This window comes from Typopeltis vanoorti, chromosome 1 (genome assembly GCF_054136105.1).
Source record: "Typopeltis vanoorti isolate ZY-2024b chromosome 1, IOZ_Tvanoo_1.0, whole genome shotgun sequence".
Taxonomy (NCBI): domain Eukaryota; kingdom Metazoa; phylum Arthropoda; class Arachnida; order Uropygi; family Thelyphonidae; genus Typopeltis; species Typopeltis vanoorti.
The window spans coordinates 48,634,318-48,778,496 of NC_143549.1; the positions used below are offsets into that span (position 1 = coordinate 48,634,318).

Here is a 144,179-nt window from a genome sequence, read left to right on the forward strand (position 1 = left end):
AAAATGAGTTAGCAGCTCTCACATGAAGCCTCCTGAAACTCGGATGTTTCATCCCATAGATATGCAAACCGGTCAGAAGAAAATACATCAACTGACATCTTCCTCCCAGTCGTCAACTGTAATTAAAAAGCAGAAACAAAAAGAACAATAATGTGTTTAATATTTAAATATTTTTGCTTATACTTCAGTTCTCTGTACTCTCCTGGGTGCTTCGCCTCAGAGTTGAAGCAGTTTTCTAAATCGCAGTTCTCGAATATCGTCTGCTTCTTAGTTTTCCCACTTCTTATTCAGTTTAACAGCCACTTCAAAGGCATAAATTATTTGTAAACAACGTCACCTTTTCCTCCTCCCCTCAAATTTGAATGTAAGATAATCCACGTAAATCTCATGTATTTGTCATCTGAGGTCACACAACATACCAAAAGCAAAATACCAGTTGCTGTTTAACCAGGGTTATCGGTTAATAGATTGCTCAACAAGTTTCAGCCTTGACTTTAGTCCTCTATCCCCCCCCCCCTCCCCTATCTATTCCCCATTTCCAATGATTAGAACAAGTTAAAAAATAAAAGGTGACAAGTGAGATAAAAGTAACGTTTGGAATCTGATAAACTTATTCAGCCCAGGAAAGGGCGATAAGAAGGAGTGAAATTTCTTCCCCCCCCCCCTGTTAAGATACAGACGATATCTAACAGGATGTTCATTAGTATAAAAACAAAGTACTTAACATTAATAAAAATTCATTTTGATATTCTGTTTAAAAATAATTTTCAAGTTTTGATACTTCCAAGAAGAGCATCGTGATGATGAAGACAGATTTTTAGGGACGGCAGAAAAATATCGCATTAAAAGCTATATGGATCTCGTCTCACAAGTTTTTTTTTTTCTGTTGTTCATGTTGTAAGTGTATACGTTGTCTCTCATTGGTATTGTTTGTCCGAAGAGTATCATTCAAGAAAAGAAAAAAAAAGTCCCTTTTTTTCTATCGTGAATCACTTCTTGACATCCATTTTATATTCTCATTGTTCACAGGAGGGTTAAGATTTCGTGTTCTGGAATTGTTTATTCTTGTTTTTCTGTTTGGGAAATTTCCACTTAGATATAATCTTTAAATGATTGCAAGCGTTCGTGAGAGATGAATAAAGGATCAGTTGACTTTATTTTATAAAAATCCATTTACATTTGTCACAAGCCAACATTAGCTTTTTGAGGTAATATAGTTAAATAGTCATACATAAAAATTAAATAACAGATTCAAAATCAGCGATAAAGAAAATAAAATCTTGATTTGATCTCTTTATATAAAGAGACCAAATCTAGAACTTTCCATTGATATCTATAAATTATTAATTTATAGATATCAATGGTATCAATACAATTGATATATATAAATTATAAATGGCAACTTTTAGATGCCATGGTATTAATGTGCTTATAGTTTGACAACATATTCGGGTAACAATATGTTGTAAATACTTACCATTTGGTTCTAAATAATTGTAAATGTATTACAACCATTTGTGGCTTTTTTGCGCTAATTGGTCATCCGTCTCCAATGAGCGATCACTAATCACTTATTAAAGGGATTTTCCAGTCATTTTAATCGCTTATTGAAGTAGCTGTGGGAAAAAAAAAGTTCTGCGTTTGGTCTCTACAGCAGACTTTCCTGACTTCGTAAAATTAAATAAAAATATAAAAAATAATAACGAGTGCTAAACAATTCCTTAGGCCACCCACAGTGAAGATGCACATGAGTTTACAATCTTTCGCAAATGGAAGACACAAAACATTTGCAAGATAATTGACCGACATCTGAATATCATTACAAGCAGTTTTTACATATATTTTAAATGAAGTAAAATTCACGTATACGATTATTTAATCCGCAACGTAATCAAAAAATCACAGTACAACTGTTTATAAGATAAATAAATAAATAAATGTTTAGACATATTAACTTTATGCGAACAAAACTTGCCTCTTGAGCTTTTCATTGCATGGGCATGTATTCGATGTAAATTTCTAAATATTTAATCTCTTAGTATTTATAAATGGAGCTCTGATATTAGGGAATAGCTCTGAATTAATCTGAATTAATGTAGACAGGAGAGCACATCAACATTTATTTCTCTGTGGTTTGCTGAATGTTTCCAATCAAAGCATAATTTGATCATTTGCAAGCCTGAATAGTGAGACCATAGTCTGAATTTCCATGTGCTGATACAACTGATTTTTTTTTTAACATTTAGAATAGTAATCCATTGGGATAAAGTCTTCTACGGAAGATTTGTCTTACTCCTCCTTGTGAGCGAACATTGCAAATGAGCCCCCTACCCACTGCAGTTAATAAACTTTGCCAAGTTATGTGTATGACCAACAGTCAGGAGACTTTCTGGCTAAATTCCAACAGCCTGGCTTCTTTCCCAGCTAAATTTTCATATAGTGCTGTTACGTTCTCAGTAGTCTTTATGCATGAGCACATATCAAAATCCAAAAAGCATACTTTTATGGTTGACACTAGAGATGAAGAAGTAGGACATTTTTTTTTCTACACGTCAAAGTGAAAAAGGATATCATTTGCAAAATAATAACAGTTATTAAAAAGCGCTGATTAAAAGAAAATGATACTTAGAATGAGAATAGAAAAGTGTACATTCCGAATCAATAAACTAGAAAAAGAGACAGTCTTCTAACTATATGATACTAATGCTATGACGGGTGGAAGGTTGAAAAGAAAGAAAGAAAGAAGAAATATTGCTAGAGAATGAACCTTTTTGCATGAAATACATAAAAGCGTGGTCGTTTGAATGGATAGTATGAGAGGTGACGAATAAAAAAAAAAGAAAATTTATTCTGTACGTTTGAAAGTAAACTAAGAATGGGTAACTGTCACTGCACGTGTCTTGAACACATTTAAAGGAAATTACCCGAAGAAGAAAGATGGATTAATGGTGAACTCTAAAATTATCTCTGTAATATATCTCAACAGATATAAAAGTATTTCCAAGTAATGCATACACAGAAGAAAGATGAATGTATTAATAAGAGAGAGAGAGAGACGGAATGAATCGGCAAGATCAAGACTTGGTGGTCAGTGTGTCATTAGCTGTTAATTGCGTGTATTCTTCAGCCGATTTGAAGTGCAAAAACTAATATTGCAGGAGAGAAATCTCCGCCGACTTCTCATGAGACTTAAGTCATCTTCAGTGGAGAAATCCTCGTGACGGTGTCATAGACTGGATTTCGATTGGTCTTTCCAAACAAAGGACAATGTCGATAACAGGTACTGCTATAAATAAATTAGACCAGTATGCTATAGTTCGATGAATTTCTGATTTATGCATAGATAAAGTAATGACCATTGTCGAAGAGAAATGCTTGATTCTTGGATACTGATGAAGAGATGTATATATATATATATATATATATATATATATATATAAGTTTCTATTTTTTTCAGAGATTTCTGTATTATCGAATGCAGGATTGGAGGAGGTTTCACGAGGAAGATCGATATCTAACGTGATCGATATAAATTCTGACAATTTTGTTCATTTTCTAGTACACATGCCAAATATGAACGCTGGCTGCAATATAATATTATCAGCCAATTTATTAGGTTTGTAATAAAATGTATAAAGTTCTTCAAATATAGAAAACAGCACATGAAGTGATGGATCTCTCTCTAATACTGAAAACTTAATTGAAACGTTTCAGGATCATGGTTGATCCATCATCGTCTAATGTGGTAGTGGACATGAGATGCATAGAAGGAAAAGGATGAGATGGGATGCTTTCCTACGGAGGTCTTTATAACCAAATTTGATCTAGTGCTTTTGGGATATTCAATTCAATGTTTCAATTCCTGCTCATTTTTTTCTTTGCATTTCACTAAAGGTTAGCGACATATCATACAAATCCAGTGTGCATCAGTAGCTGCGAAATTCATACTCTCAGTGATTGACTGGCTGAGTGGTTTCTGATGGAGTAAAAGATAACCATTATGAATTTTCTCTTACGTATCTGAATGGGAACAATAACAATGAGCTGATGATTAAGATGTTAAACACCAAAAGATATTTATGCTACCTCATAAATTCAGAGGTGGACTAGATATTGATGAAATAGAAAAGTGCAAACAACGTAGTCCAAACTAGGATTCAACTCACAGTGTACAATGTACATCAGGATCTGAAGAGTATTTAGTAGGAAATACTAAATTAATCGAGATTCTTGTTAGCGCTTTTTTGTTGAAGTGTTTGGAGTAGTACGAATAAAATAGAGATAATAAATGCGAATTGGAAGGAAAATGAACATTCAGAAATTGGATTTCTTGATGTACTGTATAATTATTTGAATACAAAACGCCCCAACAAGATTAGAAATGGAGGGAGGTACTAAGTCATGATAAGTATTTGGAAATCAGTATTCCGTTAGTCTTTTCGAAATTGGTTTTTGGGTGATCTGATAATTTCTATGAAACTGTGCAGTATAATTACAAAAAGTTTATTTCATTCAAGGCAATTAAAAATAGAAATCGCGATTTCCAAAATGATTAATATGCAAGCGAGAATGATTGTGTAGGTATTGCTCAAAATTCAGAGATCACCTCAGAAATGAAGGCTGCCAGAAATTTGCTTTTACGATCAGTCTGAAAGTTCGTTAATTTTAGCAAACACTTTGGCACGTCCATCTGTGGGAATCAGTATAGTTGGAGAAAAGGAAGCAACTTGTTGCGCACAACTAAATTTTCAAAGATTAATTTGTTAATAGCAAAAAGATATCTTTTTGCTATTAACGAAGTTAAAATGGACAAGAAATATTGTCCATTTTAACATGAAAATTTACTGATTTCGATAGAAAGAAATAAAGAAATAATTTTCAATTTTAAAGCCTTAATTATACTTTAGAGGACTGCTACCTCATCAAACGTTGTAAACCTACAGACCATTAGCACTGTGGGACGACTAAGATTTTGTTTTATATCTAGAATTCAACGTAGATTTATTCTTCTCTAGAAACTAAACTAAAATGTTTATTCAAGCCCCTTTAAGTATCCAGTTAGGCGGTCCATACAAATGGGAAATAAAATTCACCTCCCACTTAACATCTATGCCCACGGCGGGAATTTGGATGTTTGGCAGACAGCACATAGGGTTATTCACTCGACCAACCAGATAGATAGAATTAAAGGAGAAGGAATTAAACAACACAGAGTTAGCTAATTTTTCAGTTTCTTGAAAAGGAAAGGACAATCCCCTCTAATTATGACAGTGTTCAGCTGAGTTGTTTTCTGTGTACTCCTTTTCTGAGTTCTTCGGTAATTAGTCCTACTTTAAACAAGGAAAAGCATCCCCCACAAATAACACCGTCGTTAGAACTATGAATAAGTAGCGGATGATACTCAAACACGTCCATCTAATGCGAAGAGTGTGTTTGGTCATTCGTCACTCCACACTACAGTTTTGTTTCTACTAACAATCTGCTGTTCAATTACAGACGTTCACACTTTAGAGGTTGAATCGAGAATTAACTGGGATTGTTCTCATGGCATCACAGGGATCCCCTAATCTAAACTCTTCCAGAAAGTAAACATCACACCACAAGGCTCGTATCATGCAAGTATTGTTCGAAGAGAATATCCAAGCATTCTGTGGGCTCATCTTCCCCCCCCCCCCCAAAATTCTCTTGATTTGCATTCCATCGAACATTTGTGGACTCTCTTTGTCCACAAATGTTCGATGTTTGTCCAGAACACCTCCGGACACCTTCAGTGGTCTAGTGCAGTCAATGCTAAAATGGATGTAAGCAGTTATCTCAGCCTGAGGAGCCCCTGTACGCTACAAGGAAGGTTGTGATAACGTTTTGGCTCATCAATGTGTATCCCACTACTGGTTGAAGGCCTTTCCATAATGCGAAGAACTTTGATTCTACGCCTCCAATGATAACCAAGTCCATCTTGGGAGAGTGTATTATTTGTATGTGTGTGTGAGAGAGAGAGAGAGATTAGTGAGAGATAATCACAAACATCCATCCACAATGCCCTTGACAGATTCGATATATCGTCAAGTACTCTTTTAGATATGCAGTTTATGAAAATAATTTCTCAGAGCTTTTCTTTCATAAACCATATTTCTTCTGATATGAATTGCATGAAAGTGGAGCAATAAATAGGGATAAACAAGGCAAGCGTTGCTGATTTCATATGCCAAAAACAAACACATTTAATATTTGTTTCCATAAGCCAACGGCAATTTAGATCAAGCTAAGAAAAACAAAGTAAGAAACAGCTGATCTCATTTAAATCTTTGCCAGTTGTGAAATGGCCACCATCTTATTGCGACAGAATGTTCTCTATGTCCTCAATTGATTTTAGAAAGAGTTATCGAGAGATTTCTAAAATAATAATTTAATTCTAGTAAACTGCAAATTAATGTTTTCATCACCAACTGAAAATTTGGCTATCGTAAATGTTTAAATTGTAAAGTTTAAATTTAATGCTTTGCAGCAACCGAATCAAAAGAAATTGTATAATAGCATTCAGTAATGATGCTTCTCCCACGCGCAGTTCTCTAGCATTGGTTAAACAAAGATTAAAGACATTCCAATGATGTCGTTACATTTATCAGAAGCCAAGAGAAAGTGGCGCAATAAATAGCGATAAACAAGTGCGAATCGCATTTACTATGACAAACTCTTGTTTTCATAACCCAACAGCAATTTAGATCAAGCTAAGTAAATCAGAGTCGGTAAACAGCAAGGTTCTGTTTGGAGCGGATTTAAAAAGTTTCCGCAAATGAACTCCACCCCCCGTTCTCAAACGGGGGGTGGAGTCAAAACTCTCTTTTTCGCCACTTTCTTTCCCAGATAATGTTGGGTTGTTAAAGTGACAAACGAACGTGTTTTTAGTGTTCGAATCAGAATGTCGTAGCAATTTTTTAAAATAATACTTACGCAATAATCATTCCCAGTAAGTATCAGAGTCCACCATGACTCGGTTGTCATAGCAACCCAAGAAGAATAGACATTTATGAGTGGAATGAAGGGAATACAAATTCATTGATTAAGCAACTCGGCATCAAATAAAGAAATAACAGGAATTCAATCAAGAAATGTTGCTCATAAAATACAAATAAATAAAATAGGAAATATGAATCAGCATTTTTAATAAGTGATAACTTCTGACATCGCAAAATTGTTACTATTACATATCAGAGAATTCGGAGAATCTTTGTGTTGTTACGAGAGAAAGTTTTTCTGATCAGCAGATCACTGTTGGACATTCTTCTTCGTCATTTTAATTTCACGACTTCATAAACTGAAGAAGAAAAAAAAAATTTTTCCTTTACGATGTCTGTAAATGCAGCAACGTAGCTGCTTAGAAGTATATGCTGTTAGCAATCGTCCTGTAAAACAGACCATGCTCTCATTCAAACATGGAACTTTTTAAAGCCACTGAAAGACTCCAATAAGCAGGGCGGTGGTGGTCTCACACTGGACGATGACTTGCTTTGATCATTTCAAAGAATCCAAGTTCTTCACACACACACACACACACGCGCGCGCACGCGCCTCCCATAAAATTATATTTTCTAAACATTATTCCACATTTCTGTGTAATTATGTAAACCTCTTAGGCTAAAGAATATACAACGAATGTTTTAACTAACCTTAAAATTTAGTCTCCTTTAAACAATTTAATGTGCAAATATATTACTGATAAGACTACTTTGCAAGTTGGGCGCTCCTTCACTTTCATTACCAAAGTATGTTTCACTTTTTTCTTTCACTGTCCCTCTCCATTTCAATTATTTTTACCATCGTTTATATTAAAAGTAGAGACACGGACACACATTTCCTTTTGTAAAGAAAAGTAATTATGGTAGAAGGAAATGTGATTATGATTTGTAATGAGTAGATTACACTGACATTGACAATGATTACATATTTCATTTAAAGAAAATTCATTACGGACAATAATTTCATTCCCATCATTCAATTCTAAACGGAAAAATTGCATTGTGGTGTGCACATGATGTGAATTTGACAGGAACCTTTTATTTTTCTCGCCATCAGAGGAGCGCATGATTACAAATGAATAGAAAAAACACATATTGCCTTTTTACAGACGTTTTAACTTTGTAAATCTTTTATACTCAAGACAGTTGCTTTTGGTACGATAAATACTTATTGACTGTTATCCTGCACATTTTCAGACATTTTGTTCTCTTTTTGCGTGGTTAATTCAAGACTTATTTCGAGAGAGAAATATTCTTTCTCACTTTTGTATGAGACCCGCTAACTCATGTTCCATTTGAAAGAGATCTCGAGGATGTCTGACGAAATTCATGCAAAATATTCCTTCAAAGTCGATTTCTCTGAAGTTGCTGTGTGTGTGTGTGTGTGTGTGTGTGTGTGTGTGTGTGTGTGTGTGTGTGTGTGTGTGTGTGTGTGTGTGTGTGTGTGTGTGTGTGTGTGTGTGTGTGTGTGTGTGTGTGTGTGTGTGTGTGTGTGTGTGTGTGTGTGTGTGTGTGTGTGTGTGTGTGTGGAACACACTCTAAATGTCCGTCCTACATTACAGATGCTCATGCGAAGTTATCACATTGTCTTCCACATATTCTTCCCAATATTCCAAGGCTTGTGTTTGATTATAAAACATACATTCCAATACAAATGCAATAGAAAAATTGTTAGTTACAATAACACAATGGATAATGCTGAAAAAAACGACTTAATGGAAGATTGAAGAGGCTATCTAAAAAACGTTTTGATTCCTTAATAAGACTGAGCAGCTCTGCCTGTCGTTTACTATTTTAGTAGTAGAGACATTTAGCTTAATGATTCTGCTATTAAAAGGGAAAAAGGAGAATTTGTGACTGTCTTATTTTATGAAATGATCGCCTGGTACAGACTGCATGGTCACTAATGCATAAATCATACTATGCCTAAATGAACATTTACAACCAGATAAAGAAATTCCTTTCTGATGTTTTACAAGGAATGGCAGCAAAAAGTTGGTAGTCAAGAGTTGTTACTTAAGTTAGTCGCAGTAACTAAAGGAAGGATAGATTTACAAGATGCCGTAGCACACTTTTAATAACGGTATATAAAGATAAGGGCAGATAGATAGAGAAACGCAAGATATACTTAAAGAAACATGCGGGAACACAAAATAAATAAATTATCATGAGGAATGCACGTGGATTAAAGTTCACCAACTTCCCAATTTGGCACAAGTCAAGAGGAAAATGGAATGTTAAATATATATATATATATATGTTAATGCAGGCACAGGAATCAGATTTGCCCACAAACACAGCAGGAATCTGCGTTGTTTCAGAATTTAGTGTTACCAGGAGCACGCAGAAATCATAACCAAAATAATGCAGTCGGAGGACGAGAATTTAATATTAAATCAAAGAAATGTGTGATTTTTATTTCAGTATAGATTAAACCAATAACGAGACTTCTACTTCAAAAAGTAGGTAAACAAAAGTGAATTGTCTTTTTATTTTACAAAGAAAGCAAAGAGAAGTCTTTTACTATTTACTTTTGGAAATCGGTGGACAGCCGGTCTTCACTCTGAACCATTACCAATAGAGCTCACAGCTGTGTGATAATATTCAAGGGATCTGCGAGTCGATTTTTCTGAGATATAAACCGATGTTTCTTGAGATAATCCTACTTACCTGTGCTGGAAGTCGATTAATAAGAAACCGCTAAAAAGGCATATAAAAGTTCGTTTAGTCGGCGGGTAGACTTGAACCTATAATGATCTTTCTTCTGATAGTCTAGTACTATACTATGGAACCACAAACGTCACCACTAGAAGAACAAGATGGAATTAGATGAGGACCAGGGGATGTATGTCGAGTGGGTCTATGCAAAGATTATTTATTATACAGCTAACTCTTTTAATAACTAATAAAATATGTGGTTTCAAATTTCGAAGAAACAAATAGTAATAATCATGAAAATAATGAAAATAAAAATAAACATCTTCGATTTTCAATTTGATATTGACGTGCTACAAGCCATGCCATAATTTGAAAATCTCTTGATTAATTCTAACAGAATCAAGAATTGATGTTAACTGTGGAGTTTTTCGGCAAGACTACTTTGTGTAGGAAATAATTCCATACAAATCTATAACTTACTGTTTTTTTTCGGACGACAATAATCTTAATTTCCTCATATAATAACCTCCCTCATAGTAACTATAATTCTCATAATCTTAATCTTCAAGAATCTTCAGAATAGTCCACAAGAGATGTTTTTATAACAAAAACAATGGATTTAAAATGTACTGGGTGATGTAATATTTTATATTTCCTTTTAAACACTCATCACTGCTAATAATATTGAATTTATAGTGCTCAGTGATATGATATGCGGAAATTGTCTCTATACTAGCTCGTATATGCAGGTCTCTGGTTGACCGACTAGGAAGAGTATTCACATCCAAGCTCGTATCCTGCTGTGGACATGGCTGTTAGTGAAAGCTTTTATCTGCTAGATGAGTTTCGTTGTTCAGAACCCAACACTGAGCTTTTCAAGCCACTCAAGTGGTTTGTAAAGTTCATTGTTGGGTATAAAGCCAAGTTTTCTGATTAGATAATATTTGCCCATCCACCATGTATTAATGAATGGCAAATTTATAACGATTCACTTAATATTTCTATCAGTTTTATTCACCAAATATAACCCTTAGTTTTAATATCTTAATATGATCCAATAGAAAAAAAAATCATTGTTTGATATTTTTTAAAAACTCAGACTGTTCATAACGTATGTACACAATACGTATCTGAATGTATAGATCTATTTTTTCTGTGTAAACTTAAAAATAATTCATTTAAAAGTGAATAAATACGCTAATCATGTTATACTTGACTACTTATTCAGGCAACGCTGTTTGTAAAATAAGAAATATGAAATGTTTTTATCAAATAAATATTAGTAAAAATTGATGCGAATAATATTATGTGAATCGTGGCATATTTAAAAGTTGATTTCAAACTGCTGTCCCTGGAGGATGTCGTAGATGAGTCTTGCATTCTTTTCCAACGTGTTATGCATCTCAGTAATGCCCAGTTCTCGCTGTAGTTCCCATTAGAATTTTACTGCTCTCATGCAGAGCCACTGAGTTTACTGTGTCCGTGAATTGCCATGTTCTTCTAGCTGGTTGGCCTGTTTTGTGGGTTGAAAAATTGATTTGATAGAAAGGAAAACATTTTCCCTCTTAACTCATCTTCAATTAAACTCATTTATAAAACTTTTCGCATTCTATATGGAATTCAAACCCAGATCTTTCTGACCAGGACATCGTCGATACTTCATCGTCATAATATGCAAATACAATGAAACATAGTAGGAGTCCTAGTGTTGCAAAATTAGCTCCTCGTTCATCATATTCATCATATTCAAAATGCTACAAAGAAGAAGACTCCAATTCAGCTGTGCAATAGAATCCTCAAAAGGCCAATACACGTACCATAGACAGATCCCATCAGATATTTTATGAGCAAGTTATTATGTACAATCTCAAGATCATAAATCGATTTTTTGCGAATGATAACCTACTGAAGAAGATTAACGAGTCATGACAATCCCTAATCAATATTTTAATTAAATGGGAGAGCCCGTATTCGAACATAGCTCGATGAAAACTTTTAAACAGTATTGCAATCCCGTTAGAAGTTTAACATGTCATGTTGGTGGCACTGAAAGAATTTCATAATATGCAGTTTGACAGCAGAGTTTTGCTGACAGTGCAATGAGTTTTTTGACATACTCTGAAACTCTACTTAAGGGTATCACAAGTATGAACACAAAAGTTTCACTTTCTACAGGACATTTTCTCGAGTTCAAATCTGAAAAAGAGGAAGAAATTGGCCTGGAGACAACACTGCTAATGGTCTGACGGACATAGTTTCAACGAATATTTATAAAATCATTTGGAAAAACGCACGAGAAAACAGTTGCGTATATTAAATCTAAGCATATCGTAATCTTTCTTAATTTCGTTTTATGTACCAACACTTTTGGGTACATGGTGTAATTAACGAGATAACTAGTAGGATAGCAGTCAACTGGGATATGATGTTGTAATCTGAACACTGACAGTGTTTCATGTCATCAAGCGTAGTACATGGAAAGATTCTTCAAAGCCAGGATAATGCGCATGTTCCAGAGTCTCGTGCTCATCTTCAGAATGTAAATATGTGCAGAGTGAAATACCTTTCTTGGTGACTTTCCACAAAGTTTCCATAAACTTTCCACCGGATTTGGTTGTTGTTATTGTGTGAAATTATGGTTGAACCGACCAAGGCTAATATCAGCATTATGATGATTGACTGTGTGTCGTCGTACTGATACCCAGTCAACAATCTCTGATTGGTTTGTATGCAAGATGAAACACCTTCTATTTGCTTATGGAAGCGGTTAACTGACTTTCCGTTCAAAAAAAAAAACATCCTGGGGAGGGGTATACCCTAGGATGCGAAGAAGAAGAAGAAGAACAGCGATTCGCTCATTTTTTTCTTTTAAAAAAAGGAAGTACATATTTCTCTAGGACGCGCTAGTCTTTTCAAGGGAAGGACATTGCCTGACATAAGGTTTTAAGTTCAGAACACTATCTGAAAACATTAACATCAACGAGACTTATATGCTGTCTTGTTATAGTAGTGGAAGAGAGAGAGAGAGAGAGAGAGAGAGAGAGAGAGAGAGAGAGAGAGAGAGAGAGAGAGAGTCAGAAAATAAACCTTCCATTGATTCGATTTCTTCTTTATGTTAAAATGAAATATTTTTTATCCATTCTTTAGGATAAACTTTTTATTAAATGAAAAACGTGCGATTGATATATAATGAATACCACTTGACATCAATGACGCACGCATTATTATCAATGCATTTTCTTTTTCTACTTTTTGAAAAAGCTCTTCCGTAGAATTCTAGAAGAGCAATGATTCGCCCATTTTTCTCTCTAAAAAAGGTCATGAGATGGTTTGTGCTTGCCATCAACAAATCACTTCTCGCAGACGTCTCGTGCTACATTGTTGGCATTGGTAATTTGACGATATTTCAACCACGTAAGCACAACGTCAAATTCCTGTGATAATAGATAACAACTAGCTTGTGGGTTGTCCTAAACGGCAGGAAGGGATATTTTTTTTGTTATATCTGATAACAGGTGTTTGTTCTTCATCAAGTCTGAAGTGCATACCTCTAATAGGCTTGCAACACAATCGAGAACACCAGTATCACTTGTACCTTTGCTGATAAGACTTAGATGCTTCACGTACAGTCAAAGGTATTTAAAGTGTGGATGGAATCTCAGTCTAGTCAATAGGGAGGGTTTCGCTGGTGATGTATCCGCACCACGCAGCTACAGCACCCACGAAGAAATCTCGTCATCTTGTTAGGCGATACCGAAGACGGTCCAAATTAAGATTTTCTCAAGGATCATGGCGCTGAACGTCACGAACTTTAATTTTAGTGATTCAACCATGGTAAGTACTACACCCTGTTGTATAGGAATTATTAATAGGTACAATATGTTTGCTGTTGTTGTAACGCTATGAGCCCAGTGTGTCATGTCTGATAACTGTCTGTGTATGAGACCATCTGCCTCTGTAAGAGAACCATCTAACTCGCCTTCGGCCGAAAAGTCTTTATAAAGGATCCTCGCATTCCAGCCCTGATTCGAACCCAACCATGGACATCCATACTGAGCTAGACTCAACTCACTATAAACTGTAATTCTTACTAGCTTATGCGATTAGATAGTTCAAATTCGTCTATGATATAGTACGGAATGCGAACCCTTAATTTGAATAAGAGTTTTGGATTCCATTATTTCGATCTACTTTGTTCAATTCGGACATTTTATTATTTTCCATTTCGAGCTACAATATGACGAATTCCGTATTTATGAAATAATTTTAGCGGAGGATTTTATTTGTAATTATAAGCATTACTGTCATTAATTATTTTGGGACATAAAACTGCGCACCAACTTTATTGTTTTCTTTTATTTTACTAGTGTAGAGAGGTGAACTCTCTTAACATTTCTGATCGCTGCGAGTTCGTCAAATCTATTGCAGACTGCAAAAGTCCGATTGGCTACATTGAGTACACGATTCAAGTATACTGTGCCTTCGGACCAGAGAAGGCACCTCTGGCTGTTTGTTTAAGTGTAAGTTTCTGAATCAACAATGAATTTAAATAAACAGACAATTAAGAAATCAACATCGCTTCATAATCTTTGTTATTGTTCTAATATTTACAGTTCAGATTTTAATTTATTAATTTCTGTTTATATTGACAGGTTATTTGGTTACTGTTCCTGTTCATAGCATTAGGAGTGACTGCAAATGACTTGTAAGTAATAGTTAAACGACATTTAGGTCTAGACACAATTAGTATATTTCTTTTATCGTTTGAATCAGCTTTAAACAAAACTGACGGTTGGCAACGACACTTGGGTTAAAAAAACAACTGCAGAGAATATTTCTGTGACGTAATAACGAACCTTTTAAAGACATGCAATTCTCTTACATATCATCATATAATTTTTTTTTTCATTAATCAATATTCGAGTTTTCTGATTCATTTCATTTTACTTATTTTTATTTTTATTTATATATGCAGGGTGTCCCAGAATTAGCTATCTATTTCAGTGAAATGGGACGAATTTGTGAAAAGTTCATATTCATTGATGTTTATCATGTTCAATATGTGTTATAAATGTAAAAAAATTTAATTATTTCATAATTTTATTTACATCTCCTTTCAGAACCCTAACCTAATAATGAATACACAAGATACAGGGAAATCGGACAAATCTATTAAACACTGACATAATGTCATGTTTATTACCTAAGTATGATACAAAAATAGATAGATTTATAAATCATAAGTCAGATCTTTATTGAGAACTTTCAACATGCGCTCCGTCTGTATCCCTACAAATTTCAAATCTATCCTTAGCGTTGCGAAACACATTTTGAAGCATTTCGGGAGTTAAGTCCTGCACTACCAACTGAATGTGTTCTTTAAGTTCAGCTAAACAATTAATCTTTTGGCGATAAATTTTTGTTTTTATGCAACCCCACGCAAAGAAATCCAGGGGTGTCAAATCCGGAGAACGTGGAGGAGGCCAATGGCGAGATCCTCCACGTGTAATTCACCGAATCGGAAAGAGTCTGTTGAGTTATTCTTGAACAATTAGTGCATAATGATACGGTGTTCCACCTTGTTGAAACACAACATTATCAAGAATGCCATCATCAAGAAGCCGTTGTTCAAGAAACTGCTGAAGCATTTCAAGGTAGCACTACCTGTTATGGATGCTTCCACGAAAGAAGAATAGGCCATAAATTTTGGATTTAGTCAAGCCACACGTTAATTTTTTGGAGAGGCGCTTTGATATTCTGTGACTTCAGATGATTTTTCATTGGACCAGATACGACAATTGTGTCGATTGACTTTACCACACGTATGGAAAGTCGCCTCATCACTGAATTAGATGTTATCCAATAAACAACGTTTTCGATATGATCCGGGGATTCAGCACCTGCTGCTCGATTTGGATAATCCTCTTCATTTAGACATGCAGTACATGAATGTGAAAAAGGCTTTTCATCAGTGTCGAACGCAAGATTTTATGAACTATGGTCTAGGATATGTTGAGTCTTCGACTGGCTTCTCTAGCCGACGTCGTTGATTCATCCTCGAACAATCGTGGTACTCCTTCGATACCGTTATGTGCTGTTCTTGAGCGTCCTCTTGGTGTACGGATCCATTTCTTTTAAATTTATTCACAACTTCAAGAATCGCTTTGCCTGTAGGACCGTTTCTGTGAAATTTCCTTGTAAATCTTTCTTCTGATTTCATTACATCGCACTCCTTTGATACGGGATGTTACAACCAAGATGCGTTCTTGTGTATTCATTATCAAAGTTAGGATTCTGAAAGGAGATGAAAATAAAATTATGAAATAATTTAGAAATTGTTACATTTATAACACATATTAAACATGATCATGAGTTTTTAAAAAATTGGTCTCGTTTCACTGAAATAGATAGCTAATTTTGGGACACCCTGTATATTTGTCTTTTTGGAAAAGACAGTTTTTGATTGAAAAGATTGTTTTTTTGGAAAAGACAATCCTACATATGTAATCACAATTCGAGGTGAATTAACCTGAAAAAATTTGAAAAATTTTTGAATTTGAAAAATAACCAGATCAGCATCTATCTAGAATAGTGAGACTTACCATCAGGTATTTAGCCTGCTGTATATATTACAAAATGAAAAAAAAAAAAGACGCTTTTTTTTTTTTTCCAATGCCCAATATCCACTCAAGTGGCCAAACTTTGAGACAACTTCATGGTAAAGGAGGATGTTTCTAGCACAACAGACGACACTTGGCAGATATCCGGCTATAAATTCAGGAAATCTCCAACCAAAGATTATGTGATAATCTACTTATATTGTATATTATTAATATATAAACAATGCTAGCAAATAAAGTAAAATATAAAACAAGAATGTAAATCATTTTTAGTTCTTTGCTTTTCTTCATTCATTTTATGTTTCATTTTTTTGTTTCTTTTTTTAGTTTGTGTCCTTCACTATTCGTCATCTCTAAAAGTCTTCGCATGTCCCAGAATGTTGCTGTATCCTTTGCTATTTCATGAGTGGTTCTTTTTCTATTTTAAATGTAACTAACTACATTCAACATAGAATTAAGTGTCAACGAAAGTATTGCAATTCTAACTTCGATTTCGGAAATAAAATACTTATACTTTACAAAGCATACGAATAACTTCGAAATTAAATTAATACAAACGTACAACTCGATGGAAACGGCGATTCTATAATGTATATTTGCATTTTATATGAGATATTTATAACATATCAGTTGTTAATTATTTTTATTTTTGTATTGTCCTTAATTATTTCTTTCAAAGGGAGTTACATTACTGGCCTTCGGCAATGGTTCACCGGATATATTTTCCGCCATAGCAGGAATACAACAAGGAAAAACAGAAATGGTTATTGGCGGACTGATAGGTAGGTGGCGCTTTATTTGCTGTTGAATAAAACAATGCAACAAAATGTGTGCGCCCGAGAAATGTAATAATAAATTCCAAAATACAGATTTAAAAAAAAAATAAAGCGATGAAACGAAGAGTAAAGAAAAGTGGCATAATTAACCTAAATTCCAGTGCAGTCATTAAAAATAAAGAGTTCTATTAGTGTTCAGTAATCTCATTTTAGATTGCAAATTTTATGGTTCGCTAAAGATAAGCTACCTTTCAATATTAGCACGAACATTAGGCTTAGCGATAGAAAAGAAAAAAATCTCTTTCTTACTATACCCTTTGCGCTTCGTTCAAATGCTTTCATCAGAAGTTGAAAAATCACTTGGTGCTATAATTAATGTTTTCGTCAAGCAGTGTTGTATTAATACCGGATCATAAACAGCCGTCACTTTTACGAAAAAACCAAACTAATGAAAGAAAAAATAAATAAACGGTTTGCGAAATTCTTGATAGAAGAATCAATTCCCTGATATCTCAATTTCAGGAACTTTCTTTTGCCAAATACTAACACCTCCTCCCCCCCCCACGCACACTGACATAATCTTATCGTAGCATGAATGAAAAAATTAAATAACATAAAAATATAACAAAGTAATTAAGATTAGATCGAATTCTGAAATTCATTTCTAAACTAGTGTAACCTAAGTTGGGATAGCTTTTGTAATTAATGTTGTTTTATTCTTTCTTTTCGGCATGAAGGTGGAGGGATTTTTGTTACCACCGTGGTTGCTGGATCAATATTTCTTTCTCAGTCGTTCGCAATGATGAAAAGACCTTTCTTAAGAGATGTAGGTTTCTATGTTGGAGCAGCAAGCTGGGCGTTTTACTTGTTCTACAGTGGCACCATCTACATCCAACATGCAATAGGTATGCTTTCGTTTATGATATTCATAATTATCGTTCTACTTTCATATATTGTTAATTTATTTAGCAAAAACTGGACAAGACTTTGGTTTAAAATTTACTTATAGATATGTGGCCGATGTTAATCAACTCATTCGTTTACCGGCTAACACACCTTTAGATCAAATTATGCCAGGAAGGGATTCAGTCGTACGCGTAAAAGAAAGCTTATCATTAACCCCCCCTATTGTGAGATCCTAAAGAAATGAGTTTATTCATTCTTTTCTTTTATTTTTTTAGCTACATGGGTGACGCAAGAATCCTTTTCATATTCCCCGTTACCTAGAAGAAAATGTATGAAGAGGTATAGTGCTATAAGCACTGATCATGGAAGGAGGGTAACAACAATAGGCAAGCCTCAGTTAATACTTCATTGGCTACAGCATTGCCATCCAATACCCTCCCTGGGTACCCTTTTTAGTAGCCTTATATCTAAGTAAAGCCATCTCTAAAAATTCGGACGATCCCTAGACTACTCCATAGTGGCCGAAAGACCGTCCAGCTCAGCGTTGGTTCCACTCAGTGACGGGCTCCCCCACCACCGAGCAGAACTGCTCAAATTCCGAAGAAAAGCATTCACCGACAAAGCCCCTCACCCAGCCGTGCCGGAAAACACTTTCCCTGGAGACTAAAAATCGAACCTCTGCGACCCGGGGGGGGTGCAGAGATTTGAGTTCGCTTAATCACCGCATCTCACGGTCGATTCAAAATTCATTCACCGAGATTCTATCCTTATCATTGCTACTAGACGGGGTTATTACTGACTCGTAATATATTGTGAATATAAAAAGGTGTACTTAGTTCACTTATTTTTCATGTGTCTCTTTTCAATTTTATCAGTACTACAGGTTGGCTTTTGACTTCTTGTTTTATTTACGTTATTATTTTATTTATTTTTATATAGTCCGAAAATTCTTCTCTGGATACCAAAAATGGAACTTTTTCAAGCCACTCCAGGCTTCCAATAAACGGAGATGAAGAATATGATAAATAATTGTGATGTTATGAAATTCTCGGTGTTTAAATTCAAAATAGTGTCAGCAAAAACCAAATGTCATCAGAGTTCCGAAATCATGTCACAAAATATTTTTAAATTAATTAGATGGAATAAAACAACTATGAATAATTCTCTCTTTCAAGACTGTTGGTGCAGGTTCTTTTTCACGATTTTCAATAATCTATGGGGGAGGGGAGGGGAGTGGACGTTTATAACAAAGGTAAGCTAGCGCGAAAGAAACATTAATGGAATTAAATGAAAAACAAGGAGAAAAATCAAAGCTATAATTGATGGCAACGAAAATAATAATAAAGAAAAACTGATAATTACTTTCCGTAGGAATAGTATTTGGATAATCATAAATTTAATTGAATTTGTGCAATCGATAATTCTCAAACCTCATAATTAAGAAATGAACTCGAAGTTAACAATAAATACAAAATGACTTCGTGAAGAGCTGGTTGCTAAGGCAACACGTGCTATTTACTAAAGTTCCATAATATTGAAATTAATGTGCATATCAGTCGCTTTTAATAATAGAGTAAAATTTTTATATGAATTATTTAACGTTACAGTGTAATATAGTTTCATTTACTTCACATTTTGCTCTTTCTAACTAGGTTTTGTGTGCCTGTATATAGTATACATTATCGTAGTGGTAACAAGTCGATTAGTTCATCAAAAAACTCTAGGTTCTGCTAAACATCAAGGTAAATATTATCCTTTCCTTACCCTTTAAACAGAGGACACTTTAATAATTTTCACTGTTATTCTTTTATTTCAGAGTAGCTGCTTGAAGGTAAGTAAAGGCTGGCAATATCCATTGGACTAATGTGCGAAAAGCATATTGCATGACATCAATAACGTATTTTTTCTGTAAAACGATTTAAAAGACCCTTTAAATTCCAAAGAATAATAACCTATTTTATTCTAATAGTTACTATTCATGAAATTTCTTCGGTATCAGCCTTATAGGCAATAGTACTGGCTGTTGATGATAACTCTCATAGGATATGCTCATAAAAAGTTGTTATCAATTTATTTGTTAGATTATCTAATTCTAATAGCCGCCTCTAGGTGTCAGTACTTCCTTGTTGCTTTTAGTCGATATCAGTTTTATTATCTATCAGTTGATAGATAATAAAACTGCGAATAAAAGGAGAAACAATTATTTTATAAAGTCAGAAATGTTTGAATTCTTCCATCAGTTAAAACATGTTTAAATAATTATTATTTATCTTCATAAAGTTTAGTTATAATTTGAAAGAATAATCTGATTTGGAAATCACAGTTTTTGAGAGATTATTGATGGCTCCAGATCTCCTTTAATAATATTAAATAGCAGGGGCATGATCAGCAGGAAGGTCCAATGGGCTTCCGTAAGGTGGACGTACGCGCGCGCGCGCACACACACACACACATACACATTTTATGGATTTCTTTGTTATGAACTGATAATATCACGATAGCTGATAGTTCTAAAAGCGAATTTAAAATAGTTCGAACTGCCCTAGGAATACACACCCAATGGACCTCCCATTAGGAAATTCCTGCATAAACGACTTATACAAGTTGTTAATGAATATAATAACTATTCTTGGGAAAATTTATTTTTGCGAGATTTGAGCAACTCTTTTAGATTTTTAGGTTATAAGATTAGTTTATATAAGCAAGCTGTGGGAATTGATCCCATAGCAGAGTAGCTCTTCAAGGGCGAGCAATGCTGCTTGTCCTATCTAGGTTATTTTTAGTTTATCCCCGTAGGTTGACCTTTCCAACTACCATTCGCACATCGCACTCGACTTGCTGTTGCCGAAGTCAGCTAGCTACTAACTTTGAAAGACAAGAGAAGAAGTCAAGCAGGTAAAATCACTTACTGCTCAGGTTTGTACTTAGGCCTAGTTTGCTGATGTGTTGTAAGCTAAAGTACCATCAACTCGTTAATAGGTTTCTTTTTTGTTGTTTATAGAAGCAGAACAACCAGGCTTGACGTTTGGAGGAAAGATAGAGGACAGAGACAACCCTGAAGCCGTAGGAGTAGTTTTAACAGGTGGGTTCACTTGAATGTTCCCAATTATCTATCGCACAGTGGTTATCAGTCATAATTATTATAAGACAAGACTATCGTATCAAGAGTACCTAGCGCTATTAGTACTAGACTGTTTTTTCCAACTTTCAAAATGATTTTCAACTCATTTTTAACGAAGCTAAATTAAAATGTCCATTCATCAAAATACGTCAATTGCTTGTTTATCCATTTTAGTTTTTTTTTTTTAAGTCCCGTTAAATATGAAAGAAATTCCCGGTTTTTTGCATGTTTGACTTAATGGACTGCCATAGCTAAGTAATCTTGCTTCATATAAGCTAATGCTATGATAGAGCGATTAATCCTTTGTTATTTGATTAGTTATGTTTAAACGTGCATTTTCAAGTAGTTGGTCTGTTGTACAGAAGGGGAAAAACGAATTTTAGGGAGAAAGAAACGTTCTCACTTAGTTTTAATTTGAAAAGTTAAATTTAAATTTAAATTTTACTCGTTAGATGGGATTTCAATAATAATCGATTAATTTATACAACTTAAAGCGAAGAGTTACTAAAATAACAAATATTTTGTATATTTTACAATGTTCAATTACATCTAAAAGAGATGTTTTTTTAGTTACTTTGTTCAGATATTCATTCATTCATGTACACGCTAGAGTTTCGCGCACGCACACACACACACACACACACACACACACACACACACACACACACACACACACACACACACACACACACACACACACACACACACACACACACACACACACACACACACATTGACAACATGAGTAGACAAGGTAATTGTATACAGATAAGCAGACATTATATGGTTCAACTATACTGACTTATTGCAATCTCATAACGTAAAACTAAACAGAGGCTACAAAAATATTAAAATATCACGAATGAATATAAATCAAGAATTATACATGCTTAATTTTTTTTTTCTGTTTTTTTTTTTTTTTTTTTTTTTTTTCAAAGTAATCTACATAACTTCTTACAAATGTAGCTCGGATTTCAACAAATAGATAAGCCACAACTAGAAATAAACCCAGTCGGAGTATTTTAGAAAGTATCAAAAACTTCCTCGAGTTCTTATCCTGCAAAGATAGGGATGGAAGTCTGATTTTGGATACTTTGTCCATCCTGACTAAAAATGAACGTCCTCAATCTTCAAACAGAACACATCTATTAAATGTATAAAAGAATAACACTGATTCAAACAGTGAAAGAATACCACTTCAATTCTATATTTTTGAATTTAGCATATAGTAAACTAAAACAATGTATTTAGTAAATTAAAACAATTGCAATTTGTGGACAAACTCCAATTTTAAGCAAAATAGTTATTAATAATAAAATAATAGAACGGATAAATACTTTCAGTTATCTTGGATGTGAAATATGAAGAAGGAGAATATCATATGAAGACATAAAATTAAAAACTTCAACATTTTTACAGATTATAGGCCTGATAAAAAGAACACTCAACCGAACACGCTTGCAAATATACAATACTTTAGCAGTGCCCACATTATTATATGGCAGTGAAATTTGGGCAATAAGCAAACAAGATAAACAAAGAACAAAAACAGGTGAAATGAGATTTATGAGAAGAACTGCAAAATACACATTATTAGATCAAAAAAGGAACGAAGATATTTTTAAAGAACTAAAAACAAAATCAATAGAAGAAAGACTAAACAATTATAAACAAAAATGGATTGAACGTGTAAACCGAATGGCCAGGTATCCGGAAAGGTCATCGAAAAGGCAATTCATCGAACGACAATTCTTCGAAAATGCAATTCATCGAAAAAACAGTTCACCGAAAATTTTAAATTTTCGAAAATGTTATGAGAAAATTGATCCATTTAGAACAAAAACCGAATCGTGCAGAGTGAGATCGCAATGCTACCTTAATAGGGAAAATTATAGAACAATATGATTTCTTATAGTCTTTCTTGTCCGCTAACTGTTTCATGTCTGTTCATGGGACTGATTTTCCTGTTTCCGAAAGAAAAAGCCCACCCATCTCCGTATTATGCCTGCTAACTTACCTTCAGCTGAACAGGACTGATAGCAATTATCCGCGTGGTAAATGGGATTCAGACTACCCAGGTCTTTCTAACTAAACGGCTTCGTTTTTACCAACTGAACTGTGCAGGCTCCATTATTATTGTTGTTGCAAGTAGTAATATGCGACTTCGATACATCAATTATTATGGGATGAATTTTACTCATATTCGCTATTTGAAACTTTTACAAGAAAAAACCGTTCCAGTTTTCAGTTCAGCTATATTCGGGGCGACAAAGAAATAACATGTCCAAATTGCGTGTTACAATAACTCTCTGACTTAGCGGAATTAGTAGAAGTTGCCGGTACAAGAAGCTGTCTGCATGGTTCAGTTTTTGTTCTAAATTGATCAATGTTCTCATAACATTTTCGAAAATTAAAAATTTTTGGTGAATTGTTTTTTTTTCGATGAATTGTCTTTCGGTGAATTTTCATGTAACCGAATGACCAACACCCGACATTCTAAACAAATACTAAAATGTAAGCCAATTGGAAAGAGAAGGCAGAGTAGGCCTCAAAAAAGGATATTGGATGGATAATGAGACCAGAACAGACCAATATGGTCTATACCCGTAATTAATGTTATGATGATAATGATGATGATGGTGATGATGATGATGATTGGTGAAAGAAGCAGTGTGATTTGAAAAAGAAATAAAAAAATAAAAAATAAAAGAAATCAATCTATTTCTTAATTTTTAATAACTCAGATAGTACTGTCTTGTATACTTCTGTGGATTATTGCACTGCTTTGCGGAATTTAACAGCACTAAAAACTTTTTCTAATGTAGAAAGCAAAGCATTATGTAATGATCAAACATAAAGAACGCAGAATATCATATTAAATAATTACTTTTAATATTTTTGTAGCCTATTTTTCTTATCAAGATTCTTGGAACGAGAATGAACCAACACAGACTAATGGACAACTTTTTGGAAAAGACAATCCTGCATATGTAATCTCAATTCCAGGTGAATTAGCACCACAGGAGAGCAGTAAGTTTCGTTGTTTTTATGTCCTGATTGTTTTTAAATTTTCAGCTATTTATAATATTTTACATTTGATTTAGTCATCATTATTTAAAAAAAAATTCAGAGAATTGTAAGGAACCTATTAAAAATTCATATCAGTCGCAGAAATATTTTAGAAGTCTTCTTTTGAATTATTAAAAAAATAAAATTAATTTGTGATCAGTCATTAGTTAACTAGCACCGAATTCCTTTTAAAACATGTTGAAAGAATTCTCTTTCTAATGCTTTGAAACATACTTAGCGCTGTTGTTCAAACTGTAAATATTTTTAGGTGATTTTGATGTACCGACTGAAGCTATGAACATCCCTGAAAAATTACCTGCTTCAACAAACTTAACAGTACCAGAAAAAGAAGAAACAACGAGCGAATGCTTTCATCTTATACAGAAAGTTTTTCCCATTAATATTGACGAATGGAAGACACAAAGATGGTGGGAAAGAATGATAGATTTGTGCAAGGTATTAATTTTGAACTCATAAGTTATATTGCTTTTTATCAATCGTTATCATTAATAATCAATCTTTAATTCATTTTAATCAATTAGATTAATCGTCTATGTGATTAACAATCAGATTAATTTATAATTTAATTATAATTTTAATGACGACATTAAATATTTACATCAAATAAAAAATGAATGTTTAATAAATAAAAAAATTACAAAAATTAGCTACTCAATATTTAAAAAAATCTATTCAGTTGTCCCCTAAATCACAGTTCCCAGTGACCTAGTGGATAAGAGGATGCAATATAAATTAAATGTTTCATTTCTACTTTGAAAGAGTGTTGCTGAATAACCTTGTGTGGGTAAAAATTCTGTTGGAGATACGATTTCAACCGAATAGATGCTGAGTATTATCCATTTAAAGGAGATGGATAAATGTTCATCCAATCTGGCTTGTAACTGTTCTCTCTGCATAGCTGCTAAAATATGGCGACTTGAAACTTCACCAAGTTTTAGCAGCTCTCTTTCAAACAGACCTTCCAGCTAGAGATATTAGAGATATATTTATCCTATTGTCAGCTCGCGAGCCCGAATCATTTGGAAAAGCATGCTGACTGAGTATTGTTTAATGATCTGAAGGAGAATTGTTAACAACGAGATCCATAGTGATGTCATAGCATATTTACGCATATGCAAACTAATTAGGGGCTAATTTTTATGCGACTCTTTCCTCCCACGAAAAGTTTTAAGTTTTAAAGTTTTGTATTTAATTTTTTTTTTCATCTTTATTGTTTTACGTAATCCAGAAATTCTACTCTATAGACACCAAACAGAGAACTTTTTCAAATTTCCAATATGCAGTTAGATGATGATGATGATGATCAAACACCCGGTGATGAAATTCGTCTCCAATCTAACTACATCCGCAAGTATCCCTTCCTATTGTAGATTCGAACCCTTTAGCCGGTTGGTTGGAAAGTGGGTACATTAACCACTCGGCCAACCAGGTAACCAAATAACTGATAATTTTATTAGTAGAGTATAATTAAAATATATTTAATTAATAAAACGATATTAAATATTTTTTATTTTAATATAATGATTTTAAATAATCAAATACATAATAGTTTTAAATTATTATAAATAAATAATGGATTATAAAATAATGCATTTTGTTAGAATATATAATTAATTGTATTTATAAACAATAAACAATATTCGAAAAAACAATGATGGAAACAGTTTACATTTATGGATTTTTTTTTTTTTTTTTTTTTTTCAGTTTCCAGTGATGTTGGTGCTCGCTCTTACCACTCCCGTTGTCGATTACAAGAGCAAGAACCACAACTGGTGTCGCATTCTAAACGTTCTCCACTGCATTACAGGACCTGCTTTTATCACCTTGGTTACAGGACGTAAGTGTTGCTAGGCAAACTTATTTTGTTTACTGTGTTGTTCCATTCTATAAATTTTAGTGTCGCGATGATTTCCTCTTGTTTCTGATATCTGCGACCGCATTTTCTCTTCTAGTTGCATTTAACATGATAGCTGGGGTTGTTCCCGTAATAGCTGTGGTTTTAGCCATCTCTGCTGGTGTAGCATTGGCGGTGTTTTTTATGACTTCTCATCGTAATCAGCCACGCTTTCAATGGATCTTTGCTTATCTTGGATTCGCTGTCGCAGTCACGTGGATTTATTGTGTAGCTAATGAAATTGTCAGCTTACTACAGGTGAGACATTTTTAAAATCAAATTAGATTAATGCAAATATATAATTTTAAATACAAGTCATAAAATGGGGTTACATGATATCACCATATTATTAAATATAATAAAAAAAAGTACGACTATTTTCATGTAAAATATTTAATAATATTATTTACACCATTTTATTATTTATATAGAAATAATTTATAAATATAATTAGAAGGAATTGATCAGCAGATGTATCAGATACGAGAAATCTTGTAAATGACGTCCTGTGGTGTTTTTAATGTTATGGTACAGTATTGACAGCAATAAATTGTATGTCGGGAACAAATTCGTTCATAATTTGATATTACTGTATCAATTAAATAGATTTTATCTATTTTTAAGGAAATAAATAATTAAATCAGGCTTATAAAAGTAAGTGTAGATTTTTGGCTAATTTATATAAACTTTTATTTTTTGTTTTTCTAAATGTGCAGAAAATTACTGGCAAAGAAACTAAAGCTATCTAGGGAAAGTATTATAATTCTTAATTGCATACGCACACGTCCGGAAGAATATACGCTTTGCATTATGGGATACCAAGGCAATAAATGTGAAGTCATTGGTCTCTGTATATAAGTAGCCTAATCGTGAAGATACTTCACGCGCAAACTTTGTTAGCTTACAATTGGGTAACAGAAGAATATAATTTTTGGCAAGTTTGATTTAAAGAATGAAAAATAATTCAGTTCCACACAACTTCATATGTAAATTGCATGCGTTATCCTGACTTTGCCTGTATGCAAGATGAAAAACTGGAGTTTTGGAGAAGAAAAACTAGTCCACCCCTGTATGAGCCGATTAGCTTTCCATTTTATTCATAGGCTCAGATTCTCGTTTTGAGAATGTGAGCATTTTTCAGTGATATTCCATCAGTCAATGAATCTACTTGAATATACGTCTTTGCTGTGAAACACTACTACCATCTTGTGTTGTAATTGTTTAATAAATTTTTGTGAATTTGAGGTAGTCAATTCATGATGTAAAGGTAGTGGAAGCCAAAGAAGATGCTATAATTTATATGTACTAATGCTGAAAGCATTAGGAATAAGAGGGAGAAGATTTAGGAATTGGTTAGTGCACCTCGCCAAACGTTATAGGCATTAATGCCACTTACTTGACAGTGTATGAAGTAATAACAAGTGAAAGAATATGATGGATTCAGTATTTTCAGAGAACATTGAGTAGACAGGAGAAAGGTGGAGGTTCTGGTGATGATAGAAGATGAATTGCAGCCAAAAAGAAAGAGTCTATCTGGACGATGGCAGTTGTTTTGAGTCAACTTGGTGTGAAATTGAGACCAATAGGACAACATATGAAATTAGTTACTGCGATAGGTCACGGATGATGGGGAAGATGTGCATCAGCAGATTCATACGATGAGTGAAAGTCGAATAATTATTATGGGAGACTTTTCAACTTCGGAGACATAGATTGGAAGAAATAGAGATCACATGGCAGGAAGGAAATGAATTTATACACTTCCTGAGAAATAATTACTTGAAGCAGAATTTGGCGGGGAGGATCGGGGCAGAAGACTTTCCCATAACTAAGGTAGCTACATCGCCTCCATTTGGGGAAAGCGAGCATGTGATCTTGACTTGGGAGGTAACGAAACATCTGGAAATTCCAGTTAAGAAGGAAAATATGTGGAACTACAAGGCATATGATTATGATACATTTAGGAGGCAGCTTGAAGCTTAAAGCTTAAAGCTTAAAGATGTTCACAGTGCATGGAGATAGTCAAGAGTAAATGACCGATGTAAACTACACCAGAGTTCTTCAACCTTTTTACACCTGCGGACCGGGGAAAATAGAGAAATATTTCAGGGACGGGCTGACGGCTAAGACAAAAACATAAACCAATAGATAGTATTTTAGTTATTAAATCAAATGTTATGAAATTTCAAATTTTAGCTAGTGCTGCTGCTTAGAGGTTGGAAAATGGCTGGAGCGTTGTTTCTGAGTGACGAAGAAATGTTTGGCGGAACGCCAGGAAATTTCCGCGGACTGGCACCGGTTTCCGGACCACAGGTTGAAGAACAAGGCACTACACACGATATATATCCAAGATCAGGAGGGTAAATCGGTTAGGTGTTAGATGGATGAGTGGTATCATTAAGCGTGAGTTGCAAAAAAAAAAAAATGTTGTGGTGGGTATGTAAGGAGAAAGGTGACCAGCTAACTCATGAACAGTACAAGGATCAGGAAAGAAAAGCCGCCAGCATGATAAGAAAATCAGAATATGAGAAGAATTTAGCCTAGCAGGCGATACGAAATCCCAAAGAGATTTTTCGTTCTGTGGCCAGAATGACTATGGAAGGATAATTCTAATGAGTGCAGATGGTAGAGAGGTAGCAGAGGGAGACGAAATTGTTGAGATATTGAGTTATCATTTTGAAAACGTACATTATCCAGATGAAGATATTCTTATGTCAGAGGTGACAGGGACTGATCAGCACAGAGGAGGATGAATTGAAAGTTTCTGCAATATTCATATACATCTACAGATGTATGTGGATATTGCAGAAACTGAATACAAATTCAAATACATTTTGGGATTAGATGGGATATCATTTTGTGTTTTAAGAGAATGCGCAGGGGAACTAACAATGTCTTTGATTAGGCTGTTTAATTTAAGCCTCAGCCCTGGCAGCGAAAAAAAAAGCATTGCTGATGGGCAGATACCAAAAAGTATATGGAGAAGCAAAATCCAGGAGAGAGCAGATGACTAGTGGTGTGTCGCAGGGTTCTGTGTTTGGACCACTGCTGTTTAATTTGTCCATGACTGATATAGGAAATAACCTGAGAGCAAATATTCAGTTCTTTATTGATAATGTCAAATTAGGTAGAGTAATAGCTAACCAAGGCGCTGTAGAATGCTTGCAGGAAGATTTAAATCGGCTATCGGTATGGACAAAAGATAATGGTCATCAGTTTAATGTAGAGAATTGTAAAGTTATGCACTTTGGGATACAATGATTACAAGCTGTGTAGTACATTGGGGGAACTAACTGCAAGAAATTGAGGAAGCCATTGGGAATTTCGAAGGGGTCGTAAGTATAGAGTTGAAGTTTAGATAGCATACTGCTAAAGTAGCCAGGATAGCTCACATGATTACTTGGTTACTGAAGAAAACACTAACAAACAGAGATAAGGGAGTTATCAGTCCTCTTTATAAAGCCTGGATACGATCCATTTGGATTAATGTGCTCGGGTCTCACCACTTGGGTTCTTTGGAGATGAGGAAGTGGTAAAAATCATTCAGAGGCGAGTGACCAAATTGGTGAGTGGTGTGAAGAACGCTCCCTCTGAGAATAGATTGAGAGTTTGTGGATTGCAAAAAGTTGGTTGATAGGCGAAAAAAGGGGGATATGATATAAACATTTAATTTACTTAAAGGGTTTTATAGGATTGATGCAGAAAAAATGTTTCAGCACTTTGCTGGAGGGGCAGAACAAGGGATCATCTCTGAAAGTTGGGTAAGAGTTTGGTTAACCAGGGTGGGAGGATTAGATGTTTCGCTTGTGAATGAATGGAATGGGTTACCTGAATCACCTTTGTCTGTTAATGGTATCAAAGAGAGGTAAGATAGATATTGTGTTGATACTTTGGGTCTTCTACGTGTCTTAGGAATCCATGGAGGCACCCTTGCAATTATAATACGAATAAGTTTAAAATGATCTGCTGGAATAACCACAAAAACAAATCGCTGCACCCCGTTCTCTGTTTTATGTAATCAGAGTATCTGACATTAATCAGATTTAAAAACTAAATAAGAAATCGCCTTTAATTACGCCGAAATGAAAACTGTTTGACTTTTTGTTAAATCTGATCTCATGAAATTTAATTTTTATGTGATTGTCACCCACGAAAGGATATAAATCTATATTGCATTAGTATAGTGTGTGTATGGGCTAAAGGTTTTTATTATTATTATTATTTCTTCTTCTTCTTCTTATTTTCTTTTCTTTTTATGTCCACACGGCTAATCTTGCCATCAAATTAAAGATTTAACTAAGATTCAAATATGATATGGAGCCATAAATATTCCTTATACTTGCATTTTATCGCAGTTGGTATTTATTGTTAAGAATAGCATGCAGTTTAATTTGATTTGATTAATTTGATTTACTCTCTAAACCACCGCAGCACTGATGTACAATACTTTTCAATTTTTTAACCACTTTCGTTCGTAAAAAAAAAGTCTCAGTTATTTTGGCGGTCAAATTCTGCCACAATCACATGAAATTAATTATAGCTTTGCTATATTTTTATGCCTTCGTCACTAACAAACTGCTTTTGGTTTAAGAATTAGATTTCAACTATTCATGTAATTCAAAAGAACGAAACAAAGACTCACTTTTGTCCTACTTTGATCAAAATTACTACCTTTCTTTGTTTATTTTGGAGTAGTACTTCTGTTTCTTATTTTATCTTTTTTTTTTTTTTTCTTTTCCCCTCTTTCTTTTTCGCGATTCACCAAGCATGAAATCGAAATACGCGTGGTCTCTTTTACGAAACAGAGCGAAACTTTAGAGATTAGAGTACAGTCTTAATTATTTTCCTTTCAGGCCGTCGGAATTGTCTTTAATCTCAGCGATACCATTCTTGGTTTAACGATCCTGGCCTGGGGTAACTGCTTACTCGGTGAGTATGTTTCTAATACCTTCCTTTTCATTGTCTTAGCAGACTAATTTATTAGATTCCTTAATTGCAAATGCCTTTCAAGTTCTCCTGGGGAGTTCATTAACTTTAGCAGTAATGTCATCTTTAGTGCATCAGTGGCTAATAGAAATACTCTCCGGATTGTAATTCCGTCATTGCTGATTCATGACATGTCCAAAGCGATAATAACACAATGGAATAAGCACGATATTTACAATTGTTATAATCTGTCGTTCTCAAAAATAAATATTTATTAAACATAATATTTTATGTATATCTTTAATTACGCCAAATGCTTATTGTATACGAATTAATTGTCTTTTACACGAATATTGTTGTGATGTACACGTGCAGTTCTTTTAAGTTAAAAGTCAGTGTATCACAAATACGTGATCCGTGCTTCACGTGATGGTTGCTCGCTTTATTAAACAGAATGGAGTAGCTTTGTTGGTTGGCTGATATACGATAGGTGACTCATTTAATATTTACTGTATATTCACAATGGCCAATGCCTTCATTACGTATATGATTACATAGATTCATTTCCAAGTATTACTTTTCGAAAATTATCAATTCATTTCATTTATAGAACCATATTGTATCTACCGTGAGCAAATAATGTTTATATAGTTTATTAATATTTGTTTGTATCTTTCTTTTCCAGACTTCTTATCTAATCTAGCTGTAGCAAGAAAAGGGTTTCCTCGAATGGGAATTGCTGCTTGTTTTGGAGCTCCATTTTTAAGTATCCTTAGACTGATATTGTAAAATACAAATTAACAAAATAATGATAATAATAATAACAATAATAACTAAACAATGGGTATCACTAAAACAGCAATGGTCATGGAATTTAAGTCTAGTCACAAATGTATAGGATGCATACCGGAAACGCATTACCAATATTATAAGTATACTGGAAATTTTCTAACAATTTTGAGTTTATTTTATATTTGACTATAAAATAGGAATGGATCCATAATATTCTCTATTTTATTATAAAATTTGTTACGATATTCACTAATTACTCAAGAATTATGAGAAAATCATTTCCTTTATCATTCATTAATACCATTACGCCTAAATTATATCCGCAAAACACAAAATATTCATCAGTTCATATTATTCAATCAACTCTCCATCCCTTTCCAGAGAATGTTGGCATTAATTTATTTAATCCGCACAACATTTACATGTCATAAATGTTATTAGGTCTAAATCCATTCGAGCAGCTTAGATAGTAAATCTGTCGTTTCCTAATTTTTTTTAATGGGGGTGTAGAACATTTTCCATTTTATAATGCTGATTTGAATCTTATAAGTCCAGAAGATTAATTTTATCATAAAATACAGTTAGAAATCGCAAAGCATTAAACTCATTCAAGTCTTCGCCTGGAACTTTAATCACTGCGGACTTCGCCTTAATAGAACGCAGGTCATGCGTGATCTGTTCTATTAGTATAGACAGTTTACCGTTAATGGAGAATCTTCTCTTCTCGGCAAATTTAACCATCCTTTGCCAAGTAGATATTAATTGGTATTCACCAAAGTAATTGAACAAATACCAGAGTTGACAGCTCGTAACTGCTTCAAACATTGCGGGCGTACTTAAATCAAGAGAAATAATTCTCGACGTTCGGTATCTAATTAATATTACAACGTCCCCCAGTTAAAAAGAATTCAAATGAAACAACACTTTGTTTATTGGGTCATCAGGAGCAAATATTCCATTACACATAACTGGACAATTATTTTCTCTGCATTTATGACGACTTTATCCCTGCTTCCGTGAATTAGCATTTCCAAATATGTAACATGAATTTTAAAAGCATTTTTCTCAGTATGTTTCTTAATTATAGCCAGCTTTATTACTTGGAGTGGGTGTTCCGTGCATGATTCAACTTATAGGGGAGATTGGTGGAGGACCTGGTATGCAGGTGAGATATGAAGCAGTCTTTTGTTGCATTACTATTTTAATAACTTATAATACTGTACTTTATTGAACTAAACGTAATGAATTCTGTTTGATATTAACATTCACAGTTAACAGAGAGAAATACCGTTAGTTGGCGGTAGATGGCGTGTGTGTGTTGATGGTAGTATATGGAGGATTAAGCTTAGTAGACGTTGAGTTGGGTATAGCGGAGTACGTGCCCTCCAATGATGACTCTTTCGCGGTGTCACGTAATTTTTTTTTTTTCAATCAAACTTTATTATTTATACATAATATTTATAATAAATTACACAAACATCATGCATAACAGATACGTAAACTTACATATTTTTAATAATAATTTTTTTTGTAATAACATTATACTTATCATCATACATACATATAATACTTTTTTTTTCCTCTCAGGTAAATTACATACATTGTATGAAGACAATTATGCATAACAAATACTTTATCGTACATAAAGCTTTTTTTTAAAATAATAATAATAACAATAACTGTTTACAACATATATTATTATAATATTCATAATGATGATTATTACAGATGTTTCTTTGCAATTTTACACTCTATATATACAATATCAATGGATATCATCACTCTATATTGCATACTTCTGTTACGGTTATTACACACATTTGATTACATATGATTATTAAAGCTGTGATACATCACTTACATTTGTTTACATATGATACATACATTACATACATTGGTTTGCATGTGATAGGTACATTACATGTACCTATCACATGCAAATTCAGAATTATATTATTATATTAGAATTATCATATTGCATATGATACATCTTGGATGAGAACTAATTTCTCTGCTTTCATCCTCGAAGCTTATATGTAAGCTTATCTGAGGATGACACCAGTTGGTTATTATTTATTGGTTTATTTGCTGTGTTGGAAAGCTACTAAATCTATGATTAAGGAATTCGCGCGCGCGCACTAACACACACACACACGCACGCACGCACGCGCACACACACACACACACACAATAACTTGGAATGTATTGATGCGTCGCTGAGCTGGAAGCAAGCCTGAATGAATATATTGTGTTTCATTAAGTTCGTATGGTATTTTGGGTGCGTGTTTCTTGTTCGTAGTAGGTCTTTAGAGCTCTTTTCAGGCCATTGTAGTTTGTAAGGTTCCTGTATTCAAAAGGTAATTTGTTTATCATTTCTGGGATGTAGAAGTTTCGCCTGGCCTTTCCGTAGTGATTATTGTATTTATATGTGATATAATTAGTAGTCTGAGGTCTTGTTATACGGTATGTATTTCTGACTGTCCTGTAGTTGGCATCGAAATAATGTTTTAGCAAGGCTGCATAGTGACATAAATGTTTTGCTGTCAGTATTTTGTGTTCTGACATTGCAATGTATATAAAGTCGTTATTTTCTCTTTGATCCCAAAATATCAGTTTTATCATTTTGTACTGTAGCGACATTAATCTATTTAATTCGTAGAGTGCACAGAAAGCATACGTTGTTATAGCGTATCTTAGTATATTTTGGCATAGTGCTTTGTATATTAGTGTTTTTAGGGGTATGGGAACTATGGCTTTTAACCTGTAGAGTTTTCCACTTATTGTTCGGAGTTTGTTGTGCATAAACCATCTACACAACAAACTCCGAACAATAAGTGGCAAATTCTGCAGGTTAAAAGCCATATCTCCCATATTCGTTTTGCTGTTCTGTGTGTTTTTTATGTTGGAAAGTGGATGTTGGATGGTTATATATTTGTTATCAACTGGTCGAGTCAGTGGATTTCTGAATATCATTAATTTTGTCTTTTCTGAGTTTAGGTGTATGGAGTTTTTCGTGAGCCAGTCTATGATCAGATTTATGTCATGTTGCATATTTGTTTGGGGTATGCTTGCGTTATTATGGATGGATATTATTGCTGTATCGTCTGCGTATTGGAATATCTTACCTATGTGTGGTAGCTGATTAATATTGTGCATGTAAATGTTGAATAGAGTTGGAGAGAGTACAGCTCCCTGTGGTACTCCACAGGTTACTGGTAGCTCTCTGTTTCGGTTTGACCCGATACGTGTGCTATGCTTTCTATTTTGAAAGTAATTTGTAAACCCCCTGTGAAGAGGCCCGTCTATTCCAACATGCCTCAGATTTTGTCTAAGGCGGTATTAATTACGTCTGTAAAGTCTTCCAAGAGAGATGTTGTTCCTTTATTTTTCTGAAAACCATATTGTGTTTTGGGAATAATACGAAAGATCTCAGTGTATGCTGTGAGTTTCTTGAGTATTATCCGCTCCATAATTTGATTGATAATTGGTAATGTTGCTATGGGTCTGTAATTGCTGATTAAATTTCTTTTTCCATGTTTGTATATGGGTGTGATTATGGCAGTCTTTAGCATACTTGGTATCTGTCCTGTTTTAAATATTTTATTTATCAATTTTAGTAGGATAGGACTTAAACTAGTTGCATGTTGCTTTATATCTTTAGGTCTGATACCATCAATTCCTGGGCCTTTGTTTGGTTTGATTTGATGTATTGCTGAGAGAAGTTCTGCTTCTTTTATGGTTGGGAAACATAGCATCGCATCTGTTTTGATTATGGTCCAAGTGGAGGGTCTCGTTTTGTGATTGGGGAATATTTCTTTGAAGTTCTTGGATGGTGTCTGCAAAGTATTGGTTAAAGTCATTTGCTAGTTGTTGGATAGGTTTTGGGTCTTTCATGAAGCTGTGTTTTATGGTTTCGGAGGCGGTGGTGTTGGGAACAAAATCTAGCATCTCATTAATCAGATGCGAGGTTTGTTTCATGTTGTTTTGTGCGGAGGTTAGTTTGTCTCTGTAGTAGCTTCTTTTTGCATTTCTGATTTGTGTTGTAAGGCGATTCCTTGTTATCTTATATTCAGTTTTTAAAGCTGTGTTATTTGGATATCGCTTTAATTCTTTCCATAAAGCGTCCTTTCTGTGTATTTCTATGATTACGTTTTGTGTTATCCAAGGATTTTAGGTTGTTTTTGAACGAATTCTGACTTTCTTTGTAGCTTTCTTATATATTTACTCCGGTGTGAGTTTAATGTTGTTGTATAAGATATCTGCTGAATCTGATGCCAGGTGTTCCCAGTCTGTTTTTCTTATTTCGTGGTTGACTATTTCTTCGTCTATTATTGTTTTCTGTCGTTTTTCTTCTGTGGGACATTGCATGGGTATTGTCTTCGTGTGCAGGTTTAGAGCGGTGAAGTAATCGTCTGCTACTTTGCACTTTATGACTGATGTCATAGAGTGCAAAGTGCAAAGTGTGTAACTGTTTGGTGGTGCTCGGACCTTTATATGATCTGGACGGGAGGCAGTGATAGTATTTCCGAATAGTTCTTCTCTAGTACATGATGTTATTGTTGGTATTAGATTGATAGTGTGTCTAGGTATTGTGCAGTGTTGTTCTGGTTTTCGTTTGCAATATTTATGTTTATGTGGCCAATTATCATTAGGTATTCGGTTAAGCATATTTCTTGGCTTGAAATCCAGCAAACGAGTTTGTGCAAATATTTTATCATGTTTAGGTTTGGTGTGGCCTGTAAATAGCATTTGGTATTACGGGATGTTGTCTATTGGTGGTATTAGTGATTTCGAGGCAAAGGGTTTCAGCATGCTCAAATTGATTGGCCGTTTCTTTTGCTATTATTTTTGTTTGATAAATATTAATATTCCACCCCTCTTTTTGTTTGGCGGCATGATCTATGTTGTTGGAAGCCTGGAATTTGGGAATCAGTCGCTTGTCATTAGTTATGGATACTTCTGTTAGAATCAATATATCAATAATATCAGTGTAATTCCTCAGATAAGCCTGTAATAATAACCAATGTTTTCGGATGCTTCTGATGTTAATATGCAAGATTGAGAGACCTCTCGCTTGTGCTGTGTGTTGTTTCCATGCATCAAGAGATTCGAAAGTACAATTACTGATGTATTCTGGTGTAATTACATCTATCTGATGGTTCACATTCATTTTTGTTGTGTTGAGATCTTCTTATTGAACTAAGTTGGAGTCTTTTGTTTCACTCTGGCAACCTGTCTATATCTTCCGAGCTTTTTATTTGTATAGACTTTGAAGTCTGTGACTTTCTCTAGAATATTTTGTCGTCTTTGATCCATAAAAATTGATACTTTTTTTCTGTTTTTTCTTTTCTTGCTTGGTTCAAAAGATTCTGATTGAAAGGTATTAAATACTCAGATAGAAAGATTGGCGTATTTTCTTGCGATGTATTTAAATCCTTGACTACTGTTTTTTTTTTTTCCAATCTGCTGGCTTTTATGAGATTGTCTCTTGTAGCCTTGCTTATCAGACGAACTATAACTGTTGCAGGTCGTGGCGAGCCTTGTTTTTTGTTCTTCCTAGGAAACCGATTTATGGTCTGAATATCATTATGCTGTAGGGAGATGTCAATTGCATGGCCTAACTTTAAAACTACGTCTCTGAGATTTTCTGTGGATTCGGTTTCTGGAAGACCGTTTATGGCAAGGTCTTCTTTATGTTGTTATTGGTTTAAAACTTCGTATTGTAGTTTCAGGGAATTAAATTCTTGACGGAGTTCCGATGTGTCTTTTATCAATTTGTGCTGCCTGTCAGTTAATGCGTTAATGCTGGTTTTAATGTCTTTTACCGTTTGTAAGACTTCTTCGACTTTTGAATTATTAAATTGAACAAACTCTTCATATGCGCTAATTTTTTTTGTTATTTCCTTATTCTGTTTATCAAATAGTTCTTGGACAAGATCTACTAAGCTGACTTTGATATTTTCTAAACCTTTTTCTAGTAATAAATTTACGGAACTCAAATTATAAGACTCACCAGTATTTTGTTGTCTGTTCAGTTCATCGTCCGATTCTGCCTCCGGCGTAATCAGTTGCGCCGTGGGTGGCGGTGTTTCTTTGATCTCTCTACAGTTTAGGCACTTCCATTCTTCTCGTTTGGCATTGGATTTGCGTTGCCATGTTTTTTCTGAAAGTCCGGAACATGTAAAGTGACGATTCCTATGGCATTTCCTGCAGGTTATATGACATTCGTCGGACGGTAATTCCTTTAGGCATTTGTTGCACTTCATGACTCACCTTTCTTTCCTTGGACAACTATAAAGATGGCGACATCCTTTGTTCTATACTCGTTAGCAACCGCGGTATAAGCTTCAATTTTTAGCACACTCAGATTTTGGATTCCACTTGGCCTATTTCGATGAATTATATGTCAATGTCTTCAGCGTGACAAGCCGAATTACTTTATGACACTTTTAAAATAAAAACAGGAGTTAGAACCACTTTAAAACTATAAAAAAAGGGACCAGCGATACAACCATGCAACCGTTCGTATGCCTACACAGCGCCCTCTCTCAATAATAATAATAATAATTATTATTATTATTATTATGATGGTCCCAAGCCCGGATAAAAATAGGGGAGACTGAGGTGTTGCCGTACCTCCCCGCAATCCAGCGAAATTGCCCGTTTGAACGGTGCGATACACAGAGCTAAAAGGCAACTGGAGCATATGGCAAAATGTGTGCTGAACGTACCGACAAATAACCGGCGAAAATCTGTGACGGCAAATAATAGAATGTTCGTAAATGTCAATAAAATGAAGGAGCAAGTGCTGTATGGGGATTCGCTATTAAGAGGTGTAATAGTTGAGAGTTTAACGAAGTCGTACCAGCCGGGCGCGAACATAAAGGATGTCAGCGAATCTATTCGAGCAAAAATACAGGGTGAAAGAGATGATAATCGTGGCAGGAACGAATGATTTGAAGGAGGACAAAATGGAAATGATAGAGGATATGAGGGAGTTATTTGAGGTAGCAAAAGAGAAGAGTGAGAGAGTGAGGATGGTGAGTATCTTACGGCGGTATGACAGCGAAGTGTATAGAAGGAGGGCCATAATTGCCAACGACTTTATGCGTGGGTTATGCATGGAGAGTGGTGTGGAATTTGTGGAAGTGTGGAATGAGTTCGATGGGCGAAAGAATTGTATAAGATGGATGAGTTACATTTGAATGGAGTTGGTGTACAGAAGCTTGAAAAAGTGTTGATGAATGATGTGGAAGTGGATGTACAGACTCAGGGAAACTAGATTTATTAAGGGGGGGGTAGATATGCAGACTTTAGGGAGGCAGTTTAGTGTATGAAACAGTATATTATGCCCGAGCGAGTCCGAAGGACAACGAATCAGAATGGGATAGTTAGTATAAGACATCAAAGTAGGGATGCGACAAATGGGCTTCTGCAATTCATGTACACTAATGCCAAGAGGATTAGAAACAAGAAGGAAGGGTTTTTGGCCATGGTTGGCACTTCCAGGCCGCAGGTTGTTGGTATTAGTGAAACATGGCTGACAGAAGATGATAAAGCTAGTGGGATTGAATGCGATGGGTATAGCGTGTTCAGGAGTGACAGGGTGAATAAAAAGGGGGGACGAGTGTTATTGATGATAGCTGATGAGCTGCAGCCAAGGAGTATAGAAGTTGAACTGCAGGATAGAGAAAAGAGCATATTTGAGGCTGCTGGTGTGAGATAGAATCTAGCAGAACAAAATATACAATTGGGAGCTGCTATAGACCAGGTGATGGAATAGATGGTGGGGATAGTATGCATAAGCAAATAGAAGAAATGAGTGGAAGGAGGGTAATTATTATGGGTGATTTCAATTATGGTAACATTGACTGGAAAGAGGAGAGGGCACATGGGAGGAAAGCATTGGATTTTATGCGGTTATTAAGGGACAACTATCTACGGCAACATGTAGTGGAAAATACTAGGGAGCAGAGAGTGCTGGACCTTGTAATTACAACTAAGAATGTGGCTGTAACGAACATTACCATGTTGCCACCAATTGGTGAGAGTGACCATAAGGTCATGACTTGGGAGGTGGCTAAAGGAGTGGAATTTACAATTAAGACAGGGTACATGTGGAATTACCGGGCTGGTAAGTATGACAAGATTAGGTGTGTGCTTGGCTCAGTGCCATGGCATGTAAAACTGCAAGGGCCGGATGTTGATAGTGCATGGGAGGTGGTTAAGAACTGTTTGCAGGAGGCAATGGTTGACTGTATACCAAGAGTCCGAATAATAAATCAAGTAGGGGTTAAATGGATGAATAACACTATTAAGCTTGAGCTGCAAAAAAAGAAACAATTGTGGAGGAATTTTAAGGAGAAGGGTGACCATCAGGCGCAGGAACAGTATAAAGCTCAGGCCAGGATGGTAACAAGGGTGGTAAGAAAAGCAAAAGCAGATTACGAAAGAAAATTGGCCACGCAGGCTAAAGAGAATCCCAAACAGTTTTTTCAATATGTTGCAAGTAAAATGAAAAATGCTCATGGTAGAATGATCTTAAAAAATGCTGAGGGTAGGGAGGTAACCGAATCAGTCGATATTGTGGAATTACTGAGCGAGCACTTTGCAAGAGTATATCATCCAGGTGGTGACTTTGCAGGAATGGAAGAACCAACAGCTTATACTGGAATTGTGATGAATGAAGTAGAGGTAACTAGTCTATTACAGAACCTCAATGTCAATACATCTTTAGGATTGGATGGTATACCAGTTCGTGTCGTACGTGAAGCGGCTAAAGAATTGTCAATGCCCTTGACCATTTTGTTTAATTTGAGCCTCGGGTCTGGGTCAGTCCCAAGGGGGTGGAAAGAGGGGAAAATAGTTCCGCTGCACAAAGGTGGTTCCAAAGCTGCTGTTGAAAATTACCGGCCAATCAGCATAACAGGAATCATTATCAAGGTCTTAGAGAAAATAGTCAAGAGGAAAATACAAGATTGGATAGAAGAAAATGGGATACTGTATCGGGGACAGCATGGTTTTGTGAAGGGTAGGTCATGCCTCAGTAACTTGCTCACGTATTATAACACAGTGACGGCTGAACTGGATAAGGGTAATGGGCTTACAGTGATTCTACTGGACCTTGCTAAGGCCTTTGACAGGATACCACATGGAATTCTAATCAGTAAATTGCAGCATATGGGGATGGACATAGGGTTGTTGAGATGGATAGGAGGGTGGTTGACGGAGAGATATCACAGAGTGGTTTACTCAGGAGTAGAGTCCACAAGACGGCCTGTGACTAGTGGTGTGCCACAAGGATCTGTTCTTGGACCACTGCTGTTTAATTTGTTCATTAATGATATAGGAAAGGATCTGAGAGGAACAGTTCATTTCTTTGCGGATGATGCGAAGTTGGGTAGGGCAATAGTGAATGCAGATGACGTCAAAATTTTGCAGGATGATTTGGATAGATTGGAGGTCTGGGCTAAGGAGAATGGATGTCAATTTAATGTGGCAAAATGTAAGGTTATGCATTTTTTGGTGAAAAGATTGGCGGCAGTTTACTGCATTGGTGTAACTGTGCTCCAGGAAATTGATGAGGCACGAGATTTAGGAGTGTTGGTGGATAAGGAATTGAAATTTAGGGGACACATTGCAAAAGTGGCCAAATCAGCTCATCAAATCACTTGGTTGCTGAAGAATACGTTGACAAGCAGAGACAAGCAGGTTATTGTTCCTCTGTATTGAGCCTTGATAAGACCCCATCTCGACTACTGTGCCCAGATTTGGTCACCTAGGTTTCTTCTTGATGGGGAGGAGGTGGAGAGGATCCAGAGGCGAGTGACCAAGATGATAGCAGGTCTGTGGAATGAACCTTATGAGAACAGGTTGAGGATTTGTGGGTTGCAAAAATTGATTGATAGGCGGAGGAGGGGAGATATGATTGAGACATTCAAATTACTGAAGGGTTTCTATAAAATTAATTCAGAAGATATTTTTGAGAACGGGGTTGGTTGTGGGAGGACTATGGGACATCCATGGAAACTGGGCAAAAGTGTGGTTAGTAAAGGTGTTAGAGATGGGTTCTTTACTTTTAGAGTAGTGAATGAGTGGAATGCGCTCCCTGAGTCTGTGGTGGATGCTGTGACAGTGAATGAGTTTAAGGCTAGGTATGATAGATACTGTATGAATGTCGAATAGTTGTGATGAATATGATTTGGGGCCTCCCTAGATGAGTCTAATGACTCCCTGGAGTTGCCCGTAATAATAATAGTAATAATACGAAATAAATAAATAAATAAAAACTGTACACATTTTTTTTCCGATTGTGTGAAATTTTGTGAATATGGCAGGTGTATGGAATGTCTTCCTTCGAATACGTCATCCCAATACTTTGAATATTAGCATAATAAATATAATGGTTAAATGTGGTTTCTCCTGGTATGGTCTCAGATCTTTAATTGTAGTACCCAGAAGAAAAAACAGCAATGGTTCTTGTGGTACTTTTAAAGAATAAACTCGTGTGTCAACTTCCTGACAGTATCACCATACCATACTGCAAGTACTTTTGCGTCATACTATGAGGAAATCTTGCTGGGGTTTTTTTTTGCATTGCCTGTATTTCAGAGAAGAATTTTCATAAAAACATTTTCGAAAGAAACACTTGCAGACTAACCATAGCCCATCCATTTAAATACCTTGAAACGAGTAAGATTAACAAAAATTGAGCATTTCATAGAAGTATGATACAACTTCGTTCAGCAGATAATATTTTTAGAAATATTATCGGAAATATCAAAGAAAACCTTAGAATTAATTTGAATGTTATTTATCATTTGCACTAATTCTCACACGCAACATTAATTTATTTTAATTGTGTTTTTCAGCTTCAGTATTCAAGATTAAGTACAATTCTGTTTACGACTATTGCTATAAGTCTACTATCATCTCTGATTGCCATGACAGTGCTACGCTTTCAAGTGAAACGAGCATATGGAGGCTACCTAATTGGTCTGTATGTGATCTTTCTGGTTATCGCTGTGATAACAGAATCTGGAGTCATCTGAATCTTCTGTTTGGATTTTCCAAGATTTGGTGACGGGAATATTACATAAAATTTTATGTTAAATAAATTTAGAAACCAAAGACAAATATAAGAAAACTAATATTCTTATTTCAAGTACAAAGTATAATAAATAATCATATCGAGAATTATAATGTAACCTATCTTATCTTAGAAAAGGTGTCTGAAACATAAATAGAATATGTTCTCTTAACTCTCTCAAAACGATAAAGTTATTCTAAAATATTCCCACAAATATTGATGAAATATTTAATTCAGTTAATTATTGGTTTTTGGGATTAATTGTAATAACTGTGGAGATACTGGAATAACGTACACACTTAAAAATATAAATAAGAATAATGAATAAATATCAAAATGATAAAAAAATATAAATAAATAAAAAAAAAATAAAATAAAATAAAAAATGAATAAATTCAAGTCCTTCTAATATAAACTATTAGTATTTCAATAAAATTACTTCGAACACCACTAAATTTTTCAGGAAGCAAACCATAATAAGAAATAATAAGAAGTTAACTCATTGTGGGAGTAATCTTTATTTAGATTACTCTCATTACACAAATTCTTTGTAAAATTATTATATGAGCAAATAATATATCGTCATGAATAAAGTCTGTAATTTTAACAAAATTTTAATAATGAGATAATTTGGATAAGATAATATACTGTATGTAATAATGAAAATTAATATAGAATAGAATTTGTTAGTCAATCGTGTGTAGTAAGAGAATGAAACAATATCACACGAGAATCGATATGTATTTACACGTAGAATGTTATATTACAAACTGTTAATTAAATTAAGTGGAGAACATTATTGTAAACATAAAAAATTATGTAACGTTGAATAAAATTTTATAATTTCGGTAGATTTATATATGAAATGGTGTTGATGTGTACCAATTTATACTGTAGGAGAGCTAATAATATTTTCTAGAGCTAGACTTGCATTTTGTATTTTTAATAAGAAATGAGAAAAGAAAAAAAAAAGACTTTTTACCATATGTTCGGAAATGCAATAAGAAGTTAATCTCCAAATCGATGGTACCAAGATTTGGTGAATATGTTATTTTGTACAGAATGTTTATATTTATTACATCGCGATTTTGTTTGTTTTTATTTTCAATTATCTGGTTTTTACATTCATTCCACCAGATGATTAATAAAATAAAGCATTTCTCTTTTTTTAAATAAAAGAAACGATTAATGAGGAGTACGTTATTATTACACAATTCAGGACTTCGAATAATTCATTCCACTTCCTTTTTTTTGTATTTAAAAAAAAAAAGCAATTTGCTCCATTTCACATTATTTTTCTTATTAATAACAATGCAAGCATCATTTGATTGACAAAACGGCACACTAAACGTAAACTGATTAGATTACTGTTCAAAAAAAACTTTAATTTCGTCACAAAAACTAATATTTCACTTTTTATACTTTGAGAATGTTTTATTGCTAATAGATTTTAAATGATAACAAAATATCACTTTGCTGAAGTGAAAATAACGAACTTGAGATCTCCAACTTTTTTTTCTTTTCCACGATTTTACAATATTAGATTGTCTCAAGTTGTGTCATTCAGGGTAAAAAAATTCTGTTTAAATTAAGGGAATATTAAATCCCACATTGTTTTAAAACCGAATAAGAAACTCAAAGATTGGAATTAGAGAGTTTTTTGCCGAATATAGTAAACTATAAGGTTTTATAGTTTACTTTTATTATTTAAATTTACATTTATAGTTTACTTTTATTATTTAAATTTACATTTATAGTTTACTTTTACTTTTATAGCTACTCACTGATGAAGCCTCAAAAAAAGGCTGAAACCCGTCTGGGTAGTGACCTCCCACCATAATGTAATAACAGCATACATTTCCTAGGAAATGTTTTTACATTATGGGAAATACCTAGGAATAACGATCAGAACTTTCCCCACCTTTGCAACGAGTTGCCTGAGATTGTACTACGTACTAGGGTCACTTGCATTAGCTCACGCTAGTGGTCGCCGATACTTTATAGTTTACTTTATTCGGCAAGAAACTCTCTGGTTCCAATCTTTGAGTTTCTTATTCGGTTTTAAAACAATGTGGGATTTAATATCCCCTTAATTTAAATAATGTTTATATCGCCGAAATGAAGCTTATTAGCTCTTTATATTTAAGTAAAAAAATTCTGTTTTTATATATTTTTTTTTCTATGATCATCTAATATTGCGATTAAGAGTAAAAGGTAAAACAGAATTAACTGGAATCCGATTCAGAGAATGATTTAAATAGAACAAAAACAGCAGACGTCGTATAGCCTTGTACCACGCTAAATCGCAAGAAGAAAGGCCGTTAGAGATCAATTCCGGTCGCCGACCACACAAACGTTTTCTGCCCTTTTTTTGGGGGGGGGGGATATTTTGTAGTTAATCTCTTAGTTCTCTTATCCATCATTGAATGCTCTCAGTATTCAGTGATGGATAAGGAATTCGAACATTTTCTTGAGCATTTAACGAATATTTCCTAGCCTAAAGTAGATGATTCATTGAACACTTCCATCTCTGATGGCATTTATATCACCAGCTATGAATTCTCCAAGGTAAATAAATCACGTAGGAGATGACGAGTTTGTGAAAGGACATATAATAAGCAATAACAGAAAACCTATGTGACCACCAATAACCGAATACATTCAGATTGTTCACGGCGAAAACAATTATAATACAGACAGAGGGGGAGGATGAAGGGCTGCACGTATTTACAGACATATTTTAGCCATGTTTTCTTCTTGAAATTCGGTAGTCCCGAACGGAACTATTCTTAATGAGTAAGGTTGGTTGGAGGGGGGGGGGGAAGGCGGGCTTCCATATCGATTTTTCAAAAGTTAGGATAAAAGATTTGCCTAATCTCGATGATGAAGAAATTGCTTAGATGATTTGTTTATTTATTTTTATTTTAAAATTCAGGGGTTACGTAAAAATCGAACAATATTCATTTCTTGATTTACAAAATATGTAATGATAGAAGAATCCTAATTGATGAGTTCAAATAAAAATTAGATTCCTGGAGTTGTCCCGTATTATAACGCGACATCTCCTTTAGCACATGGAGTAACAAGCCAAGTGAACTGCTCCCGTCATAGATAAGTAGTACAGAGGCAGTTAATCCTATCCATGTTGTCTGCTATATAAGAGTATGCCAACTGCATATATTCTCACGGTTGATGTGTCTTGCTGGATTAGGAAACCCTGGTTTCAGGCGTAATAAGACTATCTAACTCAATTTAACCTGCAACCCTTATTGAAGTTTCGTTGGTCCCAGAGGTTTCGACCTAGGTCTTTACAATCAAACGGAGAACGAAAGATTTATAGGTTTTTTTAAGTTCAAAATCTCATTTCTAGATCACAAGGGAACAATATCTAGTTCTACGAACGCCCTGCATAATTTCGTATTACGTATTAACATTTTTATAACGTAAAAGAACAGGCGTCCATAAATTCAAGTTCAAAAGACAAATATTTTATACAACTTCATGAAGCGGTTAACAAAAATGGTTCGTAGAAACACCTTCGTGTTATGAAGAATAGTTAATGTAGTTACAGCTCTGATACAAGTATATCAAGTTAAAATGAGAAATGTAAGAAATTATTTGTAGCTTTCTCCTTGCAAATGATAAAAGTGTAGATGCAAGGATGTAGATGTTATATCTACATTGTCGTTGAGAAACAATTACTGAGAATGCTGAAAAAAAAATTCGAGGATCTCCAATAATAAAATATCCCATTATCAACCACGAAACGTTGGTGGACAATGGGATATTTTAAATCATATTTAAATTTATTTTACAGCATTCAACAAAAAAAACTTATGGGGAAATAACTCGCTCGTGATTTACAACATTCCCGAAGGAGATAAATGCCTTCTGTGAATCATAATTTCAACCAAAATGGATGAAAAGAGTTCTATAAAGTCTGAATGCTATGGAAGAGAGGTGAAAGGATGAATCCCTTGCTTCCTAAGTCTTAACAGCGAAATGTGAGTTTAGTGCTGCGACCTGCGACACTAACAAGTGCCGCAAGTCGTACTTGTTAGTGCCGATTTATTTCATGATGATATTTTATTTCTCGATAAAGAAAATAATATTTTATTTATCGAGAAATAAATTATCATCTTTAACATCATCCTTTACTGGATGACAGCCATTGTTCGCGTTTCACAGCATTGTGGGTTGTCAAGGAAGTTTACAATCAGGTCCCAGATTCAGAAGCCATCAGAAGAAATAAAAATTAAAATTATGAATAATGCAACAACGCAATTTAGAGATAAATAGCACATATAATTTTCAAAGTTTCTGTTCGCTGTATTTTAGGTTTCATTTAAATTTTAATATTTTATTCAATTTAATAATTGAATAAAATATCAAAATCAGAAGTTTAAAAGAGTCTGCGTAACATTTCCTAATTTCTAGTTAAAATGCAGACATTTGCTGTTCATAAAGATTTAAACCAGCTTTAGTTTCGCATCACTGGAAGGAAAGTACTTACATAAATTTAAACGCAATGCGCAAATAAAATTATAAAATAATTTATTGGTAGCTATCTTGAATGTGTGACGATCAACTAGAGCTTATTTTGAAAAGCTCGATCTTTTAACTATTAAAGTATTCTAGTCTTTTCAAAGTCAGTTACAGACTCATTAATAGTGATCTACAATTATATGCAAAGCGCTTTTAGAATAAACAGAATCTTTGCTACTGATCTGTGAAACAAAAATCATTCTTCGCGAGCATTTGATTGTAACTTCACGAAGTTAATAATGAATAAAAGGACAGAACTTAAAACCTATGGCTGCACAGGCCTGGCTTGTTGCCATAGTAACAGTTTTCTCATATTGTCGTTCTACAGATAATAGGTTATTACATTTTAATTTCAACTGGCATCAAATTTTGAGGCTCCAAATTTGATTAATAAAACTGATTTTAGAACTACTTGACGTATTAGGTTATATTAACTAAAGGCAACAGTCAATTTAAAGCCTTCTTGCCAAATTATAAACTCGGCTAAAACACCCCTCATAGAGCCTAATTTGGAAAACAGATCGATGCTGATTAATAATTTTAACTGATTATAATAATTTTGAATTATTCTAGCTAAATAACAAATATTAAAAGAATGTGTTTTTGTTTAATAATACGTATAAATAACGTATGGTTATTATTAAATTACACTTTTCTAAACTTATCGCACTGATTTCGTATCCCCTTCACCTCTCTTCAATTTTTAACTTTTGCTTATTTATTTATTTATTTATTATTTTTTAATATTGTGCCCACACACGAGAGATTGGTTATTCAATCTAGTGCATTAGCCGTGTATGGGAAGAGAATTAGGAAATGAGAAACTTGTTCACATTGGAAATTGAAGGCCTGTGCATTGAGGGACGGCTGTTCCAGAATACATCGGCAGGAGGGAAGAAGAGAAGAAAGAGAAACTTGTTTTTTCTCTTTCTCTTCTTCATTCCAGTATGGAGTTTGACTGTTGGCGAGAGGGATGTTGGCGAGAGCTGCATGTGTTTCAGTGGATTTAGTAGAGATGGGGGGAATATTGATGATAGTTCTGATGAATATTTACAATGAAAATATTTATAGAAGATGCCCGTATTAGATACTAGACGCCTGTGCGGGGATCGTTGGAGTGAGTTGGTAAGAGATGAGTCGTTAATCAGTTTGACTGTTTTTTTCTGTATTGCGTAGAATATTTTAAGGAGCTCTTAGGGGACCCCTCCTCAGATATGAGAGCAATACTCTATGGATGGACGGATTTGCGGTGAATAATGAGTTGAATGAAAGAGCAATCCTAATGTTTGGATTCTTTGGAGGCAATGGTTGTAATGTGTTTGTAGCAAGAGAGTCTCGATGTCAAATCCCAGAGAGAGAGAGAGAGAGAGAGAGAAATAATATGATTCTTTTGTGGGAAACAGAGCATAAATGTTGGTGGTTCTCTTCATTACTTCAGAGACAACTGACGTGAGGAATATTGGCGATAACTTGATGGCAAGGATCTGTTACCTTCTTGGGAATATGTTGGACATGGGCTAATTTCTAGGGTGTAGGATAGATACCTGTGGAGTAAGAGAGCATAAAGGGGTGACACAGAATAGGAGTCATCTCTGGTGCATAAATCTTCCTGGTGAAAGTTCTGCGGAGGCATTGAATGCTGGGTGTTTGGAATGGTGGCGGACATTTACCAAAATCATCTGTACAGGCATTTGAGGAAAAAAGTATGATACCGGGAGATTGGCTTTCTCTGTTAGTGACGATGGTCAGCCTCAATTTTTCCCATACCGTCTTCCCCGGTGATTACTTCTTGCTTATAAAGAAACATATTGGCTGATTACTTTATTCTCTTTAATTTCTCTCACACATGCACGCACAGCACTGTTATATTATAAGTTTTTTGTGGAGTTGATATATGAAAATTGTAAATAAGTAGACACAAAAAAAACGTACAAAATAGTGCTTAGCATCACGATCTTAATTCCTACTTGTTCTTAAGAATACAACATGACGGGACGTGAAAAAATATGAGAATGAACCGCAAAAATGTTTGAGCTGGCACAGATTGAAACTCTGTTATCTAAAAAGTTATCTAAAGTGTCAAATCAAACTGGACAAGAAAAGAAAAAAGTCTATTAGATCTATTAGATATTTATTAGTCTATTAGATATATAAAAAGTCTATTGGTAAAGATCGTCTATATAAAAATCCATTAAGAGAATGAAAGGTGCGTGAAAGGTTTTCGACATAGACAATCGAACAGTACGATGTACCCCATAAGATGTACCAACGGAAGATCTCGAGAACAAAACTGTTGGTTATTCCTAAATCGGAAAAGATCTTTTTTTTTATCATTCATGTTTACTTAAAGAAACGTTATACTGACTGCGATGATTTATGTGACTCTTATACTAGAGAGGGGAAAAAATAAAATGAAAATTTGGGAATTATAGACAGTTCACCTGTCCATTGTATTCCATTTATTATGTATTGAGAAACTTGGTATTTCTAGAATTCCTTAAACCCGGTTTCAGAACGCACATGAAACAAAATGAAAAGGATAATAATTACAACGAAATCTTCGCAGGTTTTTAACCAAATTTTTTTTATCAAAACAAACGTCGCTGAGAGCTTCCGTAGCTCAGTCAGGATAGACGAAGCCGTTTGGTCGTTAAGACCTGGGTTCGATTCCAGTTCAAGGCGAGAGGAACCTTTATCTGGTCTCTTTCGACGGAAAGGGAGTTAGCCAGTCTCCTACGGACGTAGGGAATTTTTTCACAGAGAAAGTCGGGGCCCCCCCATAACAGGCAAACCGGCCCCCATGAACACACGCATGTGTGTTCATGGGACATTCACACTCCTGGAATAGGATTGACCGACCTATTCAGTGGGCTTTATGGGTTCCAATCGCAACAGGCCACTAGGCCTAATACATAAAAGGAAGAAGAAGAAGCAAAGCCGTTGTAGTTGGGGTGGTCCTTTTCATATGTGAGTTTTCTCCAACATTTTTTTTTTACCTCAGGGAACATAGGTGGTAAGATAAACCCTAGTTTTTCCTACCACCTACGTACGAGACTGGATAACCTTCAACAGAGAAGAACTACCATAAAGAAAAGTGTAAACGAAGCTATCAGTTATTCATTTGGTGAAAGATTATCAAGGGTTATAAAGATTACTGTATGAAGAAACGCCCACAAAAGAGATTACTTTATCTCACCTCGGTTAGCGGTCGTGCTGTTTTTGATAAGCGAATGTTATTTTGAAAACACAATAGATATATTGAACAGATTTATGTATTACCAGAGATAACCGAAGATATAAAAGTTTAAAAATTGTTTTGGAGATATAAATCCAGTGGCGTAACCACAGTATTTCCGATTATTCCGCGGGATCGTCTCGAGGCCTTGTAGTGGGGGGGGGGGGGGGTAAAAATGAATTCAAATTCAAAATGAATATTTTGAAGACACGAAAAATAATTACAAAATTAAAGAAGTTCAAATACTGTTCTAATATGATGTCGATCATTAGAAACAATGTCAAATTAATGTTAAAGGATCTGCAGAACCTTCTTATGAATCCATATAAAAATGGGAGGAATCCTAAGCATTCCTTTTGCTCCACAAGTAATTCCCTAATATAATAAACTTTACTCCGCTGACTCCTCATTTCACGCAGTTGACATGTTCACATTTAATGTCGATTTATGCTTAATAAGAAAGAATCATGGTGTGAAAATAAAGTACGCACAATAGTTGGCGTGAACCTAATGTAACCTTTAAATGTCAGGTCATTTCTTTTCTTTTATGCACTGATAAGCTGCATTTTCCTGACGTCAAAAAGCACTTGAAGCGCTATTAGATTCCTGTTAGTGTTCATTATGCAATTTATGATGTCACATCAGTCGAGTTAGCGAACCCGTTTGAAGGCCAATCAAGTAAGTCATGTACACAAGATTTGAATAAATTATGAGATTCACTTTTACTCAGAATCTTTCTCGTTGTCTTTTCCGTTTCGCGAGACTTTTGAATTATGTATTACCAATATTTAGCTAGGTTAATAAAAAATAAATCGAACTGGATATAGAAAATCTCTTAAGTTACATTTTCATATAATTGTGTTAGTAAACTGAACAGATATTTAACATTATAAAAATGTAGAACGGTGAAAGTTATTGGAGTATTTTTTTAAAATATTATATATATATAAATTTCATAGCCAGATTTCAGTAACCTCTTTGAGTATTCAGGATTAATATAAATATATACAATCTAAACATATGACGAAAATACCACGCGTTAAAGAAAATAATATAAATTAAAACGTTTTTTTTTTTTTTGGTTTATGTTGTTTAAATTTGTTTCATCATGTATTTTTTGTTTACATTTAATTAATTAATTTATTTTCTTTAAATGTAGTATTTTCGTCATATGTTAGATTGTATATGCTGTATTTATATTAATTCTGAATACTCAAAGAAGGTACTGAAATCTGGCTATGAAATCAATATGTATATTGTATTTTTAAAAATTACTCTATTACCTTTCCATTTTTTCAACTTTTATTATTTTAAAAAAATACTCCAATAACTTTCAACATATAATTTTATTATTTTTTAAAAAATAATTCTCCATTCAACTTTCTACATATAATTTTATTATTTTTTAAAAAATCATTCTACATATAATTTTATTATAAAAACATAATTGTACGTTCAACTTTCTACATATAAAAAATAATTCTACATTCAACTTTGTACATACATAATGCTAGATGCCAGATATCTCTCCAAGAAAACTCAAGAGATTTCCTATATCCAGCTAAAATTTACTTTGTTTATGACAAGTATTTGTATTTTATGGTAAAAACAAAAAGGTGTTATTAAAACAATTATATAATTCTTAATATATAAAAATAATTGAAAGATTTTTTATCATTTTTTATAAAATATTACTGTAAATATTAATTAAAATAACATGCAACTTAAAAATTTTATAAAGAAATTTTTATTCTTTATATAATAAAGTTTTATAAATGTCTTTATGTGTAGATGCTTTTCGTTTCTAGTTTGAGACTAGAACTCTGTTTACAGACGAACCGCAATGGCTTAAAAAAATTCCATGTTCGGTCTTCAGACAGTGTCTCTGGTTTATTTAATCCTTTGACCATCACTGCACTAAATGTGCAACAGGTTTGTAATATTTAAACAATAACATAACAAAAAAAGAGTTTTATATAGATGTACTTAAAACATTCAATTAAGAAATAATAAATTATTATGATATTTGTAAAGAACTTCGGGTGGGATCTTAAAAACAAACTGAATGCAAAAGAAGCTACAGGAAAATCTTTAGTGCAGAATTTAAAATCTTAGATTTTAATGAAGAGCCTGTGGGGCATTAAGAAGGGAAGAGATAAATGGGATCGAATGAAATTTCGTCGACGTTTAGAATAGTAAATACACTGAATAATGGTGGGGGGGGAAGAGAAGTATATGCAAACATCTTTAATAAAAAACCAATAAATGATATGATTCTGTTTATGTACCAGTAAGAGGGTGGTCTGAAAAGTTGTCGGCCTCGACCACAGATGGCAACACTATCGGAATTTTTTTTTTGCAACGTTGGTACATCTGTTACAAACATCCGTGTGAAATTGCAAATAATTTGTTTCTACAGCTGTCTGAAGCAAACGTGTTGTCTGTATCCCTTGAAATGGATAACGAGTATAGTGCGGTTATAAAATTCTTTGTAAAAGAAGGTTTAACGCCAAAAGAAATTCATTCGAAGTTCATTTAAGTTTATGGGCACTCTTCTCCTTCGTTTTCGACAATTAGGAAATGGGCTACCAAGTTTAAACCTGGTCGTATCAGCCTTGAAGATGATGCACGTGAAGGACGTCCAAAAAAGTGTAACAACACCAGAAATCATTGACAAGTGCGCGAAATGCTCTTGGATGACAGGTCACTCAAAGCGCATGAAATTACTAAGAATATAGGCATTTCAAAAGAACGTGTAGGATATATTTTGCATGAAAAATTGCAAATGAAAAAGCTTTGCGCAAGATGGGTGCGTGCTTGCTCACAGCGGATCAACAACGCACTCGCATCAAAATCTCTGAACAGTGCTTAGAGTGTTTTAACAAGAATAAAACTGATTTTCTGCATTGATTTATTACTATGAATGAGATTTGGTTTACCATTACACACTAGAATCCAAACACCCGTCAAAACAATGGACGGAAGACGGTTGTTCAGCGCCAAAGAAGACAGTCGGATCCATCAGCAGGAAAGGCCATGGCATCGGTGTTTTGGGATGATAAAGGTATTTTGTTTATTAATTATCTTGAAGAGGGTAAAACAATAACTGGCGAATATTATTCCGATCTTTTAACCAGACTAGACGAAAACATTCGTGAGAAAAGACCTGGTTTGCAGAACAAAAAATCGTCTTTCACCAGGACAATGTACATGGCAATGGGAAAATTAAGGGATCTGCACTATGAATTGTTGGAACATCCACTCTGTCCCAAGATTTGGCTCACTCTGACTTCTATCTCTTCCCAAAACTGAAATTCTTTCTACAATCAAGAGGTGATTTCAGAAAGAATTTGTAAATAACGAGATTGTAGATAACGGGATAACTTGAAAGAGATTGTAGATAACGGGATAATGGCGCTAGAGCATCGCTGGAATAAATATATTAGTCTTAAGAGAGATTATGTTGAAAAATACAAATACTTTTGAAATTATAAATTCGTTTTTTCATTGTTATGCCGAGAATCTTTCAGACCACCCTCGTAAACGGGAAATGTTGAATTGTTATCTTTCAGTATTCAGTTTTATTTGTTTTAATAATGAAATACCGCGATTAAGCATATTTAAAATAATTATAATGCTTTTATATTCTATATAAAAATATAACATATATTTTGTTGTATTCAGGTTGATAAGTATTTGTAATGTTTATCCATTCTAAAAACAACCAAATGGAGGTGCAAAAACTAGGACAAATTTACACGATCTTTACGGATAGATAATGAGCGCTAGTTTCGTGATATTTTTTACGTTACAAAAATATGATTCAGAGCAAATGAGAAACTCCCGATCCATATGTCGTTTGAATCACCAGAGATATCATTCTTGTGAGATATATTTCATGGAAATGGGTGTTTAAACGTAACCATGTTCCATCACTAAATACTTATTAATGAAAGCTGAAAATTTGGGGCATATATTTTGGAAACTAAATTATTCAGACTAACAGGAAATTGTGTGATATATTATTAGGCCAGTTTCAAAGAGGTTTGACGTGACACTAAAATCGAGCAGCTACTAAATTACTGATAATGAATGAAGTGAACTGTACAAGAATAATACTGTTATGATGTCGGTCGACGACCTAATGACCAGCATTAATCTAGAGTTTCATAATAAGCACTGCAGGGAATGAAGAAGATGGTAAATAGTTGCGTTAGTAGGTCAGGAGAAATGTTTGTGTGTTTTATTAGTTTTTATATTATGTCTTAACTTGTGTTCGCACGATCAAGAAATTTATCAGGCATATTTCTAAGTTGTTTTTCCTTCTTGATTAAAAAAAAAAAAAAAAAAAAAAAAGGACTTAGTTAACTCTACGTGTACATTTTAGTGATCAATTCTAAAAGAGCTGAGCAGGCTTTCTCAATTATGGAATTTTCGGTCTTTCATACATTCAAGAAAAAAAAAAATTTCCTAAAGTTATTTATAAGAGTAATACAAAACAGTAGCACAAGTCGATTTTTTTAAATAACAGTTGACTCTCTGCTTAAATATTAGCAATATTAGTTCACTACAATTAATGTGGCTAGCTCTGACAATCCTATGTTACAAGTAACATTACATAAAAAATTAGAACTTCGTACTGAGTTTTTTTTTTTTTACTTTTTTTTTTTTCGCTAAAAGTAAAAGTCAGCATTTGACACAGAAAAGTATTTGCTTTTTTTTTCTATTAATCACTCTTCACTTTAGCCTTATGACGTGATAAACATGCATTATTACACACACGTTTATTACAGCAGAAGAACTAAAACTAATAAAAGAAGTACATTTCGTTTTGTTAGTTCTTATTTGTACGTATCTAAATGCGTTATTTTAAAATTATCACGTGTAGTGATCATTTGTAAAGCCCAGCATTTTTATTAAACCGACGAGATTTAAGATTCTACGGAAACTCTTAGCGACTCGACATAAACTATTCTGGCTTCACTGTCTCGTGCGGAGATCCATTTTTCAAGCGTAGGGTTTATCAGCTATCGATGACAGATTATGCGCTTGACACGCAAAGAAAAGCTAAGCAAAATTATAGTTGATAAAAATGCCTGAAGTTTAAATGCTTTTTTTTTTTTTTTTCGTAATCCAGAAAGTGTTTTTAAAGGGGGGTGGGGGAGAAAGAATTGCAAAAGGAAATGCAATGTTCGTTCAACCAGGTAAATATATATATGTGTATATAAATGCATAATTACTATCATATCACAAACTGAAATAAATCTAAATTAACAGAATAAAGTGAATAGATCTGGAGTGCGGTATATGAACTTCAAACTAGTCTGAGAATAAAATACAAATTAATAATCTATCTTTTGTATTTCTTTAAAAAAATTTTGAACATATAAAAATACTTAGGATGATTATGATTTTTTATATCATTTTTTAAATATTGCATTATATTAAGAAGGATAATCAAACACGAAATAAATAAATACATATATAATATATTAATTAATTTCGGTGCTCAGTCCCTTGTGGTGGCCGGGATAAGAATAGTCCCAGTAATGGACGGTAATGGTATTTGATGGCAATGCTGTAGCCAACGAAGCTTATATATATACGTATACATAGCCTCACTTGGAGCTTATATATATATAATATATAATATATATAATATATATATATATAATATATAATATATATAATATATATAATATAATATATTAATATATATATATATTATATATATTATATATATATATATATATATATATATATATATATATATATATATATATATATATATATATATAATATATATATATATATACATAGCCTCACTTGGAGCTTATATAATATATATATATTATATATATATTATATATATATTATATATATAATATATATTATATATATATATTATATATATATACTGTATATATATATATAATATATTATATAATATGTATTATATATTATATATATATATATATAATATATATATACATAGCCTCACTTAGAGCTTATATAATATATATATATTATATATATATATATATAATATATATATAATATATATATATAATATATATATAATATAATCCCCAACTGAGGCTCGGTTATTGCGGTTACCCTCCTGCCATGATTAGTGCCATAATAGCTCAATATATATATATATATATATATATATATATATAAGCTCCAACTGAGGCTCGGCTATCGCGGTTATTGCGGTTACCCTCCTGCCATGATTAGTGCCGTAATAGCTCAATAACACACCCTATCCTTCACTGTCCTCTACAGTTAACGGGGGAACATGAAAAGCATTCTTGCTTCGTCCCTTTAAGCCAGTCCTTTTAAAGACTTTAATACAGATTTGCGATCAAATGTGTTTCATTTGATCGCAAATCTGTATTAATGTCTTTCAATCGATTTGATTAGTTACGATATCTATTTTATTAACTGGATTGCGAATTATTCTGAAGTGTGGGCAGTCTATTAGTATCAAAAATTTAGACCAACATCAAGCGCTTGACCTTTCTAAAAAGTTGAAGTTTGAGGTTGAGTGGCAGGGATATTTAAATCTATATTCATTGGTAAGTGACCCAGAAAGTAATGATGCTGGTACACAGCATGAAAATATTAACTTAATGGTTTTCCCCACCTAAAGAGCTTCATCAGTTGAATTCCCAGGAGGAACCTGTTAGAATCAATACAGGTTAATACTGACACACACAGCAGGAACCTATCAGTAAAAGACGAAGGACTGAAGAATATCACAAGGACGATTATCTGGAGGATGACTCTTCTATAAAGGATGTGCCATGTAAGAATGAGAAGGTTCTTCCAGTTGTTCTACGCGACAAAGAAAAGTGGACTTCAATCACACAAATCATTTAGGACCAAAATGTTTCGTATTCATGGGCAAAAATTACAGATGAAGGCATAAAAATTCAGCCTACCACACAGGTAACTATTACCGTCAGTTAACTAAACTTGTAGAAAATTTAAACGTACAATACCACACGTTTGCCCTAAACAAAGAAACCTTAGAGGATTCACTGAGGATATCACCTCAGAAGAGATCCCAACAGATCTTATCAATCATGGTTTGCCTGCAATAAAGGTGAGTTAGATGTACAGAACGGACAAAAAATTAATTCCGCGTGTTGGTGGAAATTAATAACACTCAAAAACAAATTTACGAAATAACGTCAATCTGCGATCTCAGAATTACTACTGTGCCTCTTCGAAAGAAAACATCAGCTGGGCAATGCCATAGATGGCAAACATTTGACAACACTATAGATGTTTGAAATGGTGAAACTCACCCAACCAACCTCCTGTGCCAAACTTAGAACCACACTTGCTAATTGAGGCTGGCCTCATCCTGTCAACTACAAACGATGTAATTTCTATCCACAAAATCGATGAACGGGAAGAAATATACTCACTCTCTCTCCCATTCGTCCACCCCTTGTCAATCACTCTGATCATCCTCCAACTCAAATAAACTCTACAAATCAGACAGGAAAGCTACCACTGAAAACCAAACTTACGCACATGCGGTGCGTTCCAAGAAATCGACACACCATTAACAAAATATAAGAAATAAACTATTATTATTCTATCAGATGATGATACGTCCCATAATCACTTATGCCTCGCCAGCGTGGAGTCATACTTCTAAATCTAACATACTGAGACTACAACAAATACAAAACAAATGCTTGCAGACGATACTAGATGCCTCATACTTCATCAGATTCACCGTGATAGCAACCATTTCTTCTATTCTTCACTCTCTAGAAGTAATCAAATGCTGATTTCATACTAGATGCCCCATGGTTCATCAGATTCACCGTGATAGCAACCATTTCTTCTTTTCTTCACTCTCTAGAAGAAATCAAATGCTGATGTCATACTCAAATAAAGGGGAATATGAAAAGCAATTCGCTTTACCCATCATATCAGTAGCGTTGTTGTTGTTCTATTAATAAATACTGAAGCGAAAGAAGTAAGAAATACCTCTCTTTGATATTAGATTGTTGGACTACTAATAATCTCATTGTAAACCACGATAAGATATACTACAAAATTCTTTAATTCGGACAAGAAAAATTCATGTGTGAAATAATAAACATAATGAGCTCACTTCATAGCGTCAGTTTTTTCAGTTTCAATTCCAAATCCAATCCTTTATGTGCTGTGCCTTTTCTGTCTTTTATGTCCTCCTTTTAACCTTTTGAAGTTTTATCACCTCTCTAGATATCAAAACTGAAAGTACAACGGGAGAATATTTCTACCGTTTTGTACCCAGCACTGAGTTAGTCAGTTTCATGAAATTCACAATAGCAAAGTTCTTCACACCTTAGAGATTCTATCATTTGAAATTATCAATTAACATTATTTTATCATTTTTGCACGTACTTGATGACAATCTTCTGATCTCTGAAATATACGAAGGAACCAATGCCTGCAGGCCAGATAGCCTTCTCCTCCAAGGTCAACTGAGATCCGATCGTTATGACAGAGACGGATTGTCTCCGTGCGCTCCTTGTGTTCAAATACCACTACAAATTAGAAAGCCCTATAAATTGCCCAGATCGACCCCAACAGTCCCTATGATCGATCGACTGATCGCATTGACGACTCTTGGAGTTAGAGTATGATGAATTGCATGTTAATCGGTTATCGACTTCAATACCGAGCGTGTGATTGAAGTTAGACAGATAGGGATTTTCGTGATGGATAATCAAGAAGACAAACAAAAGATATTTCGTAAATAAATGTTGGCGGAACGAAGATAGTTGACATAAAGAAAAGAAATTGTTTTCAGCGTATATTACATTTAATTTATTTTATTTATTTAAAATTTATTTAAAATTTTTACTAGGAAACATTTTATAAGAATTGCGAAAGCTTGATGAGATTTTAACTGGATTATCGAATTGTGCAGCTGTAATGAGATCGGTTCGATTTGTTATGCGTTCCAAAGCTGGTTTCACGTTTACTAATGGATAAATATAATAATTTCTTGGAAAAAAGTGCTGGCTATTTTTGACATTTAAAACGGTATTTATACCATTAAGAGTAACCATAATGCTAAAATACACAATAATTTAGTAACACAGTAATGCTACTAAACGTGTGAAATAATTTTTAGTTTAATAAATATTCATTATCTGGATTTAAACGTTGCCTATTTGCAAATTTTAAAAGTTTTAAAGCTTATTTGAATGAATTGTGACAGCGGTGTCAGGCTATTTTTCCCTGGAAAAATTCGGGATTTTACTCCTGAAACTCAGAAATGATCATAGATTGCAGAGTAGTACACGCAAATAAAGGATTTTGCATAAAGTATTTATGCAAATAAAGGATTATTCGAATCATGACCATAAGATAGCACAATCTCGTCTTCTGCTGTCTGTCTAAGATGAATAGAAATGGCTGACATCTCACTGAACTTCTGTATGAACGATATGCCAGGCTGACCATTCGGCGTTGGTAATGATTAAATAGTTAGTACGATCTTACTTTGATGACTATTAGTAAGTGATTAATTCATTTATTCTAACACATTTAATGTTGTTACTGCACACGTTATTCTTAGTTTGTAAAATTTCCATTATAATAATGAACATATATCGGATCATTCGTCACAATGTACACAAACCGGCCACTGAATTAGGAACTTTTATTTAATACGATGTTAGACCTCCTTTAGCGTCTCTCTATCCTGATTCTCTTCAATTCTCTGCGCATAGTTCGGCGAGACATGCGTCGGGAACAGCCTTTATTAAACGCTTCAGTCAATTGCTGCTCACACAAAATTCTGTTTGTCGGTAGTACAAACAGAATTTTGTACTGACAGACACTCTTTAGACCACAGTTACGTCCCTTAAGAATTGCGGGTTGTTTTTCCACTGGTTAATCACCCAGAATATCTCACCTTTTGAGAAATCAGTCAGCTCTGCTGTTTTCAAATCGTAGCTTGAGGCAGACTGACACCCCCACAATAAGCCTTTCTATCAAACCCCGAATGATCCTTTGTTTTTCCCGTTGTGATCAACACTGACGATTACTGACGTATATGTAACGGTTTATGACATGTACGGTTACGTACATCTGCATAAAGGTTTCTAATTTAGTAATGAAGTAAGAAAATATCAAATGTTAAGAATGCGACTAGTAAAATGTATGCAAAAAATTATTTATTCTGCATATGAAACAAAAAGCTGTTTGTAATTATAAATAATTCGTATTATGTTATTAAAGATTAAAATTTTGCATTGACTCCTCATTTTACAACCAAATAATTAAATTTGAAATTTAGAAGTTTCAAAATTGACTACACGGCTTATGAAAATGCGATCTTACAATCAATTTTGAAACTTAAGTTCCAGTTATTTGGCTATAAAATAAGGATATATTCATAATGTCATTTATTTCTATAATTAACCAAGAGAAAGTAAAGCTGTCTTTAGTCTGTTTGTTGATTTAATAATTTATTGATTTTTATTATTTTAAGAAACAATAATTTTATACAAAACACACCACTTGTTAAACGCTCAATTTAGATTTATTTCAGTGATTCGGTCTCGGTGAAATAACGTGCATTACTTTGTTATTCTTCTGTTGGTTAGCATAGCCAATCACAATGGTCCTCACACAGTTTCAATACAAAACTGAGATCTTTATGTCACGGAGTGATTGGGCGGATGTCAGAATTTTCCATGCGATAATTAGATACTGTATGCTTATGTAAATCGGATTTTCTCAGTGAAAGTTTGCGTACTCAAATTACTAAGCACATCATGGGTATAAAGATCTATAATCATGATTGTTAGCTTTCTTGGTAAAGAGAATAGCGGACATTAATAACCGCTTATAATAATGAACTTTGTATAGCGAATCATCGTCAAGCTGTGAAGTGAATTGCAGTAAATAAACGTGAAAAATAGTAGTAGTACTGTCAGAAAAGATTTATTTATTTCATATAAAATATAAAAGAAAATAAAGTAAATTAAATAATGAATACAATTTAATGAAATTATACTGTTTATTTCTAAATTAAATTTTAATTACCTAAATTTAGAAATATACCTTTTAATTCTTAATATAACTTTTATATAGGGTCTCCAAAATTCCCGCAAGAAGTAATTTTGATTAAAAATTGTAATTTCTTATCGATTCATAAAGTACATAAAGTATACAGTATAGAGTTATGCATGGAATAGCATATCGGGTAAATGGCCTCCACGGCTTTGCTGGCACATACGCACTGTTTTGTCGAAATTTTCCATGACCATTTTGCATAAATGTGGCTGAATTTCGTTGATGCAGCTCTCAATTTCCTCCTTCAAAGCGTGGGTGGTCGTGGGCTTGTTGGCATAAACCGTAGTCTTCAAAAAACCCAAAAGAAAAAAGTCCAACGGTTCAGTCACATGATCTGGGCGGCCAATTCTGAACACCAAAATGGGAAATTACACACCAGGAAATGACTCATGCAGTAATTGAATTGTTTCTCGGGCTGTGTGGCATGTGGCACCGTCTTTTTAAAACCACATGTCGTCCACATCCATATCTTGCAATTTAGGCACAAAAAACTGGATTATCGTGTCGCGATAGCAAGCACCATTAACTGTTATTGCCTTACCAGCCGAATTTTCGAAGAAGAATGGACCGATGATACCTCCAGCCCAAAATCCGCACCAAACAGTGACACGTTGTGGATGCATTTGTTTCTCAACAATCACTCGTGGATTTTCTGAACCCCAAATGCCACAATTTTGTCGATTAACGAAGCCATCAAGATGAAAATGAGCCTCATCGCTGAAGATGATTTTGTTCGAAAAATAAGCATCCACTTGTTGTTGTTCCATAATCTATTCAACGAACTCTCTTCGCTGTGTGTGGTCATTTTAATAACCCTGAACTGTCAGCTGTCACGCTGTCTTTTTTTTTTTCTCGTTGGCAACACTTTACCGCACAAATGGCGCTAAATTTAAATCTTGCGTGAATTTTGGGACACCCAGTAGTAATATGTTGTTAAAGAACATAATTAAATATATTAAATTAAATTAAATTAACAATTTAATTATTAAATTAATAATTTAATTAATATATTAATAATTAAATTAAATATAAAAAACATAAATTAAATATCCTTGGAGGGTAATGGATGGCAATGCTGTAGCTAATGAAGTTCTAACTGAGACTCGGCTATTGCCGTTGCCCTCCTGCCATGATCAGAGCTTTAATTGCTCCATAACACTTACAGTACGATATAGGAGATAGAGTCGAAGAGTCCTTTTTAGGATTTCCAGGGTAACAAATGGCAATGCTGTAGCCAATGAAGTTTTAACTGAGGCTCGGCTATTACCGTTACCTTGCCCGGCTAGAGCTTTCAGCTCAATAACATCCCATCCACAAAGATTTTCTTCATTCAGATGACGTGATAAAGAGTCAATGACTCAGTCCATCGCCCAGTTCTTTTAAGAACTTTAGATTGGTGGAAAATCTGGTTGACAAGTCAAAATTTCTTTTTAGGACTTCCAGGGTAACAAATGTCAATGCTGTAGCCAATGAAGTTTTAACTGAGGCTCGGTTATTGCCGTTATCCAGCCATGACTAGAGCTTTTTACCTCAATAACACTCCAACCACACAGATTTTCTTTTCTTCATTCAGATGACAGGATAAAGAATCAAGGACTCAGTCCATCGCCTAGTTCTTTTAAGAACTTTAGATTGGTCCCACAGCATTCCATATGAAAATTCCGAAACAACCTCAGGAACAAGCGCAAATCACTCCCCCCTCTGCAAGCAGAACAGCACCTTGCATACACAGATGCTGACAAAGCCGAAGCCATAGCAAGAAACCTAGAGAAAGAATGCAGTCCTGTATATGAGAACCTAAACATCAGTCATGTATACAAGATCCATCGTAAAGTCAGATTCACAGTAAATCGTCCCGATGTAAATCCAAGCCCTATAATGCCTACCTCACCTACCGAAATAATCGGCATCATCAACCATTTCAAGATCAAGAAAGCCCCAGGTCCTGACGGCATCACTATTCAAGGCACTACCACACAAAGCCATAGCACATCTGGCAGGCAAACATCATAAACTCCATCCTCAAATGGCAGCACTTCTCCCAGTCATGGAAAATAGTTGACATCATCCCAATTCACAAACCAGGCAAAGACCCACACCTACCTGAAAATTACCGCCCCATCAGCCTGCTGTCCAACTCAGGGAAAATAGCTGAGAAAATCATCCTCATCAGACTCCAAGATCATGTCAACCAACTAAATATCATTCCACAAGAACAACTTGGCTTCCGTCAAAATCACAGCACCACCCAACAGATCCATAGACTGGTAGAATACATCACCACAGGATTTAATTGGAATCAACACACTGGAGCCGTCTTCCTAGACATCTCAAAGACCTTCGATAAGATATGGCACCAAGGCCTCCTCTACAAACTTATCATCGCTAACCTTCCACTAAACATGATACACCTGATCAAATCATACCTCTCCAACAGGAGGATGCAAGTCAAAATCAATGAAACGGTCTCAACCCAACGGAAAATCCTCGCTGAAGTTCCTCAAGGATCACTGCTAGCCCCGATCCTGTTCAACATCTATATGGCAGACGTCCCTCGAAATTCTCTCACATCCACCATCGCCCTTTATGCAGATGACACGGCTATTCTAGCCAGATCTCGCCAACCACATCTCGTTACCAGAAAACTACAAGACGCCATCCTGAATCTAGAAAAATGGTTTCAGGATGGCGTCTTGTAGTTTTTTGCTCGTTCTTCTCGTGAAAGAAGAAGACGAGCATCTTTCACAAGAAGATGCTCGTTTTCTTGTGAAAAGCAAAACGATACTCTTCACAAGAAGACGAGCATCTCTCAAAGGAGACATCACCCTGTTCATCTCTAATATTCCCTGGAAAACAGAAGCAAAATACCTCAGAATAATTCTCCATAAGCGATTAGGCTTCAACAGCCACATCAAGAGCACATGCACCAAAGTTTCAAAAGTTATCGCCCAGCTATACCCCTTGATCAACAGACACAGCAAACTAAGCTCAAGAAACAAAATTCTACTGTACAAGACAGTGATCGGTCCCAAAATTATATACGCCTCCCCATCCTGGAGCCATACCTGCAAGACAAACATCCTCAAGCTACAAAGACTAGAGAACAAGTGCCTGAGAATTATACTGGACGCGCCGTGGTTCATCAGGAACACCCAGATCCACCGGGACATAAATATCCCCTACATCTCTTTCCACTACTACGCTCCCTAGCAGAAAAATTCTTTATAAAGACATCTACGCATCCATCCTAACACTCAGCGACGAGTAACCACTTCTGCCCACTCAGGGCGAGCTAAAATAGCTCACAAATCTCTCCCATCACTGCTCCCGAAACAGACAACAGGGAATATGAAAAGCGTCAAGCTTCACCCTCTGCGCCATATATGTCCTGCAAAAAAAAAAAAAAAATTAGAATCTCATGGTCGATTTCGGCGACAGAAATCGACCGTGAGATGCGGTGATTAATACCTTTTGAGGGTAATGGATGGCAATGCTGTAGCCAATGAAGTTTCTAACTGAGGCTCAACTATTGCTGTTACCCTCCTGCCGTGATCAGAGCTTTAATAGCTCAATAACACCTTATCCCTACACTGTCCTCTACAGATAACGGGTTAGATGAAAAGCATTCTTGCTTCGCCCCTTTAAGCCAGTCCTTATAAGGACTTATGAATAACATTTATTGTTACAATTGTTGGTCAGTTTGTCCACCATTTTTAGACATTTTCAGTTCTCGCATATTTCACTGCAAAATTTGGGTAAATTTGTTTCTGATGCCATAATCTTTATCACTCGCCAATTAAATATGCTTAATAAATATGTTTTTTCGCGCATGCAGAGAAATTTTGTGTAATCACAATTTTATTAAGGATACGAAAATAAAGACTTAATTCAGCAGGTTATTCGCATTTATTTTATTTTATTTTTTGTATCCAAGCAACAGTAGCAATAATGACCTAATTGTGGCATTTACAAAATGTTTAGTATTATTTGAGCCATGCTGTGATAAGAAAGAAATCGAAATCATTCTTTTCATTTTTACCTGCCATTTAAATGAGCTTTTAAGGCTACTTAGTAAATATATGACAGGTTTCAGGTGAAGTTAGTACTATCCTTTGCTTTGCTTTTCTTTGTTAGACTGATTGTTCTATTGCAGCCATATTCGGCTTAAATAGGACGCTGGAATTGTTAGCAGGATTAGTTGTGTCGTGAAAAGGTTTCGCTACTCAAGAGATAAAAGTAAGATGTGGGGATGTAAATGAAACAAAAAAGGGGGGGGGGGATACAGAGATGCACTTTCCAAGTTGACTACAAGTGGATAAAATGCAAGAGTAGCGTGTCTCTATATTCCAATAGAATTTTATCTCACTTCTTTCTTTCTTTCATATTAACTTGTGCAGGAAATCGCTATAGCAAGGAATCTTTAAATTATGGGAAGGTGAAAGGTCAGGTAACTCTGAAACATGTCGGGAGTGACCAGAGTATAGATGTTTCCCTAATAGCTGTCTTCAATTTTATTATTATTTATTTTCTAATTTATTCCTTTATATTAGAAGAAGTGGTAGAATTTGTAAACCTAGTTTTTAATTAATTAACTTATTCCACTATGAGGCCATCCTTTATAAAAATAATTGGAAAGACAATTACCCGCGTACAAAGAATAATTGATTATATTTTCTCTTTGTACTTATCCTTGGATCATTTCAAGAGGAGTATGTGTCAGTAATTAACTACTTAGTAGTTAAAGAGGAATTCGAAAAACCACATTTATATGAGTCAAGTTTTAATTATTTTAAATACAATGCGAGCGCATAGATACTAAGTAATGGTTGATCAAAACGAAATAAGAAAAACAAAAACAAAAACTGTCTTAGAGACATTCACACTGAGGTTACACGAAACACGAATTCGAATAAATTAATTAAAAATTAATTAATTAATTAAAAATTAATGGGAAGTCAATGTTCGTGCCCTGATTAGTCGTTCTTGGCTAAATTGTTTTTCTATCGGAAACTTCAGTTTTTTCCTTCGGATAAACTCAAGAAAAATGACCGAAGAAGCCACTCTATTTCCGCCTGGGTTAGGGACCCCACTTCACTTGATGTCATTTATAACTATCTTAGGTCAGTACCCAATCTCTTATTTCTTGTGGGAAAGTTATAATCCTATCGCTTCTTATCATTCTGTTTTAACACGAGCAGATAGGCCCATTATAAATAAGTACCCAATACGTATTTTGTTCACCGCTATATTTCTAGATTTTATTCAACTTTGGCCTCCGAGCATGAAAGCTATTTCTGTAACAATAGTTATGGTGGTAAAGACGTCATTTGAAATCGGAGTTATTTCAGTATAACAATAGCGAAGATAAAATATCTTATCTCGCTATATAGGTTTATGCAAACATTTTTGTTTGTCAGTCGTCTCGTAAATTAATTTAAAAACAAATTAGAATCTTTATTAAGTTTTTCTTTCCCTTTTCCAATATTAGCATTCTTAACAGTGCCAAACTATTTCTTTACAGTTGCAGTCTTTCTTTGCATTTGACTGACATGATTTTATCCCCCCCCTCCTCTACCTAATACATGCACCTTTTTCCCAGGAATAAATGGGACACTCTTGTTTCCAACGCAATCTGAATTCATCATCAAAAGTTATTAGAAACAGCATAGAGCATCAAAGTACACTAATCATAATTTTTTTTTTTTTTTTTTAATCTCGGTTGAGATGTAATATCTCTGCTTGCATCCTCGAAGCTTTTTAATGAACCTATCTGAGGCTGACACCGGATATGTATATATATAATGTATTTTTTTTATTGATTTGATTGCTGTGTTGGAAGTAGTCTGATGTATGGGAGGTCAAATGAATGATCTGAAAGGTCTGATCAAACTGAAATTGCCGGTATGTTCTGGAGTTATTGCATCTGTCTTGATACTTCACATTCATTTTTATTGTAATCTTCTTTTTGAACTAATTAGGAGACTCTGTTTTTCACTCTGGCAGTCTTTCTATGTCTTCTCAGCTTTTGATTTGTATCGGCTTTGAAGTTTGTGACTTCCTCAAGAATAATATCTTGGCATCTCTGATTCACAAAAATTGGTAATTTTTTTCTGTTTTTGCTTTTTTTGCTTGGTACAACAGATTCTTGTTGAATGGTGTTAAATATTCGGATAAGAAGATTGGTGTATTGTCTTTTATGAGATTGTCTCTTGTGGACTTGCTCGTAAGACGAACTATGACTGGTGCAGGTCGTGGCAAGCCTTGCTTTTTGCTCTTCCTAGGAATCTACGGTCTGAATGTCGTTAAGCTGTACGGGGGGGATTTCAATTGCATGGCCTAATTTTAAAACTACGTCTCTGAGGTTTTCTGTAGGTGCAGTTTCAAGAAGACCGTTTTTTACAAGATCTTCTTTATGTTGTTGCTGATTTAAACGTTCGTCTTGTAGTTTTAGAATAATAATAATAATAATAATAATAATAATAATAATAATAATAATAATAATAATAATAATAATAATAACTGTGCTTTGTGGCAGGTGTAGGAAAGAGGTGATATTATTATTTGATTTATTTTTTATTTTTTAAGTGTGATATCTGTTCTCAGAAAATGACTCATGCTATTGTTCGCGTGCATCAATGGTCAAGAAGGCTCTTAAAATTTCCCTGAGCATTTCCTTGTAAATTTATATTTGAATTTCTTGTTTTATTTATATTATTGGAACACTCTAACTAGGCAAACATTTAAAATCGACCATGTTTTCTTCATTTGTAGGATTATGCTTTCCCACCGAAATGTATAAATGAATTAGCACTTCACTGTTAGATCGTTGTCCGTGCGTTTAGCTTAGTGGCTATGCGCTTCGCAACCAGCTGCCTGGGGAAGGAGTGTCCTAGGTTTGATTCCCGTCGACGACGTGAGGAGCTTAAGGATTTTCCTCAGCCATAGCTACGCCCAGTTCGAGCGTGGCTATGGCTGAGGAAAATGAAACTCTGGGGTTTTTCATCCCGCAAAGAGGCAAACCGGTCCAATGAACACACAGGATAGAGTCATAGGATATACGAGTAGGATATCGTAGTACGACAACGGGAAACCACCTTTTGCTCATGGTCATTTCCCTAGATGGTGGCGTGTATACATAGCTGTCCGTAAACAGCCGAAAGGCTATAATCACAACGTTGGATCGTTATCACTCTATAGAAAGAAGTGTGGTCTACAATCCAGAAACATTATAGCAAGGATCTATATAACGAAGGAAACTATATAGCATGTAGGAAATACCAAAGAAGTAATTTTTCCTTGTTCCACTCTATTCATATCTATCTGACTACGTAAGTCGAATGCTAAACGTGGCTAATGGCAGTGTGCTTTTCAGCAGCAATGGCTAAACAAGCAGACAAACAAGATAATAAGCACTGGCTGGTTCTCTTCATTGAAATCCGGATCCAAAATATAACATACCAATTAATTGTTTTTTGCTGAACTTTCCAATAAGCAAAAGGACTATTTTTAAAAAATAACGAATACGAGACTATGTTAAGTATAATAATAATGAAGTCGAAAAGAACTAAGAATCGACGGCCTACTCCCCCCCCCCCCCCGCAAAAAAAAAAAAGACTTACTACAACTTGCTCTTATCGTAGTTTAGTTCGCAAATAGATCCGTCAGAGATAACTTTATAAAAGCTTGAGGGATTGGAAAAAAAACCCTGTGATCAGGGATCAGAACGCATCCCATGACAAGTTGCCAACTTTCCTATGAATTATTAATTTGCATTCCTCCCTATTCAATCTGACAGGATAAGCAACAGAAGAAAAGAACTATTAATTTCTATTTGTCAAAATCCAAAAATGTATAAGAAAAGTAGAAGAATTAAAAGCAGATACTAAACAAATGTTTTCACGATATGAATGAATATAATAAGAAATGGAAAACAATCCCACCGCAATAAGGACACACCGTAATGAATAGAGACCATCAATCAGATCTGATAACACTCAGATATAACAGTTGTCATATTCTCGACCCGGTATAGCGACACAGAAGCAATGTAATTATAATTACCGAGGAGAGGGAGAGAGAGAGAGAGAGAGAGAGAGAGAGACGATCCATTCTCTATGTGAACAGAAACATCTAGACATACCGGCTTACGTTACAAGCTTATGTGACGATATAGATATTCACTAAATTATAACAACTAACTGCTAAACGACTATGAAATTTCAGAATTCCATCTAGTGGAATATAAAGCGAGGAGAAGGTATGGTTGCTAAACCAAATTTAATAATAATAATAATGTCTCTAAATTTGAACATTCAGACAGAACATCTATTTTAAGATAAATATCTCGGAAGATTTATAATTTGTTAAAAGCCATTTACACATCCTTCGTAAACTCATTTAATTTAAATATATAATACAGTTCGATATTACTGTTTCATTTGTTACTCCGTGTGGTGCAAGGGATAAGAATAGCCCACGACTAAATGGACGCAGAGTTTTGAGAGTTTTACTCTCTCAGGTTTCTTCCGGAAATTCGCTCCGGGTGAGGGGGGGGGGGGCTTAGATTTCGGGAGGTTTGCCTGGGAGTGCATATATTTTGAGTGTCCGAGAAGGCTGTTCTCCGGCCCGGCCCGGTGAGAGGATTTGTCGGTGGATGCTTTTCCCTGGAATATGAGCGGTTCTTCTCGGTGGTGGGGGGGTGCCCCATCACCGAGCGGAGCCAATGCTGAGTTGGACGGTCTTTCGGCCACTATGGAGTGGTCTAGAGATTTTCCTAATTTTTAGAGTCGGCTTTACTTAATAAAAGCACCAATGTAGCTCTTTCATGTCGTATGAGTCGACTAAAATGGGCACTTAGGGAGGGTAATGGATGGAGATGCTGTAGCCAATGAAGTTTTAGATGAGGCTCGGCTATTGCTGTTACCCTACTGCCATGATCAGAGCTCATAGCTCATCCGTACATTTTCTTCTACAAATATAATGGGGAATATGAATATTCCCCCGTTATATTCTTGCTTCACCAATCTAACAACAACAACAAAAAAGTTTAATTTGTTAACTGTTTCACCATGAGCAGCTGGCTATTTCAGAGGTCCTCTAGGATTAATCAAATACGCTCCAACCAAGCATTAGGTATCAGTGGCATCAGACTACATTAACCAATAATCAATGCCATCCAATTAGTATGATTCTATTTTGTTCCAAGTAATAAATAAAATTTTTGAAATCGAAGAAATGCTACGAATATTAAATCTACATTAATCAAGTCCGTTTAAAGACAAGGATAAAGAAATATACAAAGGACTACTGACTAATATAATTAGCAAGTCATTATATTATTAATATAATATAGCCAATCTACCTCATAAAACAAATTTATGTAGCCCATTTCTGAATGATAACCCTTACCAATTTTTCCAAAATCTTCACCACTACTCCTGGGATACTCATTGGTCGATAGTTGGATACATCGGTATTTTCACGATCTTGGTGCAGTGGAATTACCATACATTCCTTCCATTCCTGTGGAATCGTCCCTGTTCTGAGACTCATATTAAACAGCCTGGTCGAAGGAATGGCCAGTTCAGCAGAACACTCTCTTAGCACACGTGCTAATATCCATTAGTTCCCTATTTCAGAATTCTCATTCAGCTTATGCAACATTCTAGTATCTCCTCATCATACACCTGCGTTTCTTCATCCAGGGAAGGGGTATCGTTGAGCCCAATGTTGCATACACCACGTGGATAGCTTTTAGCAAAATGGGCACTCAATAGTTGAACAACTTCTTCTACATCTGTAAACTTCACATCATCTACCTTCAAGAGAGTTATTCTTTCATATTCATTCTTTCCTTTAAATTATTTTCTTTCTTGCAGTATAACTATATAATTCTTTTGTGTTATCTTCAACTTTCCATTTTATTTTCATGTCCTGCTTTCCGTACTTTCCCTACTTATTATACTTTTCATAATTAGTATCATCCTTATGCGAACGGTATTCCTTCCACACCGTCCTTTTCTTACGAATTTCTTGCTTAATAAGATTACACATCCATTTGACTCGTACCCTATTTATTCTTCGAACTCTCGGGACATATCGCATCATTTAAGTATTGTTTAAATGCTTCCCATGCACTGTCGTTATTCTTCCCATCCAGCAACGGATCCCATTCCATTGAACTGAGTATACTCCTCAGCTGGTCGTTATTTCCTGCTTTGTAGTTCAGCATGTAACCTTTTCTGAATGGAATGTTCATAAACTTAGTCGCTTCCCAAATGATTGCTGCATAATCACCAATCAGAGGGAATAGTTATGTCTTTAGCTGAAGTTTGTTTAACTTTAAACACGCTTTGACGTCGATGATGTCCTTTGGTTTGGAAATCGAAGCCTTTCTTGGACGTGAAGGATCTTTAAAAGGACTTTTGATCTGAAAGTGAGTAATCCAGCTTCATTCCGAGATGACGTGGTGTTTCCTTCCAGAAACCCAGGTTTTTCATCCTGGAAATTGGGCTTTGAGAACAATGCGACATATTTCCACACACAATGTATATAATTAGCAGGCTAACCATTCCATTTCCAAAAAAACTTTATAAGGTTAGGAAAATCAAAGATACTTAGTGTACCCTTCTTGCACATTCGATTCATTTTTACTTTTTAATATAGTTTGTTTGCTTACAATAACTGATTAAGATATTACTACAGTTTAATGTTTCTTCTTATATACAAGATTTCGGAGATTATCAAATCATAATTTCTTATTTAATACTTCTCTGAAGAAGCCTTCGTAGCTCAGTTAGTACTGACCAATGATGACAAACCCAAGACACGCATGTCTACGTTGACACGCCACTACGTTTTGGGTGACACGCCAGCGTCCACCAAAACCCGACAACAACTATTCTCCATTTTTGAGGGTTCAGCTTTTGGATTCGTGTGAACAAAAAAAAAAGTGCGTGGAATTATTTTGTGCCCGTTCAACAATTTCTCATTTCTTGTGCAATTTGCAATACGAAGTTTTCATTTCTTTAAGATTCTGGCCGAATTATGGAGGAAGTTGAAATTAAAAAATCTCGATTGAGTGAAAAAGGAAGTGGTCGACGCTTTCAAGATGCATGGAGTGAGACGTAAGGTGTGCTATTGACAGAAATTGCAAACCATTCTGTCATGAAACAGTAGTAAGCAGAACGTGGAATGTAAAAAGACATTTCAAAACAGGGATTTGGGGGGGGGGGAAGTGAGGGGGAAAAAAGGAAGGAATACGTTTCTACACTGCAAAGAGTGCCGATCAAATAACTTCATTAAATTCTTAAGAATCCATACGAATTTAACGTCGTCAAGTTTGAGCATTGCTCACTCCATAGCGCAGTATGGAAAGGCCCTCAGTGAAGGAAAAGTTATTGAAGAAACTGTTCAGAAATGTGCACCTTTTTTGTTTCAAGATATGCAAAATGAAGATGCTATTATTTTCTGATTTATGTCACCAGAAATACCATTAAAGACAGAGTGATGACAACGTCTCCGACGTACAACATCGATTGAAAAGAGACTTAAATAATTGTAAATATTTTTCGATTTGTCTTGACGAACCCAGTGACGTCACTTCATTCGATCGGTTGGCCGTCATTGCTATCCAGAGTTCCAAGCCAGCATCTGGACTGAAGTGTTTGTCGACCTGACATCTCAACTTGAGGATCCAGAAAGAAATCGCCTGCAGAACGAAGAGTGTCACTACGAACAAGAATTTTTGAACGCTTGGAAACGAATACTGGAAACTTTTAGCACCCTTCAAAATCTAGCAATGGCTTTATTCACAATTTTCCCCTCAACATACTCTTGCGAGACTCTTGAAGTTAATGCTGCTTTGCTTGGGCTTGAAGCGCACAAAGCACCCACTTTCGATTTCAGATTTATCCATTAAGACTCAGTAACAAAAGAGTTATTTTTTGTTACTAAGTCTTAGAACTGAAAAAAAATTTGAATCGAACTTTTTTTCAGTTCAATTCAAAATTACTATTAAAAATCGGGTAATTTTCAGGGGATCAAGCAAAGTGGTCCCTCGCATTTCGCTTCCCACATTTCGCCCCCAGCACATTTCGCCCCCTGTAGATAATGAGTAAGCTACAAAAATGTAAATAACACACCTAATTTTTAAATAATTCTAATTTATTTTGTTTTAATAGAATAAATGCACATTATTATTGTTTGAAACTCGAAGTTGTATGCAATGCCTCTAAGGTAATCAATTCCATTACGATTTTGAAAATCTTGGACTATTGTTTTGATTCTAGCAGAAATTGAAGCATACTCCTTGTTTCTTTTGATCGCCTGAATTATGTAGCCCTTGTTGTTTCTTTAAAGAATCAATGAATCGGTAAATAGTTGGGAATAAAGTAGCACAAGTTTCCGGAAATCCCCTGTGCGACCCCTCCAAGCCGTTGTTGGTACGTTGCTGATCATTCCTGTTCATGTGTAAACATTCCACAATTCGATGGCAAAAATGGATAATTTCCGGCCTCTCCGTTGTCTTCTTCCACTATATGTATCTTCAAAGTAGTTTGCAATCACCATAGCTTCAATGGGGAAGTCATCCGCTTCAACTAAATCTTCAAATGTTTGAATAACGTTAGCAGGAGGAATAAATGCCAATGCCGGAATCATTCGAATCCAACGAGCAAATTCATGGTCTTGTTCGTATCGGGCTTTTAAACCTTCATTCTGTACCTTTCGCCAAACGCTTTGGGAAAGATGAAAAAAACAACCGGTATTTACAATATCAGGAAATTCTTGTTGGAAGGCTTGCATGGCACTTTGTTCGAAATCTGTCATAAATCGCTAGGGTTAGAGACCCGGTTGTAGATTTTTAACTTCTTGAAGCAACTTGACGTGTGTGAAAAGACTCCTATAAGATTGGTCACTGCCCCCCCCCCTCCCCCATGTCCGTCACTAACCACATGACTATCGCCTTCGTGGTCGACCATCTATTCTTTCCATTTTGAAAAGATTAATTGGAACTGTTAATCCTTTCACAATGGAAAGAGAACCCTGAAGACATACAAAAGCGGAGAAATTAGTTTAAAAGCTACGTGAGAATTTGTATACGAATGTAATTTTGAAAATTTGTTTGGAAAAGTTAGAGTTATCGGAAGTTCAATTTGAATAATCGAGAGAGAGAGAGAGAGAGAGTTAACTTTGAATCTCCACTAAAGGGACTTCAATAAAAATTCGAGTTATCGAGAGTTGACTATATTTACACTTTTGTAACCTACTGATTATCTACAGCAGGCGAAATGTGGGGGACGAAATGCGAAGGGCCACTTTTCCGTAAATCAATTTTTAGTGTACTATTTTTAGACCAATTATCAGTGTGCATATCGTTTTCTCTATTGTAAATGGCCGAATTTTCATTATTTTAAATATGTCTGAGTTTATTTTACTCGTATTTCTTTGTAATTATTTGACGCTGCCATATATAATGCATGACACCACACATGAATGCATATATATTTTGTAAATAAACGAATATGTAAAGAATTGTTTCTCTTTTCTTCGGTGACGGGGGGGGGGGAGGAGGACACGCCAGCAGAGTCAAGTTAGGCATTTTCCGAATTTTTGACAAGCCTTCGTCTATACCGAGCTTGGTATAGACGAAGCCCTTTGATTGGAACAGCCTGGGTTCGAATTCCATCTACGTCTCAAAAAACCGTTACCAGGTTTTTTTTTTAACTGATTGTGAGTTAACCAGTCTCATACGGAGTTGGCAAAACCTTTCCCACTTACCAAACAGGCAACTGTCTGAAGGCGTAAAGTGGTCTCCGTGTAGTCGATCTATTATCTTGCATTTGCGTCAAATCCAAAATCCATTGGAATATTTGGCAATGTGATAGAAATAGACTGTAATACGTCATTTGTGTTTGCATATTATCATTCAGCTGGGCATGTTGAACTACGAATCATGCCTAGGGTAACCATACCACGAGTTTACACTATCGACATGCTTCCTCCATTCAGCACACACAGGATTATACTCACCACGATGATGTATTATACTTAGTGACTTTTAGAACGATAATATGCATCATGTTAACCAACAAATAGACAAAAGTTTTATGATCTGCCGATGATATTAATTGAGTAATCGATATTAACTGAGTCACAAATGGATTTATAATGAAGCTCACGTGATTGAACACAGTTAAAACTACATTTATGTTATTAGAAATCCAGAGACACTAAAGATTCAAAAATGCTGGCTTCATTGGAAAAGTAGACACAGCTCCTTTTTATATACTGTAAATGGTGAAATTACACAGATTTAGAAGTTTAAACCAGAACTATTTTTGGTGCGCTTATCAGCCACGTGTATTTATTTATTGTATTTGTATATATTTATATCAGGAGTGAAATTTTCATAAACTGTACAAATACCAAAATAAATATCGCACTATAACAATAAGGGACTCTGATACTAGAAATAGCCCATTGCAGCTCATTTCAAACCATTGGCTCTGTTAGTTAACTGCTGTTTTTATTTATATAAATGTTCTATATCGAGTTGTGCTAATGTTATTTAAATGACGAACATATGGTAATGATGTCTTGTAATTATGCTAATATAATATCATCGTAAGAAGGAAACCAAGACAAATGATAAATTAATTCATAACGAGTTTTAGAAAATACGCCCATTTATTATTAAAAGCCATCATTTTATTACTCAAATAGTGAGGTGCTAGCTGATTACATTTATTTCTAAGAGAAATATTCGATTTTCCTACTTTTCTCTCATAACAGATGGCGCCACCAATATATTAACAAAATTTCCATCTTGAGTTAATCGTTTCTCTTAAAAGAGCAGCTAGCGATAAGCCTGTGAAGGAAATTGAATGGAATATTTACAACCACATATGTTATAAAAATGTCCACCTATAAAAACTGCGTCTGATACATTGCATTAGAAAATTACATTACAGTGACCTGTCAAGTTTGATTTATGTGTTACTGAGATACTGCAAACAACGTAAGCTGGGTTCATGTGCGACGAATTTCCAAAAACTTGGTGTTCAGACTGAGCAAGTAATTATGCAAAGTTATTAAAAAGAGGAAAGTGGATGTTGAATACCTTAGGCACAAGAGTAGCTAAGCCTGTCACTGTTGATTTATAAACCTCAGCAATGGACACAAAGAAATGCAATTCGAGTCACGTGGCGCGCGCTCACAGAAGCTCGAGGTTTCGCGTGCAGACGATAAAGTAAAAGACAATTCCTGCTTAAACGTTTTATTCGGAATGGTTAAAACTAGAGGACGCTCTGATATAAAAAGAATGAAATGCCATTTTTGTTAACTGTTTTAAAAAAGAAAACATCGTATGAAGCGATCACAATGTAATAAACCAGTTTGCACGAATAAAAAATATTGCACGTGCCGTGGAAATGTTTACACCAATTTAATCATTAATGCATGAAAAAAGTTTGATTTAAATAAACATGTAGTTTATATTTTAACAGATTTAACGTATCTTTTAATATTATTTCGGCGATAATTTTGATGTTATTTTTTAATGCAATATTAAGGAACTAGCCGTTTGGATTCCGGAAATATGTACGGAACATCGGAATGTCGATAACTGTGGGAACTCGCATTATTTCCCATAAGATTTAGCCGTCTTATCAGTCACTCATAGCGTACGACATAAATAATGAGATGAGGTATTTTTATGATCTCCAGGGACCGTCACTCTAGATTTCCCGAGAAGAAACATGGTGTGTGAGTTGTAGTAAGAGATAAGAAAGTAAAGATAGAACAAGAGGGATTCTGAATCCCTCAGAGGGAAGCAAAATATAGATTACGCAAATAGAATATCGAGGTTGGTGTTCTGAAAACTGCTGACTGTCATTTATAAGATCAGTCGAGATCAAGAATAATAATCAGCCTTGGAATTTTCAAATAATCAGGTCTCGAGGGAAAAAGGAACGCATTAAGTAATCAAGAAGCCCTTAACGAAGTGGAGATGGCTACAAAAGTGTTCCTAAAATTCTTTACTAAATTGCATAACAACTGTTAAATGACTAGAGGATCCTTTATCATGAGGAAAATGAAAAATAAAAAAAAAGGAAAGTAAAAACGCCTACCCTGCCACCTGCCAATATTTTATATTCCTTCTCGCTCCGGAGACAGCTGGTACAACGAGCAGAAAAATTATTCAGGGCGAAACCTTGCATGCAAGTTTTGTACTTTCGGTGTTAGTTTAGTATTTCTAAGAAAACAGTTGGTGTCTCACGAAGAAACACCACATTTATCAGATACGTCATTTTCGGGTTAGTTCCTAATTTACAGATTTTCGGAGGGGGAAAGTAGATCCGCGTTTTGTAAGAGTAAATCATAAACCAATTACAGCATCCTCGTTATTTCTTGTCATATGTCTTGGATAATAATCAGAATAACAGAGGGAACACAACGTCGCACAGCACACGTAATTAAGTATATTATCACCAGGAAATATTCGCCATTGTAGTCAGTTAGTTTTTTCCACAGTTCCTCGGCCTATATATATTATTATATATATATATAATATATATATATATTACTATATATATATATATATTAGACTATCAGCGAGCAGAGGTTCGCAGGTTTTTTGCTAACATTACAAACGCAACGAACGTATTATAGTCATGTTCAGAATGAAGATAAGGAGGATATGTCAGTAAAAAAGAGCAAAGTATTTTTTTCTTTCTTTTTATTAAATTTTGTTCCGCAGATGAACAGAAGAAAACTGTGACGCTTTTCGACGTTCCTTGATGTTGTAGAAATGTGTACAGGACTATCAAAACAGTTGTTTCAGTTACTAGTTTTCCCTTTCAACAATTTTCTTCCCACTAGTCAATGATTTCCTATTCATCAGAGTTAGAGATTAATCTATAATGTAATAGATTGAAAGTAATGTAATGAATTAGATATTAATAGGAAATGTTAATTGAAAGAAATCGTGTGTTCTGTTCATATTCTTCAACAGAAAGAACACGAAATGAAGCTCGTTTATGCCTTCCCCCTTTGAAGTTTCCATAGTTAAATCGTTATCAGTGATGTCTTTAGGCTGGAAAAAATCATGGGTTCGAATCTAGGAGATAAAGAATCTTTATAAGAACTTTTCAATTGAAGGTGATTAAGCCAGTCACATGCAGGGGCGATAGCATTTTTCCCCTCCTGGAAACTGCTTTTAATCCCGCAAAACTGAAAATCGGCCACAGAACACACACATTTATCGTATATTGTTCAATTAACCATTTCTATAGGCGTAAACGCTTCAGCTTAATTCCAAACAATAACCAATTTTTGATGCTTTTATTTCACTCGATGTGGCTTGTAGAAAAGTGTCTTGCGGTTAAAAAAAAAATGCACCTTTTAAGCAACGCACACACACACGCACCACCCGCATTGCAAAAGCTCGTTGCTTTGAGTTAGTTAGTTTACCTGCTCGTAATTAAAACGGAATGAAGATCCCACTTACTTTGATAAACACTAGTACCAAATATTTCCCATTTCAAACATTATAATATTACTTTTATTTTCGTAAAAAGTAGGAAATGAGGATGCAGGTACTAAATAAAATTGTAAAAAAAAAAGTAAATTATGTTTTGTACTTTATATGTAATCTGTTTTATGGACTCCAAGACCAAAAAGAACAAAAGCAGTTTTAATGATCTAATATAGGGGTCGGCAAGTGGCGGCCCTCGGGCCGCATGCGGTCCAAACGTGCATTTTTGGCCGCCCATAAAAGGTTGACCCATACTTACATGGCATGTGGCCCGTAAAATTTTATCATCAAGAAAAGACGTTATGGACATTCAAGAGGACGTTATCTACTACTCAACTTTTGGATGGTTAAGTAGAGGTGATGTGCTAAAATGATTTTTTAATTTACGTGAAGAAATTGATATTTTCTTGACGGAACACGAAAATACTTCCCACAACTATCTGATAAAAAATGAATTATGTCTCTTGCATTTATGGTAGACATTACAACTACCGTAATGAACTTAATTTGAACCTGTAGGGCTAAGGTGAATGAATAGCAGAACAGAACTGTTTTCTGACATAAAAGCTTTTGAAGGGCAAACTATGTCTGTTGAAGAAACATATGATGGAAGAAAATCTTCATCATTATATATTTTGCAAATCTGCATCTACAGTTGGATGGCAAACACAAAGGAAACTTTTGTTGGCATTATTGAAGATTTACAAACGGAATTTTCAATAAGATTTGTGGATTTTTCATAAAAATAGCACCGAAATGCGATTATTTTTGAACCCTTTTAATGTCGACGTTGATGACGTACCAAACCAACTGCAGATGGAAGTTTTGGAATTACAACACAATGAAACATTAAAGAACGCATTTTTGTTAGAAAATATCCAAACATTTTTATCAATGCTTACAAAAAATGTGAAGGTTTAATCATTTTCGCAAAGAAAATGATAGTCGCATTTGGAAGCACATACACAAGCATTTTCTGTCATGAGTTTAGAAAAAAAAGAAATTTACTTTTCGACTGACTGACGAACATTTGCATGCGTCGATTCGAACTTTCACCTTAGGTTATGAAGTGGATAATTTGGCTAAGGGTAAACAGTCACATAAATCGCATTAAGCAAAGAGAGACACACATATTTGATGCATAAACTATATTACTTTGTTTTTAAGTGATAATAATTTTTCATTGAGTTTAATTTTCATTGTTTCATATCTCGTACTTTAAATATTTCTGTGTTTTAAGATTGACATAATAAAAATTGATAACTTAAGTATTTTTTCGCTCACTATTTTCTCTTAAATAAACGCTTGCGGCCCGATTATTAAAAGCAAAAGTTATGTGGGCCGCGAGACTGAAAAGGTTGCCGCCGATCCCTGATCTAATAAGTTCAAATGAAGATTTGTTAAAATGAAAATTTGTTTACTGATAATGAAATATGAATATAATTTACACCAAATACTGTGCCTCAAATAAAAATGAGAAAAGAAAGGATTTCTGGTAAATATCTTACGAAAAGTAGTTCACGAAATTAGTTTTTAAAAAAGACATAAAATCAACAAAGCGGTATATATTGATACGAAGAATAAATGGAATAAGCAAATTGAAAGATTTACACAAAACAGAATCATAAAGGAGGCAACTGAATCAATCAAAAATATAGAAGAAATTTCTTATCGTGATAGATACGCTCACTGCAAGAAAAAAGAAAATAGTCTAATAAATCTGGGAGGAAACAATACTAAACCAAAGATGGCTTGTTCATCGGAGAGGACTACAGACAATTACAAGAATTGTGACTGATATGTCACGTGTTGTTGTTATGTTCTATCGAGTCGTTTTCGACTCTTGGTGATTCTATGAACATACATCCTCCATTCAGATCTGTCCCTGACCATGTCTTTCAGAACCTCCAAACCCACTCCAGTTGCTTCTTTAACTCCATCCACCCATCTAATTCTTGGTCTTCCTCTTCTCCTGCTTCCATCAACTTTAGCAAGCATCATCATCTTCTCCAGATTGTCATTTGCTCGCATAATATGTCCGAAGTATGACAATTTTTGCTTGATGATCATAGCTTCGAGGGAGCAATCTGACTTTATTCTGTCTATCACTGATTGATTGCTTTGCTTTGCAGTCCATGGCATTCTTAGTAAGCGTCTCCAAACCCATAATTCAAGTGCATATATCTTCTTCTTTCACTCTTTCTTAGGGTCGAACTTTCACATCCAAACAGTACCACAGGGAATACCATTGCTCTCACGATTCTGATTTTTGTTGTGAGGCTAATATCTTTATCTTTAAAGATCTTGCTTCAATTTGTCATTGCTTTCTTTCCGAGTAATAATCTTCTTCTAACTTCTTCAGTACAATAACCATCTTTATAAATTCGAGATCCTAGGAGCACAAAATTGTTAACTGCTTCCATTTTCTTTCCATCTACTTCAAAATCATTAAGTTGTTGCCATAACGTTTGTCTTTTTGAGATTAAGTTTAAGACCATATTTAGCACTTTCTTATTTAACTTTCATAATAAGTTCCTTCAAATCTTCTTTGTATTCTGCTAGAAAGGTGGTGTCATCTGCATACCTCAAATTATTAATATTTTTTCCACCAATTTTAATTCCAACTGAAGACTCCTCCAGTCCTGCCATTTTTAAAATGTATTCGCTGTACACGTTAGACAGATACGGAGATAAAAGACATCCTTGTCGCACCCCTTTACCTATAGTAAAATACTCAATTTCTCCAAGATCTGTTCTGACAGTAGCTTCTTGTTCATAATAACGATTCCTCAGAACGATAATGAAATGCTCTGGGACTCCTATGGTTCTTAACACATTCCACAGTTTCATATGATATACAGAGTCAAATGACTTGCTAAGTCAAGGAAACAAAGGTAGACATTCTTTTGATATTTCTGTGCTCTTTCTATTATCCATCTCGCATTGGCGATTTAATCTCTTGTTCCTCTGCCTTTTCGAAATCCTGCCTGTTCATCTCATTTCTCTCTTCATGAATGGTTCCAGTCTTTTCTAAACGGTCTTAAGTAAGACTTTACTTGCATGAGAAATCAGTGCTATAGTCCTGTAAACTTCGCACCTTCTTGCATCTTCTTTCTTCAATAAAGGTATATAAACTCATTTTTTCCATTTCCTAGGCCATGTAGTTGTGATCCAAAATCGGTGACATAGAGCTGTTAAAATTTTAACTGCCTCTCCTCCCAGGGCTTTGAGCAACTCAGTAGGTATTCCATCTCATCCTGGCGCTTTCTTATAGGATAGCTGTTGCAGTATTCACCTCACTTCACTCTCCAGTGGTACTGGCTCCTGTGTATAATCCTGCTCTTCAAATTTCTCAGTAATTTTGGAGTCCTTTCTGTAAAGGGCTTCTGTATACTCTTTCCATCTTTCTTTGATGTCTGCAGCGTTTGTAAAATATCCTTTGTGTTTACTTTTCAATACTATCTCCTTGGCACTAAACTTCCCTGTTAGTTCTCTGATCTTTTTGACGAGATCTCTTGTTTTTCATTTCTTGTTTTGGTCTTCTATTTGTTGGAATTCCTGGTTAAAGTATTTTTCCTTGTCTCTTCTGGCTTATCGTTGAAATTCTGGGTTCAAATGCCGCACTTCCTGTAAATTTCCTGTGGCCTTCATTTTCCTCCTTTCCTGAGCAGTTTTGATGGCATCTTCTGACAGCCATTTAAGCTTCTGTTTCTTCTTACAAACTGTTGGAATATTCTTCTTTGCTTCTGTTTTAATGAGAAATGACTCTGTTACTCACTGGATTATAATCTAATAAATACGTAGCCATCTTTTTCCTGAGTAAGAAATATATTCCATTTTTACGACTTGTTTCATGTCCACCATATAGTCCCATGACTGAAAATGGCCAATGCCTGTCCATCTAAGTTCACTTATTTCCAATATATCCAGCTTCTTGCGCTCCATTTCCATCTTTATTATTTCCAGCTTACCTTGGTTCATACTTCTAACATTCCAAGTTCCAATCCTGTGGTCTCTTGTGAAACAGGAAGCCTCCCTTTTCCAACCAAGCTTCCTTCCGGGTTTGACTTGGACACGTCATAAAAACTAGTTCTACTTGTGGAACCCTCTGTTCTTCCCCAGTTGCATGGTATGTTGGATGCCTTCAGGCCTGGGGGTCTTATCATCCAGCACCATATCGTACTTTTTCATTTTTGGCATGTTCATAGAATGTTCCTGGCAAGGTATACAGGTGGTTTGCCTTTGTCTTCTTCTGGAATATTTTTCGCCCTTCAAGTCTAGATCCGCGCTGTTCTGTGAAAACGGGGGCACCTCTGGAAGGATGTGACTCTTCGCTACGCAGTACGGTCTTGGTAAATAAGAGGCAAAGTCTCTGTATTAGAGATGTATTGCGCATATCTTTACCATGGAATAATTCCCAGTAAATAAATTATCCCCCCCTCCCCCCGAAATACCACTACCGGTCAAATAACAGCTCAGTAACAACAATGGTGAATCAAAGAATTCAACATCGAATGTTGTCATGGAAGCGATACAGTGGCAGGTGACAGCATTGAACTTTGCTCCAGGAACTGAATGAAGCAAAAAAAAAATGAAAGGCAGGAACATCGACAGTAGACACTCCAATACACAAAAAAGTGTTTGGTCTGACGAATTCTAATAGTTGATCGATTTTGACCAGCGTATGGCGACGGTAGCATGAATCCACGGAATTCATCGTTGCAGGGGACAACAGTGCATACAAGTCTGAAGCCATGGAAGCCTTTTTTGTTTGCTTATTGCAATATATTAAATTCCTTGATAGTGGAACGAAGTCTGACCTTTGACTACTACAGAACCACTTGAACATATTTTCAATTTAGATATATTTCTATACTTACAATTTATCCATACGATAAGTATTACTTCTAGCATTATAATCTGCCATTACAAGGAATCACAATGATAAGGAACTATTGGTGATTTTATTATCCTTCATCGTACTGTTGTTGACATCGTATGATCTACCTGAACATCTATATTACGAGGTGTATCGAGCTGTTCGCGATCGAGATCCTCTTCTAATAACTGCGGAGATGCAATCAAATATGCACGAGTCAACATTTCTCTCTATCTCTCTCTCTCTCTCTCGGAAGATTTTTATGCACTCTACGATTCATCGTTGGCACAGAGTCCATGTGTTTTAACCATGAGTTAGAGAATTAGATTTTTAGTTTAAGGATTTAGGAATTTAAAAGAGCTTTAAATGGTTGGACCGGCAATGTGACTTAGCGACTGTAATTCCTTACTCATAGTACTGCTAGCCATAGCAATAATTATATAAAAACAATGAACTGCATATCATAAATGCTAACCAACTCTGGTAAAAGAAGCAGAAAAAAATGGCTAAGTAAAGTGAATTCGTTCAACAATTTTAATAATGGTTCCCAATTGCCAACCTCCACAAGAATCTGTTAGGCACCTGAAGAATGAAACGCGCGTCTACTCCATTCGTTCCACCGAGAAAAGATGTCTGTAAAATAGAATAACCACAGTCCCATGTTGTTTTCAATTTTAGATGTTATGTGAAGTCCATCATAAATGGGATTCTTATATGGAATTTTTTAAAAACTTATTGCACAGTTTCGTTCACGAGTGAACTAAAGATCTAATAAAAAAACTTTTCTCTGGTGACCAAAGATTTTTACATCACTTTAAGCTTCAGTAAACTGATAATAGTATTCCCACACCGACTGATGACATCTAACTACATAAAGTATTGGACAAATCCCATGCCGTGTTTCATTCCGATACAGGCAAATTAGCCACAAGAACACATGCAGTTAACAGCAGTAATGCACTAGCCTCATAGTCTTAATTGCTTTGGATATAATTCTAAGCAACACTAACACATCAACAACAACGTTGAGGTATGCTTTCAAGAGTTATAGATCTTATCTCCCGTTAAGGAAGATTGAATGATTCAAAAAATGGAGAATGAAGCCTTTGGAATCAAAATCTATTTGATTTCATTCAAAACGACACGGAGTTTGATCCAAAACCATAAAAAAAAAAACAGATTAGAATTCACAGAATAACTTACTTGGACCAATTTGTTTCATGTACTCAGGATACAATTTATGGGGTTAAAAGTGGTATCCATGTTTTTGTTTGACGGTGGATGCCTTTTGGACTGTTCACTAATTCTTATTATAAATAAGTATACCAATAATATGGTTGTTATGAATGCTTAAAACGTGAAAAAGGACATGGAAAATTAAAGTAAGGAGAACGAGTTGGGAGAGGTTGTAAAGAGGAATAAATATCGTCCGTAATGATTCGATCATGTTCCTCACAAAACTGTCAACGCCAAACGTTTCGTATTTTCCTCCTAAATATTACATAAAATAAGACACACACCGCGAAATGCCCTTTCTGTTTTTCTTCTTATTTTTGTTTTCCTTTTTTCTCCTTTTATTTATCTCTCATTGAAGTATCGTAGTCATCGTATCATCCAAATGAATATCTATAGTACGAGATGGACAGGGGGTGTTCGTGATAAAGATCCACGCGACAGAGAAAACATTTTCATTTCAAAATCCTCTTATCGGTTTTCTTGAAATTTATTCCAAATTTCTGTCATCTTTCCTACGTATACATCTTATAAAGGAAATCTTATAAAAGACATCTTATAAAAGAATATAAAGGAAAGATGTATAATACGTATACATCTTTCCTTTATATTCTGTATTTAAGTATATTTTAGTTCATCATTATATCGATTTTTTATTTATTTATTATGTTTATTCGATTTCATGCATTGCCTTTTTTATTGTATTTATTTAATAGCTATTGGTTCATTTTCCACAGAAAGTTCTTTGAATTATATTGGTAATACAGAAATTCCTTTGGCTGTATCTGCTTCCTGCATGAAAGAAAGTTCTCTGTCATCATTCTAACTCTGCAGTCGTATCGCTATTGATTATGACTCATTTGTATTTTTATTACACATTTAATCCTATGTCACTAAGCATATGTTGTAGTTCAACATTAGTTATCAGAGGATCAAAGACACGTTTTTAGATTTTATTTTGTTTTACGGATTTATTGCTCTGAAAAACAGAATAATCGCTTAGATTTTCCATGATAAGGAAGAGGAAGTCACTGTAGTCTCAGGGGTTAAATGTAAATAAATTCAAAAACGAACAATGCCTGTGATTGTTTCGTTTCATAAATTCAGTAAGTGGTAATGAGGAATGACCTCCGCATGTGATTTATTGATAAATTATCTGCAAATAACACAGTCAAATTTTAATGGAAAAAATATTTTGATGGATTTAGCTGGTTATGAAGCTATTCATTATAAATTATACATTACTAAAGGGAAAGAGATTTTAAATTAAGACTGAAGATGAGCGCTATTTGAAAAAAAAGGTTAAGCAACCTCTCGTGCGTGCAGAATTTCAGCCCTCATACTCATCTGCAGAAAGCATATAAACGATGATTATAAGGTCATTCGATAAGAAAGAGTGTACTACCTGCGAGGGTATTTTTTTTTCTCAGTGGAAGTTCAGAGGTTACACCTCGGTAGTAAAGTTATTTCTTTTGCGACTTAAAACCGTCAGTGGAATTTTTTCAAAAACTGTTCTTTTGTCAACAATGTTACGGTTTTTGAGTTTTATTGTCATAAACAAATTATTTTTTCATATTAGATCATTACAACAGCTTCTATTCCTTCTACCGCTTGGGGTCCATGTACAAAAATGCACTCATGAGCCGAAACCTTACGATCACTCTACTTGCCAACCAGACTGTGGATTGACCGGAAAAAGGTGGTGATGGTATAATCCTGGTATGAGAATTGTTTTTATAGACAAGACTTCTCATCTTCATTGAACACGTTGACCGCTAATTCCTATTTGGAGATTGTTTGGCCTAGATATTGTCCTGCTTAGTAACAATGCGGCTCCATGGAACTGGACTATTCCAGCAAGAAAATGCCTATTGGCAAAAGACTCGCATTGTACAAGCATGGTTCTAGGAGAATATCCAAGCATTTCATATACTTTCCTGGTTGCCTAACAAAATCCTATCGAACGTTTATGAGATCATATAGACTCAGCATCTACCATTCGACGCAGTGCCTCATTCGGTCGCTGACCTTCAGGATGTTATTCTGTCTAGTTGGTTCAGAATACCTCACGTCGTCAATTGGAGTTCAGTAAACGCCAAGGAGGGTGCAAACGGTTAACCTGGCCTAAGGAGGTCCAGCACACTACTACTACTACGTATAGAGTCGTATTTTGACTCATGAGTATATAAATATTTTTTGTTGTGCATGATATGGAACTTAGGTGTAAACAAGAATTACAGACTTTCTCAAATAATTGTCTTAAAAATGACTGATGACATATTTGAAACATTAAATTTATTCTTCTCAGAAATGTGTCAAACATCGTAATTACATGAATACGTACATTAATCTTCCTTTTCATATTTTAATCTTCTTTTGTTAAATGCTAAACGCCTTTAAACAGACACTAAACGATATTTACGACACTGTGACATACAATAATGATTACATTCACTGATTCATAGTATTCAGTAGTCACGACAGAATATCCAATGGAGTATTCATGCATTAGTAGAATAATTAATACAGGGGGGGGGGGGTTATAGCTTATTGTAATGCTGTTATTCCAGAATACGTTATTAACTACTAGTTCTCTCTCATCACCGCGTGGCAGGTATATTGTAACTCCACTTGCATACATAGCTAGGTTAACAGCACTTGATGACGTGGATAGATGGCGAGCATTCTCTTGGCATAATTGCTTGTGTAGAAATGAGATCAATGCATGCATGAGTTGTAATTTTATATCCCTTAATAAATTCTAGCGTGTCATCCTAGAGCCGAATATTATTATTGCAAGTTATTAATAATAATGCGTTATTTTGTGTGCCAATTATATACGTGCTTAATACATATAAGTGAATGTAATTATTACATTATGCAATGCCAAGAATATGATGCTAATATGGCTCTTTTTTTTTTCTTCCTGGAAACGTGCCTGTCCTCGTGAACTAAGTCACGAGTAGTATACGAACAATATATTAAATATAATAATAAGGTAGCGTTATGATAAATGTTATTACAGCATTGTGTTAAACAAATTTATGAATCCTTTTAACAAAAGTGGTGGTTTAACAGAAATCACTTCTGTAGGTCGGACTTCATGGTCTCAACGAACATTCGGCTTTGCATTTTGCTGTTATGATTATAGTAAAAATCAGTGAAAGATCATTTCGTTCATTTCAACGTTTCAGTGAATGATAATGAAAAAGTCCAGTTTCTATAGAAGCTGTTAAAAGCCTTCAAGACGTTTTTTTTTATTATTATTGTGGAGTAGGTGTTCGAGAGAGAGAGAGAGAGAGAGAGAGAGAGAGAGAGAGAGAGAGAGAGAGAGAGAGCACCTAGTCCACAACTCTCTGTCTCCACCACTCAATCCGCCAACTGCATCATCTACAATAACACCATCTACTGCCCATCACTACCTCTAGTATAGGCAAGGAATCTTGAAGGACAGTTAATTAGTCTTATGTGGAAGGAATACAGTTTTACTCCCAGAAACTCTACCTGGTTTGTGATATGGAGTTAGTTAGTTAGTTAGCCATTGGATTCCAGTAATGAGTCCCGGGAATTTCTGGTACTGTGTATCAATAATAATAACAATAATAAGTTAAAATCAGGTGGTGTGTTGCCTATACTCACTGCCAATCGGAAGAACATCTTGTGAAGCTATTCTTGCCGCATTCTAGCAGTTTTATGAACTATTATGATGTGAATCCAACAGCGGCAAGTGAAGAGATGTGGTGTCACCTAAATTCAACCGAATATGGAAGCGGCAGTGGCAATCCAAAATCTTCAACACGACAAATTCAAGACCCAGACATCCTTTAGCATAATAATGTGTACAGATTTTGTTCCCATGCAATGAGTAATCAAACCTAACAGAGCTCTTGCAATCGCTCTCCCCAGATTCCTGTTGAAGTAACTTTATATTTTTAGAGCACAATGATGGAGACTCATTAATTATCAACTTCTTCCTATATTGCCAACAGAACAGCAATAATTAAATGCATCAAATCGCAGTGAAATCAGATTCGTTAATAAACCAAACCTTTTAAATAAGACAGCCACCCGCTATTCCTAATATCCCAGATATAGATCATAGATTTAAACTCGCCAAGAACTCATAAGACAAGAGGGAATCAATACTAGAAAACTGGATCCCGATAGACTTATATTATATAGATGCTTATATTGTCATTTCTAACAGAATGGCTAACCAATGGCTTTCGTCGAAAAAAAAAGGTACGTCGAAATTTCGTTTAAAATAGTGTCAAAGTGATCGAAATAGTTCAAGTCAATAAAAATGATACAAAAAATCGCACAATTTTTGACGTTGCATCTTCCTGCATATATCCCATCGTTCAGTCACAAAATGTCTTCTTTAGAAATTACTCCTCTTTTTGTGGAAACTTTTCAGGATGATTCTTTAATCCCTTACAAAAGAAATAAATGTTATAAAACATTTGGCATAATTTAATTATTTTCACAAATATTATATAAAAATTAATATTTATTCTTTATTTTAATAGGATTATTTACGGACACCACATATTTTCATCAATATTTAAGTCATGTAGACTCATGATCTCTTTCTCGTTTATTTTCCACCCTTCAGCATAATGCAGGAAAATATTGCGATCTAATAACAGAAAATAAGATGTGCACGTTATTCTTGTTTTGCTTTATAATTAGCCACATTTTCTATTTGAGTTTCAGAGTGAATCCGTGGTGTTATTGTTCCTGTGTCGGCTTGAAAACTGGTTCTACGGTTGAATGATATTTTGAATAACAGCTCAGTTTTGCAAAATGTCATTTCTTACTTGAAGAAACCGCTTTATCGTTTCGTTTATTACTATTATATTGCTTATTTTTCAGAAGCCTACATAGCAATGGACAAAGAATATAAGTTAGTCCTTTCCAATATTTCACTACCTAAATAACTACACTAATAATTAAAAAGTTCAATATTTAGCAAGAGCTTGGAATAATTTCTTTGGTAACTGTTGTCTTTGAAAAATTTTAAAATTTATATATTATCTTATAGAATCTTTTATACATATTTAATATTTATTTTAATATCTTAATATATTTCATTATTTTATGAAATACAAAAAAAAAATTAAAACACCTAAAATTGAAACATAAAATTACTCTATAATAAACTATGAGAAAGTAATCATTTCTTTATGAGGGTGTGATGTGGTGATTAATACCCTTGGAGGGTAATGAATGGCAATACTGTACCAATGAAGTTTAACTGAGGTTCAGCTGTTGCTGTTACCCCCCCCCTCCCAGGGGCGCTGAGATTCGAGAGTTTGAGTTCGCTCTCTTAAGGTTTTTGCCTTAAGTGAGCAATTTGAGTCTCCGGGAAAAATGTTCTCCGGCACGGCCCACTGAGGGGCTTTGTCAGTGAATGCTTTTCTTCGGAATTCGAGCTGTTCTGCTCGGTGGTGGTGTGTGGGTGGAAGGTCATCACTGAGTGGAGCCAACGCTGAGATGGACGGTCTTTCGCCCACGATTGAGTGTCCTAGGGATCGTCCGAATCCGAATTTTTAGAGACGGCTTTACCTTTATACCTTTACATATGTATGGCAATGCTGTATCAATGAAGTTTAACTGAGGCTCGGCTGTTGCTGTTACCCCCTGGGGCGCAGAGATTCGAGAGTTTGAGTACGCTCTCTTAAGGTATTTGCCTTAACATGTTCATTGCCAATCAAGCGATATCGCGCGATGCGAGTCCTCACAAAACTGCCGATCACCCGTTATCGCGTGGACGTCGCTAACTAAATAAAAAAAAAATTTGGCCACCACACGAAATTCCAATTTTCAGCTTGGCAATGAAAGTGTTAAGGGAGCAATTTGAGTCTCCGAGGAAAGTGTTCTCTGGCACGGCCCGCTGAGGGACTTTGTCGGTGAATGCTTTTCTTCGGAATATGAGCAGTTCTGCTCGGTGGTGGTGGTGGTGGTGGTGGTGTGTTTGTGGAAGGCCATCACCGAGTGCAGCCAACGCTGAGATGGACGGTCTTTCGCCAACAATTGAGTGGCCTAAGGATCGTCCGAATTTTTAGAAACGGCTTTACCTTTACATATGGCAATGCTGTAGCCAATGAAGTTCTAACTGAGGCTCGGCTATTGCTGTTACCCTCTTGCCATCATCAGAGCGTTAGTTGCTCAATAACACCTTATCCCTGCACTGTCCTCTACACATAACGGGGAAAATGAAAAGCATTCTTTCTTCGCCCCTTTAAGCCAGTCCTAATGAGGACAATCAATATTGGTCATTTGTTTGTAACATGAAATCATAGTCTTTTGAAATATATTCGATATCGAAGAATGTATTCTCCAATATTTCCATGTACAAAATGTAATAAAATAAAATAAAAATCTTAGTATCATCCCATTGATACATTATAAGATTCATATTCAGAATTTTTCATTAGGTAATTTGCAAATATCGAAGAATGTAATGCATTTGTAATCTTGACATATGCAGAAAAATATAAATCCTGCTATCGAAGTGTACTATACTTTAAGACAAGTATATATACTACTGATGAAAGATTTTTTGTTGTAAGCCTATTCGCTCATGCGACAGTTTAGGCAAGATGATGTCGCAATGAATCAACTGATGAATAGATTTTCTCTGTTTATAAATTATTTTATTTGATTGTTAATAATGACAGATATCAAATGAAGATTATTGCTTCTTCCAGGAAAAAGAAGATTTTTTTAAAAAAATTTATTTTGGATATTTTTGATTTAATTGGTACTGTAATTTGTATCTTCTCTTTTCATCAAAAAAAGTTGCAATAGTTTCAAAGACTTAATTATTAAAATTGTTTTACTTCGATACTTGTAGTAGTTATGCAGTTAAAATATTTGGAATTTTTACGATGGATCTTTAAAGCGAAACTTTAGTAAAAAACAACTTCAAACTTATTTAAAATCAAATGTTACGATAGAAAATTCTCTTATGCCACCGTATCAATCCGGTAATACTAAGATGTAAATTTTTAAAACCAAAAGCTTAAAAGAACTTTTTTTCTTTTCATGTTACTATATGAAAATAGCTTTTGAAGTTGTAGGTGTTCTTTTTACGTCATTCGAGAGATCGCACTCGCTTGTCCCTTAAATAATATATATTCATGCAATATTACACATAGCATAACAAATTTTTCAGAATAATGCAGCTTGCATGCATTACAAAATGAACATAAAGAAAATGCATCAAAGTGCACATTTGTTGGCACAATGCCAAGACTTCGTTTTAGCGGTAATGGCAGATAGCAACGAAATAAATTTTCTCTAATATGCTGTTCCAGTTAATTATCCATTAACTTGGTCAATTACATTGAAGTAGATCCATTACTTACATTTAATTCTGTTCGCTCCAGTGATAATACAGTAAACATAAATTAATGCTGCTAAATTTTTAAATCTGTCTTTATTTGAGTACATTTTGCTCGCTAAGGTCGCAACGAAGAGGAAGTAATCAAATGCCTTAATGAGTGGTATTTATCTAAATGTTTACTGGAGAGACCATTATGAAATATGTCTTGACAAAAATTCATTTTTCAGCAATCTTCTAATAAAATTCCGTGAAACAGCCCGATTCGCACAATGAACACGTTTACAATGCTAAAGGATGTCAGGCCATCTTTAGTAAATATGATTACAATCGATACTGCTATCAGTTTATTTATTCTTGGCAGTTAAAGTACAATAACGTTTATATACCATTGATATATATATATATATATCAATGGTAGAACACTCAATAGTGGCCGAAAGACCGTCCATCTCAGCGTTGGCCTTCCACCGATGCACCACCACCACCGAGCAGAACCGCTCATATTCCGAAGAAAATCTTTCACCGACAAAGCCCATCAGCGGGCCGTGCCGGAGAACGCTTTCTCCGCATATTGCCATCCATTCCCCTCCTATATTTTCCGCTATTATTTTTCGCTATTAAAACCTTATAGTCCTTATAAGGACTGGCTTAAAGGGGCGAAGCAAGAATGCTTTTCATCTTCCCCGTTACCTGTAGAGGACAGTGTAGGGATAAGGTGTTATTGAGCTATTAAAGCTCTGATCATGGCAGGAGGGTAACAGCAATAACCGAGCCTCAGTTAGAACTTCACTGGCTACAGAATTGCCATCCATTACCCTCCAAGGGTATTGGATTGAATGAATCAATCACCGCATCTCACGGTCGATTGATTCAATCATTATTCTAAATTTCAATTATGCTATTAAAACATTCTTATCCTTATGTAAGGACTGACTTAAATGGGCGAAGCAAGAATGCTTTTCATCTTCCCCGTTATCTGTAAAGGGCAGTGCAGGGATTAAGGTTATTGAGCTATTAAAGCTCTGATCATGGCAGGAGGGTAACAGCAATAGCCGAGCCTCAGTTAGAACTTCATTGGCTACAAGCATTGCCATCCATTACCCTCCAAGGGCATTGGATTCAAGATGTTAGACCAGTTTCCTAAATCATAGTAAATCCGACAACCGCTTTTAAAACACTTTCATATTTACTTATAATTAGTAACAGTATTAAATTCATTATAAGGTATATTAGATTTAAATTATTTATTGAAAATAATTAAAGGAAATATCATAAATAAATGATAGTATTCTTTTACTAATAATAAATTCTTGTTGGATATATATAAATCATAATAAAAAATTGAGAGTCGTATCCGATGTTAACATTCGAGAATGTTTTGCTGATGATAACGTTTGCTTTTTATTTAATAACTAATTATACCATTAACACTGCGTTTATGTTTTAATACTTTGTTATTATCAAAGACATCAATTATTTCTTTAAAAAATAATTATAAATCGATATTAATTTTAAATTAATATTTAAATTAATTTATTAAATTATTCTCGGAAACTCCTTCAGAAGTTACTTCTGACCCATAGTTTACTGACCTCAATGAGATATGACGCTATATGTCGTTTATTGACACTTAAAAGGTTTGCAGCACTCCAGACAGTACTGTTTTCGAGTGTGCATTTGCCATCCTTTTAGGCCAAAAGATAAGATAGTATGGCTCGACAAACAGGCATCATATTTGTATAGTATTATGTAAGAGTATTCAGAAACGGAGTGCAACTGCTTAACAATTATGTATTGTGGCTCCAACAAACTAGAGCTGGAATACAACCAAAACTTTCATTATAAATGTAAGCTAATTTAGTTCTTTTTTTATTATTAATATTCAGGACAAAAAAAAAAACTCTCGCTATATGAACATTACTTACAAATATCACGAAATATTTCTGAAAACATTTTAAAAGAATTTTGTGAGTGTATCGATTCTGTTTTCTAACAGATACATTTTTCCTTTTATTTTAGGGTTTTTTTTTCTTAAAAAATTATCCTAACTTTGAAATTGACAATTACACATTGAGAAAGCAAATGATAATAATGAATATGAATATCTTTGTTTTGCGATAGCTGTAAACATTTGATGCACTATTATCAGAATTTAATAGATATAACACCATGGGCATGGATGTTTGTGATTGTCTGTGAAAATGCTAGTGGTGGTGGTAGGCAGTAGATAGCGCTGGTGTAGATGATGACGGAGAGATGTAGACTGGTGCCCTCCCTCGATGAGTCTTTGGACTCCCTGGAGGTGTCGCGCAATAATAATAATAATAATAATAATAATAATAATAATAATAATAATAATAATAATAATAATAATAATAATAATAATAATAATAATAATTAAAATATATCTTAAAAAGATTACAGATATTGATTATATATATATATAGTTATTTCATGCGTATTGTGGTCCAAAATACGGTGAATGTTTTTGAACAGGGACAGACAAATAACAGAAAAGTATATCAGTTGAATTTCTGTTTAGAACATTAACTGGATGATCTCAATGAGTTCTATATTTTTTTTAATGCACATGCGCTACTCCTTGAAACTTCAGATTTATTTATTTGTATTTATTTGTTATATATGCTACGTCATAAGTACGAGTATAAGGTTTGACGATGACTTCCTCGGTAATAACTGGAGAATTATAACTAAATTCGCATTGTGGGAAATAACGTTTACCACAATGCGATAGTCCGCTAGAATTATATACGAACGGCGAGAAATTTGCCGACAGGTGTCATTATCGTATAACCTCTACACGGCATGTTTCAAGCAGTTCCACAATTATGCAGTTTCCAGTCTATTCTATACAGTGTTTCACGGTATAAATACTTCAAATAATTAACGAATTATAACACGAAATTATTTAACTCATGCTTAGAACGTGCGATGAATACGTTTGCGTAACAATGACTGCATTTATTAACATGCGCAAAAGGATCTTACATCGCTGTCATGTGATAAAGAGTGTATATGTATATAACAATCAATGTTAATAGCGAAATTGCATAACAGTTACGTTGCAATATAATGTTTTAGCGTGTATAGAAGATGCAAATTATTGATATATTTATGTTGATTAAAATGGCTACGTAGAAAAGAAATTATAAAAGCAAAATGCCAGCTACAGCTGAGTCCACTATTTATTTCTTCTTCTTTAGCTGATAAACTCTTACCTTATTCAATATTTGCAGATTTGATTGGATGGATTTTAAATACACGAAAATAAATATAAATCTAATTAAAGGTTTTACGAGCATCATTGAATCATTAAATAAAATAATCATTCTCTGAAATGGTGGAAAATAAACCCTTTCGCAGGCAATTTCGACTTCCCTAATCGAAGCTCGATTTCAGAAGGAATTCATGTTAGTTAATGAGAGTGGAAAGCAAATAAACCATTTTGTAAAACGTGTTCCAATCTTTTAGTGTTTACAATAGTCTTGATCCTTGAAGCTTCGTATTAAACATCCATTTGAACGGTCTGTTTTTATTCGTAGTACTTTAAAAAGAAACTTCATTTCTGGTAATGGAGTTGAGGGAGCGGAAATCACCTTTAAAATATACGATATTTAATCTCAGTTTGAGAGAGAGAGAACGAGAGAGGACGACCTGACTTTCTATGCGATAGCCGACACACAACTGCAAAAGGTTTTACATTCCTTATTCCAACATCGATTTAATCTTGTGAGAACGAATTACCAGACTTCTGCGAATCGATTGCTAGAAAATTTTCTTTCGTGTAGCGTTCCCGGTGCAGAGAAGACCCTTTGAAAGTGTGCTCACTCACGCAAATGTTAAAGAAATGCGTCTCGCTAAATAAACTCAATGTTGGTAAAGATTGTGCTCAAAGAATGCAGGCATTTGTCTGAATAAAAAAAAAGAGAGAGAGAGAGAAAGAAGTTCTTTGCTCTTATAATCGGGCGATTCTTTTATTTCTTCGCAGTTAATCAAGTTTTCTTTATGGTAAACATCTTCCAGAGATATTGAAACAGACAAATTAGAACCCGCTATTGATGAAAGAAGATTAAATGCAATGTGAAAATAAAATGAAAGCTTAATGTTCATCTTAAATGTTTGTTTCATATATTAATGTATTATATTCGACGGATTCAATAATTTTTTTTCCTGATTTTCACGTGCAGATATTCGCGTGGAGTTTCTATACTTCAGTTGGATTGTTGTACAAAAGATAATTCGTCTGCGTGATCGAAAATAAAAGCAGACGATCTTCTTGCAGATTATATGAATGCTTAAAAACACTTCCGAAATGTTCGTGCATTTGGTAATTTTTTAAATTATCGAATTATTCCGAAAATATATGAACAGCAGAATACAGGATTCTGCAGTGATTCACATTTATCAGGAAAATTATAAACCAAATCAAAAATAATATACAATAACTGAAACATTATTTTTAAAATGAATACTTTTGTACAGAATTTGAATATTGTAATTATTTCGTGCTACACTAGGCGTAATATAAAGAATATCAGTTTAAAATTAATGTTTTAATCGATTATATTTTATTCAATTCAGATTTTCGTATCTATGACTACCGAAGAAAAATCAATAATAAAATGCTTATATGAGTTACTGATTTAGTTAACATTTTTCAATCCTCCTTTCATCATCAAATTCCTGACATGTACTCTCAAATCGTGTACAGAATATGATAGTACCAGGTGAAACTTAAACATTACTAACTTCCTATCTATAATTTTCCTCCAAATTAGTCTGTTACTTGTCAAGACATTTCTTACATTTCTATCTTCTACGGCACTTTTTTACCATATCAATCCACCTATATCTTGGTCTTCCTCTGGGTCTTTTTCCTGCCAACCTGGTAGCGAACACTTGTTTTGCTAATCTTTCCTCTCCCATTCTGTTTAAGTGACCATACCACCTGAGATTAGCTCTGCTAACACATTCCTGGATGCTGACAATGTCAAGTTCTTTCCTAATGTCCTAGTTTTTAATATGATATTACCATTGATGCCATCTGTTCACCCCTCTAATCTTTCTCAGGACTCTCATATCTGCGGTCTCTAGTCTTTGGTGTCAAGTGTTTTACTTCTGACCCAGCTCTCAAATACATGTTAAAATTGGTTTAAACACGGTCTTGTATTCAGCTAATTTAGTGTTTTGACCATTTTCTCTCTTATTCCATATGCATTTATTCAATTGACTTCCTACCATACCAGCTTTGTTGATTCTGTTGTCTATTTCCATGTTTAATTTACCATCTTCAGAAAAAATCCTGCATAAGTAGCTAAATTGTTTTACTTGTTCTATTGGTTCTGCATTCACAATGCAGTTGATATTTTCAATGCTTCTGCCTTTTTTCATTGTCTTTGTCTTTTTATTGCTGACCTTCATACCATATCTATTACAACAGTTATTCAATTTAGTCAGGGAATCGTATAGCGGCTTTATTTAGAAGGATAACATCGTCTGCGTAAAGCAAAGAGCTGAGATTAACACTTCCCATTTTGATATCAGATTTAATACCACTTTCCTTGATAATGTGATCGTATAGATAATGAATAACTAAGGAGACAATGTACATCCTTGTCTTAGAACAGATTTAACATTAAACCATCTTCCTGTACTTCCTTCATAAAGACTAAGTATTACTTGATATAATGCTCCATTGACACCATACAACGGTAGAGTTTTGGAAAGCATTTGTGTTGGTACTTTGTCATATGCCTTTTGCAGGTCTACAAAACTTAAATACAGATCTTTCTTATATTCTCGCGATTTCTCCACTATTTGTCGTAAAGTTCAGATCTGATCATAACAGCCTTTATTTGACCAGAATCCAGCTTATTCTTCACCAAGCTTTTCTTCCACAATTCTTCTCAACCGTTTCTCAAGTATAGTTGCATATATCTTATCAGGAACGCTCAGTAGGGAAATACCTCTGTAATTCTCACATTCAGTTTTATTTCCCTTTTTATATATGGGTACTATTAGAGCTCTACTACAATCATCGGGAATTCGTCCCTCTGTCCAGGCCTTCTGAACTATGCAGTGCAGCCACTGTAAGACTTTTATACCACCATACTTCAGCATTTCTGGTCAAATATCATCTACTCCTGCTGCCTTTCCACATTTCAAGCCTTTGATGGCTTTTTCTACTTCAAGTATGGATATGTATTCCTGACTGCATGCCTGGTCAGTGTTTTTTATCACTGTGCTGTCATCACTGCTTGTATAATTTAGCAGTTTTTCAAAATAATTACTCCATACTTCAAGAATATATTTTTCTCCAGTTTTCATGTCATCTTTATCATCTCTAATTGCTTTTACAACACTCTTTCCTCCATTTCGGAGCATTTTCAACAGCCTCCAGAATATTTTGCCACCTTCTTGATATTTATTTTGTATGTTCTTCCCAAAGTCTTCCCATGACTTTTGTTTAACTAGTTTTTAACTTCCTGTGTCCACCATGGAGTTCTGATTTTTCTATCCTTGCAGAAACTTCACCTCTCTGGTTTAGTTCCTGAACTTAAACTCTTTCATTTTTTCTTCAATAATGTTTGTATATTTAGTGTAAATTTCACATCTTAGAGCTGCTGAACTTTTACTCGCTTTGAAACTTTCTTATATGTTCTTCTATTCAACATGAAATCCAGTTTTATTCTTCTCAAGACTAAATGGTGATCACTTGCAATTTCAAATCCTTTGTACACTCTGATGTCTTGTACCAGGGAGAAAACATCACTATCTACAATAACATAGTCAATGAGACTTTTCTTATTCCTTGCCTCTTCTCTGCATGTGAATTAGCTCACATTTTTATGTTGGAATCAGCCCATGTCCTGAGCAGAAATCCAACAGGTATTTGCCGTTATTATTAGCTTTGCTCTTTTCTCCAAATTTTCCTAAAATATGTATTTTGGTAGGAAATGATTGTATGTCTGACAATCATTTCCTACTTTGCTATTTAGATCCCCAACAAGGACCAACTTTTTCTTTTACATTGTGTCAGTTGCCTTTCTCTAAAGCTTCAAACATTCGTCCACTTCCACCTTAGTATAACCTTCTGTGGGACCATAGGCACAAATAAGTCTCATTGTCCAGTTTCCCATTCTTATATTTACCCACATCACTCTACTTGAGATTGCCTGCCATTCAAGAAGACGAGCCTCGTATTGAGTGTTGAATACTATGGCTACTCCTTCTTTTTCTTGATTGTCATTGCCAGAATATAACATTTTGTATTTATTGCTCAGAAAGAGCTCACTAGTTTCTGTCTTTCCTGTTTCAGTCACCCCTATTATGTCCATCTGGTACTTATCCAATTCCTCAGCTAGTTTTATTTTCTTGCCATTCAGGCTTCTCATGTTGATAGTGCCGATCTTGAACTCTGGTGATGTTGAGTTGGGGTGTGTTTCAGGAATTCTTCCATTAGCTGACTTTCCACTGTTCGCCCTGGTTCCCTTGTAAAAACAACGGGGGCCTTGTTTAATCGGGCAACGCCCCAGTCGGCATGAAATTCTGTCATGTTGTGCCATCATTTAGTTTGTGGTTTAATCTAATAAGAATACAATTTGGTCGGCTAAATCCCAAATTGCCAGCCCATCCTCGCTCGTTCAGTATCCAGGTAGATACCTAACAGGATGCATTACAAGAATGTGAGAATTGGACATTAGCTCAGAGTCCTTGGTCGGTTCTCCGCATTCCTTTAAAGGCTGTGCGGAGGCCTCCCTCAGTTAGACAGTTTTGACACTTAAACACCCCCATTTTTCAATCCTCTTCTTTATTAAGTGATTTTAATGTTCATTTGCCAATGGATTCGCTCACACTGCATTGAATAATAGTCTTTAATAATGTAAAGCAACAGTCGACGTTTTCTTATGTACGTTAAATGAAATGGTTTAAACCCACTACAAATAAAATGTTTAGTGGCCTTTAGCCATCGAATTATAATTTAAATAAATATCCAGAAACCCTACAATAACATTACAAAATTCAAAATTACAATTCTCTACAGGCGAGTTACAATAAAAATCAATTGTTCACCGGTAAAGATCACATCTTATTTACGTAAAATTGGGAAACTTAAAATCCTAGCACCCCAGAAGGGCTTGGGGGTTAGAAACTTTCTCCAGAGACTACGTATGTTTTCCAAAACATTTTTCAATCGATCCGCAGCTAGCAAAGGGAGAACACTGTTCATACTAGCTACTTAGCTAATAAGAAAATGAAGCACAAAAATGAGATCATGGTTTCACGTGATGATATTCAAGGTTTCACCAACATAAAAAAAGAAGAAATTATTATGTTAGATATTTAATATTATGTTTTTAATAGACTAAATATTCAAGGTTTCACCAACATAAAAAAAAGAAGAAATTATTATGTTGGATGTTAATAGACTAAATACTCAATATACTCAATCTCCGAATGATATAATCACATAATCACAAGAAAGATATTTATTTAACCAAATATTTCGGTCTGGAAATAGCAGACCATCGTCAGTGGTATTACAAGAATAGTTTAAAAAATACAAGCTAGAATACTAACAATAGATCGTTAAAATTAGAACACGCCGCTTGATGTTATATCACTAAGTATGAAACGGAATATTTTTTTTTTTTAATAGCAAATTCAATCATGTTTCTACTTCAAAATATTCCGTTTCATACTTAGTGATATAACATCACGCGGCGTGTTCTAATTTTAACGATCTATTGTTAGTATTCTAGCTTGTATTTTTTAAACTATTCTTGTAACCTATTCTTGACGATGGTCTGCTATTTCCAGACCGAAATATTTGGTTAAATAAATATCTTTCTTGTGATTACATCATTCAGTCTTATGCCAAAAGCATCCTTGAAAACAAATACTCAATATCCGTTCTGGATATCGAGAAAGGATCATGGAAGTTAACTTATTATATCAATTTTATATTAAATAATAAATGGTGTATTATTATTATTTTAACTAAAACTATAGGTTTCAAAAGTTACAGGAAATACTTAATATGTTTAGCTATATTATCATATATAATAAATTATTTCTTATATTAATATAAATAATTAGATCAATATAAGACCCAGAAAGAATCAATGTGATCATGTTATTGATTATTATTATTATTATTATTATTATTATTATTATTATTATTATTATTATTATTATTATTATTATATAAACACTTTCGAAATTGCTTCATCGAATGAGGCAATAAATGTTGCTAACAATAATGTTTAAGAGAACAGAAAATTCGCTTTTAAATAAAAATTTTTTAAATTATATATAAAAAAATTATATAATTTATTTATCCATAATACAAATAAGTGGAACTGATCCAAAGGGTGATTAATCCTTTTATAATTTAAATATATCAACATGAGGTTCTCCAATTAGTTTTTGTGCTCAGCATAATGAAAGGGTATTAGTTGATTCTTTTTTTATTTCCTTCCGTCTGGGTAAAGTCATTCTTGGACTCTTGTCTAGAAGGACTTTTATCGAAAAATGAAAACAACGATACAAAATATGTTAAAATTAAATGGCATATTATAATAATTATGCTTTATTGGAATTAATGTAAGGATACTGTATTTGAGGTTTAGGATATATAGCCTGTATGTTCGGATTGGCTAGTTTTGATGTACTGCTGTGTTAGTATTAAAGGTTACTATCAAAATTAGTTCGAATACTTTCATTGGACTATTAATAAATAAAATAAAATAAGTATATGGATGCAAGTTTTTTTTTTTTTTTTTTTTGAGGGGGGGGAGATGGATTGAGTCCTTGACTCTTTATCCCTTCATCTGATTGAAAAAATGTGTGGATGGAGTGTTATTGAGCTAAAAGCTCTAGTCATAGTTGGGTAACGGCAATAGCCGAACCTCAGTTGAAACTTCATTGGCTACTGCATTACCATCCGTTACCCTGGTCATTCCGATCGGAATAGTCTAATCTCCTGGATGCAAGTATTCGCAGACATTTATTTTGCACACGTTGTAACTTGAGAATATTAAGTGGTATGGCTCCAAGCCGGAGAAGGGTGAGCATAGGACGAACCATCAGTTTGTAGATGTCATTTGATTCTGGTGTTCAGCTTACTGTTGATTAGAGGATAGAGCTAAGCAATTGCTTTTGAAGTCTTTACAGAGAGATCCTTGATATGGCAGTTGAAAGTCAGCCTTCTGTCCAGCTGTACACCAAGGTATTTGACCATTTTTGCCACGGATGTTTGTGTTAAACAGGAAGATATCCCCTTTAGGAAGCATCGGTGTTCTGGTGAATAGCATGGCTATGGTCTTCTGGGGATTCACTTGCAGTCTCCATCTGGTGAATCATTTTTCAATCAGTAGTAGATTTTCTTGCAGTTTCTTGATGGCGAGATGCGGCTGTGGAGATCTGTAGAGATCTAATATCGCTGCGTCATCTGCGTAAAGGGCCATGACAGATGACAATGGATTGTGCGGGATAGCACATGTATATGGAAAACAGAATCGGCCACAAGTAAGGATCCTTGTGGGATTCCAGCCAAGATACGTTTCTGTGCTGATATTGCACCGTTGATCTCAATTTGCATACGCCTGTCAAAAAGGTATGCTGTAATTAGGTGAACCATTTTAAACGGTATTCCAGTTGAGATCAATTTATGCAGTAATCCGAAATGTCAAATTTTATCAAATGCACTGGCTATGTCAAGGAAAACCGTCCCAGTGTATTGATGCCAATTGTATCCCATGGAGATGTATTCGACTAGTCTATGTATCTGTTGTGTGGTACTATGGAATTGATGGAACCCAAACTGCTCTTTAGGGAGAATGTTTAAGTTGTATACGGAGGCTCGGAATCTGGTAAGAATAACTTTCTCTGCAATTTTACCCAGATTTGAGATGAGGCTGATTGGCCTATAACTTTAAGGCAGGTGCAGGTCTTTTCAGGTCTTATGGATTGGAATTATATCCGCCACCTTCCATCAGGAAGGGAAATGTTTGAAGTGGAGGATGGAATTAATTATGTTGGTCAGATGTACAATAGCTATACGAAGCAGTAGCTTTATCACCTTGTTGGTGCTGCCGTCAGGCCGATGAGCAGTTTTGTTTTTTAATTTCTTCATTATGTCATATATTTCTGCTGGTGATGCGGGTGCAATTTGATCGGAGGAGGTTACAGAAGATTTTAATGAACATCTGACATGTCGATGGATCTTGCAGATGTGATTGAAGTCTAGATGTTCTATGAGGGTTTACATTGCTTATCTAAATTTTCTGCTATTCCTTCGGCTTTATCTGCATATGGATAAGCCCTAGATCAGTTTGGAGAGAAGGAAGAGGTTTATTTTTGTTCTTGATCTTTCTAATTACATTCCAAATGGGGTGATTGTCAGGAGAGATAGAAGTCAATCTTTCTTTCCAAAGTTGACTTCCATGTGCTTTAAGGGCATCTCTCACTGCAGAATTGAGTCTATTCAGGATTCGTTTGTCTTGTGATGCGTGGATATTGTGAAACCTTTTTCTAGCCTTATTTTTCTCCTTGATCAGGTTCATGATATCTTCTGGCAAGTGGTTGGGGCTGTGGGTAGTTGTGATAGTGGTGACTGCTGTAAAGACTGTATTAATGTGTTGGGTGAGGTCTTTAACAGCTGTTTCGATATTTTTCTTTGGATTTTATAAGTGGAATAGGACCAATATATTTCAGGAGTACTTTGGTCAACCTTTCCCATGATATGAATGACTGTGTGTGTGTGGGGAGGGGGAGGGGGAACAGTTTTTCTTGGTTTCCCAACTGTAGCAATATTAGATTGTGATCAGATGAAAGATCATTAAGTGTCATTAAAATGTACTGGTGTCTCGTATTCTGCAGTATGACTATGTCCAAGACATCAACCCTGTCATTCGTATTATGATGAGTAGGTTAAGTGGGACCTGCCACAAGCGCGTTATTGGATCCTGTATAGTTAGCAACTATGTGTCTGTTTTTATTGGTAGTTTGACTGTTCCAGGCGGTATGCCTGGCGTTTAAATCACCGGCAATGATGACAGCCTCTCTGATGCCCAAGATGGCGTCCAAATAGGAGGACAGTAATGTTTTTAGTGGAGGATTGTATGCTGCATAGATTTTTTTTTTATTCTAGCAGTCGAGCTCGTGAGAAACTTCTACACCTGTAACCTCTAGATTAATAGTAGGTGGAATATTTACAGAGTGATGACTAATGTAATTCTTGATTAAAATGGCAGTGCCGCCGCCTCTGTGGGTCAGCCTATCAGTTCTGTACAGATGATATCCTCTGATTTTGGGATTGTCCGATGATCCCATATGCGTTTCATTTATTAAAACTACATCGGACTGATGTCTTTGGGTGAATTCTTGGAGCTCGAAGACCTTATTTCTGAGGCCATTTGCGTTCTACGTGATAATCTGCAGTGAATCTGGATTTAATTTATTCCTGTTCATGATTGAGCGCTGTGAGGATGGTTTGTGTATTCTTTAGGAATCTATTAGTAGAGAATGGTGTAGGGTTGAATCTGCTGAAGTCTAGTAGCATATTTGCCAGAGAAGAGGTGATGATAGCTGTCAGGTTTGTGTGTGTGGTATTAGCTGATCGTGTTCATGAGTTATCTGTTTAGAACGGACTACATCCCCAAATGTCCTTGCCTATCGTTGCTGAGTTGTTCTTTTAAAGGCCTCTGGTTGCGACAAATGGGCTTCTGACAATTTTTGCTGGTCTTTGAGAAGCTGTAAAACTGAGGCCTCTGACGTGAATTTACTGTGGGAGGAAGAGTCTGCCTGTCTCCGAACTTCTGTTTTTGGGGTTTTGAATGCATCCTCTGTAGTTGGCTGTGTGTGTGTGTGTAGGCCACCGCAGTTGTCACATTTGGCTATGGTGGTTTTCGGCTTTGTGCAGGTATTGGTTGGGTGGCTGTCCTCACATTTTAGACATTTAAACTCAGCCTTACACATTTTCTGGGCGTGGTGAAATTTTTGACATCAGTGACACTGACCTGTTGAAGCCCTTTTCCTTAACGGTTCTGGGCTGACTGAAAGAGTAAAGGGCTGAGTCCTTGACTCTATATCCCGTCATCTGATTGAAGAAAATATGTGTGGATGGGGTGTTATTGAGCTAAAAGCTCTAGTCGTGACTGGGTAACGGCAATAACCGAGCCTCAGTTAAAACTTCATTGGCTACAGCATTGCCATCTGTTATCCTAAGTGTTCACCACAATCTTTACCAGGATGCAAGTATTATGAATTATGAAAGATAAATTCTTATATTATTCTGTATGTGAAAAATTAAATGGTGTTTTATTATTTCTAACTAAAAGTAAATCATTTTAAACGACCATGACTAGAGACTATAATCTAGGATAAAGAATGGGCATCTGCTTTTGCAACAAGAACTATCAGTACCCGTTTTTGAATTTTAATTTCAGTTTTTCATTTCTTGTTACTTCTATCAGTTCTTCTTGTAATTGTAAAGATTCTTCTGTGTTTGTACTTGAAAATGGGTCCAAAACTCAATCGGGTATTTTACATTTCAATGAAAATCGTTGGTTGAAATTTCAACAGAGAGCCTCCACGTGCTAATAATAGCTGAGTACGTCTTCATCACATTTTTCCATTGTTGATAAATTTGGAAACTGGCTGAATTCTCTTCGTCCTAAGTTTTGTGCAGGAAATGTTTTGACACAAACGCTGAAATAGCAGCTTTTGTTTTTATTCAATTCAGCTCATCTCCTTGGAGCTGTAGATAGCTAATTTGACCGACTTTGACAAGTCGGTCAAATTAGCTATGTCACTTTCGAAATTAATCAAGTTGGCTCGTAAAGAAGCATCTCTGTTTTCTAAAAACTGTAGCACTGAGTCAAAGGGTTTATAAAATCGATTCGAACAGCATCCTCTGATAGTCAACAAACTTCTGTATGAAGCAGCGAGCGATTGAATTCTTCAAAGTTGTCCAAAAAAATCTCTCATTCAATGAAGACTTTTGATTTTGTTGACTGCTGTGATTACATAATGTAATGACCTGTGTAGGCGATCCCTCAAGTATTTGGCAACTAAATGTATAAATCGCACAGTGTACAGTGAATACATTTGGCACCGCCTCTTTGAAATATGCAATAAAACCGGGAAAGCGCCCTACTAACCCTACTATCGCTGGAGCACCATCGGTAGCAATTGACAAGATAATATTCAGAGGGGATTTCTTTTTCTTTAAAAAAAACTCTTCCAATGCATGAAATATTAATTCTCCTTTAGTGTCAGTTAGCAAAATGTTTAGTAAATAATAGTCCTTGGCATTTACTTCTTCTTTTATGTATCGTACATATGCTAAAAGTAAGGCTTCATTTCCTGGTAAAGTAGACTCATAATGTTGTATAGAGAGCTGTACTCACATAACGAGTCTTCAACATCCTGGGCCATTTCATCAATCCTTCGTTGCACTATTATTGCTCAAAGGAATTTTCTTGATAATATCAGAGTCTGGCTTGTGCAGTACAGTGCATATGATCTCACTAACAGCTGGTAAGATTAGTTCGTTACCAATATTATGCGGTTTTCGAGATTTATCAATCGGTAAGGAAATATTATAAGAGACACGCAACCCATCATCATCTAGTTTGGATGCTGCTGAAAACATTTCTGCCGACGTTGGTTGTTTTAATTACCTGAAAATGCGATAAATCCTTATCTTTTTTATGAACATGAACTCTTGTTAAATGTGCTTCTAGTCCTGAAGGCTTCATACGTTCATTTGAAAAACGTTTTGGTAAATCAGGCACATTGGTATTGTTTACATCTCTTCTTGGGTTCAGTCATGATATTATCTGTAAAATCATTAAATTTACAAAATTGCTGGAATTCAATTTTCTCACGTACTTAAACCAAATTATTTTTACAAGAAAAGGGATAAAAATACTCACGCGAAACCTGCTGTTTTTTTGGAACAACAATAATTTGCTTTGTGTGTAATCCGTGGAAGTAAGGTACCGATTAGGTATCGAATATGCACTAAACATTTTATCCACGACATGAAATTGCTAACTGCTTGTGACACAATTCAGAAACAAAAACTTATTTCATACGTCTCACGTATTTATAGTATTATACAGTGAACAAGTCATAACATGCACATACTCCTGCCGATGGGAATCTGACTTCCAGAATCTCGATCACTTGAAAGTGCCTGTCCGACAACACTTTGCTTGTTAAGACCTGTCGCCGGACGTCAACGTCGATCGACTATATTTTCCTGGGAAAATAAAGAAACCATTGCGACCTTTACTTACATTAGACAACAGTTATATCATCAAAATGTTTGTTGATAAATTTTTTTCAGCATCTAATTTTTGTCCTTTATGCTTTTGCTTTCGCCGCCCCTTTACTTCAATTCAGCTCACGTTTTGCTCATGAGACCACAACCACCCATTAGGATCGTTCCAGCGCCCCTGAGGGGATGGTGCCAACTTTGGGAACAAGTGAACTAGACAGGCGGGAGGGTAAATGAATGGGGATATCGGTTTAATACAACTAAATGTAAGGTGGTCTTGAAATTTGAGATCCTCCGATGGGAGACTGCAGCCGCTATTGGTGGAACTGTAGTGCAGGAGTTTGGAGGAAGTAAGGGATCTTGGGATGATTATCGATTGAAATTTCAAGTTTAGGGAAGATATTACTAATTTGTTAAATGTAACCCAGATTACTGCTGCAATATTGAGAAGGCCATTGACAGCAGAGATAGAAAGTTAGCGATTCCATTGTATGCTGATCACACCCTGAATTGCTGTGTTCAGATCCGCTCACCGAGATATGAAGGGGGGGGGATAAATTAACCTCGACTAGGGTACTGGCAGATAACAAGATGATATTAGGGTTGTGCCTGCAACGTTAGAAGGACAAAGGGCCATCCGGGAAGTTGTTAATAAAAATGGAAAGAAGTGGCTATTTGAACGGAATTGTGACTGGACTGTGGAATGCATTGCTTGACAGCATGGTGTAGTACGAATGGGGAATGAGTTTAAGGACTGGTATGATAGAATTTCTGTTGGGATTCATGCGATTCATCCATGGAGGTCCAGATCAGTAATAATAATAATAATCATAATAATAATAATACTAATAAGTTGCAAAAGTAAACCTAAAACATGTTCAATTTCAGAAAGTAGCCCCCAAGTCTGAGAGAAGAACCTCCTTTCTCAAACTTTGACAAGGAAGTATCATCAAAAAGGTGTAACCTATTCACAGTCCTCTTTGAATAATTTAATTTTTTTCGCAAACATTACGCTCGAGGAAAAAAAACCGAAACAATGACAACCGAATTCAATTCCCAAATGATTTTAGACTATGTTGTATGCAAACAGTTCAAATCAAATTGCAAAACAATCTTTCATATTCCATACGCAATGATTTTGTGTCAAATGATCCTAAATTTGGTATTTAGGATCATTATAAAAATATAGTGCCTTTTGGGCTATTTAAATGAGCTTATTAGTTAATATATCTGTGGTATAATTACTATGATAACGGAGACGTCATTATACAAGAATACAAACAATATATGTTTCGTTTTTATGATAGTATACGATGCCCTCTTCATTTATCTGACGAGGAGATCTGTATGCACTCAGACCAGATTTTAAATAACTGTTGATTTGTAAAACTAATTATAAGAATCTCGAAAAACTGGAAACCTGTTAGAAGAATAAAACCCACACTTTACAGACATAGGATACTATACAAATAAGGAACCAACCTCTGTCGGGTCTGGTTTCGAAAGCCTGCATAGTACAATATGAGTCTATGCATAAAACGTAAGCCAAAACAGAACAGACTTATAATGAATACCAATTAATTCGACCGTTAGAAGTGAATCTTTATTCTATGAAACATGTATGACTCTACAATCCTTACTCGATAATGATGATGCCCTATGCCTGGAAAGGTTTGATTCGAATCCGTGTGGAAGCAGCACGGTTTATCTCTTGGAAACTGGGAGGCAAAACTCGTCTTGAGGATTTTTGCAGCTCTTCTTCATGGCAGAGAAATCTGCCATAAAATTCAAGAAAATATGCAGTTTGCAGACAAGAAATTATTCGGATGGAATTGACTGTCCTATTTAGGGTTAATTACGTTTCTATGAAGCCGTTACTTAGCCACGGTGTGTCACTAAGCTTAACACCATAAGAGGATGATGGGATGACAGAGAGTTATGAATAATAATAATAATAATGCTCACTTTATCTCTTTCATCTTTTCACTGCTTTAAAAGTAGTTATTTGGATTTTCTTCCACTTCTCCATGCACTTAATATATGCCGAAGTTATTTCCCAGCTGTTTAAATCATGTCATTCAAGGCGTCCTTCATTAGCTAAGTGGCCTTGAATTCTAGTGGACGCTTCCATATTCACACATACGAAATTCCAAGTGTTTTTGTTTTTTTTAACTATCTGGATGGGCCCTGTCTCCTCTCCACGCTATAATAACGTCCGTTTTTCTGTAATAACGACAGATGGCAAACGGATGTGATGTCATGCCACAAAACTACGCATGCGATAAAACATATGTAGTACCTCGTATCCTTTATTTGCATATATAATGTTTAGTAGGTTTTTGATTGTTTTGTGAGATATAAAATTAACATAAATAGTATTTCAGCATTTCACAAGGACAGCGGGAATGTGCGACATAATTTAATAAAAAGAAAAAAAAACATGTTGAACAACTTGTGTTATACGCGGAAGTTATCATTGCTTTAATTTTCACAATTAGAAGGATCAATGATGAAAAATGTATTTATTCATTTTTTCAGTTGTTTTATAATTATTATTATACGTAAATGTTTTATAATTTTAATATTAAATGATGATTATCATTATAATAAGTATTCCTATACTTATTAATATCAGTATAGCAATTATCATTTTAAAATTATACAATGAAATGACTATTCTTATACTTGTAAGTTTTCAAAAATGATGTAAACTGGAAAGAGGACATTTTCTTTATCAGCAGTTATAAACACGAATTGTAAAGTCTTACAGAATGCGTCTTTCTATCATTAATCCTTTCTATCATGGATTCAACCATTTCTGCGTTGAATCCATGTTCATATCAAGTGCTTTACTTAAAAAGATTTCGTATTTAAATTCGAGAGTATATGCACATTTTTTTCTGCTGAATCAGAATACATACGTAAAGAGGATCTGATTTTAAATGATGTACAGTACATAATACTTTATTTGCAGCGAAAGGCTGAGGTTAAGGCTATGTCGTTAATAATACGAGAGAGTATCTTAGAGAGTCTATTGCAACATGCAGAGTGTGCATAGAAAACAGAAAGTCAAAGCTTTTAAAGGAAAATCATCTGCACCTCTTTAAGTAATAACGTAAACATGTCCTCTCTGTGACCATATAGACAAAGTGAGGTCACGAAGAAACTATGTAAACACCGTTACCCTTTTGTTCCGCCTTCGTTGCTCACACCCACACTATTTTCGAAATGATTAAAAGCGTTATTTCAGGAACTTCGAAGTATTCAATTAACAAAGAGTCACTTCGTCATAGCAAATCTGTTTTTAAGTACCATTTATCGTGTAATATTCTTTAGTGATCTCAATCTGTGTGATGAGTGTGTGTGTGTGTGTGTGTGTGTGTGTGTGTGTGTGTGTGTGTGTGTGTGTGTGTGTGTGTGTGTGTGTGTGTGTGTGTGTGTGCGTGCGTTGAGATGACCTTTTCCAGCTTTCGTTGCCCCATAAGACGCTTCCTGATAGCGGCGTTTTCCTCTTAATGAGAACCATCAAGCTGCTGTGTGCAGTTAATTTTCCTGATCAATTTTCTGCAGCCTTTTCAAGTTTGCTCAAAGCACTTTTATGCCTGGATTAATGAGCCTGATAGAAGCAAGGTCGCAGAGTGCGTCGACAAGAACGAACGAACAATGAGATGTGAAAGTGGCTAAGACGTCACTCCAGGCAACAGCATTTTTTCTCTTTTTCTTTGTAGTAACAGCTGCAACTTTCATTGGTAATAAAAAAATAAACTCTAACAACGTGTACTTAAGCTTCAAGATTGCGAAGAGACATTTGTAATCTTGAACTGTATCTGTTACTTTGAAACATTATTAAGGTTCTGATAAAATAGCTTTCAGTACTTCAAAACAAGTTTTCAGTCGACTCAGTCTTGTCATTAGCAGTCAGTCACACGTATCTCTGCCATAAATTAAACTTTTTCGCTTTATGTTTACATAAAGTGTTAAACAGTATTTATGCATCCTGTATCCGGAGAGTTCACCGCAAAACAGTTATTCGAAAGACAATTCATCGAACTTCAATTCATCGAAAAAGCAATTTTCCGAATAAAGAATTCACCGAACTTCAATTCATCGAAAAAGCAATTTTCCGAATAAAGAATTCATCGAAAATAAGTTTATCGAACAAGAATTAATCGAAAAAGCAATTCATCCAATGGCAATTCCCCGAAGAAAAAGCAATTCACCGATGAGCAGTTATTCGAAAACACATTTCATCGAAACGCAATTGATCGAAAAAAAAAAAAACAATTCGCCGAAAAATCACAATTCATCGAAAATACAGTGCACCGAAAAATGAATTATAATGCGTGTGGGATGAAGATGTGTATGCAATTTATGTCGAATTTTTTGTTAAGTAAAAAAAATTAAGCATATTTTTCTACATACATTTACTTCTACTTTTACATGCATTTCGTTGATTTATAAAATATGTAAATATTTTTGTATTAATTAGAGAATATTATTTCATAATTTAATATTTTAACTTATTGGTATAAATTATGCACATTTTGTTTCTAAAAATTCTGTAATAAAACAAGAAATTAAGAACTAAAACTTTGCTATTCTTCAAGTAGAAGTCTTTTTAAAGAAACAAAAATAGCCAATAAAGATGGAATCATTTGGAAGATTACAGTGCCCCAATTTAACACAAATGTTCTGGTGAATTATGATCTAGGAACGGAGTTAGTTAGTCCATCGGCGCCATTGTGAGGTCTTCATACGTCTGGATCTGTAGAAGGGAGATTTGTGCTGTCGAAACATATAGGCCGTTCTGCCACATATATCCATCGTTGGATTTATCTTCGCATCTCTTAGTATTATTTAGGATTTATGAAATTTACTAGCTTAGAAATATGCTGATATATTCTTGTCATGAAGAATATCTAGAGGCTAGATATCATACAAAGAAGCGAATCGTATTACTACATTTCCACTACAATGAGATTACTTGCTAAATGCATCCATTTTCATCCATAGTATTTAAATACGTCGTAGCGAAATGCGTTACCGCAGATTTCAGAGTCTCACATGGTAGCAGAGTTTCTCTCCTGAAAACTCTACCACCACGGGATTTTCATCGTTCAAAGGCAAATCAGAGAGAAGAACAAATGAAATTTGCATGAACAATACACCGTCCTCATAGCCACTGATTTTGGATGTGATCCCGAACCACCATAATAATCACCACCACCATTCTACATTCCAAACCTGAGGATGACACCATTCTATGTGTCAATGATCATTAATGATTGAGTACAACAAAACTTAGGATTAGACAGCATCTTGTCTATTCAATGTTATCGAATGCAACATCCGACGGATTCTATGTATATTGTCTTTCTATTCTATTCGCAAAACCCACCCAGATAATTTTGTGGTAGCTGCAAGTAGGAATTTTGTAGCAACACATGAGCCCATTATTATTCTCTTTCTGATAACATAAGTCGTTTATGGGTTCTTGAGTGTGTTCTTTTGATCCGTGAGGCATGAAAGATTCTGGCGTCCTAAACAGTACTCGAACCTACGTATTTTGCGAAACATATAATCCGAGCACCACCTTAGAATAATTACCTTCGATTTCACTACATCGTCAAACAACTATAATGCGTAGATTGCGTCTGCTTGCTACAAGAAATGTAATCCAAGAAAACTTTAGTCCTAATTCCCATCGCAACAAACCAATTTAACATAACTTTTAAAAAAAAGCAAAGGAAATCGACATTAACATAACAGTAGAAGAAGGTAATTGCACTTAAGATCAAATAAAGGTAACATGTTTGTCTAAAAGGATATTAATTGTTGAATATGACGGGAAGAACTTTTATGGTACCTAAATGCATTCTAACCATCTAGAATCCTCGATAATAGTTCTAACGTAAGGTAATTAAGTAACTTTAATAACGTCGCTTAATCATCCAGCTAACTATGTAATGTCAACCGCATTATTTGACCTGTGGGGTTCGTAGCATGTGCGAACACTACGCACTGCCGACTTACCTCAAACGCCACTCATTATTCAGCATAATTACAATCACTAGAGAGAGATTATTAATGGACACTATTGTGCATTCGTTATAAGTAGTTCTGATCATCTTGTCGAAGACGTAACATTCTAAATTGCGACAAGAACTAAATCTCTTTATATAAATTGTTGTTGATTGAGTACAAAAGATTCTCGTTGCTGTTTAACAGCTTTGCGCTCCTTTTCAGATGTATGTTGACAACTTATGGAAACGAAAAATCTATTTATTTTTCAAAGAAGATAAAAAAGAAACAAACAAAAAAAAAACAACTAATTTCTGTTAATATCTCGAAAAAATTAAAAAACAAAAAGTAATTTTCTTTCAGTTAGTTGGAATTACGGTCGAAGCAACTAAGCCTATCAAAGACCAGTGTTTATGTTTATTAATGATGTATGTTCGTTACTTTGAGAGACGGGAAAAAAAAACACTAACTTATCTTCTATTGAAAAATACTTATAAATATTTTATAAGTGTTTTGGTGGTGGGTGATTTCCATCATCAATATGAAACTATAGCTTCGAGTATCGGAGGTACAAAATGGTTCAAAATTATATTAGGTTTATAGACTAGGATTTGCAGATGATCTCACGTTGAACTCAATGATGCTTATAAAGTTCTAAAAGACCAGCTGCAAAACTAATGCAATGGTGAATCACTGGTTTATATCATTTATCTTTAGTACGCCTAAGGGTATCTTGATTATCACAAAACAGACTAGAGCGATGGTTTACGCTGGTGCTTAAATGGCATTTTAATTCTCGTATGATACGTAAAGTCATGGATCAAAAAATATGGGTAAAGAGAGTAGGCGGAAAGGATCAGAAGTTAATTTTACGTAAAAATAAGAACGAAGAGTCTAGTGTCTGAAATAACAAAATATTAAATGAGAATTATTGGTATGCTCAATGTTTATTTAGCGAATAAATAAATATTATATGTAAACCAGTGTTTCTTAATGTAGGGACAATTTGAATATTTTTGGGAGGGGGCAATAAGAAAATGATGTTGCATTCGTCGCCTCATCACCGATATATTCAAAACACTCACCATTGTCGGCGGGGGGGGGGAATCATAATCTTTGAGGCGTTGAGGTGGGGCATGATCCAAAAAACGTTCGGAAATGCTGATGTAAACAAATACCTTCCGAATTTTCTGTATGCATATCATGTAAGGAACGAGTTTCTCATAATCTGAAATATCGTTCGAAGTGTGTAGTAGGAGACTTACTACTGGGGTCTTAGATTTCCTTAACAATTTTTGTTAACGACATCAGCAATAAAAACACAAATTCTATACATTTCATGTCATTTTGATACTGATCCACTATTGTGCCTATAAAGTTTTTTAAGTCACTAAATCTTTATTGAATTTAACTTTACAGTTAGCTTAAAAGGCACTTCGAGTGTTTAAATATTTTAAAATTTATCTTTCTTTAGAAAACAGCTAAATGTATTGCTCGGTATTTCTGACAAAGTCTATGTCATATAATTTTTTGTGAAAATTGATGTCTCATGAAATCTAAATATCCACTTTAAAAGGGGCTCGAAAACGTGTAGTAATCTACAGTTTCTGGAAAACAGTCGCTGGATATTTTATACATTATAGAAGGCATTGTGATTTTTTTATAACGCTATTAAAACGCTTTTTCATCATAAAATATTCAATTATATAATTATACTAAGATATACTAAGCTTCAAAGAACACCTCTTATGAAGGTTATGTCTGTTTTCCCGTCTTTTCATTTTTGATCTAGTGTGAGAACATAAACTACTTGTTGGCGTTCATAAAATGTAAAATGCAATGAATATTAATATTGAAAATAAAATTAACCTAATTAACTTATTCAGTTGATATTAGGTGAAGTAACTTAATTGTCTCCGCGAATTCACATTCTCTATTTGGAGGTCTTTGCCTCCTTGAGATTCTTCTCTCAGCATGGAATTTAACGGCACTAAGATCCAACACTACTATGCATTTTTAACACACTTTCTGATACCTGATAGCATGACGATAATTGGTAAGATTGTACTTTTAAATGGTCAACGCAACTATTGTCTTATGTTTAATCAATTAGGAACATTAGTCAGTAGCTTAATATTTTATAAAAAAAAAAATCAAAACTGCATCCCAACATTGTGTGATAGTTCTTATATAGTTTTTTATAAACAATAATACTGTATCTTAAATATAAATATTTTTTATAAATTTTAAATCTTTTTAATTAAAATGTTATCTTAACAAAACACCTTTTTTCTCTATAAATAATTATAAATTATTAATTTCAAAGACAATGGATGGAAATGCTGTAGCCAATGAAGTCCTAACTGAGGCTCGGCTATTGCTGTTACCCTCCTGCCATGATCAGAGCTTTAATAGCTCGATAACATTTTATCCATACACTGTCCGCTACAGATAACGGGGAAGATGAAAAGCATTCTTGCTTCGCCCCTTTAAGCCAGTCCTTATAAGGATATATAAATTTCTATTTAAAATCATTGCATTTTCCTGAGAATGTTTTCAATAAATTGAAAAAAGATTTTAATACATTTGTATTTGTAATGGTTATGAATAAAGTGAAGAATCACAGATAAGAGGTTTTCACCGTGCTCGTGAAAAATGATAAGTATCAAATGCAAACATATTCAAGGAAGAAAAAAAATCCTATTTTGTTACCGAGAAATTAGAAATTTCACAGTCGAGATCACACAAATTTTCACAATCGTGCATTTTCGTTTAGTATTTTAATTAAAAATAAAAATAAACTTCGTCTTCTAGTGTTCGTTTGACCATTAGTTTGATAATCATCAAGAAAACTTCAAACACTGTTCAGAAGTGAATAAAAAGTCTCATATTAAAGATCTTAATTGGTCAACAAAAAAAAATTGTACGAAAATCTTGCTCGATGTTGTTAATACGATAGCTTGTTCAATTTTATTTCGTTAAATAAATGTTCAGTTTTTATGGTAGTTGAATATTTAATAGCACTTGAGAAAATCAGAAATTACAAGGCGCCAATCGCACCTTTCATTAATGTAGCATTACAAAATGTGCTTCTGCAAATAAATATAAAATTTAATGTCAAACTTGTATTTGAAGCACTAATAAAATATTGTGAAATATGGAACAGGGCATATTACTATTTTCAAATAGTTTATGCATTTTATTAATCTATTCAGGTGGCATCTATAAACGTCATCTCATAAATTAATGATATTAAATTACTAACATCTCTCTCGATTTAAAGGTGTATCAAGTAGACAGGATCGCACTGATTTAGATCTCCGTGTATAACCTTGATAGAGGCTTATTTATTTATTTATACTAGATTGACAGATAGATACCATGACTGTGAAAAATAAAATTTATTTAATTTATTTCTTTATTCATTTTCACTAACTTTATTATTTAACATTTGCATATACCACTGAGAGCGCCACTTTCGCATAATATACCTGACTGTCATATGTTTTCCCCTCTTTTCCTTCGTTAGTCATTGAGATCTTTCTCTTTGTTAGTTAATTTATGGTATATAATAATTTTAATTAAAAAATACGTATTATTTATTTATTTTATTTAGCGTATGGCTCACACAGGAAAAGTTACATTACATTAATCCTTAATATATATGGACATAGTAATAGACATATGTACAATAATAAGACATAATATAGTCATAAAAGAGACACTCAAGGATCAAGAATAGGCTACAACGGAATGTCTGGGTTGATTATCCAGTCGACTACACTTGGTGTAGCATGGAATGAAGTCTTACAGGTTTCCACTGTATGCACGTTGGGCCCATTTTACTGTGATATGATTAATTGTCTGGCAGGGTGATCCACAGTCGCACCTGGTGAGGCAATCGTGCCCCATTTGTAAAGGTGGTCTGCACATCTGCCATGGTTGGTGCGGATTCAGTTAAGGGCAGACCAAGTTTTCCGAGGTAGGTCAAAACCCGAAGGTATCTGTGTTGGGTCCACTAATTCATGGAAGTCCCCTGTTTGAGAGTGTTACACCAGGACTCTTTCCACTTCTCCTTCATGTTGAAACTTGTCTCTGCAAGATTTTTTGCTGTTAAGATTGGAGGGTGCCTTGACTTTAGCCTGTTTATTTCTAGGGGTGGGATGTCTTCATGGCTTGGAAGATTTTAGATTTCCATGATTTTGCTGTGTTCATGTAGAAGAAAGTTGGATCTGCAGATGTGTGGAGGTGGGATGTTGTTTAGCACTGGAAGCCAGTAGGTTGGGGTTGATTTTACAGTTCCAGAAATAAGGCGCATAGTGGTGTTAAGCTGGGCATCAACCAAATACAAATGGGCGCTGTTCAGCCATACGGGTGAGCAGTATTCAGCTGTAGACGGCCAAGAGCAGTGGAGCGAAGCGTTGTTGCTGAGGCACCCCAAGTTGTTCAACATAGTTTTTGCAGTATTGTTTCTTGTTTTTAGCTTGTTAATGAGATGTGGTTTAAAAGATAGTGTTCTATCTAGAGTGACGCCCAGATATTTTGGGAATCTGTTGTAGTGTAGCAGTTTGTGGTTGAGGTAAACCATGAGTTCTTTGTTAGCCTGGTTATTGTTCAGGTGGAAGCATGAAACTTGTGATTTGCTAGGATTCGGGAGTAATCTCCATTTGCTGAAGTATTCATCTAGGACTGAAAAGTCGTTTGTTAGTGTATCTTCCATTGAAAAAGACGTATTCGTTACAGAATAACCAATTTGCTGCCGTTAAAAACACCAATTTCTGTCGGGATCATTTTTATTCTTCACATTCTCGAAGGGGTTACTCTCTCAGAGAAAATCACTTCCCGAAAAAAATGTTATTTGCAAAAAATGGTTTCATTTGGCTATAATGTAAATTAAAGTAGACAAAAATGATATTCTTGTTTAGTCCTTTATCTAAGTGTAAGCAAACCAATTTGCTCGTGAAGTATCTTCATGATTAGGCTACTTGTATATAGAGGCTAATGACCTGACATTTGTTTATTATTATATCATAATGCAAATCACGTACCCACCCTTTTAGAAGTGTATAATAATGCTATGCATAATAGGAAGGGCCACTTTGTCCTAACTCAAATTAGCACCCGGAAAACGATAACATTACCATTACTCCATGTCTATGAAATAAACAGTTTATATTCAGCTCCTCATTAAATGTGTTGTATATTCAGGATTTGAATAAACTCACTATTCATATAAGTTTTTTTTTTTTTTTTTGTATTGTTGGTCATCAATAATGAATATCCTTCAAATACAAAGAGGATAACAAAAGCCGTAGGCTAAAAACTCTTTAACGTACGTGTATATGTTCTTCCTTTCAATTTGTAATCCAGAATAAAGTGAATATATTTCTTGAAAATGCGTTTAATAAATAAACGTTACTAACTTTATCTTACATATAACAATTACTAAAATTCACAATAACATTTATTTTAACATTAAGGCTTTCATTTAAAATAAGGCCTGATTTAACGCTATAAATTAATAAAATTTATTTAAATAGACATGAAACGTTAAAACAATAAGATGTATAGAATATTTAATTAATTTAAATTTTGAATGCTTTAATAACTGCATTAAATAACAAAAAAATGTAAGGCAGAAATACAAGTGTCCCTCGCTTTACCCGATTAATTGGTTCTATGAAATATTCGCTTAACACGAAATCGCGTAAAGTGAGTTGAATTTAGCATGGATGAGATAGGGATAGGGATTTCTTCAGAAGGATAAAAAAAAATGAAAACTTTACACCTGTAAGCAAAAGAAATTTTAACGAATGAATTATTTAAACTTATAAACAAAACACACAAATTTCGTCGAGATTGAACACTTGCTGAGGCAAATAACCATGTTCCTGAATTACACTTCGAAATTATGCTGGAAAGTTCTCAGCAGCAACAGCAGCAACTCCCGCAGCCTCGCCAGTCAGCTTGAGGTTATGGAATCCATGTCGTACCTTGAAACGTTCGAACCACCCAGCACTTGCAGCAAAAGATTGCACTTTAGGATCAGGATCTATAGCATTCAAACCATGAAGTAAACTTTTTGCTTTAGCCTGGATAATCAAGGTGGATAACGGAGCAGCACGTTGATTTTCATGTTCAATCCATTGGGCCAACCTCCTTTCCAATTTCTCCATAATTTGTGCCCTTATCTGTGTTATCTTAGTTGTCGACATTCTCGTCGCACTTTTACAATTTTCTTTTATTTTCTCTGCTTGATTTCTTATTGTTCTTAAAGTTGATTCTGAAATTTCTCTAACTCTGACTATGTCGACTGTGGGCTCATTACGTTCATATCCCTTCATAACTTCTAATTTTTCCTCCAGTGTTATAGCTTTTTCTCTGTTTTTTTTTAGTCTTGGAAGTATTTTGATCACAATTACCTGTTTTTTCCATAATATTTGCATAATACATTGTTGGAGTCTTCTGCAACGCAAGTTGCAGAAGACTCCAACAATGGAGCTTACTAGTTCTACACCTTCTGTGAAACTGACATGCAGCACGATGCCGCCTTCTCAAAGCGGTGCGCGCACAAAAGTCACATGACCACGCACAGGGTGACTACGAAATTGCTACCGGTTACGATTTTTTAAAATTAACTTTTTAAAATTGCGTTATAGCGAAAACGCGTAAAGTGATCGCGTATTGGATGACTTGATTCCCGTTAGAGTTGAGACTGCTATACTGCTAACAGTTTTCAATGTGGCAATGAGTTCGAAGCCATCTGGTGTGAGGTGGAATCTAACAAGATCCAATACACAGTGAAGCGTTTTTACAGACCCAGTGCATCGATCTCTTCAGCATGGGATAGAGACAAGCCACAACATCCTCTGGTCCAAGACTCGCCTTCTACACAGATGTCGCTATAAATTCGAACGCCTATTCAAAGAGAGTGCTGAGGCCTTACCTCAGCGCCCTAACGTCAATCGAAATGACTGTATATCCTTATCAAAAATATGGGAAAATTTAATCAGGATAACACATTAATTCTTTTTTTTAATTGAAACTTTTAATTTCTACATTAGTCTAATGTTATTTATAAATTAAGATTATTATATGAAATTGTGAATTAATACCTATAATTTAATCATCACTCTGATGAAATTTTTTCTTCTCTTTAATGCTTATCAATGTAACATCACGCGGCTCGTTCTACTTTTGAATGATCAATTGTTGGTATTCCACCTTGTTAAAAACTGTTCCTATGTAGCCACTGAAGATAGTCTGTTAGTTTCAGACTGAAATATTTGGCAAATATTAAAATATTCTTGCGTTAACGTGTCTATAATTCCCAATGCTAAAAGATTGTTGAGCTGAATTGGCTATTCCTCTGACCAAGGGGCGAATAATTTGTCTCTATGAACAGAAAAAATGCCACAGAGTGGAAAGAATGTATGGTAATCCCATTGCACAAGGGCGGTGCAATCAGAAAGGGTGTCCAATCAAATATCGATCAAACAGTATCGTATCACTGAAGTAGCAGTGAAGATTTGGGAAAGTTAGTTTGGGTTAGCATACAGAAATTCGTTCACAGAAAATCTGTACATTGCAATGAATAGAAAAGGTTTACTACATGAAGATCATGTTTTAGCAATTTGCTGACATTCTATTATAATGTTAACGTTGGTTAGAGAGGGGAAATAGATAAACCATGATATTTATGGACTTTTCTAAGGCTTTTAACAGAATACGACATGGTAGGCTGTTGCATAAATTGGGGAATATGGGTTCAGATTATAAATCATTGGCGGGGATAACAGGATGGCTGACTGACTGACTGACAGATATCAAAAACAAGTATATGAGGGACGTGAGTCTGCAAGATTTAAGGTAACTAGTGGTGTACCTCAAGGATCAGTCCTTGGTCCATTGGTATTCCATATATACATTAATGACATTAAGAAAGATAATCAAGCGACATAACAGTTATTTGCTGATTGCAAAGATAAACAGGGTAATTAGGAGTGCGTAGATATGGCACATAGATGCAGCATGTTTTTTCAGATGCTGAAAGAATAAAATAATTAATGCAGACAGTAATCTGTTATCAAAAGCAGATGAGGATATAAAACACGAATGCTCACTTCAATATCTATGAACCTGGTATAAGTACCATAGTGAGTTGTGCAACTGCTACACTCGTTAAAGAGATAGAGAGGCATGAGAAGGAGGTCGTAGAGCTGTTGCACAACCTAGATAAGAATTGGGTAATGGAGATAGATGACATATCAGCACGGCTGCTAAAGGACTTCAACCAAATTGGCTAGGCACTTGATATGTTGGGATGATTTGAGGCTTAGTTCAGGAAACATACCACAAGAATAAAAAGAATGAGATGATCACATTGCACAAGGGTAGTACAAAGATTGATGTGTCCAACTATCAACCCATCAGTCTCTGGAGTAATTGTAAAGATTTTAGAGAAGTTGGTAAGTCGTATGCAGAAATGGTTGAACTTTGCACGGAACTGTATTGTTTTGCAAAAGGGAAGTCATGTGGCCGAGTTGGATAAATGGAATGAATACAACATGATACTGTTGGACATGTTATATGAACATGATATATATATATATATATATATATATATATATATATATATATATATATATATATATATATATATATATATATATATATATATATATATATATATATATATATATATATATATATATATATATGTAGAAAGTATTTTACCTTGGGTATAATAAATGTTAAAAATACCAAGCAATTTTAAACCTGGTTTTACTCCATTTCCCAAGTCAGCAAACAGACAAACAAGTCAAGTTTGCGCCTGCAAGTGATGCAAGTCTAGCTGATCCTACAGGTAGTGCAAGACCAAGGCAACTCGTGGTAAAGGTGGCATAAGCTCTAATCACTAATCTTAATATTAATAAGGTTAAAACACCTTATGGTAACTTGTTCTGGTAAAATACTTATAAGCTCTGTATTACTAAAATCTTGGTATTTCTAGCCTGGCTCCCACTGATGAGACCTCAATAAAGGTCGAAACCGGTCTGGGTAGTGGCCCCCTTGCCTTTAATACAAAACATCATACATCCCCTTCTTGGAGATGTGGTTTGGCATTAAGGGTAAATATTAAGATTAGTGATCAGAGCTTATGCCACCTTTACCACGAGTTGCCTTCGTCTTGCACTACCTGTAGGATCAGCTAGACTTGCATCACTTGCAGGCGCAAACTTGACTTCTCTATTTGCTTACTTGGGAAATGGAGTAAAACCAGGTTTAAAATAGCTTGGTATTTTTAACATATATATATATATATATATATATATATATATATATATATATATATATATATATATATATATATATACATATATATATATATATATATATATATATATATATATATATGGGGGGGATGTTAATCTGCCAGATTTCACGTGATCAGTATTATTAATGATATTGGGAAGAGGCCGACAGGAGATCTTTAGTTCTTTACTGGTGATTGAAAGATAGGCACTGCAGTAAAAGATTCTACTGATATACAACATTTACAGGGTGATAAGAAATATGCTGGGAGTGTGAGGAAACGATAATGGGTATGAATTGTGTGATGTGATATCCAACAGCGTATTATATTGGTGGGATTATGCTTGGAGTAACCGACAGGGCTAGAGATCTTGGAGTTACGGTGGATAGAAAGTTGAAGTTTAAAGAACACATAACAAATTTTGCAAACAAAACTTAGAGGATAATTACAATGTTGAAACGAGCATTGACATGTACGGATATAGAAGTTATTTTACCTCTTCGCAAGGCCTTGGTGAAACTGCACCTGGATTATTGTGTACAGATTTGGTATCCTGAGTTTAAAAGAGATAAAGAAGCTGTCGATAGGCTAGAAAGACGAATTACAAAAATGATATCGGGATTATGGAATGTAAATTACAAGGATAGATTGTATGTGGACTGCAGACGCTGGTAGACAGAAGAAAGTGGGCGTGATGAGATAAAGGTCTATAAACTTTTGAGAGGGCGTTATAGGATATCGGTTGATAAACGTTTTCACTATATGTAAGGCAGGAAACAAAGGGGGCTCCATGGAAATTATGTTTATGTACAGTTAACAAGGGAGAGAAGAGCCAGATGTTGCTCGCGTAGAACTGTGAATGAATGAACAGTTTACCTTTTCAAATAGGGAGTGCATCTAATGTGAATCAAGTTAAGTGAAGGAACGACAGCTGCTGTGATGTATGGTCTCCCTCAATGAGTCCTTGATTCCCTAGAGATATAATAATAATAATAATAATAATAATAATAATAATAATAATAATAATAATAATAATAATAAGGAACTGCAAAATAACCGATATGTGCCCTGGAAAAATAAACCTTTGCATGGCCAATTTCTTCGAGATATTGAGAATAAAATTGACGTGAACAAGATATGGCAATGGTTACAACACGGATACATTAAAGAAGAAACAGAAGGATTTATTCTAGCAGCTCAAGAACAGGTATTACAAACTAATGCAATCAAAGCAAAAATTTTCAACATCAATAATAACAGTAAATGTAGATTATGCGATCAGAAAGATGAGACTGCAGAACATGCAATCAGTGCATGCAGCAAAATAGCTCAAACTGACTATAAATACCATCATGATCAAATGGCCAAAATATTTCATTGGCGTGTATGCAAAAAATATGGCTTTCCTACTTCTGATAACTGGTGGCAGAATAAAATAGAGACTGTATTGGAAAACGAAACAGCAAAAATTCTCCGGGACTTTAGAATACAAACTGATCGGCATTTGGAACACAATAGACCTCACATCGCAATTACCGAACATCGACAGGTCTGGATTATTGATATCGCAGTACCCAGTGATAACAACATCAACAACAAAGAACTGGAAAAAATTACTAAATATCAAGATCGCAATCGAAGTTGGCCGGTTGTGACTTAAACACACCAAAGTCATCCCAATAGTTATCGGTGCACTTGGTGCAATTTCAAAGACGCTATCCAACTATTTACAGCAATTAAACATCAACCAAGTGAACCCATATGACTTTCAAAAAACAGCATTACTCGGAACAGTCCATATTTTACGATGCTACCTGCAGGACTATTCTTAGATTCTTGGGTAGAATCTGAATTGTTCTGAATCACCAGTCAAATTGTTGTTTAAATGTTGTTGTTTAAATGCTGCTTTGACTGTGTATCAATTATGTGAATAAATAATAATAATAATAATAATAATAATAATAATAATAATAATAATAATAATAATAATAATAATAATAATAATAATAATAATAAATTTTAAGATAAGATAGGAGCAACTTCAGTTTTTAATATTGATATTTAGTAATGGATTGGGAAAACTCGATTCCCAAGTTTAACTTTCATTCTTTTATTGATATTGGATAATAAATATAGTTTATTATTAAATTAAGATGCTAAATTATAAAAGGGTAATTTAACAATAATAAACTGTTTGTTATAGTTTATATTTATTAAGTTATGATAAAGAAATCCTCTAAGGTCTCTTTTTATTCCTAAGCTGCATAGGTCCCTATTAAATTAAGAGAGATTTAAAGAAATCAGTAGTATTGCAGTAAGATAAATAAAAATAAAATAAAAATCGAAAACCCATAGACCAATAAGTCTCTAAGCAGTAATATAGTCAAAATATATGATGCTGACGTAGTAATGTACTTTTCGTACTAGTTAAGATACTGATTGGCTTATTTTTAAAATAATCAGAGCGTTCATTGTGGAGGGAGGGAGGATAGACAATTTCGTTTAGAGTTTGTATCCATGTCAGATTAATCACGAAATTAAAATTTAAAATTGTTCTTCGGTCCCATTGTGCATAAATATTACTAGGGAAAACACTGTACTGTATCGCACGTGTTAAAAATTACATATTTATTATATAAGTCAAGTGGATATTAGATCCATCATTATTTCAAAGCCGAATGCAGAAACTGAAAATTTCGTAATAGTGACGAAATAATGATGGATCGAATATCCACTTGATTTATATAATGTTGCATCGCCGAAATGAAGTAATTACATATTTAGTTTTGGAACACTAAAACTTTATTAGTTAGAAGAGGAACCAGTTTTGTCACTTTTACTCTGAAAAATTATTTTCATAAGTTCTATGGATAGCTTGGCCCAGGTATCACATCGTATTCCCTATTACAACATTCACAAAGATAATAAATATGAATATTAGAATTTATTTTCTGTTTTGGCTAAACATCATTTAATATTTAGTTGCTAATTTTTTTTTCTCCACAGGCCCTGTGGTCATCGAATGGCAGAACAATTGAATATAAAAATATTGGAGATAACAATGAAGAATGGAAAACCGATGGAAATGTTTCATCATTCGTGATCTTTTCACTTTATTCTTTATTGAAAGTGTGTTCAGAATAGATTCACTTGGAACTCTGAATACATTTAATCTTCAATTTTTCATTTACAGAAAATATTTTTATGAAGTTGTCACAGGAGTTCTATCTAGAGCTGAGATCCATCCAGTCCTTTAGAGTGTTGATTCGTCATACTGACAAAGTAAACTGTAGACTCTAAGCTGGTGGCATGTCATCAGTGGGACCCTGAGGTTTTTGCACTTGTGGAGCATCTAGGCTGTTAGCAGTGACACTAGAAGTTGACCTTTTGGGTACTGGTGGGAATTCAGGATGGTAGATCTAACTAAAGACAATGGAGATCTGATGAAGATCTCGCTCCCTCTTCATGGTTAATAGTTTCTTTCACGGGATTTTGAATAGATTTAAGATTTTAAATAATTCAAAATCCCTTGAATATCTTGAACTATTAACCATGAAGAACGAGCGAGATCTCCATCAGATTTCCATTGTCTTTAGTTTTCTGGTATATACAGATTTATTTGTGGAACTCATCGAGTTTAGTATTGTCTGGAGATGACATGTAAAACTATGCTTAGAGTGTTGATCCCACCGTCAAAATAATCGCAAGTTCATCGATGGTGGCGTGTTATCAATGCAGGTCCTTTAAGTATTCCCTGCTGGTGGTGAATTATGGCGGATAGCAGTGACAGGTGGGATACTGTCAGTTGAATTTTTGTGGGATTAAGGATGGCAAACAGAATATATAATCAATGGTAATTAGACGAGATCTTGCTCTCTGTTCATGTTCTGTATTTTTAGACTTTTACTTGCTGATATTTTCTTTAACTTTTCATTTCTTAACAGTCTTATTTTACTTCCGGCTATTTTTTATGACTTCCTTCTCAACCTTATCTTTGTGATCCATGTAAAAATTGTTCCTTCTACTCAAAAATGTTGGGTTATTCCCTCTTGTGTTTTCTTTCCCTCTGGCATTTAAATTCATGCTCTAATGAAGATTACACGTTACACCAATCTACTAATCTAGTATCTAATGCTTTCTTTCTCTTCTACCTCTATTTTTTTCATATAATATATTAAAAATAAATAAATTGGCATGCAAGGTGAAGGTGTCTCCCATTGAGAGAGGTTTTGGGTCTACTACTCCCATGCTGACCATTGCTTTTCTTGTTTTATTTGATTCTGCAGTCCTTTTGGAAGAAAGAAAAAAACGATTTAATACGCTGATTAATCTCAAGATATTTTCGAACGAATTTTTAAACATTTTGCCTGTCGTTAAGTGAAACGTGAAATGGGAGAGGACAAGATCAAAATTGAGGATTTAAATCCACAATTTTGTAAGACTGAAACACAGTCTAATTTAACAGAGACGACAATCACAATCATCCATGCCTACGCGGGAATCGAACCCGCAGCTTCTTGGCTGGAGAGCTAACCACTCGGCCAACCAGGCCTGCTATATATAAATACAACATATATTTTTGTTATATATAAAATATAATATACTAGCAAAGAATGATCTTGCGTATTACGAGAAGAAATGTAAATAGTGTACTAACCTAGATTTCGGTGCCTTATCTCACATTTTGAAAACAAAATCATTATGCAACATTAGTAAGTTAATTCCTGTTGTTTTGGAACTGACTTACTAACATTAGTAAGTCAGTTCCAAAACAACAGGAAAATTAAGGGGGGAAAGAAACATTTAATCTTCATTTTGACTAAGGAACAATGAGAGTGATGTCAATTGAATAGAAGAAGAAACGTTTAAATATGATTGGATCATTCAATGTTCCGTAGCCATCTCCTGATGAGGCACCAATACGTGCCGAAACATGTTTCTTGAATTGTGGGGAGAGGAATTCAGGTTTTTCGGATTTAAATCAACAATTTTGTAAGACTGAAACACAGTTTAGCTTGAAACAAGTAAGGGATGCCAGACTCTGTGGGTGTTAAAAGAGGATTAAAAACATTCAAAAGTTAGGAAAAATTAGTTTGATTGTTTCGTTTTAAGGACATCGTGTTCTCTCAAGAAATAAGTCGAGATGGTGGGAAAGAAACTCAGTGAAAGAACTCCTTTTATTGCGATTTACTGAGTTTTATTCATTTTTTTTTGTACCGAAAAGAACTGTCAGAAGTGGGCAACACAATCACTTTATATATTTTATGTAAAGACATCATCAGGCATTAACTGTAACATATTTCTCTATTTCTAAGAAGTGATTTTTCTTAAGCACGTGTAGCAGTCAAATTATTATATAACAGAGGAAAAATAAGGAAAATCAAAACATAGTCTGAGATCAATGCTTCTACAGCATACGTAAGGGAGATATCTAACACACACATAAGGGAATAAAAGAGAACCACACTTCGGTGGGGTTGCTGCTAATTCATTAAGATCTATTCTTAATTTTCCTGCTCACTCAGGTGTTACACTTTCGTTTCTTTCGTTTCACACTCGGTGGAAAATGTTCGAGTGTACTGTTCTCCTTTTTGCTAAGCTCTTGCAGCAGATTGCCTGAAGGTTACAAGCAAAGATTCTTCTTCTGGTAAAGGTTTTGTGCTATTGTGAAATTGTGGATATCTATCCTTGGCTGAAATGAAGAAATAATTGCACATTTGGTGGGCTTATGGATAAGGTTGATGTGTTCATTTTTTATGAGCAAACAGCTATAAGTGAGACTTGCAGTTTGCATAGACAAATGGATAATTTATTTTTATTGGTAAGGAATTTTTAGTAGCTGTACAAAACGGCTTCAGTTTGGTCATATAAGAGACATTTTTATGATAATTCTATAATTATAATTTGTATAATATTGAAAGATTTAGAGAGTCATTCTGCCACATTCTCCTCTGAATGTAAGCATCATGTGTAGTATATGTGCCTCTCTCTCTCTCCCCATTCACTTAGTGTCTCTCTTCACTTACGTTATCAGGCATAACCATCTGAAATGCAGATTTCACGATGTGTCCAATTAGAAAATTCCAAGTTGATAATTTATTTTGGAAAATTTTATGCGATGCTCGGATCAAGACTCTCACCCACGACTTTCACGCCTCGCAAGCTGCATGTAGGAAAGATCACTCGATAATGGGATTTCTGTTGTGGACGATGGATTCAATAAGATCTTAGGAAGTGAAACCGCCTTCGGGGTGTGTGTGTGTGTGTGTGTGTGTGTGTGTGCGCGCGCGCGCGCGCGCGCACGTGCGCAACAGATTTAAGCTCTTTCATCTTTGAAGAACACCTCGGTAGAAATTTGCTAGATTTACTGGGACTCAAATCATTATTAAAATTGTGGAGAAAGCGAGAGAGAGAGAGAGAGAGAGAGAGACTAGAAGGACAAAAGTGATATATTAGTTGGTATATTTTGTGTCATTCCTGTTGTTGAATGTTGAGAAAAAAAGGTACACGTTGTTATCTTGAAATTGTGCACGATAAAAAGGCATACAACACGTTGTTATCATGTAGTCAATGTCAAGGTTTGGTCTCTTTGTTTTAAAGAAGGAGACCAAAACTTAGTTTGGAATAAGAAAGCCATTTTTTTCGTCCATATGAATCGATAGATCGCTGCTCTATTTGCGTCTCTGTTTTATGAATGCAGAGGTTCGTTCTGCTCCTCCTTACTTTCCAAGTACTGCACTTGCTTAAATTCTTGAATTACTACATCTCAGTTCTTGGTTACCTAAGAAAGGCTTTCCTACATGAATTCCCAACTATTTTTTTTCCTTCTGTAAACCACTACTCATGCATAGAGATCGGATTGGCTTCTCCATTTCCACACCACAATTTTTTTACTTTTATATATGTTTAGTTTATCCTCTGTAGTTGCTTTATATTCTGTGTAAAGAGAATATAAAGTTATATAATCATCAGCATATGATTTTTAGGTTAGAAAGAAAGTTTAGCACGGGTCGTATTAGTCAACGTGTTTGCTTAATACGGAAAAGTTTCTATGGCGATGATGTAAAAGGATCAGAAAGAGAAACGCCCTGTTTGCTGTATGGTATGGATACGATGAGTCTGTCGTTTATCCTTCACGCAGAAATGAGCGTCAAAGTTTAATATCTTAATTTTGAACAATTTCCAAGATACATCTGTAGGCTTTCAAGCGTCCGTAAAAGTAAGGAGTGTTCAGTGCAATTGTGCAGTTGAAGGTATTTTCTTGGTCTAGTGTTACAAGATACATGGTATCAATATTATGAGCTATATTTATGAGGTCCCTTAAGCCAATTTGTTATTTCGTTTAGAGCAGGCTTGAATCTTTTGGCAATGGCTTTTGATGTTATTTTACAGTCAGAGTTTATAATAGAGATGGGTCGCCAATTTCCCAGTTTTCTAAGGTCGCTTTTCTTTGGAATAAGTATGATGAAAGATGTTGTCATATGGGTACGAACTCATTGGTAGTTGCTTGGACATACCCTGTATGAATAATATGTCTAACCTGTTCCCAGAAAGACTGGTGAATTTCAGTGGTAAGCTTGTCTCCGCGAGCGATTTGTTTTTCGATAGAAAAGTGCAGACTTTCATCATATCTTGCACAGATTGATTGGAAATACCTCTATGAAGTCTTCCTACAAGGTATGAAGGAGGATTTCACTTCTGCAATGCTTCCACCCTCCAAGGAAAGCTTGTTGATGTGTTTTTAATGAAAAGGAAATAGTTTGGTGAGTGGATCTGTGAAGGTGTGTCTGAACCGAACTCGATTTATTAGGGAACCTCGTGCAGAATGCTCTTCCAAATGTGAAAGATGGTGGGGTATAGCGACTGATATTTTTCAGAGCCCAGATGATGTGCATGCTGTTGTTTCAGCAGTTGGCGTGAGTTTCACCAACTGTTGAGGTTCGTCTGGTGATTGTACTTTTGACTGGATACTTTAACCTTAGACTTCAAATGTGACAACCGGTCATCGATTGGTTATGATGTGAACATTTCTATGAGAGTAACAATGAAGTTTCTGAAGTCATTAAGGTCATCTGTGTCCTCCAGCAAGTTGATATTAAAACATTCTCCACTTCTGTGCACAATGCGTCCAGGAATAGAGAAGAGGAGAAAAATGAAATCATTGTTCAATGCAGGAAATGGATGGTATCGCTTATCAGGGATAGTATATGCATGGGTGTATAGTACTTTATATGTGCCTGATAAAGGTCCATAGTAAAGCTATCCTTTGTCCTTCAGGAAAATCATTTTTTCCCATTGCATTTGTGTGGATGCAGATGTCTTAAGATATCTGTCAATTCTTTGCCGAGCCTGATATTGGTGCTAGTCCACTGTAGCTTCCAGGATGCAGTTAACCTATGATCTGCGGTTTTAATGGACTTTTGTGGTGGATACAATATTGATTTTGATATATGCCGTTGATATGGCTGTATAGTGATGGGTAATATATGGCCAATGCTTTCGTGTGTGAAGGCTTGTTTGTGCAGAGTGGGAGTTTCCGGTAGCATTCTTATTTCTGTGCTTTAAAACATTAAATGCTGTAGGAAAAGTCTGTTTCACAGTGATGCGGCATATCCTCTCGCATTGAATGTTAGAAAGGTTAAGAATAATTATGATTTCTGGGTTATTTTGGTGACTTAGAGTCTAGTTTAATGGATGGTTATATCACCCTCTGCGATTGCATTCCGTTGATCAGGTAATATATTCGTTTTCTGAAGTTGACGGTTTCGTTTTTTGTGATCAGACCACTGATATGTACAATGTAGACATATGCTGAGAAGTTCATGTGATGAGCCTCAATTCTCTTGTGGAAGCTACTCAACTGTAAACGAGCTCCCCCCCCCACTCTTTTGTGCGAAAGTTTTCCGTTTTCTTTTCATCATCTAAGGACTCCTTATCCCAAGACAGTTGAGAGTGGTCCAGAATGTATGAAGGCAGAGGTGCTTTCGTGTAACTTTTTTTTACTTCCGAAAGGTTGTAAACTTAGTGTACCTTATTAGCAAGAATGGACTAAGGGTATTTTTTTTTTCTGTAACGATTAATTTCATCTTCTCTCTCTCTCTCTCTCTCTCTCTTTCTCTTTTAATTTAGTTTTTATCTGGTCCGGAGACACCGAGCTCTAGAAATCAAACGTAGAACTTTATCAAGCCTCTTTAGGATTTCGGTTAGTGCGGGCAGTGGTCTCACGTGAGCCGAGACCGTCACCCGTTAATTGTTGAAATTCATCTACCATCCAAAGGCAATCATAAACATCATACAACTGCGGGATTTGAACCAGTCTATTGGCTGGAGAGTGGATACACACTTGGTCAATCAGATCGGCAAACCATACTTATGATGATTGAACTTTGGTTGCTGGGGTGATTGTTTTCCTGTGTTTTCGTTGTGGTTTTCGTTTCTTCTTTTTCTTCCTTACTTTTCTCGTGTAACTGTTGTTATTTCTCTGTTTCATAGTTCCATTTCTCTAAGGCTGCTTTTAGGTTGTGCAGTCTGAGATTTTTCCAAAGATGAGATTTTATCAGCAGTACTTGCTTTTAATCCTTAGTGTGTGTGACAGACTGTTTTGCACTTTAGAGGTTTGTCGTTACTGAGAATGCATTACTCCCCCCCCCCACCGATGTTTTCAGTTTTCTGGTTCTGCTAGCGTTGGTGCTATCGTCAGCTGGTTTCCTGTTCATGAGATTAGAAAGGAATAATTTCCTTATGTAGCCAATTTCGTACTTGTGAAAACACTAAATAGCAACAGTAATTTAAAAAGTATAAGCTACTTCATCTATTTTCGCATTTGTTATTTTCGGAATACAAACTCAGACCTGGTGGTGGAGGCAGGCAGCATTCGAATATTGCCAGTCAATGTGTTTGGATAATAACCATCAGAATATTTGGTGGATGATTTCCGGTGGAAAATGTGAAACTTTTACGCTTGTTGATGCTCGCATGATGCTGTTTGCTTCAATATTGGCATAAGAAAGAGAAAGAAAATTGTCATTAAAAAAAAAAATGAGAAAAATTTACGTTCGTCCATTGCTTTGGTTACGGCTGTGACTGGCATCTTTCCCGTGGTTCAGAGCTTCGTGATACCTGTGACTCCCGATGATCAAGGGATGGCTGGAAGTAGCCATAGACACAAAGAGTATTGTCATTGCTCGTTGTATCTATGGCTACAGGCAATTGCATGGAACGTAGCGCTTCAAAGACTAGTTGACATAAATGCATTTTCAGGTGACAAAAGATTTTTGAAATATCAGTACAGTAAAAAGGACAACTAGGTGACAGATCTTTGGTTTAAGTTTAATTGTAGTTCTTTGAATTTAATTTGTAATTTAAGTAACTCTTTAACTAATTAACATGCTCAGATTAAGCAAATAAACTGCTTCGTACTTCGGACTGAATTTTTAAGTATGGTGTTTGTTAGGGAGTGGAAGTTTATCACTTACAGGGACGTATTCATTCAACTTCTGACAGAATAGGCGTATGAGCAACAACGTGTTTATTCCTATAAAAATGATTACATCTATGATTTATATCGAACACATTCATTTTATTAATATGAGATTACTTTATTATACATCCTCTGTCCAAAAGGAAACCGAACTTTTCGAAAATAGAAGCTTCTAGTAGTGCCACCACTTGTATCTTTTTTGTTGTCGAAAGCAGCAACCATCATTAGTGTTGTGTCAACTGTTTATGACATTTCTTTCATTACAAGTCGAGTTATAGTGCCAAGAGTGACAGTGTGTTTTGACGAACGGACGGGAAATGAGTTTCAAACAGAGAGCTGCGTTTGACTGTTGTGTTAAACTTGGTAAAGGTTTTACCGAAACGCATGAAATGCTTCAAAGAGCATACGACGATGAATGCTTATCCCGTACTCAAGTTTTCGATTAGTTTAAGCGATTTCAAAGTGGTCATGAGACCCTTGAGGACGGTTTAAAGCCGGGCGGTCCAAAACTGGACTGAACGAAGTTAACATCCAAAATGCACGTGATTTCATCAAAGAAAACCCGAAATCGTCCGTGAGATTGATTGAAGATGAATTGGAGATTCCAAAATCAGCTGTGCACAACATTTTGACCGAGAGTTTGGGCCTTCGTAAATTGAATTCGTGATTTGTTCCCCACAAGTTGATCGACGACCAAAAAATATGTCGAATTGAACACTGCAAGGACCTCATTAAAACCGTTCGTAAGGACTCAAACTTCCTTGAAACGATCGTTAGTGGTGACGACACGTGGTGGTTTGAGTATGAGTCCGAAACAAAGCGCCAGAGTGTTGAGTGGAGACCACCAGAAGAGGGGCATCCGAAAAAAAAGTCGCTGGAGAAGTCAAAAGTAAAGATTGTAAAAAAGTAAAGATGCTGATTTGTTTCTACGATTCCAAGGGCATTATCCACAAAGAATTCATTCGGCCTGGCCAAACGGTCAATGGTGAGTTTTATCTCGAAGTTTTGAAGCGAGTGATAGCGAGAATTCGTCGCATACGGCATGAATATCGTGACTACCGATCGTTCGTCAAAACACAATGTCACTCTCGCAACTATTACTCACCCTCTAATGAAACAAATCTCATAAACAGTTTATAAAACACTAATGAAGGTTACCGCCTTCGACAGCAAAAAGAAACAAAGGGTGACGCAAGTAGTTTCTTCTATTTTCGGTTTCTTTTTGGACAGAGGGTACACGTGGAAAGACGTTGAAGCTTTCTCAGTCTTTGCTGATATTGTACGATATTGTACACCCAGAAGTATCGCTTCTCTGCTTGTATATGCAGCGTATAAGTATATAAAAAATAAATAAAATGAATAAGATAATTAATATATATATATATATATATATATATATATATACGGCATGAATAATTGTAATTGTTTATATACTTGGAAAGTAAATCACACATCAGATGTACACGATAAGCCGAGGAAAGCGAGTCAATAATAGAAATATCTAAGTCCCACAAGAAGCTATCTATTCAACCTATACAAGAAAGGAATTAACCAGTTTCTGCTGAAAAAGCAATGTCTTGTAATATGCAGATGACAGTGCCATAGTGTTCATCCATAACTGTGTAAACACAGACTAACACATACATGCCATCAATCTTATCATCAGCTGGCTAATCCAAAACCCTATATCTATAAATTCTAAAATAAATAAATACATAAATAAAAGTAAAGATTAATGATATTCAAAAAAAAACCCACAGACCCAAATCATAGAAAGAACATATGAGCTTTCTGCATATTACTAAGTTAACAAACTACAATCTCTGCAATTGGGATTTAGGCTTAAGTGCTGGTTGAGGCTTCTTTTAGTTAACGAATTGAAGAAACACTAAGTACGATTGTGTGTGTGTGTGTGTGTGTGTGTGTGTGTGTGTGTGTGTGTGTGTGTGTGTGTGTGTGTGTGTGTGTGTGTGTGTGTGTGTGTGTGTGTGTGAGAGAGAGAGAGAGAGAGAGAGAGAGAGAGAGAGAGAGAGAGAGAGAGCTTATACAGACTGTGGACAAATGTTTAACTGTTCATGCAAAGTGCTTTGCATAGAATTCGGAGAAAGATTTTCAAGTTGAATGAATATTTGGTTTCTATGAGAGAGCACGATTTGTAGAGATCTTGTGTAGTAATCGCAATAATATTAATCTGTGAAGTTGTAATTAAGAATCTGTGTGTATTATTATCTTGTGCGCTTAACGTAATCTAATGATGAAAATTATATGATTGTTGGCTTTGAGAATGTATATCATAATTATTCAAAATTACTAGTGGCTTTCGCGTGCACAAGCAAATATTGAGTTGCACTGTTTAAATATAACGAGTAAAAACATAAGATTATTCACACGGGTATTTTGTCTTGGATTGTGCAAAGTTGAGATATCTACATCTAAATAAAGGGAACACTGATTGAGTATAAAATAGTAATACTCGGTGCAATTATAATTTAAGCAAATATAAATATATTTAATATAATAATACAAATATTTAAAACTTGCTTTCGCATGTTTTGAATATAATTCGTTAAGAACTATATTCATTTTTATTTAAAATTTTAATTAAATTAAAACTTTAAAAAAAAATTCAAAAATGATTTTTAAAAATTAAAATTTTAATCAAATTAAAATTCAAGTTAACTTTAGTAGTTGAAATGTTTAAATTTTTAAGATTCATTTTTTATTTTGATTAAAAAATTCGTATCTACGTTAATTTGAGGTCATTAAATTGCATAGCTGGAATGGCAAGTAAAATCATAACTGTTTATTTCTAGTGAAATTGCAGGAAGTACATCAGTGCCATCTATGGGATTTTCTCAACAAGTGTAAAAATAATAAACGGGAATCATTGTTATTCTTAAAAATATATACTGTGTGTTTTCGTTTTCTTCTTGATATTGGATATTCTAATGATAACGATATGAATACATTTAATTCTAAAGGGAATATCCTCGCTGGCATGTGCTGTTTATTGCCTAGCTCTTATTCAAAATCAAAACTGAAGCCTAGAATAAATAAATTAAAATAAAATAAAAATATAAAAAAGTATGAAACTGTCAACCAGCAGATCACCGGTGCATAATTTTAATCCAAATGGAACTGCGTGAACACATTTTGTAAAAATGATCTCAACACTGTAATTAGATTCACCTAGCTAGATGGACTTTGTAATCACCAAGAGACAGAAAACGAAATCTACTTAACACGCTGAAGTAGTTTGCTTAAGGTGAAAAAGTTTTAGTAAAATCTCATTAAACATGAAAAAGAACTCCTATAAAATAATTATAACTAACCCGTGGTGACATACAAAACCTTAAAGACAAAAAAGTAAGCAAATTGTTGTTTTAAGAAGTCACAAAAAAAAAAAAAACAGCCGGTTAAAGACTCTATAAGTAGAGGAAACTTCATGCACAAAAAACCTGTCAGTAGTAGAATAGAAAAATATTAAATCTCGAAGAAAAAGAAAGTTTAAATAAATTGATGACGTCAGAAAAGGTAGTAGTTTATAAATGATGAACTGCAGCTTCTTCAAAGCACTTCCTCCGTAAACTGAGAAGCGAATTTTAGCTACTGGTTAACAATTCGATCATCATCATCATCAGCGGTTCTAACAGGTCATTAAGCGCCCAAGTATCATAACCATAATTCTAGGACACGTGTATAAAGATCGGATTTGTGTGACAGTAGGATGAAACACATGAGTTTTCCGGAGAAAGAACTCTATCGCTTCTTAATGAGATCGGCTCACTCGGGATGAAGTTTCTTCGTTTTTACAATGCGACTGCAATGATTTAACTTTCTCTTTCATATAGCACTTGCCAGAAGGCCTATCATCCTTTTTTTGTTTTCTATGAACGAATTGAGAAGTGACAAACCGCTTCAAAAAAGAGTTCCACAACTTAAAAAAAAACAAACTTTCTGTTAAAAGTTAACCGTATTACATAAATATGAGAAGATGAATCATCCTTTGTGGAAGATATCGCTGGACGTTCAGTTTGGCTACTACTTGACTTCCAAAAAACAAGTATTTTTCTACGGAATTTCGTTTTTTTTTTTTTTTTTTTTTTTTTTTTTGACAGAGATAAGCAACAGATGATTCTGGTTGCGTGAGAAGGAAAATGAAGATAGAGTACTAGTTGCCCTAGCACTGCAAGCAGTAAATATTTTAAATCTCTTAACACGGGGCTGTCCAAACTTAGATAATCAGAGAGCCGTATTTAAAAAAAAAATGATTAATCCGACTGCCGCATCACAATGCGAATCTAGTAATTTGGTGAGAAGCAGCGACATAACCTCGATAGCTGAACAAACGAACAACATTAATTGCGTACTAATAGTGCGCTCACGTTCCACGTGAGCGTCTGGAGCATGGGCGTTGGAACAAAACACTACAAGAACGCTTCTCTGACACATCTAATATTTGAAAAACACGTGGGTATCAAGTGATGTAAACACAGCATATCAAATTACCAACATCGAGATTATCGATTAGTGATAGAAATAAAATATCTAAAACGCATTCGGTTCAAAATGCTATTTTATTTTTTCGCTCGTGAAAATCAAAACCCACGGACGGGCACACATGTGTCCCGAGGGCAGTGTTCTGGACAGCCCTGCCTTAACATACTCAGCTGGTGAAGATTCATTTGAAAAAAGTCGTCCAATCTAATTTACTGGTAAGTTCCCGGATGTGGTTTTCCATGCTAGATCAATACTTAGTTCAAATTATTCCAGTTCAAATGGATCTATGTGAGCATTTGGGAGCGACCTAGCCTAAAGAAATGCGGACGTGTGTATGGACGTAGTGTAAAGTTACTTAAATTCATAAATTTGGTGAAATTAAAAAAAAAATCTACTCTGAATAAGCATATCCTCTACAAATAATTTAAAACTGTAGAAATTAATTCAGGCACAGATTTATTTTCTTACATTGTGATAAAAATCATATCCAAATTTTTGATAACTTTAATTTATAATATGAATAATTGAAAAAACTTTAATAACCTTCATTAATCCAGAGTATTTTAATAATAAATTAAAACACCTTTTATTTACTTGTATACGAAAATATGACTTTTGCATTACTTCAACATTGGTATCATGAAGTTCTAACTGAGGTTCAGCTTGTTCCGTTACGTTTTGCCTTGAACAGAGCTTTAATAGTTCAATAACACCTTATCCCTACACTGTCTTCTACAGATAACGCGGAATATGAAAAGCATTCTTGCTTCGCCCCTTTAAGCCAGTCCTTATAAGGAATTAGTATCATCTGAAGGTTACGAACCACTGATCAAACGACTGTTTAGTCCAGTATTATATTATTGTTCGTAATAGAGAATTTTTGATTGCGACGTTTTGAAAAAACTAGTGAGTGACGAGAATTGGATAGACTTTGATATATATACTGTATATATGTATATATATATAGGTAAGACTTTGATTTATATATATATATATATATATATATATATATATATATATATATATATATGCTTCAACTCGGTTGTTGTGATACATTTTTAAAAATAGATTTAATGACTTAAAAACCGAGATTACTTATAAAGATTTAATAAGATTAATACAACTAGTTTCGGCTTATAATAGCCTCCTTCATCAGGTATTCTTAAAGGAAGAGAATAGTAATAAACATTGAAGTATCTAAAAACTTGAAAATACAGGTAAAAAATCGCCACACATAATAGATACATAAAACACGTTGTATTTTTTCAAGTTGTTCTAACAGGCGTGCCATTGTTTATTGCAAGTATGCGTGCAGACTCACGTGAACGCCAATATTGAATAACTGCAGCATGGCTATCTGGGATGTTATAACTCAAATTGTTGTTTAAGTGGACAGGATTCAGAAGGATTTCCCTTGATTCTATAATTTTTCTCTCAAACTCATCATCAAAGCGAAAGATATTTTCTGATCTATCCCAGCAAACGGAGTGGCTTTGTTGATCATCATTAGGATTATTTGAAAAAAGAACATGACTGGATAACGCAGTTGCATAAGATCTTTTGTAAGAGATGTCTCTTTTATGCTCTTCTATACGTTGCTCAACAGATTTGTTAGTTTGTCCGAAATAAGGGATATTGCAATCGCACCATAATTTATATACACTTGGATATTTTAGGTTGTGATGAGGAGGTTTTGGATGGCTGATTAGAGAACGGATTTTTGGAAGGGTGGTGAAGAACGTCTTGATGTTATATTTTTTAAGGACTTTTGCTAATTTGTTAGAGACTGTGCTAATATATGGGATGGAGATATAGTTCCAAGTTTTTGTGGTGGAAAATGATGAGAAAGATTATGCAGATATCTATTGGTATGAGTAGGTTTTTCTGTATATAGAGATTTTTAATCTTTCAGAGCATCGTGTAAGCATGACATCCAGGAAAGGTAAGGAGTTATTATTTTCTAGATCAGCAGTAAATTCTAGCAAAGTACCTCAAGTGTTTCTCCAATAAATCTTCATCTTTCATCAAAAACACCACAGATTTTGTTTCGCATATAAAAGATATTCCCATTCAATGAAAATGACATTCTAGCAAGTTTTGACATTATTTCTTTGTTTACTAACGTTCCTACAGGTTCCTACATTACTAAAGGACAAATTATCCAAAAAAATGTTTGTTTATTAAAGCATTGCATTCATTCTGGTTACTTCAAATATCAGGACTCCATTTACCAACAAAAACAAGGCCTGGCAATGGGCAATCCTTTGTCCCCAGTTCTAGCTAACATCTTCCTTGAAGATTTTGAAGCGAAAGCCATATCTTCCTTCTCATTTAAACCGAAAGTTGGAAAATATATGTTGATGATATTTTCATTGTTTGGAATCACGAGGACACATCGCTCATAGCTTTTAATATGTGTTAATTCCTAATATAAAATTTACTGCTGATCTAGAAAATAATAACTCCTTGCCTTTCCTGGATGTCATGCTTACACGTTGCTCTGAAAGATTAAAAATCTCTATATACAGAAAACCTATTCATACCAATAGATATCAGCATAACCTTTCTCATCATTTTCCACCACAAAAACTTGGAACTATATCTACCTTAGGACACAGAGCACGCTTTCTCTTGAATGAACAAGATGAACTACAAAAAGAAATAAATCAACTGTCTCTTATCTTTAAACAAAATGGTTACTCTGAAAAAACGATTAAGAAATTTCTTCTGGATCCTCCTAGACAGTGCACCACAGAAACTAGTAATTTTAAAGGCAGCATCTCCATCCCATATATTAGCACAGTCGCTAACAAATTAGCAAAAGTCCTTAAAAAATATAACATCAAGACGTTCTTCACCACCCTTCCAAAAATCCGTTCTCTAATCAGCCATCCAAAGCCTCCTCATCTCAACCTAAAATATCCAAGTGTATATAAATTATGGTGCGATTGCAATATCCCTTATTTCGGACAAACTAACAAATCTGTTGAGCAACGTATAGAAGAGTATAAAAGAGACATCTCTTACAAAAGATCTTATGCAACTGCGTTATTCAGTCATGTTCTTTTTTCAAATAATCCTAATGATGATCAACAAAGCCACTCCGTTTGCTGGGATAGATCAGAAAATATTTTTCGCTCTGATGATGAGTTTGAGAGAAAAATTGTAGAATCAAGGGAAATCCTTCTGAATCCTGTCCACTTAAACAACAATTTGAGTTATAACATCCCAGATAGCCATGCTGCAGTTATTCAATATTGGCGTTCACGTGAGTCTGCACGCATACTTGCAATAAACAATGGCACAACTTGAAAAAATACAACGTTTTTTATGTATCTATTATGTGTGGCGATTTTGAACCTGTATTTTCAAGTTTTTGGATACTTCAATGTTTATTACTATTCTCTTCCTTTAAGAATACCTGATGAATGCTATTATAAGTCGAAACTAGTTGTATTAATCATATTAAATCTTTATAAGTAATCTCGGTTTTTAAGTCATTAAATCTATTTTTAAATATATATATATATATATATATATATATATATATTTGTATTGCAGTGAATTCTGAAAAAGAAAATACGTCATTGGATTTTAACGGTAGCTATCGCAGAAAGCAAACTTGTGGAAAACTTGACCAGGTTCATTCGATACAAAGGAGTGGATTTCGATTGAGATTCGCTCAGCGAAAGGTAAGGTTTTGCTATTAATTTTCTGTTTTAGTAATTGACCAACCCCCATCAAAACCTACTAGACGTAATTATGACTGAAATAGACACTGACGCCTTGATAGAAACATTAGACAAAGGTCTGGCCCTAAGCCTACTCAAAAATTACTAAAAAAATTGAAGTGGAATGGCCAGGCTACTTGAACCTGTACTCCACAACGAGGAACGATGAGGAAAGCGAGGATACTGCTAATACAGAGGAAAAACTGGATTTGGTGGTCTCCTATTCCCCCCCCCAGGAACAAGGAGAGACTCACCGCGGAAAAAGCGCAAAACACAGACGACAGAACCACCCACAGATGAAGGTATGGAGTTAGACGGACACAACTCTGACCCTCCTGCCTCCACTAAAGAGAAATTGCCTCCAATTTTCTTAAGGGAAAAGAACAGGTGGACGAAACTAAGGGCCACCATGACTAATCTACAGATTGCTTATACAACAGTAAAGAATTTAGACTATGGCATCAAAATCCAGCCTGCCCCTATAATGGACTACCGCAGACTCACAAAGGAGCTAGACAATAAAGATGTACAATATCACACCTTCACCCTCGACTCCGGGAGGAGCCTGAAGGTGGTTCTCCGTGGAGTAACAGAGCACATACATACAGAAGACATAGCCGCCGATCTCTGCTACCTAGACCTACCGCCCATCATGGTCAGCAGAATGACCAGAGCAGACAAAAGTCCGATGCCACTCGTCTTAGTAGAGATCCACCAGGCATACAAAAACATATATGACCTAACATTAATTTGCGTGCTAAAAATCAGCCCAGAACCACTAAGAAAAAGGACCTCATCAGGACAGTGCCACAGGTGCCAAAAGTATGGTCATGCCCAGAGATTATGTAAAGTCGAATACAAGTACTTAAAATGCGGTGAGAGCCACTCCACAAACACCTGCGCCAAGCCAAAATCTACCCCGGCTAAATGTGAAAACTGTGGGGCCCGCATCCAGCAAACTACAAAGGATGTATACAACACCCAAAAAACAGACAATTTGCTCCTTCTACTAATTTACAAAGAACCAGTAGCAGTAGCCCCAGCTCCTCAACCAACCAGAGGTCGACAAAACACGATACAGAACAAACTGCAGCAACCAGAAGTCCCGATCGAAGCAAACCTCAGACGAAGACCTATGCAGATGTAGTCCGCTCAACAAAGGCCACTCAGGATCAATACCACCCAAATTTAGTAACCGTCATCACGAACTCCCTCGCAAATATGCTGCAAGACTTCAGCAAATCTAATCCCACAGGACTCCAGAAAAAGATTTCTACAAGAAACCCAATCCAACCTAGCAGCTCTCGTAAATGCATAAAAACAAACGCACCCCAAGCTCCCTACAGAACATTGCTTGGAACGCGAATGGACTTAGAAACAAGATTCTGGAACTCCAAGAATTCCAACTACCTACCATACCACACATTTGTACTCAATAGTAAAAAGAACCTAAAAGTGGTGTTAAGGGGGGGGGGGAGTAACAGCAGTCGCAGCAGATCTCCAACTTAAGGAATTTATCCCAATGAAAGTCAGCCGAATGCACAGAGCTAATAAAACACCCTGTCCCCTAATTCTAGTGGAAATTGGAAAACATCAAAAAATACATCTACAACCTTCAGACCATCCGTGATCTAGTAATAAAAGTAGAAGAATTAAAGCATAAATCAATAACAACTCAATGTCACAGATGCCAAAAGCTTGTCATGCACAACTATGTTGCAAAGCTGAATTCCGCTGTGTAAAATGTGTAGGAAAACATGCATCAACAGAGTGCCAGAAACCACGCACCCAGCCAGCAAAATGTGCAAACTGCGGAAGATCCATATCTCGCCAATTACAGGGACTGCACAGCATTTCCCCAAAATCAGAAGATACAATCCCCAAGCCAACAAACCCTTACAAGAACACAGGTCCTCCCAACTACTGTCTCCACACTGAACGGAAGGACATACGCTGAAGTAGCAAGACCTATCTACCTAAAAGACTTACAGTCAAGAATAAACCACCCACAGCAAACCTAACCTCCACAACATAACAAGATGCATAGGAAA

The 144,179-nt window shown here is 34.9% G+C and overlaps 1 protein-coding gene across 2 annotated transcripts; it reads left to right on the plus strand.

The window, feature by feature from the left end:
- The first annotated feature begins 13,285 nt into the window (after positions 1-13,285).
- LOC150109957 (mitochondrial sodium/calcium exchanger protein-like) lies at positions 13,286-44,080 on the plus strand. 2 transcript variants are annotated; one of them, XM_090397392.1, is made up of 16 exons: positions 13,286-13,508; positions 14,042-14,194; positions 14,327-14,379; positions 16,622-16,679; positions 16,974-17,076; positions 17,808-17,975; positions 19,629-19,718; positions 20,978-21,058; positions 24,002-24,127; positions 24,435-24,622; positions 25,892-26,024; positions 26,140-26,339; positions 30,935-31,010; positions 31,693-31,773; positions 32,887-32,964; positions 42,671-44,080. In XM_090397392.1, the coding sequence occupies exons 1-16, from the start codon at positions 13,464-13,466 to the stop codon at positions 42,880-42,882; spliced, it is 1,845 nt and encodes a 614-aa protein (XP_090253518.1). In that variant the 5' UTR covers positions 13,286-13,463; the 3' UTR covers positions 42,883-44,080. The 2 variants fall into 2 exon arrangements, with proteins under 2 accessions (XP_090253518.1, XP_090253527.1); XM_090397401.1 differs by having other exon boundaries at positions 13,293-13,508; positions 32,891-32,964.
- Positions 44,081-144,179: the final 100,099 nt, after the last annotated feature.

Excerpts from the sequence above, each read along its gene's own strand:
- LOC150109957 (XM_090397392.1), top strand. The coding sequence starts at position 13,464 with ATGGCGCTGAACGTCACGAACTTTAATTTTAGTGATTCAACCATG. Across the intron at positions 24,128-24,434 it reads ATTAGCACCACAGGAGAGCA|GTGATTTTGATGTACCGACT; the intron begins GTAAGTTTCGTT and ends AAATATTTTTAG. Across the intron at positions 32,965-42,670 it reads GTGGAGGACCTGGTATGCAG|CTTCAGTATTCAAGATTAAG; the intron begins GTGAGATATGAA and ends TGTGTTTTTCAG.